This window comes from Mustelus asterias, chromosome 18, assembly GCF_964213995.1.
Source record: "Mustelus asterias chromosome 18, sMusAst1.hap1.1, whole genome shotgun sequence".
Lineage (NCBI taxonomy): Eukaryota > Metazoa > Chordata > Chondrichthyes > Carcharhiniformes > Triakidae > Mustelus > Mustelus asterias.
Window position 1 is genome coordinate 57,249,596 of NC_135818.1, and position 144,179 is coordinate 57,393,774.

Here is a 144,179-nt window from a genome sequence, read left to right on the forward strand (position 1 = left end):
TAAGCAGATTATGGATACGTGTGGGGGTCACAGGGTAGTTGTCATGGGGGACTTTAACTTTCCAAATATTGATTGGAACCTTTGTAGGTCAAATAGTTTGGATGGGGCACTTTTTGTGCAGTGTGTGCAGGAGGGTTTCCTGACACAATATGTGGATAGGCCAAAACAGATGGAGCTCTGGAGGAATACAGAGAGAGTAGGAAAGATCTCAAACGGGGAGTTAGAAGGGCAAAAAGAGGGCACGAGATGTTCTTGGCAGGCAGGATTAAGGAGAATCCTAAGGCATTCTATTCATACGTTAGGAACAAAAGAGTTGTCAGGGAGAAAATCGGACCTCTCAGGGACAAAGGAGGGGAGTTATGCTTAGAACCCAAGGGAATAGGGGAGATCCTAAATGAATACTTTGCATCGGTATTCACGAAGGAGAGGGGCGTGTTAACCGGGAGTGTCTCGGAGGGAGGTGTTGACCCGTTAGAGAAAATCTCCATTACGAGAGAGGAAGTGTTAGGTTTTTTAGGGAACATTAAAACTGACAAAGCCCCAGGGCCTGATGGCATCTATCCTCGACTGCTCAGGGAGACGAGAGGTGAAATTGCTGGGCCTCTGACGGAAATCTTTGTCGCTTCTTTGGACACGGGTGAGGTCCCTGAGGATTGGAGGATAGCGAATGTGGTCCCGTTGTTTAAGAAGGGTAGCAGGGATAACCCAGGAAATTATAGGCCGGTGAGCTTGACGTCCGTGGTAGGGAAGTTGTTGGAGAGGATTCTTAGAGACAGGATGTATGTGCATTTAGAACGGAACAATCTCATTAGTGACAGACAGCATGGTTTTGTAAGAGGGAGGTCGTGCCTTACAAATTTGGTGGAGTTTTTTGAGGAAGTGACAAAAACGGTTGATGAAGGAAGGGCCGTGGATGTCGTCTATATGGATTTCAGCAAGGCATTTGACAAAGTCCCACATGGCAGGTTGGTTAAGAAGGTTAAGGCTCATGGGATACAAGGAGAAGTGGCTCAATGGGTGGAGAACTGGCTTGGCCATAGGAGACAGAGGGTAGTGGTCGAAGGGTCTTTTTCCGGCTGGAGGTCTGTGACCAGTGGTGTTCCGCAGGGCTCTGTACTGGGACCTCTGCTATTTGTGATATATATAAATGATTTGGAAGAAGGTGTAACTGGTGTAATCAGCAAGTTTGCGGATGACACGAAGATGGCTGGAATTGCGGATAGCGAAGAGCATTGTCGGGCAATACAGCAGGATATAGATAGGCTGGAAAATTGGGCGGAGAGGTGGCAGATGGAATTTAATCCGGATAAATGCGAAGTGATGCATTTTGGAAGAAATAATGTAGGGAGGAGTTATACAATAAATGGCAGAGTCATCAGGAGTATAGAAACACAGAGGGACCTAGGTGTGCAAGTCCACAAATCCTTGAAGGTGGCAACACAGGTGGAGAAGGTGGTGAAGAAGGCATATGGTATGCTTGCCTTTATAGGACGGGGTATAGAGTATAAAAGCTGGAGTCTGATGATGCAGCTGTATAGAACGCTGGTTAGGCCGCATTTGGAGTACTGCGTCCAGTTCTGGTCGCCGCACTACCAGAAGGACGTGGAGGCATTGGAGAGAGTGCAGAGAAGGTTTACCAGGATGTTGCCTGGTATGGAGGGTCTTAGCTATGAGGAGAGATTGGGTAGACTGGGGTTGTTCTCCTTGGAAAGACGGAGAATGAGGGGAGATCTAATAGAGGTATACAAGATTATGAAGGGTATAGATAGGGTGAACAGTGGGAAGCCTTTTCCCAGGTCGGAGGTGACGATCACGAGGGGTCACGGGCTCAAGCTGAGAGGGGCGAAGTATAACTCAGACATCAGAGGGACGTTTTTTACACAGAGGGTGGTGGGGGCCTGGAATGCGCTGCCAAGTAGGGTGGTGGAGGCAGGCACGCTGACATCGTTTAAGACTTACCTGGATAGTCACATGAGCAGCCTGGGAATGGAGGGATACAAACGATTGGTCTAGTTGGACCAAGGAGCGGCACAGGCTTGGAGGGCCGAAGGGCCTGTTTCCTGTGCTGTACTGTTCTTTGTTCTTTGTTCTTTGACAAGGGGTGAGGCCACATTGGATTTGGTACTGGGAAATGAACCGGGCCAAGTGTTAGATTTGGTTGTGGGAGAGAACTTTGGAGATAGTGACCACAATTCTGTGTCTTTTGTTATTGCAATGGAGAGGGATAGGGCCGGACGGCAGGGCAAGGCTTACAATTGGGGGAGAGGTAATTATGATGCGATTAGGCAAGAATTAGGGGGTTGATCTTGGCTTCAGATGAAGGTCGGCACAACATCGTGGGCCGAAGGGCCTGTTCTGTGCTGTACTGTTCTATGTTCTATGTTCTATGACTTTAACCTGGTGTTGTGAGACTTCTTACCAGGAAACATAGCACAAATATAAAGACATTGATTCCACATAAGAACGTCATTTTTATAATATCCACCTTCTTTTCATTCCTAACCACAACTACTAAGGTAGTCTCCCTCAACATTATAAGATCAAACCAAAGCACGGTATATCTACTTTTTCCGAGCAGTGAGTAGGCTATCCTAGATAAAACAAGGCAGATGATTTTATACAGCAGTGCTGGGCAACCTAGGCTAGTGAACAGGCCATGTGAGTGGCCCTCCTTCATCTCAGTGGGCCACAAGATTGAAACCGGGCAGGTTCATTAACTGTGACCCTTGAATAAGATTGAATATATTTAATACATGCCAAATATTTCATAATGAGCTATAGAAAATGCTTAATCATTCATATATTAATAGAATTGTCATTCGCTTCAAATGGTGAAAACAAAAGAAATATTTACCCTTTGGAAGCAGAGGGAGCGCACGGCTCTCAATCATTGTTGTGGGCAATCAGCATGCACCTCACTTCACATGATCTTGCTTTATGTGCGTATCCCTTCAGTTATACCAATAGGAAAAAAGCCATGCAGAAAGAAACCAGCGGAATGTGGCAACTCTGCTCTTGGACAATGGTCAACAAAATGCCTCATAGGCCGCAAGTGGCCCCTGGGCTGCAGGTTGCCCACTACTGGTATACATGAACAATTTGCCTATTTTACTGTGGCCAGAAGAAAACTGCTACTCTAATTAATAATCTTTGTTGTAACTTAGCAAAATGAATGTTTCTCCTTCTTTAACATACCATTGATAGCATGTCTCTTAATTTTAATGACTTGAGAGATAATAACCTAACAAATTTAAGCCTACCTTAGTATCTGAGAGAAATTGAATGTTAAGTACAGCCCTAATATAACTAACTGAGCATTAAATTGCTTCCCAAAGCAAAGTTTAGTTTTCTGTAAAGCCATCCTAGTTTTTACTCTGTTAGTTATTATATGAACTTGCTCCAGAAAAATATTCAGAGGCAATGTTGTGGTATACTTATGACAATTAAAGTTGATCAGTGTAATCAAATATGCATGTTGAAACTTGAAGTTGATGAACTAATTTAGTATCCTGTATAGTTACAACATTTTGTTGACAATATCAAACTTACCACAGTACTGAAAGCAAATATTTTCAACTTACTTTTAGATAATGTTGCAGGTCTTTGATTGCTTTCTGGAAAGTTGTGGACGTACTCTAGACTCAAATATTCTGTGGGAAAAGTGAAAAACTGAAAATACAACCTATTATGTGGTCATTTATATCATCATAGAATCCCTATAGTGCAGGAGGAGGCCATTTGGTCTATCGTGTCTGCACCGACCACAATCCATCTAGGCCCTATCCCCATAACCCCACTTACTTACCCTGCTAGCCCCCTGACACTAAGGGACAATTTAGAATGGCCAATCAACCTAACCTGCACATCTTTGGAGCGTGGGAGGAAATCGGAGCACCCGGAGGGGAGAACGTCAAATTCCACACAGCCACCCAAGACCAGAATTGAACCCAGGTCCCTGACACTGAGGCAGCAGTGCCAACTATTCCTTATTTGATTCAGAAAGTAATATTTCAGGCTACAGTATGAGTAATTTGAGATGAGACATATGGTAGGTGTGGCATGCTTAGGACGAATAGTTTAAGACCTTTAGCCTCAAGGGATTGTTCTCACCTCAGTTTTGGGTTTGCTGTGGACTAACTTATTGAGATTGATCGTTAGGATTTATCAACAATTCAATTATTTCAACACCAATTAAGTTTGAGAATGCAGGCCAAGAAAGATAAGAACAAAGGAGTTTGTGTTCCACCTACCTGGTATTCACATGATGCAACAATAGAAACCATTTCTATGCATTTAACGCAGACAAGTGTGAGATATTGCACTTTGGAAGGACAAATCAAAGTAGAACGTACAGGGTAAATGGTAGGACTCTGAAGAGTGCAGTTGAACAGAGAGATCTGGGAATACAGGTACAGAATTCCCTAAAAGTGACGTCACAGGTTGATAGGGTCGTAAAGAGTGCCTTTGGTACATTGGCCTTTATAAATCGGAGTATCGAGTATAAAAGTTGGAGTGTTATGGTAAGGTTATATAAGGCATTGGTGAGGCCGAATTTGGAGTATTGTGTACAGTTTTGGTCACCTAGTTACAGGAAGGATGTAAATAAGATTGAAAGAGTGCAGAGAAGGTTCACAAGGATGTTGCCGGGACTTGAGAAGCTGAGTTACAGAGAGAGATTGAATAGGTTGGGACTTTATTCCCTGGAGCGTAGAAGATTGAGGGGAGATTTGATAGAGGTGTATAAGATTTTGATGGGTATAGATAGAGTGAATGCAAGCAGGCTTTTTCCGCTGAGGCTAGGGGAGAAAAAAACCAGAGGGCATGGGTTAAGGGTGAAAGGAGAAAAGTTTAAAGGGAATATTAGGGGGGGCTTCTTCACGCAGAGTGTGGTGGGAGTGTGGAATGAGCTGCCAGATAAAGTGGTAAATGCGGGGTCACTTTTAACATTTAAGAAAAACTTGGACAGGTTCATGGATGAGAGGGGTGTGGAGGGATATGGTCCAAGTGCAGGTCAGTGGGACTAGGCATAAAATGGTTCGGCACAGACAAGAAGGGCCAAAAGGCCTGTTTCTGAGCTGTAATTTTTCTATGGTTCTATCAGCTCAACCATAAATCAGTGAATTTAAAAAATTGATACCAGCTCCAGGTTCATTTGGAAGATATTCACATTCCACCATTTTGATAATCCATCTACAATTCTGTTTTCGGCAATACACTAGCATGAATTTCATTTAGGAGCCAAATCTCTCAGAATAAAAATAAAAAGTGTTACCATACTTAACTAGGTGGTATATATTATAAATCATATTTTTGATCCAACACTCATTGGTTGAGTGTCAGATGAAGTAACACATTACTATACAGCAGTGAGCTAGTAGCTGATAACATAAGAATGAGGAGGAATCTGTCTTCCGGCCCCTCAATCCCACTCAGTAAGATTATGGCTGGACTTGCTCATTGATTCTACTTTCTTGTTCCATCCCATTATGTTTGAGACAAACATTTAACCCCACAATCCTGCAAGTCTCTTTTGTATATAGTAATGGTGTGGGTACATTAGATCAATATTACTGGGATAATGATCCAGACACAAGTTAGAATTCACTGACAGCTGGGCAATTTAAATATGAAACTAAAGAGCTAGATTTGGCAATGGCAACATGAAACTACTGGATTGACATAAAAAACCCTAGTTTCCTTTAGGGAAGGAAACTTGCCGTCCTTGTGTTATCTTGTGTGCAACTCCAAGAGCACAACAATGTGCTTGAATGGCTGCCCACGGAAATGGCTTAGGAAGTCACTCAGTTGTCTCGAGGGCAATAAATACTGGCCTTGTCACTAACATCCACATCCCATGAATGCTTAAAAAACAATACTGATGTTGGCTAATGAATACTGTACAACAGCATAGGAACAAATTAAATACCTACAGGACAATAAGCTTCCAAATGGATGGTCGTGACCACAATGAAAAATATTTATTTAGCTTGTTATTTGCCAAGAGTAGCATGTGTAGGGAAAGAAAAGATGTGTTGAAATTTCCTGTTTTACTTGCACATTTTCTGCAAGACAAATCTGGAAAATTCTTGGCTGCTTTAGGACAGGAGTCACATGCATAATTTGAAAGCTGCACGAGGCTTTATTAACAAGAGGATTAGTGTGAGCAGAAATGTTTATCCATTTGGCAAGACATGATAAAATTCACCACATTTTGTGTTTTCATTTTTCCAAGTCAAGGTAGATTAAAATTCAAGATGTTTATATTTAGATTACCACAACATATTTAACCCTTATTATAGTTACAGCTACATAATTTAAATCAAAAACTTAAAGTCCACAAATTCGTCATCATGTCATACCCAACATGGACAGAAAAAGAAAAACTTTGGAAGCTATGAAAAGCAGTTATTAATACCAGATCTTTAACAACACTTCAAAATACAATAAACGAATCATAAATCATGAGTTGTAGCTTCAGATATATTCAGTACAGTGATGTTGGGAAACTGTAAAGAATGCAAATTGCAAACCTTAAAATGGAGGTGGAAGTTATGCATTTCTCAGGTTCCTATTAGTGTTGCAAGTGTAGCACGATGATTTCCCAGAAACACAGATCTACACTAATTAAGTCATTCAGCAACCAGAGGAAGTCTCAAGCTTATTCAAGGTAAATGTTGGGCTGCTCAACAAAAAGAATAATTTAACTCTGGACTGTACCATTACTGTATGTTTAATATTGATGAGTGGAATAAATGGCTTAGTCCTTGAACCCAAGAGATCCTGACAGCTTGGCGCCATAAGGATGCATTAATGTGGACAACTAGAATGCATCCACAGTCTACAGAGAGGGGATGAATTACAAAGCACAAATGAGTTTTAAGTCACCAACAGAAGGCCTAACCGCTCTTGAAATTGTGACTAGTGAAGGATGGGGAGGGGAGGAAGTGTATCAAAAAGTCAACTTGGCACTAGTGTATTTTTTAGGTGTCTAGAATAATATTACTATATTTATAACCATAGAGGCCCTTTAATCTACCTTCAGATATCACCATACTTCAAGTAGTCTTGGGCATCAATTGTTTCATGCAAAAAGGAATAGTTGGTGCAGAAGCACAACGATTGTGTTTTTTTTTTAAATTGAAAGAAACAACTTGTGATTAGCACAGGATTTACCTTAATGAAACAATAACTACTTGGCCAACTGTACAGCACAAGGTGGTAGCAGGCCAATGACCTAGGGTCTTCAAATAGGAGTATAAAAATATAGAAAAAAAAGAGTGTTTCTAGAAATAGGGAATCCAAAACTAGGCTCCATAAATTACCAACAAATCCAATAAGGAATAGAGGAGAAACTTAGGCTGGGGTCTTCCAGTCCCACTAAGGTCTATGGCATTTGCACGGCTCACTTGGTCCTGCTACTGCAGCAGGGGATGACTTCAGGAAGACCAGAAGATTCTGCCGATGGCAAGGGCTGGAAAATCCCACCCTTAGTTCCACATTCTAACTGAATGAGTAACATTCAGCCACAAGTGGTACAAAGCAAATAGTGTAGGAATAGAAGGCTGCAGTGATAGGATTAGATGAAGGTGCCTGGAGGCTCTTGGAGCATAAACACAGGTATAGATCATTTGGAACAAATGGCCTGTTTGTTTTGTTTATGTATTACAGCAGAAGAAACCTTTAGCCAACTATTAGTTTACTCCCATATTTTAATTTGGATGTTGATGCATAGACCTGGTATAAAAAAAAAGAGTTTAGACAGGAAGTAATTTAGATATTAGATACCAAAAACCACCAAAGTAATGAAAATGCAAGCTACAATAGTTGACCAAGAGAAGCTTAAGCAAGATTCTAAGAAAATTACTGTGCACTCATTTGTAGGGAGCAAAGTATATTTATTCATTTTTAATCCATCAGCAACAACAATGCAATGATAATTTCAAGATTACTACATTTATGGAAGATATTTTGCTAAAGGTGATACTTTTCCCAATCCATCGAGGTTTTCATAATATTATACAATATATCCAGTGAATGGTTTAGAGGTTGTTTGATAAAGTGACTTTACTTCTGAGCTGGGATAAGACCATCAATGGCCTGACCCTTTTCAAGGCATTTCTCCATTTCAATAAGCAGCTTGACACCATCAATCACCATTTGAACCAAATCGACTTCAGAGAAGCCCAGACGGTCAGCATTGGAGATATCAAAAACACCACCAACTGCAGCAGTATCGACACCACCTGGCAATGAGAAGCAACAAAACATCAGTCACACTGGTACAACTGCAAAAGAATGAATAAAAAGTGACTTAAGTTAGAGTTATATAGAAATGCTAAAATTCGACAAGAAAATGGCAAGTCTTTAAATTATTTGAATATTGATATACCAAGACATGCGATTTTTCCCCAGCCCTCGCAGGCCAGGAACTGTCAGCAGGAGGCCAAAAATGGGAATCTCTTCCCAGGCCATTTTTTTTCCTCCCCCCCACGTAAAATCAGCCTCGCACCAGGGAGCGTGCAAGGCTGATTACAATACAGAAATCAGTCTTTCCATCCATTAGCGAGCCCGGGATGCAATTGTCCAGGCTCGCTAATGTTTCTGACCCTGCCGGTGGAGGTCTACACTAGCAGGGAATCACAAAAAGGTCCCCAGTGACGGGGACCAGGTGTGATGGCCTCATTGGTGGGACCAGAGGCCATTCAGGTTCCCCGGGAGGTTGGGGTAAGGTGGGGGGGGGGGGGGAAAGAGTGTCCCTTGGCAATGCCAGCCTGGCAGTGCCACAATGGCACTGCCAAGGGGCAGAGCAAGGTAGGAGAGAAACTCTGCATTGGGGGCTGGGGGTGAGTCGCATGTTAACTGGTCTCCCAGTATACTGGCAGATCGGCACACACACGCACACTGGCCCCCCTCAGCAGTCCGATGCCAGTCTCTGGCGTGATTCGGCCCCTCCTGCCAGTGTAAATCCCCTGAGCTGCACAGAGTGCCAGAAATTCATTTTACTAAGCTTGCTCAAAACACAAGCAGGAAAAACTCCCATTTTCCCCATCTATTGAGCACCTTGCACCCAAGATATCTAAAAAGTAGGAATTAGTTACCAACAGCAATACATATTTTAAACCAAAGTTCCTTTTGAGGCAGAGATTTCCAAAGGCACTTTTTAACCTTATGGACAACATTTTTTTAATGTTCAAAACTATTTGGTGGAATAATGCTCAGGCATGCCATGGAAATGTACAGAATGTAGAAAGGAAAATAGAATACTATAAACCGTTGCTTCAAAATGTCCTAATAGAGACTGAAATTAATCATGCTTTAAAAGGTCGTGTTTAAATTATAAAATAAAAATAGCAATTCAAAATTCTACTGGGAAGAATGCCAAATCTCAAGTGATAATCTAAACAGAACTGGTTTAGGTTTATGCAATAGAATCCAAATTTGGCCTCATACTCAACCGTTCTCTTTCGAAAGGATGACATAAGCAACCCAATGCATAGATGGTGCCCAGACACTAATGCAAATAGAGCGCTTTCAGACCATTTACAAACACAGGTGATTTGAAGTCACAGAAACGGGCTTGATTAAGAATTCCTGTCCATCCCATCTCAGGTAAAAACATACAAGTTGTTGTTCAATTCTCATTTGTTCCTCCCATTCTTCGATAGTTCAGTTGTTTACCTTCAACGGACAGAACTAGCAAGCTCGGCACACACAAGGATCAGCAAGATCCTTGGTGCAAGAGAAGTAATCTGGTCTGCACTGTAGGGCTGGATCCAAACCCCCAACCCCACACCAGCAAACATATGGACAGTGGCCATGTAAAGTCCAGTGGGTGGCCATCCTGCCATACCCCAACCTATCTGACATTTTACAGGAGGTGCAATGGCTGCAGACAGTAGGGATTGGGGTGGGGGGTTGCTCCAGGATTTATTTTAGCTGGAGGTCCCATAGTATTGTTTTTTTAAAAAAAACACCCATCTAGCTGTTCAGAGCCCCATCCCTGACCTATCACTTAGAAAACCCTGGAACCCTCAACTTGCATCTTGACCAAGCCCCATACCACTTTAAACTGAATTCTTAGGTGAACATTATATCCAGCTCAGCCAGAAATGTGTATTATCTATATCAAGTAGTAACATCTGAGATTACCCAGGTCAAAAAAAGTTGACCAGATTGCTCAATGCATATATTGTGTTGTAAAGCAATTGTAGAATCTTTGAAAAGTAATTTTCCATTCTGTGATTATCCAGATCAAAGGCCAAAGTTTATCTTTCAAAGTAATTTTCCAGTTTCACCATTGTACAAAGTGTTACAGAATCACTTGCAATTGAACTCAGAATTCATAATTAGGGATCATTGCATGGATGATCAAGGGTAGTCAGTATTAACTGAAGTAAAAATCAGTATGTACTGGACATGGAAATGCACAATCTGTAGTTTATATGACTCCCAGATGGCATTTATGGTTTTACACAGGAAGCTTCTAACAAAAATTGAGGTGCATAATAAGAGCAACAGAGAAAATTGCTTGATAAACCAAAGATTAGAGTTAATAGCTGCAGCTTGGCGTGGAACACAGTTGGGAGGCATGACACTGCAGGGATCAAAATAAAAAAAAAAAAAATATATATATATATATATATATATATATATATATAGAAAACTGGTGTTCTTGGGAAAATGGTGAGATGGCCTGCTTTTCAACATGTGGGAAATGCAGTTTAACATGGAAAGGTGTGAATGAATAGATCTGGGGTGATAAAACAAGGATTGTCTATATACATTCAGTGGAAAGTCTTGCTAAATTATGTGCAGAGATAAACCTTGGGAGAAATGCATTATTCCCTGCAAGTGCAGACTGATAAACATCACCAAAGAAACCAACAGCATTTTGAGTGAGAGAAGAGCAAAGAACTAATGTATAAGATAATGATTAGACCACAGTTACAACACTATTTGCAATTTTGAATGTTCCATTATATTACAAAGGGTCGTGAATAAAGCCCAATCCATCACTCAAACCAGCCTCCCATCCATTGACACTGTCTACACTTCCCACTGCCTCGGAAAAACAGCCAGCATAATCGAGGACCCCACGCACTCAGACATAGGGAAAAAGATACAAAAGTCAGAGAATCACATACTAACTGACTCAAAAATAGATTCTTCCCTGCTGCCATCAGACTTTTGAATGGACCTACCTCGCATTAAGTTGGTCTTTCTCTACACCCTAGCTATGACTGTAACATTACATTCTGCACTCTCTCCTTTCCTTCTCTATGAACGGTATGCTTTGTCTGTATAGCGTGCAAGAAACAATACTTTTCACTGTATACTAATACATGTGACAATAATAAATAAAAGGGCATTAGAATCGTACAAGTAAAATTCAATAGTTATCTAGAAAACATTACAAAACATTTGTTCTTTAGATATTTTATGAATGAAGTATACTTTTGCAAAAATAAAGATTTACTAGGTAAATCTCAATGGTGAGAAAATATAGTTGAATAAACTTGTGATACTCGGATTAATTCCCATGAAAAAGGTAAAGAAAAAAACCTATTTATTCTAGTGGTGTCAGTGACACGAATAGTCTAGTGTTTTCAACCTCGTTAAATTTAGAGAAAAAGAGACAGAAATTGTACAGAGTTACTGAAGCTTGGAATGTTTACTATTCTGCCTTTAAAAAGGCGAATTAGATAACAGCAACAGAAAATGTACAACTATGGGGAAAGGCCAGTGTTAAAGGCACCCTAAGCAAATGATCAGCCTTGCATCCCCCAATTAACTTTCAAAAAAAATGAATATTAGTATGAATGGGTTCAGCATTTAGAATTTTATTTTTCACAGGATATGCACTTGAAGAAATGCACATCATGCATCATATGGCTCACATGCGACTGTTCCAGTATGATTTTGTGCACAAAGCTATAGTGTGATCTAGATTAAATTATATTCATATCACTGGTTTGCAGTTTTAGAATTGTCATGGAGATGTACAAGTCAGAAACAGTGTGAGGAATATAATATGAAATTTTGGGAAAGACTGCAATGTAAATACATGAATGTCAGTATATGTGCATGTACACCAGTAGATCTGGACATTTCATTCCCACTGCTGAAGCTTTTTTGTAGTTTCATGAACAGTTTAGAGTCTTTTGCTGCTCTCAGCAATCACCTAGTGATTGCACCAGCCTTGCTGTGGGAAGAGAAAGGGACAATGGGATTGATGTTAGGTTGCTCTAGTGAAAAGCTGGAATTGACACAATGGCTTGGTTGCAATACAAGTAGAATACCAATTTTTGTGCTGTTTGTTTAACATTCAGCCACCATTGACTGTATTGTCGATGGTCCGGTGCTGAAAGGTTCAATATGGTCCCCATCAATGGGGACCAGACATAGTCATGCTGGGTGGGAGGGAGAGAGATAAAACATGAGGTCATTGAAGCCCCAAGGTGGTCAGGGACATGGCTGGGTAGTGCCCATAGAGTACCCTACCAGCGCCCACTGGGCATCATAACCGTGCTGAGACAGTGCTAAGGGGGCACATGGGAAGGAGGTGGTTGACAGGAGGACTCCTATTACACTTGCATAATGCCGCTACCCACCCCCCCCACCCCCATTCTTTCCAGCATGAGAATAGTGGCCAACTCCATCTGTACACACGTAAATTCAACATGACAGAGTGCGATAGCCGACAACAGTTTCCATTGCAACACAAGCAACTGCCAACTCAACATCCAATTGCTGCTATGGAAGTCTGCCATCATTCAAGGTTAGCTTGTTGCCAGGCAAGCTGAGACTGATACCAAAGTTGGAGATATGAGAAAGAGAGAGAGAGAGAGAAAGAGCGAGAGCGAACATGAAGGAGTTTGCAAGGGCTCTTGGACAGTCCAGCAATCTAACATCTCCAGGACTGTGCTCAGGGGGGAGTAGCAGTAGATCCATGAAGCAAACAGTCCTTTCCAGGAAGGCAACGTTAATTCTTCTACCACCACCACTCAGCCAGTGCCCAAGTCCAGATAACGCAGTGCTCAATCAGGCTTTCTAGGCTCAGATTTGCTCGATGTGATCGTGCAAGACCATCTGCAGTCTCCTCCACTGAAAGTCAGCAGCCACGCTGCAACCACTGGATAGCACTGCACTGGAGCACAGGCATACAAAAAGACAGGCACTGTGATGGGGCATGATTTTAATTATAAATTTGGATTGGAATGGTTATTTTGACCAAGACAACGTTGCAATGATCAGATAAGGTGATGGGGATTGAACTGATAATTTCCCATGGATTTCCAACCAAAACAAAAAAGGTTCCCTCCTCTCCAACAGCTCACAGTATAGCTTGTGGAAAGGGTTGTGCCCTCATGATAGTGAGGTGTGCAGCATGCAGCAAGCCATCATGAAGCTTGACATGCACTCGAGTACTACTCGGCTCCTCCAGAATGGTCCAGGCATTGTTTCAGCTCCCAGTGATGTACTCTGATCACATTTTGTGTGGCAGCATGGTTTGTCATTGTATGTGGGTTAGCAGCCATGTGGTCATTGGCTAGCCCTCATCACACAGTAGCCACCCTCTGCCTTGCCATAGTGGATCAAATGCAGCTAGCACATCCATGACTGCTGCCAAGATACTAAAGAGTTGCCTTCAAGATTTTTTGTGCATCTTCAACAGGATGGAAGGAAGGAATCCCTAAATGGTATCGGGCAAGATTGACCAGCAGCACATGAAGTCAGTGGCACCCAGCCCCATGGGGATGCCTGTCCTAGTCTAGGACATGTATTTGCTCTGCCTGCTTTTCTCTGGCAAGAGAAAGAAATGTAATTAGGTCTCAATGAGGGGAGAACACTACTGAATTCCCTTAGTGAGGAGCAACCTATGAGATGTTGCAAGCATCTCCAGCTCCAACCTGGAGGAACCAGGTTCAACGCCACAGTAACCCTCACAGCAGCAGCTGCCAATATCAGCTCTACTGGAATTCCTTGTCCAAAGTCTATTGTGGAAGGGAGTTTCTACCATCGTAATTGCAAGGGCTAATTATTTGAAGCATAGTCCAATCATTTCCCATTTTTAATGATTATACGTTGTAGTGCCATCATGCTCAGGTTTTTGTAACAATAAGGTCACATTCATAATGATTGCACTAGGATAGCAGTCCGACACTTATTACAATGCAGTGCATTATTTTCAAATTCTGCAACAATATGCGTACAAAGTCCAACCCACCTGTACCACGCTTCTGCAGTCGCAGCCTTTTCAGAACTTCACCAAATTTATCATGTTTGCTGAGATTGGGAAGTTTCACATGAACACCAGCGCGGAGGCCTGTTCCCAGGTTAGACGGACATGTCAGGATGTAACCAAGATGCTCATTCCACATAAATGCACGGCCATTGTTTTTGAAGACATTTTCAATCTAGAATGGTTACAAAAAAAGTTGTTTAAAAAAAAGGAAAATGCACAAATTTTGCCAACTTGTGAAATGCGCTTGTCTGTACCTTTGTTAGTCCAGTGCAGAAACGGGTGAAGACTTCCCTCATGTTTCCACCTTTTTGCATGGATATTACTCGAAGATGATCTTCTTCATTTACCCAAACTAGGAAAGTCTTATTGTCATTGTGCCTAGAAAACATGTTTAAATTTGGATCAATATTTTGTACAAGTTGCTTAATTGATTATGAAATTGCTGCTAGTTCTCAACTAAATAGCTTGGTTTTTGACAAGAGAACTCAAATTCATGGAATCTTTGACTGGTTACAGCACAGAAGAGGCCATCTCTGTAGGAGTAACACAGATAATCCCATTTATCCATCTTTCCCCATATCTCTGCAAATAGTCTCATTTCAGGTAATTATCCAATTTCCTTTTGAAAGCCAAAAATAAGTTTACCTCCACCATACTCTCAGACAGTGTATTCCAGATTCTAACCAGTCAATGCATTAAAAAAAAGTACAAGAACAGAAGGAAATGGAGTAGACGACCATATAGCCCATCAAGCCTGCCCCAGCATTCAATAAGAACATAGGAATCATGGACTCTTGTTCCCCGTATCCCTTGATTCCCCAAGAGACCAAATACCTGTCTATCCCAGCCTTAAGCGTATTAAATGATAGAGCTTCCACAACTCTGGGGCAGAGAATTCCAAAGATTCACGAACTTGAGTGAAGTAATTTCCCCTCATCTCAGTCCTAATAAGACTGTGCCTAGTGTTTTGAGATTCCCCTGACCGACAGAAACAACCAGTCATTCAGCATCGATTCTATCAAGCAACCTTCAGAATCTTGTACATCTCCATGAGATAGCCTCTCGTTTTTCTAAACGAGAAAATTGACTCAAATTTGCTCAGGTCACTTCTGGTTCTTTTGCTAAATCACCTTACATCTGTCATTTTGAGCCTTCCGCCAACAGAAATAGTTTCTTCATAGCTACACTGAACATCTCCATCCAATATCCTCACAGCCACAGCTTCTCCAATCCAGAACCATTCTCAAAATGGTTCTGTGCCCTCTCCCTTCAGGTAGTTGTGCATGATAAAGTCACCAGACTAGTAAACCAAAGGCCCAGGTTAATTCTTTCTTAGAATGTGGGCATCAGTGGCGAGCATTTGTGGACCATCCCCAATTGCTCTCAAACTGAATGGCAGTTAAGAGTCAACCATGTTGCTGTGGGTCTGGAGTCACATACAGGCCAAACTGGGCAAGGACAGCAGATTTCCTTCCCTAAAAGGACATTAATAAACCAGATGGGTATTTACAACAATTGTTTCATGGTCATCATTAGACTTTTAATTCCAGATTTTTATTGAATTTAAGTTTCACCATCTGCCATGGTGGGATTCGTACCCAGACCATCAGGTACCAATACCACTATACCACCACCTCCCCTTAATGTTCTGGGAACATGGGTTTAAAACCCACCCTGCCAGTAGGTGGGAATTTAAATTCAATTAAGAATCCATCAAGTATAAATCTGGAATTGAAATTTATAGTCTCAATAATGGTGACCATGAGACGAGTGATTGTTGTAAATAACCACCTGGTTCACCAATTCAGGGACATAAAATCTGCTGTCCTTGTTACATGCAATATGGTCAAATCAAGAGCAATTAGGATGGGCAACAAATGCAGGCCTCAGTGATGCTCACATCCGAAAGTATAGTACCCAGAACATGATACAGTTCTGAGGCCAAGTAAGTGTTTTGGACAGATTAATCATTACTTCCTTGCTTCTATATTCCTTTGCCCAGGATTCTGTACTTATTGACTGCTTTCTCAACTTGTGATACCACCTTTGGTGACTTGTACACATGTCCCAATGATTCCTTTAGCATTGCACCATTAATTTTATACTGCATTCATTGTTTTCTCAAGTGTATCACTTTGCTGCATGGAATTTCATTCTGCTACATGTCTGTCCATGCCCTCTTGAAGTTAATCAGTTTCCTCCTCATTTCAAAGTTGTGTCATCTCCAAACTTGTGCACTGTACAGCCAAAACCAAGTTATTAGTATACAAAAATCAAGAAAAGCAGTGGTCCAAATACAGACCTCTGGAGAACCCCACTATATACCTTCCTCCAATCTGCCAAACAAGTGTTCACCACTACATTCACTCACTCAACTTAGTGTTCATGCTGGCATTGTCCCTTTTATTCCACGAGCTTCAACTTACTGACATGGCAGTTATGTGACCCATTATCGAATGCCATTCAGAAGACCATGTACACCATATAATTTTCATCAGATCACAAAAAATCTGAAAATCAAATTAGTTAAATATGCTTTGTCTTAACAATGCCAAGCTAGCTTTCCTTAATTACGCCACATTTGTCAAAAGTTCGTGTCTCTTGGATTATTGTTTCTAATGTGCAATTCTCTAGTCTTCTGGCAGCATTCTCATATCTAAGGAAGACTGGAAGATTACGGTCAGCACCTGTACAATTTTCACCCTTCATGTCCCAAGATTCTTGGATGCATCTCATCTGGACCTGGTGTCTTCGCAACTTAAGTTTGTTTGTCCAATCTACAATAAGCACTCTAAGAAATTGGGTATTTGCATTTGGACTTATACCATGCATGCCTATCTTCATTGAGGCAGCTACGAAGAAAATGAAATCTAAAATGGGCATTAGATTTGGGTATTGATTTTAGTGGTTTGAACAGGAGATGGACCTCAGTTTGCCAGCATAGGTAGGGGAGGGAGAAAGAAACAAGACATTCAAGTTTGAAAAATATTGAACTCACTGTAAGCACTTATTAGATACCTGCATTAGTGCTCAAGCTATAGACCACTCAATAATAAGCTAGGAAAATAAATTAAATTATATTTGTATCCATGAAGAGGAAACAGATTACATTGTGGAACCACTGACTTCAGCATAACAAAGCTATTGCAATGCAGTAAAATAGCCAGAGTGTGTATTGTATGTAGAAAGATAATTGAAAGTAGACATTTAATATTAGAAGTTCCATTAATTGTTCCAATATGCTACAAGAGAATCGGAATTGAAGCAAATGGAAATAATTTAAAATAAATTTGTATTTTCATCTCAGTCTCTGCAAGAACTAACCAGATGCCTCTGCCATCAGGCCAGTCACGTCCCATCCCAGAGGCCAGCAGCAGTGGAGACACAGGTTTGTCAAACAGAAAGTGGTCATCAATTAGAGTTTGCTGCTCTTGGTCAGTCATATTCTTCAGGGCATAGTATTTTCCAGTAAATTCTCCATCCAGACTTCCCAGAGCTAGTGAATAATACAAAAAAAAATTAGCCTGTGCTGAAGTTACGACTATAATCATTTCCATTCAGACTTCCCAAAACTAGTAATTAAACAAAACAAAAAGTTCAACTGTGCTGAAAAAGTTGCAACTAATCATTAACAAATGGAATGGTTTGACTACTTTTGTACAAGAAATCAAAACCACTCAGTGGGAAATGAAACACAGATGGACAAAATGCTAAATTTCAGAATTGCCAACGGTACAAATAGTAGACCAAATTAATACCATTGACTTGTGTTCGGAAGGCTGAAAGTTTAGATTCACTAAGCTCAATATTTATCAAATGAAAACATTTGCAGCTCTGTAAAATAAACAATGGGCATCACGGAGATCAATTTGCAGCTGTGTAATGCATACTTGAAAGTTATATGCTTGGGCAAAAGTAGGGGAATCTTCAGAGAGAAGCAATTTGGGGGGAAATTTTAGCTTAAAATCACAAGAGGCCATGTCACCAAAAACTTGTGTTAGTTCATCCTAGTGTAAATGGTGGTGCTGTTAAGTTGGTAGGGTAAGCAAGAGATTCAGTTTCAGAAATGAGAAGTGTCCACATGATTATGGTGCATATAGGCCAGGGAGCCTACAACCCCAGGCCTGGAATCCCCCTAGAACTCTGCAAAGACCATCAAGGAGGTCTGCAACACAGGGCCAGCCCATGGGTGGACGCTTGTTGACGGCACCATATTCAATGGTAACAAGCAACGACCGGAGGCATGCTCACCTTTATTCCTATTCTCCTCCAATCCCCTGGTGCTTTCTCAGTGACAAATCATTTTACATGCAACACTGAGTCATGCATAGTATTGCAATTTAGATGAAGTGTTGGAGGAAGGTGTAGGAGGGTCTGTGGTTATTATTCCATTAGGAAGAAAAGGTCCTTCAACCAAAATTTGAGAACCACTGGTCTAGATCTTGCCTACTGAAAAATCCAGGAAGTTGCAGCAGAAGAGAGTGGCCAGATTGAGTGCCAGGCTCCATCTCCTGAAGAAATTTGACGGCACCTTCAATTTTTTTTTAAAAAGGTTATGCTACCTCTCCAACTGTCCAGGACATGAACCCAGCATGATCCACATTTCTACTGTCTGGCACACAGCATACCCAATGCTCACAAGTATAGACTCCCCAAACTTTGCCAGGTCCCTGTGATGGCCAGAAATGTGGGAACTCAATGCCTTGTCCCACATCCCTTTAACCAGATTTCGGGTAGATGCAGTTCCCACCCCAGCAGGTTGTCTGATGTACATTTGGTAAGGAGCATGTGTGGGGCTCAGACTGACCATCAGCCCTCCAGAACAATCCTGTCGTTAGTGGGAATATAATAGTTGGTCGACCCTAATGTTTTCATGTTTGTCTTTTGAGGAAAAAAAAAAGTGTTTGTCTAACTATTTTGGAAATAATCCACATTGGCATACTATCTACCATTCCAGGGCTGGAAACAAACTTTGAGGATACTATCTTGGTAACTTTGGTCTGTAGCCAGAAACTGTCCCATTCTGGGTTAAAGGAGTATGGAATAATTCTCCCCTTCATCCCTCGGGTTATTAGTTCTATTTTATATTGTTCAGTCCTGGGAAGAGCCAAAGACAAAAAAAGAGGTTTAACTCATTTAAAGTCACTTTATCAAAGATGTGAGTCATTTTGTGGAACTGCGTAAAACTGCCAAAATATTCTTCATTTTCATTTCAAAGGCATTACAATTTAGTGATCATCTGAACTGCTTAAGTTTCATTTTATTTATAACTTGGAGTAAATGGCCTTTTAGCAGGTCATAGATTATTACTTCTAGTCAGCATCAGCAGCACCTCTTATTGTTCACCCCATTAATGCTATATTTTGTACTTCAGTCCAATATCTTTGTTACTGCCGCTTTTGCCTAGATATGAGGAAATTTATCTGCTGAGAGCCAAGATCTTAGCAGGGTTTTCAAGCAGCTCGTGGAGGGGGATTCAATCTTTTAAATTTGTTCCTTTACAAGAAGCAAATGCGAAATATATTTTGAAGAGGTTTTCTTCCTTTTTCCTGCCTTAAAAAAAATTATCACACCCATGCACATTGATTCTTAGAACTAAAACAGCCATGTGTTCCAAACATTACCAATTTTAACAAGAGGTCACAAGCTCAGAGTGCAGACATTCATTTCCATAAATGGTTCAAGAATGTGGATTACACTTTTCGCAGGCATAGCATTTACAGTTAACTGAAACATTAGATCAGCCTGAAGTGGTTCTCAACTTAATTGTTTCAAGGAAGTGTACCAAAAATGTTGTAATTCCAGTTCCCATTTTAGGCGAGAATCATCTTGTTTTGATTTGACTCAATGAGCAGCAAAGTTAGGTCAAAAATATTCCTTTCTGGAGGGGCGGGGAAAAAAAGTAGTGTGCAAAGTTTAAACAAAAGGCTTTCCAAAGGGAAATTGTCACTCTCCGTTAGTATAATGCTTTCTTTGGGCATGTAAAACAATTGAGGGACACTAGGATAAGGGCTGATACTGATCTATCAAAAAAATAGGTTGGATTATAAACTGTGTGCCATAATTCATTTCTGAACAGTCAGAAGATTATACTTGTACAGGGACAATTCATTCAGATTAGATTTAAAGTGATTCATTAACACACCACATCCACTGGGCTTTACCTTCCTCAGAAAGTTTCTCAATGGCACGACGCTCCCCTCGACTGCAGTGTGGGGGAAGGCAGAAACCACATATACTGCGCCCTGTGCGGACTCGACTACTCAACACATAGTTGGAATCCAGGTCATCACCACCCTTTTTCAAAAGAAAATTAAATTTTTATTTCTTCATTTCTGTGTGGTTTTTTCCATTAACTATTGCAAGAACAAATTGATACAAGTATCCTTGCCAGATAGCATCAGTTAACTGGAATATTTTAATGTCAATACACAAAGGAATGTTATACAACTTGGCTTGGTCTTTTGGTACAATTCCAATTCATAACCCTATTAGGCAACAATTATGTTGATGTGCGTGATGTAGGAAAAAAGAATACCAGTTCACAACCACTGTTAGAAGTTGGCCAAGTGTAGGCTTGAGTATTCTTAGCAGTACAGGATCACAATGGCAAAACACAAGCTTACATTCTCACACATGAAAGCTACTGTTTTTAGCTGTACTACAAAGACGTCAGTAGCTCCTTCCCAACACGTCTCCACAGCGACATGCTAGCAGAAACAGCCAAAAAGAGAGTCTGGTCACTATCACAAAGCCGCTTGTGGGATCTTGCTGTGCAAACTGGCTCTTACGTGGCGCAAGTATTTAATTGGTTGTAAATTCTGGGGATGTTCTGAGGTCAGGAAAGGTACAACATAAATGCCAAGTTTTGTTGGAAGCTACACAAGATTCCATTTACTAAACTACAAAAGCAAGGTACATATGCAAATCGTCAGCTCAACCTCACATGTTGCCAGTCCCATTACAAAGCTTCAGGAGGAAGCTGGAACAATGCCTCCTGGTGTAAATTCGAAATATCAAGAAGCCCTCCCCCAAGAATGTGCTGGTCCTATTTTACACGGCAGAACACTATTACCAGCAGGCACCCAGGCGAACTCAGCCCATTGGAGGCAGCACCGAGTTAAAACCCCTCCCGATTTACATAGGTGCCGTTTCACGTCGAGTTTACTTCTCATTCCGCATTATATCTTTAATCCAAGAAAATGATTCCTCACCTTGAGGTTTTCATGGTGAAGATCAGTTTTGTGCTTGTCAGTAGGTTTGTAGCCACCGTGACGGTCTCGAATTATTGGGTCAAAGAGGTCCTTGAAAACCTCATAGGATTCTTCATCACCAGCAACACAACCTACTGTCATAATAAATGGGTGACCTGCACGGGGAGAAGAAAAGGGGGACAGATCGCTCTTAATGCACGTAGTTTTTCCGTTAACTGATACATGCAAGGTTAATAAGTAAATCAGCCGTTCAGTGTGAGGAGCTGTGTTTATTTTAAATAGAAGACCAGCATAAAACAGCATGTCTTCAAAAATATTTGGACCAACTTTTTTTTGACTGGGAGCAACTTTTTCCAATATTATGATTGGGATGGATCACTGACCATTACATTTTCCAACGTATTTACTTTAAAGGGAAATATACATGTTTGCAAAGGCATAAAAATATCAAGTGGCTATATCACCAGGGATAGTTTTACGTCGGGTGATAAGGTGTGGTGATTTATCGCAGACAAAGAATCCCGGAGCCTACCGACACATTGATCACATATCAGATTGGGTGGAGAGACTTTACAATAATCTCAATGTAAAATGCTTTACCGGGATTATCAACCCCTGTCTGAATTACATCATCCAAAGTGAAGCCACTGGGGGTGGATTTGTTTTGGAGTTTCTTGTAGAGGTCCGGAGTGAGCACCTTGGCCATGTGGTTGTTGTGTTTGCTCAGGTCGGGGAACTCTTCCTGGGCCGATAACCTCTTTATCTTTAGCGGGGCCATGGCGGGGGGAGACTCACAGCTACACGGAATGAAAACCAGATACAACAATGAGACGGATCACACATCACATTCGCCATCCACTATCCCCCCTATTACAGAAGGTCGCTGGCCGTGGAGATCTCAATCCATTCGGGGAGTGGGGTGGTATCTGAAAGCCATGAGGCCAAAACCAATGACAGCCATTAAAAAAAAAGAGGATTTTCACTTTTTTAAAAAAGTTAATGATCCTCGCTGCTTTGCTTTGTAGGTAGGCTATTAGCACACCGACAAAACAAAGTGCGGGGTTTGGGGTCAATATTTTTCCTCATTGTGATTTCCTGGTGGCCTTTGGAAAGCAGCACCTTCTGTAAGCAAGGGGAGAGCAGACGGCTCGTCCGAGTGCGGCTTTTACCTGGGTTGTCAACCCCAGTCTGAATGGCATCGTCAAGGCTAAATCCGCTGGGGGTCTGCTTATCTCGCAGCTTGCTGTACAAGTCCAGGGTCAGGACTTTAGCCATGTGGTTGTTATGTTGGCTTAAGTCCGGGAATTCTTCCTTAGCTGAATATTTCATCTTCAGAAGGTTGTGACTGTTACTGAATGGCATGGTTACCGCTTTACTGCAACACAAACAAGAGGGTTTTATATATACACAAATAAATCCGATTTAATGCGGATTCCCGGTGCTAAGACTTGGAATTGTTTTGGTCTAACTGATGTAAATAATGCTCATTAAGAATTTAAATAGAGTCCCATTTGCAGATTTTTAAAACATGCCATTCAGCAAGAATGCGAGCGAATTCGAAAACTAAATAATCCGACATTTACAAAGTGCTTGAAACAGATGATCTAAAAGCAACTTCTGGGTGAATGCGGCAGTCCGTTGCATCTTTCAGACGCTCTAATCCCCTCACAATCTGAGCAATGGCTAAACACGATTTAATGATTTTTTTAAAAAAAATGAATCTTGACATTTAGGGACCTTAAACCCTTTTTTCGCCCTTTCCGTCCTTCTGGAAGGAATACATTGCCGATTAATTAATAATAATCCCTTGATATCCGCGTTACTGAAGACCTTATTGGATTCTCAAACAGCCTTACGTTTACGTAAATTCCTCGTCCTTCGTGGCCCTTTCGCATTGTATTCCAAGCAGAATTTAAGGGCAATTCAAGTACAGCAGCTATGTGTTAGGTCCAGATGTCACAGATTAGAGCCAATGGATTAGCACAAATACCATTCTTGATCCTTTCCAATACAAATAGCCGGCTTTGGGGGGGCGGGGGAGCTTTTCTTTCGTTTTAAGTGAAAATAAAATATATTTGAATGCTGATTTACAGATGAAGAACATTTTACTAACTAGGAAATTGCCATTGAGATAGCAGAAGGTCCATAAAGCACCACTCAAAGATATTTCTTCAACACTGTTAGCAATCAGTGCTCAAGAGGATTCTTTCACAGCCACCATGCATCCAAATGGATTATTTTTTTTCTAGGTCGGTAATGATGAGCACTTCATCACTAAACTAGACCGTAGCTTAAAAAAAATAAACCCTGGTTAATTCCGAAACCAAGCAGAATTTTAATTTTAATTCTGCTTCTCAAACACTATCGAATTTATTTAAATTGCATGTGTTTAACTTGCATTTCTGCTAGACTCTTCATCGCAAATGAAGATACATGGCTTTGAAATTAAGAGCATAGCAAAAATAAGAATTTGCAATTGCAATGTAGCGTCCAGTTCTTTTAATTTTCCGCAATGACCTTACCTGGATGGTGAGAATTTTGGAAGAAACCGGTTAAATTCTCAGCCTGAGCTGGGTTTTTTTTTTCCCCCCTCTGCCTGTATCCACACCACACTGATTGGTGTCCGGCCGCTCCGCACCTTCCCATTGGATTATATAGCACAGCGGAGCCGCGCTCCCATTGGCTGCTGCATTGCAGCCCCATTCACCGGACGGCCTGTCAATCAAAGAGCCGGGCTGGAGGGGCAGCGACGTCATCACCGGGCGCCCAAGGACAAGCCGGGTGACGCGATCGGTGTGCGCCGAGAGTCCATTCGGTGGCGGTGAGTTTTCTCTTCTGGCTTCCCCCCCACATGCGTTAGAAGAGGCTTCCGGAGTCAGGAGCGCTGAAAGCCCGTAAGGTTAGCCAGGCATTCATAGAATCCCTACCGCGCAGGTGGAGGCCGTTCGACGCATCGAAGTCTGCGCCGACCACAATCCCACCCAGGCTCCATCCCCATAACCCCCACGTATTTATCCTACTAATCACCCCCATCCCCCACTAAAGGACAATTTTTAGCATAGCTAATCAACCTAACCTAACACACGGGGGGGGGGGGGGGGGGAGAGAGACCTGGAGGAAACCCCTCTCGACATGGGGAGAATGTGCAAACTCCACACAGACGGTGACCTGAGGCTGGAATTGAACCCGGGTCCCTGGAGTTGTGCAGCAGCAAGTGCTAACCACTGTGCTGTCCTTTCATTAGGCTGCAGATTGGCCCTGGCCCCAGAGTTGCTAATGTGTAGGAGGACTCTACTTGAAGCAATTGGGAGTTGCTAGTGTTGCGATTTCCCCCAAACACTAAGTCTGCCCCTCTTTTTAGGCCTCTGAGACACCCAGGTTTGTGTTCCATTCTGTATTTGGGTTTAACAGTTCAGAACTGGGTACTGTGGACCATCACCATGAGCAGAGTTTAATAATCTGTAAATTCATGGACTACCATTACCATCAATCAGGGGATTGTTGATTTGCAGGAAAGTCAGGGGAGTACTACATTCTGCATCCTCACCTTTCCTTCTCCCCTATGTACTCTGAATAGTATGCTTTGTCTACGTAGTAAGAAACAATTTTTCAATATCACAATACATGTGACAATAAATCAAATTGCTGAGTTGCAGGAGAATGTATCAGCAACAGCACCTGGCAATCTTAAAAATTAAGCAGCAACCTGGTGAAGTTACAAAATGGCTACATACATGCTGAACAGCCAGAAGCAGCATGTGACACACATTACAAAAACAATGGCTGGGACTTTCTGGTCCTGCTGCAGGGGATACTGCAGGCCAACTAAAAGTCCATTGATGTTGTGGGGCTGGAAAATCCCATCTAGTGGATTAGATCAATGCTCTGTAGTCCTGCCACACCCAGTAATGAATGGTGGTGAAAAATTAACCAAATGAGAAAACTGCACAAAGATCACCATCCTCAATGATTGGGAGCCCAGCATGTCAGTGCAAAAGATAAGTTTGAAGCATTTGCAACTACCTTCAGGCAGATGTGTCAAGAGGGTGGTGCATTTCTGGGGTCCCAAGAAACCAACATCTCAGTATTCAGCCAATTGAGTTCACTGCATGTGATATAAAGACAATAGATACAGTAATGGGTCCTTGACAACATCCTAGCTGCAGTACTGATGACATGCTCAAAAACTAGCTGTGCCTCTAGTCAAAAAGTAAGACCAATCCAATCTGGCTAATTACTACCCCACCAGTCTACTCTCAATTATCAGTAAAGTCATTAAGATGTTATTGACAGTGTTATCAATTGACACTTAATCTGAAACAACCTGCGCATGATTCTTAGTTTGGGTTCTGCCACGACCATTTGGCTCTAGATCTCTTACAGCATTGGTCCAAACATAGATGAGTTGAATTCAGTAAGTGTGGTGAGGGTGACTGCCCTGCCATCAAAGTAGCTTTTGCTGGTGTGTCATCAAAAATGGGAAGATGGTTGTTGCAGGTCAATTACCTTTGATTTAAAACATCATAGCAGGGGTTCCTCAGGGTGGTGTCCTAGCCCTGATCATTTTCAACTACTTCCTTCCATCATAATGTCAGAGGTGTTGTTTTTTATTCATTAGTGTCACAAGTAGGCTTACATTCACACTGCAATGAAGTTACTCTGAAAATCTGCTAGTCGCCACACTCCGGCGCCTGTTCGAGTACAGCAAGGGGCAATTTAGCATGGTCAATGCATCTAATCCGCACATCTTTGGACTGTGGGAGGAAACCAGAGGACACGGAAAGAACTTGCAGACACCACACACACACTGATCCAAGCTGGGTCCCTGGTGCTGTGAGGCAGCAGTGCTGACCACTGTGCCGCCTTAGGTGATGATGTTGCTTAATGATTATACTATGTTCATTACCGTTCGCAACTCCACAAATACTGAAGTTGTTTGTGCCTGCATACAGGGAGATGTAGATAATATCCAGGCTTGGGCTGATGAGTGAAAAGTAACATTCATGCACACAAGTGAAAGGCAATGCCATTTCTAAAAAGATGTAATCTAACCAGTGCCCCTTGACATTACCTTTGCTGAATTCCCCTACCATTGACATCCTGGGGGTTACCTTTGACCAGAAACCTAAATGGACCGGCCATATATATACTGTGGCTCCAAGAGCAGGTCAGGAGCTGTGAAATCTGCAGCAAATAATTCACCTGACTCCCCAAAGCATATCTACCATCTATGACACAAGTCAGGCATGTGATGGAGTACACTCTCTATTTGCCTGAATGAGTGCAGCTCGAACAACACTCGAGAAGCTTGATCAAATCCAGGGCACAGCAGCCCACTTGATCCACCACTGGAGCACATTGGAAACACGATGTGCAAAGTGCACTGCAACAACTTGCCGAGTGTCCTCTGACAGCACCTTACAACCTCATAGAACAAAGGCAGCAGATACATGGGAAGCAATTTAATTTTAACTTTGTTCAAGCCAGACTGTCCATGAGTTTAGGAATTATTGGTAAACCCTGAACAAAAGAACAATATAGCACAGGAACAGGCCCTTCGGCCCTCCAAGCCCACGCTGCTCCCTGGTCCAAACTAGACCATTCTTTTGTATCCCTCCATTCCCACTCCGTTCATGTGGCTATCTAAATAAGTCTTAAACATTCCCAGTGTGTCCGCCTCCACCACCTTGCCCGGCAGCGCATTCCAGGCCCCCACCACCCTCTGTACACCTCTATTAGGCCACCCCTCATCCTCCATCTTTCCAGTGAGAACAACCCCAGTTTACCCAATCTCTCCTCATAACTAAGCCCTTCCATACCAGGCAACATCCTGGTAAACCTCCTCTGCACTCTCTCTAAAGCCTCCACGTCCTTCTGGTAGTGTGGTGACCAGAACTGGGCGCAGTATTCCAAATGCGGCCGAACCAACGTTCTATACAACTGCAACTTCAGACCCCAAGTTTTATACTCTATGCCCCGTCCTATAAAGGCAAGCACGCCATATGCCTTATTCACTACCTTCTCCACCTGTGACGTCACCTTCAAGGATCTGTGGACTTGCACACCCAGGTCCCTCTGCATATCTAGACCCTTTATGGTTCTGCCATTTATCGTATAGCTCCCCCCCCCCCTATGTTAGTTCTACCAAAATGCATCACTTCGCATTTATCTGGATTGAACTCCATCTGCCATTTCTTTGCCCAAATTCCCATCTCATTGTGGTAAATTCATGTGCTGTTCACAAAATGCTGTAGAATGGAATTCTCAATTAGATTTAGTGCCAGGAAGTCACAGGTCAGATATGACATGTCCAAAAGCAGAACAACAATGTGCCTTCAATTTTGCTGGCTTAACCACAAACCTACATGTTCCGTCTTTGAATAAGAGAGTCATTTCCTTCAACAACTTGGTGTCAAATTAAGGCATCATTTCATGAGAAACTGAAATGAAGCTGCTTAAGTTCAATTCACCCCCTAAGAGCCTTACAATCAAAGCATGTGGAAATATTTGTCCTTTCAGCTTGAATTGGATTTGACCTTGGAGGTGAATAGTAACTCTCTGCAGTAGGTAATTTTACAAGAGAAAAACTTTTCCCGAGTTTATGCAGCTATGAATTGGTTTATTGTTTTGGGTTCTGCCTGTTGGGTAGAACGTCTTCAGTACAATTATTCTGTCCAAGTGCATCATACACACACGTTTATTGCTGAGATATCTTTTGATCCCATGATGTGCTCATTTTTAAATTAACCATAATAATATACTTGCAAGGTTTGGTTACCTATGATTGCAGTGTATTTAACATTACAAACATCAAAACTTAATCAAACTTAGTTGTCTATGAATCAGTGCTCTGCCAAACCTGTATCTCACTTTTCATGCTGACTGGTGTGCTGAATTTGAAATATTAAGTGCATGCCAGGTGCGATTACTAAATCTTCACATGGTTCATCAACTCTGCAGTCAAATCCCTCTATTACTAGTTTTAACTTATTTTATTTGAAGTCACTTATGAAATTACTTGTCTCTTATGAGCTGTTTTCTGTATAGCTTTCATTTGGTTTATGCTTTTTAGTTGTGTTATATAGTTGCTCTCATGCCTTGAATCTTTCCTGTTGGCTAAATGTGACTTTAGATTTAAGCAGTTCACTGACTTCCAGCTTTCACTGGCCTGCAAGCTACCGTTTCTGCTCCTTTACCATAGCTAAGATCCAGTTTTATTCACTTTAGAAATGTAACTGTACATATTGTTCATTTAATGCGATTTCCCAGAAATGCATGTGTCTTGCTCAGTGTGCCTTGTACCTGAGGATATTCTGTTGAATTTAAAAAGTAAAATGGAGTGACAGACTTACAACTGCAGTGTGTTTTACAATAAAAGTGTTTGCCTCTTTATACTCTTAACCTCTATGACTCTGTGTAAATGAGGTTTACAGCTGCCCTTTTTTTAAAAAACCCCTAAGCCAGTCCCAATTGCCCACATTTAGCCCATATCCCTCGATACCCATCTTACCCATGTAACTGTCTAAATGCTTTTTAAAAGACAAAATTGAACCCGCCTCTACTACTACCTCTGGCAGCTTGTTCCAGGCATTCACCACCCTCTGTGAAAAAATTGCCCCTCTGGACCCTTTTGTATCCCTCCCCTCTCACCTTAAACCCATGCCCTCTAGTTTTAGACTCCCCTACCTTTGGGAAAAGATATTGACTATCTAGCTGATCTATGCCCCTCATTATTTTATAGACTCTATAAGATCACCCCTCAGCCTTCTACGCTCCAGAGAAAAAAGTCCCAGTCTATCCAGCCTCTCCTTATAACTCAAACCATCAAATCCCGGTAGCATCCTAGTATATCTTTTCTGCACGCTTTCTAGTTTAATAATATCCTTTCTATAATAGGGTGACCAGAACTGTACACAGTATTCCAAGTGTGGCCGTACCAATATATGTTGTGAGTTGGAAGATAATGAAAGATAATCCATGTAATTCTGTACTGCAATGCGAATGACAAAGTTAAGAGTCATTCATTGTGACCCAGAAGGAGGCCTCTAGCCCATCCAGCCCATGTCGACTCTCTGTAGAGCAATCCAGGTTAGTCCCTTTCCCTGCTCTATCCACGGAGCTGTGCAAATTCATCTTCTTTAAGGGCCCATCCAATTTCCATTTGAAATCATTGATTGTTCCCTTCCACCATCATCATAATATGTTTCAAATTATTTCCATTTGTTGTGTCAAAGAAAGTTCTTCCTTGGAACACCCCCGCCATATCTCTTGCACAGAACCTTAAATTCGTGAGCCCTAGACCTTGTATTGTCAGCTAATGGCAACAGATTTTGTTTGTCTGCCTTAATTTGAGGTAATCATGTAACTCAAGTGATTTCTAAAACACTCGGGATGTGGGTATCATTGACAATTCGTAGTTGCTCTTGGATGGCAGTGGTAGACCTCCTTGAGTTGTTGCTTTCCAGGTTGTGAAATTGCTCTCTCAATACTATTTGAGTAGAAAGTTCCAACATTTTGATGCAATGTTAATGAAGTTATGAGAATATTTGCTTAAATCAGGATGGCATGTGACTTTGAGGTGATGGTATTCCCTCTCCTCTTCTGTTCTTTACCTTCTAGGTGGTGGAGGTTACAGATTTGCAAGGTGTTGCTGAGGAAACCTTGGTAAGTTGTGACAGTGCATCCTCCAGATAATGAGGTGACCAATGATGCTAAAGTGGGTGTTCAAGCTATTGGATGGGATGCTGACAAAGTGGTCTGCTTTGCTTGGCCAGCATTGTGCTTTTTAACTGGTTGTGGCTCTACAGCAATTTGGGCAGTTGGGGAGGATAGCAGCACATTCTTGATGTGTGTCTGGCAGGCAATGGGGGAGACTTTCCAGTTCCCAGTATTTCAGTTCAAACTGTAATTCACAAGCACTCAATTGTTGTAGAAATATACTTAAATATGGTTGTGGAGAATATTGATTGAGAGTGAATAACTAATTGCTTGGTCAGTTTCAGCTATTTAGAATGGGAGTTTTATTGGACAAAATAGTCACAGCACTAATTTGATTACTCTCTCTAGTGTATACCATGAGAATCTTTTACTAAATGAAGACTAAGAAATGAGGATTTGGAATTTTTTTCATAGCTCTTGAAATGAATAAAGATTTTTCCAATGAACTTCGTACAACAATATTGTTAAAAGGTTTGTGTGATTTTTGGCTTAGTCCAGGTGTGTTAAAATTTATCCAGATAAAAGAGTTCAGTGTACTGATTATTTATTAAAGCTGTGGCTGTTGGAAAAAGAGAGGTAACTTCCAGCTGGTCTCATGCAGTACAGATGTCACCTCCTAACATTGAAGTAGGGTTTTTTTTGTGTTGAATGTGAAATTGAATTTTCGAACTGGGGTGCCCTTGTAAACTGTGCACGTTGTGCATTTAATAATGAATGTCTTTCTGAATGAATGCCTACCTTCCTATTAAAAGAAAGTAGCATCACAGCGCTAGCTTCCAAAATAATTCCTGCAATGTTTGAATATTACACTGCATAATATACATGTGGTGTATTGATCCTAGCAATATTATTTCCTTTCTGGCAAGAATGATTATGGAACTGTTCCCAGCAGTGAAACACTGAGGATTTAGGGTTTAAAAATAGGTAGCCTCACACAGGGTATAATCCATTTATTGTAGTTATTAAGTGCCCAATCCAGTTGAACACACAACTTCAACAATACATTTTCAGAAACAGCAAGTGCTTTTCTTCCCTGAGTGCATTCCATACAACTGGTTAATTGTACTAAGAAGTCAGTTGCTATACACTTATCTTGCATTAGTATCAGAAGCCTCTACTGCAGTTCTGTTTGCTCTTGGCATAGCTTTCAAGGCTCATTAGGTCGCTTTTTGGCTAAGATCAAGCATTGGATCAAGCCCAAGATGGGGGTGTGGTGCCTTATCTTGTCAGCTTGGATCTTGTTTGTTTCTCTTGTGGGGACCATGAATTGGATTCAATTTGAATTTGTTTTTTGGAGCCAGCAAGGAGATGGATTTGGGTCTGTCTGCATTTAAATAATGTCATTTAAGTAATATTCTCCATTTCTATTCTTCCTGCCGAAGTAGTCAAGCTCTCACTTTCCCATACTATGTTGCATCTACTGTATTTTTTTACCCACTCCCTTAACTTGTCTGTATCCCTTCACAGACTCTGTGTCCTCTTCACAATTTTCTTTACCACCTATCTTTGTGACATCAGCAAATTTAGCTATTGTACATAGTTGAGGCCCACTGGGAATCCACTGGCTATGGTTTTCCAACCCAAAAATGACCCATTTAATCCAACTCTGCTTCCTGTTGGTTAACCAATCCTCTATGCATTCTAATCTGTTATCCCCAATGCCATGTTGTGTGGTAACCTTTTATATGACACCTTATCAAATGCATTTGTATATCCGAATACACCACAGATACAAGTTCCCATTACCTGCTGGTTACTTCTTCAAAGAACTCCCATGAATTAGTTTTATGAAAGGGAAATAGAGTTTGACTATGTTGACTAAATGTCTGCTATTACCTCAATAATGGATTCAAGCATTTTTCATATCACCATTGTTAGGCTAACTGGCCAATAGTTTTCCTGCTTTTCTGTCTCCTTTTTTGAGTAGAGCTGTTACATTTGCAGTTTTCCAATCTGCTGGGACTGAATTTTGGAACCCACTTCTTTAAGACCCGAGGATGCAGGTCTTCAGATCCAAGGGACTTGTCAGCATTTAGTCCCAATAGCTTCCCAGTACCTTTTGCCTAGTGATTGATTGTTCTAAGTTCCTTCCTCCCTTTTCCCTCTTGATTTTCGACTATTATTGAGATGCTTTTCATATTTTCTACAGTGAAGGCTCGTACAAAATACCTGTTCAACACCATTTCCTTGTTCCCCATTATTAATTTTCAGTCTCTACTCCAAGGGACAAATGCTAACTTTAGCTATTTTCCTTTTTTATATACTTGTAAAACTTTTTACTGTCTGTTTTCATATTACTAGCTAGCCTTCTCTCATACCTTAACTTCTCCCTTTTTTAAAAAGAAGTCATTCTGAGCTGGTTTCTGAAATTTGTCTGATCTCACCTACCATTAATCTTCATAATATTGTACATGTTGCCTTTCAGTTTTATTCTATCCCTAACTTTCTTAGTTAGCCGAGGAACAGTGCACCGATCTCCTAGTCTTTCTCAATGAATTATCAATATTATAAAAATGTTTTCAAAATCTACAATTGCAGCATTTGGGGCCAGATACTGGACTTTTTTTTAAAGTAAAAAAAAACCTGCTGGTTAAGATGAGATGAAATAAGGTGGAAAGGTTGTCTTCATACAATCAACATAAAATCATTTGGCTTTTTGCATTATAGCTTATTTCTCACCTTGTTATTAGCAGCCGTTAGCGTGCCAGTGTTTGTGTAATGATTGAGTTTGTCATTTGACGACTTCGGAATATTTATTGGGCTTGTTTCTTCATAATCTGGAACAGGTGTACAGAAATAGTCACATTGGAAAATTGGTATTGTATAATGATAGGCTGAGAATTCTACCAAAAGCCACACTTCAACATATGTAAACCAAACGGTATATTTAATATGACCTCAGTTGGTGTGGTGAATGGTATATCAAAAGCCATTTTCAAAGGTGGTGCAGGCAGGAATGCCTCTTTCGCCACGTCAGCTTTACTATCTCGCCTTGCTAATTGATGAATAGCTCAGAAGTTTAATGGCAGTATGTTGAATTTAGAACATAGAAAAAATACAGCACAAACAGGCCCTTCGGCCCACAAGTTGCGCTGGTCATGTTCCTACCTACCTAGGCTTATATATAGGCTTACCTATAACCCTCAATCCTATTAAGTTCCATGTACTCATCCAGAAGTCTCTTAAAAGACCCTATCGAGTTTGCCTCCACCACCACTGACGGCAGCCGATCCCACTCACCCACCACCCTCTGACTGAAAAACTTACCCCTGACATCTCCTCTGTACCTACTCCCCAGCACCTTAAACCTGTGTCTGCTCGTAGCAGCCAATTTAGATGAACAATCTTAAGAAAAAGTAGTGAAGAGCAATTTATAATTTGTCAAGGAAAATTGTTAAAGTGGTTTACTCCTAATGCAGCACTTGCTACTTGGGGAAATTGTCAAAGCAAACAGTTGGGAAAATCTGAAGATCTGCTTCAATGTTTCTGCATCAGCTAAAGAACAGTCCACAGAACTGCTAACATAGCTCAGCATCCTGTCTTCATTATAAAACTTTCAGTTGAAGTTCTGTTTTGGTACTAAGCTTGCTGAACCATAAATCCCAACTATTCCTCATGCTCCATTTAATGCTGTACTGCATTTTGGGACACTGATAACTCATTTTCTCCTGGAAAACCAAACACAACTGCCATAATTCAGCAGTTACATCACAGTCTTATCTACTAATGGGCTTAATGAATGATCCAGTAATGCTGGGATGGAGCTTCTCAGGTTGATTAAAGCACTTCAGTCAGCTCTGGTTTCCATTCTAGCATAAAACAAAGTAGAAAGTTTGTTGTTAACAAGTTCACCAAAGCAACAGCCGTTATAGTAAAACTGTATATTAGTTCTTGGATACATACGATAAATGTACTTGCAATAATGATTTTTGTACTGGAGCAAAATTGGGTATCTGTTTGAAAAATAGAGCACGAACTTGTGGTTGTAATGTGTTTCTTTTTCTCATGTTGCCCACTGGATGGGACTGAGATAATCTCAGTGGAAAATAGATGTTTGATTATTTAAATTCGCTCAATCTGGAAAATCCAGAGCCCTCATCTAACTAAGAGGAGTCCAGTCGATGTACCGGAAGTTCCCATAATGAATTAAAATGTTCATCAGCATTGTACTTTGTACAATGAGTAATGAGTTGTACAGATTAAGAAGATAATTAAATTCAGTTCTGAGTTATTTTATCAGAAGCTGGGAAAGATAGGGATGTTAGTTTTGTTTTATTGGTCAGTGAAAACCAATAATCTCTTGTGATTGCTGTCCAGTAACCTCTTAATGAAAGCACGGATGTGTTGATGTTGGCCGAGGATAGATGAGGGCTCGGTTGTGATAATTCTATTGTTAATTCCACCCCGCCCCCAATCCTCGAAGCGTAAAATAACCTGCTGTGTTGAAATTTGTCTTTAAGACTGTCATGGGGAAAAGTGCTGGAGGTACCTGGCATCTCTGGAGTTGTACCCGGCAAGGAGGGAGAGCAGCAAGTTAATTATCAGCAGCCCTAAGTAGGTCAAGGATATCTGAGAACTTCACTAATTGTCCAGCTGCATAATTCAGTGTATCTGCTAGTGTCTGCACCCTCGCTCCCTTTTTAGAATTGCTGTAGTATTGGCACTTTGACCGGACTAGATTTATTGCCTTGGCTGTGTTAAGCAATTGTGATGTGGAGGTGCCGGCGTTGGACTGGGGTAAACACAGTAAGGAGTCTAACAACACCAGGTTAAAGTCCAACAGGTTTATTTGGTAGCAAAGTTTGCTACCAAATAAACCTGTTGGACTTTAACCTGGTGTTGTTAGACTCCTTACTGTGTTTAAGCAATTGTGCCAGTTCAGAAATGTTTTCCCACACTTCCTGATGGACATTAATGGAGATTAAATTATCCATGCTGCCATTTTGGCTCTCATTTTAAAAGAAATAAATATTTAATGTAGATCTTAGTTGTATTGCTGCTATCAGACCTGACCTGAGAGATTGAGGAAGCTGGGCCTGTATTCTCCTAAAGTTTCAGAGAACAAGAGGTGATCGCCCCATCGAAACTTACAAACTTCTTACAGGGCAGATGTAGGAAGGATGTTTCCCCTGGCTGGTGAGTCCAGAACCAGAGGATCCCGTCTCAGAATATGGGCCAGGGTACTGGAGGCTGAAATGAGGAGACATTTCTTCACCCAGAGGATGGTGAATCTTTGGAATTCTCGACCTCAGTGGACTGTGGAAATTCACTCATTGAGTATGTTCAAGACCAAAATCGATAGAATTCTGGAGACTAACGACATTGAGGTATATGGGGATAGAACGGGAAGGTGGTGTTGAGATAGATGATCTGCTTGAATAGCGAAAAAAGCTTGATGGGCTGAATGGCCTATTCCTGCTCCTATGACCCCTGCATGATTATGGAAATGAATTTTTGGATTCTTGTGGGGTTAGTAGAATCCATGAGGTTCTCGGAGGTCATTTAAGGTCATTAAGCGACATTTACAATATGAATTCAAAAAGTAGGGTAGAGTAACTTAGTTGCTAGCTGCCTGCATGTACACATGCATTGAGCTTGGTTCTCTGATTATGTTTCAAATAACAAAAGAATTAATGAGACAGTATTGAGGGGAGCAAGATGTAGGATTCAAATAAAAACACACATGGTGAAATATGAGTGGTGTCTGTTTGTACATTTATTGGCTGCTTTGCCCTGTCACGCGTCTGCTCTGGAGATTACCAAAGACTTTTGCATGCACCCAGCTTCAGCCTTGTCTGGCTTCAAATTAATATTTCTGGATTAGGATATTAGTAATCTTAGCGGCAGAAAGCCTTGGAACCACTCACGAGCCATTTGCACATTCCCAAAAGATCTTTGAATTTGCTTTGAAAACCATTGTTTTAACTAAATTTGTGATCTGTCACCCTCTTTGATACATTAAAAGAAAAAGAGCAGGACTTGTGTTTATGCAGAACCTTTATCATGTCTCCAGCACATCTCATAGCTCTCCATGTTCAATGAATAACCTTTGAAGGGTAGTCACTGTTATGTATTATGTAAGCAGAAATGGCGACCAATAGCACAAATCAATATACAATCAATTAAATAAATTACTACGTTGTTGGTTGTAGTTCAGGAAAGAACATTAGTTTGAGCACTGGGGAGCTCTGTGCTCTTTGAATAATATCATAGGATCCTTTACATCATTGTTCCCAATCTTTTACGCTAGAAAAGATTTTGAGGCACATCTCCTATTTTCTGCAACTGAACTGTCCTCTTGCAAAAAAACCGTTACCTCTAAAACCTCCTTAAAACATGTCAAGCCACCATTTAATACAATTTTCATTAGTTTAAGTTTACAGTTAAAGCCTTATCATCATTTGCATGTCAAATATCTGGGGCCTGTTTCTCCTTTTCTTAACTTTATCGGTTCCTGTTTCTTATCTCTTTCCCTTACCAGAAACTTTTTTTTTCTTCTCCCTGCCTTCACTCCTGTTTGTTTTTTCAACTTTTCTCTTTCCCAGGCTTTTGCGCTCTTTCGTGTTTCTGCTTTTTGCGCAGACACCTGGGGCCTTTGTCTCCAACTCCGTGGTTGACATCTCCAATTCCCAAAGGACCGAGGATCTTCTGTGCATCTGTCAACTAGGAAAGGGCCCCACATGCGCAGTTCTGATTTTTCTTTACATCGGTTAGGCCCATGCGCATGCTCCTGACCAATATTTTAAAATCTGAATCATGCATGTGCAACCCATTCCCAGCTAGCGTGTGCACGGTTTGGATTACCAACGTAAAACAATCTGAACAGCACATGTCTGGCTCATTCCCAGCCAGCGCATGAGTGGGAGGCCCAAGGTTCATCAAGATTTGGAGATGCTGACCACAAAGCGGAAAATGAAGATTAGATTTAGTTTATTAACATTAATGTTTTATCACTTTGAATCTTATTTTGCGGCACGCTTGTGGAGCCTTTGCCAGGGCACACTGGTTGGGAATCTCTGATCTAAGGTGCCTCAATTTAACAACAGATACAATCCTTCTGATGAGGCAGCATTCTCTTAGTGCTGAACTGGAATGTCAGCAAGCCTATATTTGCTGAAGCTGTGGAATGGTTCTAGTACACAGCGTAGGTCTCGGTGGTGTCACTGTCTGCTCTCAGTCTGAAGGTTATGGTCCCAAGCCCATTCCAAAGATTTGAGCTATAATGTAGGCTGATACTTTAGAGCAGTACTGAAGGAGTGTTGCATTCTTGGAGGTGTCCTTTTCTGAACAAACATTAAACCAATTTCCTGTCTGTCTGCTGAGATGGATGCGAGAGATCCCGTGGCATTATTTGATGAAGAAGGGTTCTTATGCTATCCTGACATTTATCTTTCAACAAACACAATTTTTAAAAAAAATTCAGCTTTCTGCTGTTTTGAGGTATTGCTGTGTGGGAATGTAGGCTTTACCTATAATAGTAACTCCACTTAAAATTATATTGTAGGATATCCCAAAATAATCTAAGGTAATTAGAAAGTGATATGACTAGAAGAGCTTTCTCCCTTCAGAATCAGAAAGAAATCAATGGAGTCACACATCTTTCTCCTTCGCCCTCCCTGAAGCATGGGCTTGCTGGCTGCTAATTTTGCTCATTTTGGTGTCTCCAGCACCATTTACTTCGTGCCCAGATCAGAAATTTGGGGAATTCATCAATACTTGGTGGAGGAAATATTTAAATCAGCTGTTACACAAAGTTTGGAAAACGAGCAGGATTATTTTGTGTGCTAATTCTATACTTGAGTCTCCAACTTATTTTTATATGTACGTTGTACTTGTATGATGTTCAGTTATGCAGTTAATTTTCATTTTGGACCATGCAATGAATATACTTGCAAAACATTTATTTTCTGAAACTTCCATCCGAACTGAATATTTGGTTAAAGTCAATATATCTATTCCAAACCAGTTTAACTTTCCTACTTGTATTATCTTTGAGACACTAGTGTCTCATTAATTTTGGGTGTCAAAGATGCAGGAGATTAGCACTGTTGCAGCCCTTGTGCACTAGCCTTCATCCTTAAGCTGTCTGAGCCTTAGATAATAGACATTGGATTTCCCCGCTTACTAAGATGAGACCGCCTATTCTTTATTCAACAATTCCAACTATTGAGCTGTTTTCATCAGATGAACCATTAATTTTCAGGACCCAAAAAGACCTGTCACTTGATCATAGGTCAAACCTTTCCAATGCCTTCAAATTACTCAATCCCTTCTCCAAACACAATCAGTTGTTTCTTTGCCAGTTTGTACTGCGGTCTTCTCCACTGCTTTACAAACTTTTGTGTGTGGAAGGTCCTGCTTCAAATTTTGCAACTCCAGGGCGAATATCCCCTGCCTGATTTCCAAAAGATGGTGTATAGGAAGATAGTGCTAACACTTAAGGAAAACATATCCAGAAACAATGTGCAATGGGTCAACAGGCAATGAAAGAGAACGCACATTTCTCTGACACTGCACTCCAGTGTGGGGGGTGCAGGTGGACAGATATTACTCCAGTTTAGAAAACCTGATGTGCTAAGTAACTTGCTCTGAAACTGTAAACATCACTTTGGTAACAATCTAATTTATGCCACATTGTATTTAAATCTTTCCTCTAGTGAACGATTTCCTTTAATCACCTTGTCGATGCCCTTCATTGTCAGGAAGATGTCGACATGTTTATGGAACATAGAACAGTACAGCACAGTACAGGCCCTTCGGCCTTCGATGTTGTGCCGAGCTTTGTCCAAAACCAAGATCAATCTATCCCACTTCCTATCATTCTGGTGTGCTCCATGTGCCTATCCACTTACCGCTTGAAAGTTCCTAAAGTGTCCGACTCCACTATCACAGCAGGCAGTCCATTCCACACCCCAACACTCTGAGTAAAGAACCTACCTCGGACATCCCTCCTATATCTCCCACCATGAACCTTATAGTTATGCCCCCTAGTAACAGCTACATTCACCCGAGGAAATAGTCTCTGAACATCCACTCTATCTATCCCCCTCATCATCTTATAGACCTCTATTAAGTCACCTCTCATCCTCCTCCGCTCTAAAGAGAAAAGCCCTAGCTCCCTCAACCTTTCCTCATAAGACCTACCCTCCAAACCAGGCAGCATCCTGGTAAATCTCCTCTGCACTCTCTCCAATGCTTCCATATCCTTCTTATAGTGAGGTGACCAGAACTGCACACAATATTCCAAATGTGGTCTCACCAAGGTCCTGTACAGTTGCAGCATAACCCCACGGCTCTTAAACTCCAACCCCCTGTTAATAAAAGCTAACACACTATAGGCCTTCTTCACGGCTCTATCCACTTGAGTGGCAACCTTCAGAGATCTGTGGATATGAACCTCAAGATCTCTCTGTTCCTCCACATTCCTCAGAACCCTGACGTTGACTCTGTAATCCGCATTCAAATTTGTCCTACCAAAATGAATCACCTCGCACTTATCAGGGTTAAACTCCATCTGCCATTTTACGGCCCAGCTCTGCATCCTATCAATGTCTCTTTACAGCCTACAACAGCCCTCCACCTCATCCACTACTCCACCAATCTTGGTGTCATCAGCAAATTTACTGACCCACCCTCAGTCCCCTCCTCCAAGTCATTGATAAAAATCATAAATAGCAGAGGACCCAGCACTGATCCCTGTGGTACACCACTGGTAACTGGTCTCCAGTCTGAAAATTTTCCATCCACCACCACCCTCTGTCTTCTATGAGATACAGTAAGAAGTTTAACAACACCAGGTTAAAGTCCAACAGGTTTATTTGGTAGCAAAAGCCACACAAGCTTTCGAGGCTCTAAGCCCCTTCTTCAGGTGAGTGGGAATTCTGTTCACAAACAGAACTTATAAAGACACAGACTCAATTTACATGAATAATGGTTGGAATGCGAATACTTACAACTAATCCAGTCTTTAAGAAACAAAACAATGGGAGTGGAGAGAGCATCAAGACAGGCTAAAAAGATGTGTATTGTCTCCAGACAAGACAGCCAGTGAAACTCTGCAGGTCCACGCAACTGTGGGAGTTACAAATAGTGTGACATAAACCCAATATCCCGGTTGAGGCCGTCCTTGTGTGTGCGGAACTTGGCTATCAGTTTCTGCTCAGCGACTCTGCGCTGTCGTGTGTCGCGAAGGCCGCCTTGGAGAACGCTTACCCGAATATCAGAGGCCGAATGCCCGTGACCGCTGAAGTGCTCCCCAACAGGAAGAGAACAGTCTTGCCTGGTGATTGTCGAGCGGTGTTCATTCATCCGTTGTCGCAGCGTCTGCATAGTTTCCCCAATGTACCATGCCTCGGGACATCCTTTCTTGCAGCGTATCAGGTAGACAACGTTGGCCGAGTTGCAAGAGTATGTACCATGTACCTGGTGGATGGTGTTCTCACGTGAGATGATGGCATCTGTGTCGATGATCCAGCACGTCTTGCAGAGGTTGCTGTGGCAGGGTTGTGTGGTGTCTTGGTCACTGTTCTCCTGAAGGCTGGGTAGTTTGCTGCGGACAATGGTCTGTTTGAGGTTGTGCGGTTGTTTGAAGGCAAGAAGTGGGGGTGTGGGGATGGCCTTGGCGAGATGTTCGTCTTCATCAATGACAACGCCGGCATCTCCACATCATGACTGCCATCGACACCGCAAACTGCCGGCTCCAAGTGGAGAGGATCGCCAAGAAGATCGCGCATATCGACACAGACATCAAGTTTCTACAAAGATGCAAGAAAGCAGACAAGATACCGAAAGGACTACAGATCACGAACCCACTCAGGTCAACCTATAACACAGACTACGCTGAGAGACTTTGCCGTCGCACCTCTCTCACCCTCCTCAACCACCTCATACACCAACTCTACAGCAAACGCCGCAGCCTGGAAACCAAGATCGAATCCATGTTCTCAACTTGCGCTCAGGACGCAGACCAGCTGCGAAACTCTGCCAAGCAGACGAGACAAAGGAACTACACCATCTACATGCACACCAAGAACAGGAAACTTGAGAAACTCGGCATCACCACCAGCATCAACCAAGCCTCCCCCGGTACCACAGTAGAAAACAGTACCACTGCAGGGAAGTCCATTGTCAACTTGTCCGACTACACACTTCAACCAGATGAAATCGAAGTTCTCAGCCGAGGGCTTAATTTTTGCCCCACCACCAAAATAGACCCCATCAGTCTCGCAGCAGACACAGAGGAATTCATCAGGCGAATGAGGCTGAGGGAGTTCTTCCACAAACCCCAAGAGGCCAACAACGAACACAATGAGACAGCCAATGAACCGGAACAGCCGACAGAGAGATCCGCAGTGCATCCGAAGAGGAAAGAGTCGAATTGGACTCCTCCGGAAGGCCGCTGCCCTCGACTTGACATGTATGCCCAAGCCGTCAGGAGGTGCGTCAACACCAAATTCATCAGCCGCACTCACAAGACAGCCCCGAACATCACCCAAGCACAACGTAACGCCATCCACGCTCTCAAGACCAACCGCAACATTGTCATCAAACCAGCAGACAAAGGAGGGGCCATCGTCATACTGAACAGAACGGATTACTGCAAAGAAGTGTACCGACAACTCAACAACGAGGAACACTACAGACAGTTACCTGCAGATCCGACCAAAGAACACACCCGTCAACTCAACACTCTGATCAAGACCTTTGATCCGGACCTTCAGAACACCCTCCGTGCTCTCATCCCACGTACTCCCCGCGTTGGAGATCTCTACTGCCTCCCGAAGATACACAAGGCAAACACACCCGGCCGTCCCATCGTATCGGGCAATGGGACCCTGTGCGAGAACCTCTCCGGCTATGTCGAGGGCATCCTGAAACCCATTGTACAAAGAACCCCCAGCTTTTGTCGCGACACGACGGACTTCCTACAGAAACTCGGCACACATGGAGCAGTTGAACCAGGAGCGCTCCTCGTCACAATGGATGTCTCAGCACTCTACACCAGCATCCCCCATGACGATGGCATTGCTGCAACGGCCTCAGTGCTCAGCGCCAACAACTGCCAGTTTCCAGATGCAATTTTACATCTCATCCGCTTCATCCTGGACCACAATATCTTCACCTTCAACAACCAGTTCTTCATCCAGACACACGGAACAGCCATGGGGACCAAATTTGCACCTCAATATGCCAACATCTTCATGCACAGGTTCGAACAAGACTTCTTCACCGCACGGGACCTTCAACCGATGCTATACACTAGATACTCGCGACACACGACAGCGCAGAGTCGCTGAGCAGAAACTGATAGCCAAGTTCCGCACACACAAGGACGGCCTCAACCGGGATATTGGGTTTATGTCACACTATTTGTAACTCCCACAGTTGCGTGGACCTGCAGAGTTTCACTGGCTGTCTTGTCTGGAGACAATACACATCTTTTTAGCCTGTCTTGATGCTCTCTCCACTCCCATTGTTTTGTTTCTTAAAGACTGGATTAGTTGTAAGTATTCGCATTCCAACCATTATTCATGTAAATTGAGTCTGTGTCTTTATAAGTTCTGTTTGTGAACAGAATTCCCACTCACCTGAAGAAGGGGCTTAGAGCCTCGAAAGCTTGTGTGGCTTTTGCTACCAAATAAACCTGTTGGACTTTAACCTGGTGTTGTTAAACTTCTTACTGTGTTTACCCCAGTCCAACGCCGGCATCTCCACATTCTATGAGATAGCCAGTTACTTATCCAATCGGCCAAATTTCCCTCTATTCCACACCTCCTTACTTTCTTCATGAGCCTACCATGGGGAACCTTATCAAACGCCTTACTAAAATCCATGTATACGACATCAACTGCTCTACCTTCATCTACACACTTAGTTACCTCCTCAAAGAATTCAATCACTTCAAAGTTCTTTTTGATATTTTCCTCTAAATTCTGAAAGGTGAAAGTATCTTTATTATGAGATAACAAGTCTACAAACAGGTCTCTAAATGGCATCCAACCAACATCTCAAAAAATGGTACCTTCTAAATTCTATTCAGTCCCTGCTGATGTGAATTAGTGCCACATTTGCCTTTTTTAACCACAACTAAGCCCTCCTGATTTACACAATGAAGGAATGGTGCACTGCAGCCCCTATTTCTCACCTTTGTCCTCTATTCAATAATGCCTTTGGCTAACTAACATTTATCAATCTCTGTTTTAAAATTAACAATTCTATTGACCTAGGATCAATTTCCATTTGTGGAAGAGAGTTCCAAATTTCGATTGCCCTTTGCATGAAGTACTGTTTCATAATTTCACTCCTGAAAGGTCGGGCTCAAAAAACCCAAGTCCTAAACTCATTAGTTAATGGAAATAATTTCTCTCAATCTATCCTATTAGTTCCCTTAGTATCATGAAAACTTTGATTAACCTTCTCAATTCCAGGGGTAGCAATCCTAGTTTATTTAAACTCTCTTCATAGCTTAATCCTGGAATTAAATTTACTCTGCACTTCCTCCAAGACCCATATATCCTTCCTAAAGTGCAGTGCCCAGAACTGCTCATAGCACTCAAGGCGTGGATTATTGAATTGTAGAATTATTTTACAATAATTCATATTGCATCTGATACCAATTTAAAAAATCCAAATCCTTCAAAATCTATTTGTACTGCCTCTTCTGCAATCAAAAGATTTTATTATTTTTTTGTTTATCTCTTGTTTCAATTCGATATAGTTTAATTAATACAATTGAAATAGCAAAGGTCTAAATACCGGGACATCCTTTCAATTTCTATTCAACCTGGAAAGTTCTAACAAAAGGCTATTGATTTCCTTTTTTTTAGAGCCACTCTAATAAATTCAGAACCTTTTGTCTATTTCAGATATTAATTATTGATGTAGAACTTTGTGGAGAGCATTCAGGAAAATGAAATTTCCAATGTTTTTGGCAAGTTTTCAGTGTCCTTTCTGGGGTGGTATTGGCTAATTGCTGGTTCCTTTTAGTGCTGGCACCATTTTGTATTAATCTCATTTATGAACCTTGCCATTTGGTATTAGGAGCTAATCAACTATGTGCATGTGGTGGAATTAGGTATGCAGATCAAATTCCCATTAATGTAACATTGAATTATTTTCTTTCTGGAGTGTGTTTAATTACTTTCCTATTTCCGAGTACCTGTTCCAAATTTGGCAAACTTGCATAACTATTAGAGCATCAATAATGTCAGTCCCATTCTCCTTTTAAGATTCATTTGTGCAAGTTGGCTGGAACAGGTTGTTTATCTATTTTCAGAGCACTTAAATATGTAATTACATTCTTATTTGCGTAGATTTTCCATTCCTGTTGCTGAGATTCTGACATGGTAAACTGCCCTTTCTAAATAAAGATAGGTGTGGGTTAGACTATTTATCAACTTTCTCTGTCCCTGGATGCTCCATTGCCAATATCATGGTTAAATGGATCGATGAGTCCTAACACTCTTTTTTTTTCCAAATATGTTTATAGTAAGTGCTGCTCCAAGTGTTCAGAGTTGTCGTAAAGCGTCTTGGCTTTTAATTATTGACTTTTAATTCATCTTTCATATTACTGATTCTACTGGCTAATCCATTCTTATAAAACCAAAGAGATGATTGATCTGGATATTTCAGAACAAATTTTTTGTTAGCTGAGGGAAAAATGTTAGCCAGGATACTGAGCTGCACCAACTTGCTCTTTCCATCCCCCTTTCTCATCCATTCTGCATCCCAGCCTGCTAATGGCAAGGCCAGTTATAGAAACTCCATTGTAGCCTTGAATGAGGTGGACTAATAATGCAGATCAAGAATCAACTGTGAGGCATTCCTAGAGCATTTGACTTATTTTCGCCCCAAGTAATGCATTTGCAAATGAACTGTGTTGTTGTAAAGGATGCTCATTTTTCTGGATCCATGTAAAATCCTCTAGCTGTGAATTTATATCTGTTCCATTATAGTGGAGTAATAAGAACAAACATTGAACCTATTGATGTAAGAGTGCTATTCTGATGTTCTTGCCTACTTCGATGTTTTTCCTAGGTTGTGACGATCATTGCATTCCGTTCTCAGAATGAGTTTTGTGGAGTATAGGGATGTTATTCAGAATGGTGACACCGCCGTCGTCTTCCTAGGCCACGATTCAATGTTTGCGATCAAAGTTCAGCAAGGTGCTGCAACGCAGACCAAGTATGGTGCTATCAAGCACTCAGCCGATCTTATTGGGAAAAAGTATGGGTCAAAGGTTACATGCAGCAAAGGAGGTTGGGTGTATATACTTCACCCTACTCCAGAACTCTGGACTGTGACGCTTCCTCATCGGACACAAATCCTCTATTCTACTGATATCTCTATGATCATTATGATGCTAGAGTTGAAGCCAGGATCGATCGTCTGTGAGTCAGGTATGTTATTTCAATACTATGGAATCTGAGCATGCAGTTTTTTACTTGTACTAGGAATATTAATGCATATTGTACAGATAGCTTGGTTAAGTTTGCAGCAAGGAAGAAATGTTGGCACTCTTCAATGCATGTTCAGTTTTCTCTGGATGATGAGATGCCCTGATTTACTTGCTCAGCAGCTGTATTTAATTTTCAAGTATGGCCATTTCCTTAATTGGAGATTAATCTATTTTTCGAATCTTCTCAATGCATGATGGTAGAAAATGAGTAATCCTGTATTTTTTGATGTTTAGGAATATGAAGACTCTTGCAGAAATAACTTGTTATTCATCTTGTACAGTACATATACAAGCTTTGGGAATATAATTGTATATTATTATACTTTGAACTCTACCAAGTACATGGTTAGGTAGATATTTAAAATGTCAAGGCTTAGTCAAGGAAGAGTAAGATTACTTCCTCTCTCAAATCTATACTATTTATATCTATTATATATGTTTTGCTGTTGCAGACATTGCTTTGGAGGGGAATGGAATATAAAAGCAAGGAATTCTCTTTACAACTGTATAGGACATTGAGACCACATCAAGTGTACTGTGTAGAATTTTATTCTCAATTAATAAAGGACATACCTGCATTGGAACCAGTTCGAAGAAGATCCACAAGGCTGATTCCAGAGATGGAAAAATTGTCTTATGAGGGAGAGATGAGCAGATTAAAAGTTTAGAAGGATGGAAGATGATCTTATTGAAATATATTAGATTCTGAGGGGGCTTGACGAATAGATGCTGAGAGATTTTTTGATGTTAGCTGAGGGAATCTAGAATTGGGGGCACAGTTTAAAAATAAGGCGTCTCTCATTTAAGACCATAGACGAGGAAGAATTTCTCCCAGGGGTCGTTAGTGCATGGAATTATCTTCTCCAGAAAGCAGTAGAGACTGGGTGATTGAATATATTTTGAGACTGAGTTAGACAGATTTTTGATTGACTAGGGAGTCACGAGTTCTGGGGCTCAGGCAGGGAAATGGAGATAAGGCCACAATCATATCAGTCATGATCTTATTGAATGGTGGCGCAGTGGGCCGAATGACCTACTTCTATTTCTTATGAACAGTTGTTCCATTTGCCTGCAGGGTAGTCAGTGCCCTCAAAGTAATTCATTAACTGAAGTGCTTTGAGATGTTTTACTATATAAATATATTATTTCAAGAGGACATAAAGACCCTACAAATAGATATAGATAGGTTAAGTGAGTGGGCAAAAATATGGCAGAATGGAGTATAATGCAGGAAGAATGTGAACTTGTCCACTTTGACAGGAAAAACTGTACATAATTTATTTGGAGAGAATGCAGATCTCTATGATATAGGGGGATTTGGGTGTCCAGGTACATGAATCACAAAAAGTTGGTATGCAGGTACAGCAAGTGATTAGGAAGGCTAATGGAATGTTGGCATTTGGAGAATTGAGTGTAAAAGTTGGAAAGTGTTGCTGTCACAGCTGAATGGGGCCTTTGTGAGTCTTCATCTGGAGTGCTGTGTACGGTTTTGGCCTTTTTACTTAAGAATATAATTTCATTGGAAGCAGTTCAGAGAAGGTTCACTTGACTAATTCCTGGCACGAAGGGATTAGTGTAGGAGGAAAGGTTGAACAGGTTGGGCTTGTACCCATTAGAGTTTAGACGATATTCAAACATATAAGATCCTGAGGGAACGTGACAGGCTGGGTGCTGAGGGGATGTTTTTCTCTGTGGGAGAGTATAGAGCAAGGATACATAGTTTAAAAATTAAGAGTCTCCCATTTAAGACAGCAATGAGAATTTTTTTTCACAGAAGCCTATGGAATGCTCTTCCTCAGAGAGCCTCAGAGGCTTGGTCATTGAATATATTCAAGGCTGAATTACACAGATTTTGATAGCCAACGATGTCCAGGGTTAAGGAGTTCAGATAGATGGGTGAAGTTAAGGCCACACTATTATCTTATCGAGGGGCCAAATGACCCTGCTCCTAGTTTGTGTGCAAGTGCCCTATGCCTGGAATTTATAATCCACTTTACATTTCATCAGACTACTCCATTTGCTTTCAAATTTTAGCATTAATGGAGTCTGATGTGAGAACTGGATTTAACTTCCATCAGAGGTGCTTGGCTGTTTTAGAAATTTTGATAAGGGGAAATTGACACTGGGGACAAAATATTATGCTTTAACTTTATTGCACAGTGGTTAGCACTGCTGCCTCACAGCGCCAGGGACCCAGGTTTGATTCCCGGCTTGGGTCACTGTCCGTGGAGTTTGCACATTCTCCCTGTGTCTGCATTGGTTTCCGCCGGGTGCCCCGGTTTCCTCCCACGGTCCAAGAGATGTGCAGGATAGATGAATTAGCCATGCTAAATTCTCCCTCTGTACCCAAACAGGCGCTGGAGTGTGGCGACTAGGGGATTTTCACAGTAACTTCATTGCAGTGTTAATGTAAGCCTACTTCTGACTAAAACTTTACTTTTACTTTGAAGATCTAGTTAATTGATTCATGTGGAAATGTGACATTAATTTTAGGGCACCCCTCCAAAATGCTGAGCACCGTTTGAGAGAATTTAATTTTTCAAAGACTTGCATTTTGCTGACCAGCCGGATGTCTCAAAAGTGCTTACAGCCAACAGAGTACTTTGGATATGTAGTCATTAAAAAAAAAAATATGATTTGAATCACAGCCTCAACACAGAACTATGACTCTATGAAAAGATTAGATGCCTTAAAAAAGAGAGACGGGAATTTAATGGGCCCCATTTTGCTGTGACAATGATGGTGAGAAAGTTCTTACTGTTATTCACAAGTTGGACAACAATATCCAGTGATAACACATGCACATTTAACTTTGAAATTCCTGAAGTTGCTGTTTGAGATACGCAGCCTCTCCATAAGCTGCATGAAAATTATATATCACTACCTGGTTCCCCATTAAAATACATTGAACAACATGACATTCCTGTACTGGCTATGTAGATACAAAAGCACCAAAAAAACGTTAGGCCATATCCATTTCAGTGACAGAACCTTTCTAACTGCATGATGTCTTAAAACCACCTCTCTGGCACTAGGATGTAACATTTAGTGTGTAATCTCATTCCTTCAGCTTTTAATTATTGCTGGTGATGCAAACTTTTTTTTTTAACCTTTTCTTTGTCTCTCTCTCTCTCTCTCTCTTTATCTCCATCCAATCCTTCCTTCCTTCCTGCTCTTTATTTCACTTTTTCTACCTCATTTAACATCAATTCCATTATTCAAATTTAAAAATTCCTGGTCCAGGTCCTGTGCTGCCCATTAATAATTCTTCAATCAACTTGGTTAAGGAGATGCATTGTTACTTGCTCCATTCAGACAGGTTCCAGATTCCGTGCAGAGGGCAATTATCAGCTTGCCGTGTGAAAGCCCAAGAAGAGTCAATGGGTAAATTGACAAACAGCTGGTGCTGGTTTAATCACCACTCAGAGTACAATCCGACCAGATGAGAATGAGTTAAGACCATAAGACCATAAGACATAGGAGCGGAAGTAAGGCCATTCGGCCCATCGAGTCCACTCCACCATTCAATCATGGTTGATTTCAACTCCATTTACCCGCTCTCTCCCCATAGCCCTTAATTCCTCGAGAAATCAAGAATTTATCAATTTCTGTCTTGAAGACGCTCAACGTCTCGGCCTCCACAGCCCTCTGTGGCAATGAATTCCACAGACCCACCACTCTCTGGCTGAAGAAATTTCTCCTCATCTCTGTTCTAAAGTGACTCCCTTTTATTCTAAGGCTGTGCCCCCGCGTCCTAGTCTCCCCTGTTAATGGAAACAACTTCCCTACGTCCATCCTATCTAAGCCGTTCATTATCTTGTAAGTTTCTATCAGATCTCCCCTCAACCTCCTAAACTCCAATGAATATAATCCCACGATCCTCAGACGTTCATCGTATGTCAGGCCTACCATTCCTGGGATCATCCGTGTGAATCTCCGCTGGACCCGCTCCAGTGCCAGTATGTCCTTCCTGAGGTGTGGGGCCCAAAATTGCTCACAGTACTCCAAATGGGGCCTAACCAGTGCTTTATAAAGCCTCAGAAGTACATCCCTGCTTTTGTATTCCAAGCCTCTTGAGATAAATGACAACATTACATTTGCTTTCTTAATTACGGACTCAACCTGCAAGTTTACCTTTAGAGAATCCTGGACTAGGACTCCCAAGTCCCTTTGCACTTTAGCATTATGAATTTTGTCACCGTTTAGAAAATAGTCCATGCCTCTATTCTTTTTTCCAAAGTGTACGACCTCGCACTTGCCCACGTTGAATTTCATCAGCCACTTCTTGGACCACTCTCCTAAACTGTCTAAATCTTTCTGCAGCCTCCCCACCTCCTCAATACTACCTGCCCCTCCACCTATCTTTGTATCATCGGCAAACTTGGCCAGAATGCTCCCAGTCCCGTCATCTAGATCGTTAATATATAAAGAGAACAGCTGTGGCCCCAACACTGAACCCTGCGGGACACCACTTGTCACCGGTTGCCATTCTGAGAAAGAACCTTTTATCCCAACTCTCTGCCTTCTGTCTGACAGCCAATCGTCAATCCATGTTAGTACCTTGCCTCGAATACCATGGGCCCTTATTTTACTCAGCAGTCTCCCGTGAGGCACCTTGTCAAAGGCCTTTTGGAAGTCAAGATAGATAACATCCATTGGCTCTCCTTGGTCTAACCTATTTGTTATCTCTTCAAAGAACTCTAACAGGTTTGTCAGGCACGACCTCCCCTTACTAAATCCATGCTGACTTGTCTTAATCCGACCCTGCACTTCCAAGAATTTAGAAATCTCATCCTTAACGATGGATTCTAGAATTTTGCCAACAACTGAGGTTAGGCTAATTGGCCTATAATTTTCCATCTTTTTTCTTGTTCCCTTCTTGAACAGTGGGGTTACAACAGCGATTTTCCAATCCTCTGGGACTTTCCCTGACTCCAGTGACTTTTGAAAGATCATAACTAACGCCTCCACTATTTCTTCAGCTATCTCCTTTAGAACTCTAGGATGTAGCCCATCTGGGCCCGGAGATTTATCAATTTTCAGACCTTTTAGTTTCTCTAGCACTTTCTCCTTTGTGATGGCAACCATATTCAACTCTGCCCCCTGACTTTCCTGAATTGTTGGGATATTACTCATGTCTTCTACTGTGAAGACTGACGCAAAGTACTTATTAAGTTCCTCAGCTATTTCCTTGTCTCCCATCACTAGATTACCAGCGTCATTTTGGAGCGGCCCAATGTCTACTTTTGCCTCCCGTTTGTTTTTAATGTATTTAAAGAAACTTTTACTATCATTCCTAATGTTACTGGCTAGCCTACCTTCATATTTGATCCTCTCCTTCCTTATTTCTCTCTTTGTTATCCTCTGTTTGTTTTTATAGCCTTCCCAATCTTCTGACTTCCCACTACTCTTTGCCACATTATAGGCTCTCTCTTTTGCCTTGATGCATTCCCTGACTTCCTTTGTCAGCCATGGCTGCCTAATCCCCCCTCTGATAACCTTTCTTTTGTTTGGGATGAACCTCTGCACTGTGTCCTCAATTACTCCCAGAAACTCCTGCCATTGCTGTTCTACTGTCTTTCCCATTAGGCTCTGCTTCCAGTCGATTTTTGTCAGTTCCTCCCTCATGCGCCTGTAATTACCTTTATTTAACTGTAGAACCTTCACATCTGATTCTGCCTTCCTTCTTTCAAATTGCAGACTGAATTCTACCATATTATGATCACTGCTTCCTAAGTGTTCCCTTACTTTAAGATCTTTTATCACGTCTGGCTCATTACATAACACTAAGTCCAGAATAGCCTGTTCCCTCGTGGGCTCCATCACAAGCTGTTCCAAAAAGCCATCCTGTAAACATTCAATGAATTCCCTTTCTTTGGGTCCACTGGCAACATTATTTACCCAGTCCACCTGCATATTGAAATCCCCCATGATCACTGTGACCTTGCCTTTCTGACATGCCCTTTCTATTTCGTGGTGCATTTTGTGCCCCTGGTCCTGACCACTGTCAGGAGGCCTGTACATAACTCCCATTATGGTTTTTTTGCCTTTGTGGTTCCTCAACTCTACCCACACAGACTCCACATCGTCTGACCCTATGTCGTTTAGTGCTATTGATTTAATTTCATTTCTAATTAACAAGGCAACCCCGCCCCCTCTACCCACCCCTCTGTCTTTTCGATAGGTTGTGAATCCCTGGATGTTTAACTGCCAGTCCTGAACCCCCTGCAACCACGTCTCTGTGATGCCTACCACATCATACCTGCCAGTCACAATCTGGGCCACAAGCTCATCTATCTTGTTCCGGACACTGCGGGCATTTAAATATAGCACCTTTAATTCCCTATTGACCGTCCCTTTTTGTTTTCGTAGTGTGGTGGACCTTGGTCTACTGAGCCTTTCCAGACACTGTGTCATATTTTGTGAGATGGGGACTATCGTAACCTCTCCTGAGTGCTGTCTTTTCGTGATTTTTTGTAATCCTAAGCAGCTACGCTTCCCACTGATTCCTTCACCTCTTGGTTCCCTGACTTTCCCTTCCCCCCCCCAATCTCTAGTTTAAAGTCCTATTGACCACCCCATTTACTCTCTTCGCCAGAACACTGATCCCAGCTCGGTCCAGGTGGAGACCATCCCAACGGTATAGGTCCCCCCTGCCCCAAAACTGATGCCAGTGTCCCATGAAAAAGAACCCTTCTTTCCCACACCACTCTTTCAGCCACGTGTTAACTTCCCTTATTCTTGCCTCCCTATGCCAATTTGCACGTGGCTCGGGCAGTAATCCGGAGATTATGACCCTTGAGGACCTGTTTTTTAATTTGAATCCTAGCTCTTTATAATCTCTAAACAGGTCCTCTTTCCTAGACTTGCCTATGTTGTTGGTACCAACATGGACCACAACAACTGGATCCTCCCCCTCCCTCTCCAGTATCCTTTCAAGCCGGTCAGAGATGTCCCGCACCCTAGCACTGGGCAGGGTGCGGGACATCTAATCAATTTTTTTGGTGCATTTTATTTAGTCAGGATAGAAACATCAAAAATAGTAAATACTCAAAGAAATACAGATGTGATTAGTGTCTAATACTGTACAAAAAATAGTGTGAAAATTAGCCCTTTTTAAAAAAATAATTTCTTCTCCACACATTTCCCCAAATAATGAAAATTCCTGATTCGCTCAGTCGACTTGTACCTCTCTGGAAAAGCAGCAGAATATACAGTCATTTTTTGTTTTAAGTCTTGTGCCATCACCAGAAATGCAGTGATGTAGTTTTTATGCTTTTAAAAAAAAATCTAATCTGTTCTCAAATCCCGATAATGTTGTACATTTCTGCACATTGAAACACTTCATCAAAACTTAAGAAATATGATCACTGTGTAACCTTCCAGCTGTGTATAGAATTTCATTGAGTTGAATTAGAAAGAAAGGAATCCAAGATGTGAGTTGAACCATTTCTCCTGGAGGCATGTAGGAGCTAAGATCCGAATCAAGAATATGCAGGAAGCTTTTCTTCTGCCAACAATAGTCTATGTTCTGCCAGATACCTAATACCATGTCCTTAAAAGGCTTAAATGAGCATCAAGTTGCCTTGACAATCAGATATTTGTTGTAATGGTCAGAATTTTCAATAGGTAGACTAGTTCTTTAAAATACAATGCAGCATTAACCGAGCACTGCAGAAGTGAGTCCATGTGACTGATCCTCTGACGAACAAAATGGTGCAATGCAATGACATTTGTAGAGCAACTGTAGTCACCTAATTGAAAACTGATGAACATGCGGGGCACATGGCCATATCTATCAGACTTGTTTCACTTTTACTGCAATCATATTTACATATCCAAATTCCTGTTTTTCTTTAAAAGCGGTTTCCTGAGTTTCTAAAAGATTGGTTCAATAATGCATCAGAAAAAAATTCGTGTATCAGCCTATTTTGTATGCATGTCAATCTGTTAGTGTGTTAGCCTAAATGAAAATATTAGCTCCCGTTTAAATGCTATTATTTGCTGCAGAGTGAGCAATAATGCTTTTAGTTTTTTTTAAAAAAGGTAAAAGTAAGCCCACTGTCATTGCAACTGGTGCCAAATGTTCAGCTGTTAAAAGTTTTAAATTACCTCTGGTTACTTTGTTGCTGTGTATATTGAGATAAAGCTTTGTGTGCTATTCAGTGAACATATTAAGATTACAAAATCAATTAGCTGAGATTTCATGACATTGAAGGAATATTAATGAATGATATTGGGTCTCGCTGATATTGAAACTGCAATGTCAAGATTTGTGATATGGTGCCATGTTCCTTGTGCTCTTTCACACCTTATTGGGCTTCTGTAATTTACATATGAATGAATGAACTAAAAGCTGCTTTTTCTTTTAGAACAATACAGCCACAGAAAAGGTCCCTTCGGCCCAACCGGTCCATGCCGACCATGGTGCCCTCCCAGCTAGTCCCAATTCCCCGTGTTTGGCCCATATCCCTCTAATCCCCTTGGGATTTTGTTTAGCCTTACCTGCCAGATCCATCTCAAACCCTCTTTTTGCCCTCCTGATTTCTCTCCTAAGTGTACTCTTACACTTAATGGTTTTTGGCCCCTTGTTTTGGTCTCTCCCACAAGAGGAAACGCTCTCCTCTACATTCACATTATCAAGTGCCTTGGTAATTTTAATGACCTCTGTTGTTGTGACATTCTATGAAAATTTTCCTTAAAATCAGGTGAAAATAAATATAATTGGTTTGAATCATAAAATAGAATGGTTACAGCAGAGAGTGAGGCCATTCAGCCCGTTGTGCTTGTGCTGGCTCTCTAAGAGCAATTCTGCGAGTCCCGCTCACCTACCCTTTCCTGTAGTCCCAACAATTTTTTTCCTCTCTTACTGAAAAGAGAGAAGCTTTTCGTATTGCACTCATCCGGACCAATGCGAGAATACCAAATTTTAAACAATTTGTACCACAGGAGAAAAGGGAGCTGATCGGTTGGCAAGTTGACTCTGGCCAAGGTGTTGCCATGGAGAAGGCAATGGGGAACTATGGGCTCCCAAAGCTCCCTGGTAATTCAAAAAAGGTGCCAAGGTTTGAACATATTCCCTTTTGTTTGCAGATAACAGTCCCTGTGTAAGAATGTTTGTTGCCTCAAGCAAGTGTAAATGAGACAGGCTGTGAGCTCAACCTATTAACTACACTAACAACTCCTTCCTTCTGACTGCAAATCACTCTACCGCCACCTCTGCTCGGTGTGTCCTGCTGATGGCACAGGATATAACCAGCAGTGGTGAGGAAGGAATCTGGGACATTAGCTGTGTGGTACAGTGGGTATGATTATGTTAGGCTTTTGTATTTGAGTAGTCTCTAGGACAGCTCTCTCAGTTTTTGGCTCATAGTGAGGAGAACTCTGCACAGTTGAGTGGGCGTGGTGTGTCTTTGCTGTGTCCATGTCAATATCAATGCCAGGTGTTCAATCTGGTTTCATTCTTCTTTGATTCTGTAGCGGTTTGATACAACTGAGCGGCATGCTATTTCAGAGGGACATTAAGAATGATCCACTTTGCTGTGGATCTGGAGTCACATGCAGGCCAGACCAGTTAAGGACAGGCAATTTTCTTCCCCAAAGAATATAGAGTCAGAGGTTTACAGCATGGAAACAGGCCCTTCGGCCCAACTTGTCCATGCCGTCCTTCCTTTAAACGACTAAGCTAGTCCCAATTGCCTGCGATTGGCCCATATCCCTCAATAGCCATCTTATCTTGTAACTGTCTAAACGCTTTTTAAAAGACAAAATTGTACCCACCTCTACTACTACCTCTGACCGCTTGTTCCAGACACTCACCACCTTCTGTGTGAAAAAATTGCCCTTCTGGACCCTTTCGTATTTCTCCCCTCTCACCTTAAACCTATGCCCTCTAGATGCCTGAACCAGTTGGGTTTTTTACGACTTTCCAGCAGATTCTTGATCATCCTTGCCTGAGACTAGCTTTTTATTCCAGATTTATTAATTCATTGAATTAAAATTCCCTCAGCTGCCAGAATGGGATTTGAACTTGCTTCTGGAGCATTAATCCAGACCTCTGGATTTCTACTCCAGTTACATTTCGGCTCTTGCTATCATTCCCCCGGCCTACACCATTTGAGTTTTATCTCAGAAGAAGTTGAGTTCATGCTTTGCTGTGTTTTTGATGTCTTGCACCCAAAAAGAACAAATTCTGGTTGTTTTTGCATTCCCTAAGAAGTGATTTCTCTGAATATTTTGATGAATACATGGGAGAGTAGGAGAGAGTTGAAGCACGCAAACAGATGTCCTACTCTGCTATAAGTGGTCACTTTTGCTCTTGGCCTCTTTGTTTTTTTTTAAACTCGAAGCTGTGGGCTCAGGTGGCTACTGGGAGCTGAAATCTGCAACTTGACAGTTCTCCTCAGCTGGAAGTGATTGCTCTGGGACTGTCCAGAAACGGGCAGATTGAAGCTTTCCATGGCTTTGAGAGATTTTTTAAACATGTATTCCAAACATGTAAAATACTTGTAAATGTTTTGCTTAATTCAGCTATGTTACCAACATTATTCCTTGGAATGAGTACTCAGTTTAGTGAAGATTCATGGATTTTCCAAACGGGTTATGAAAATCCCATTTGGTTTGCACTTACTCATAGAATCCCTACAGTGAAGGAGGAGGCCATTTGGCCTATTGAATCTGTACTCTCCAGCACAGCCTCTCACCTAGGCCCTATCCCTGTAACCCTACATATTTACTCCGCTAATCCCCCTAGCCTACACATCTTGGGACACTAAGGGGCAATTTAGCACGGCCAATCCACCTAACCTGCTCATCTTTGGACTGTGGGAGGAAACTGGAGCACCCGGAGGAAACCCACTCAAACACGGAGAAAACATGCAAAGTCCACACAGACCGTTACCCAAGTCCCTGGCGCTGTGAGGCAGCAGTGCTAACCACTGTGCCACCATGCTATGGGAAAATTTTATTTAGTGCTTTCTTAACTTATCTTTTCAAGAAATGCTTGCAGCAGTGACAATGCACTCATGGACCTCAAAACGTTATTCATAATACTCTAATGATGTTTAGCATAAACAAGACTTAACTATGGCATTTTCAGGAGTGAATTTCTGTAGCGTTTTACCCAGACGTTTTGAGGTTTTGATTTTGTGAACCTTGTGGGGTTTTTTTTGTTTACTGTAAGTTTATGTTCCTCAAATGGTCAATATGAGGTAAAACAGTTAAACATGGAATCTGCATTTGTTTTGGTTCTAGGGGAAGCAATTATATCTTTTTAAAGAAGTCGCTTTGCAGGACTATTTCTTGTCACAGATTTACACAAGTATATTTGCTTCACTTGACACTTCAGTAAGTGGATCTGTTCAGAACTGCATATGTACAGGTTGAGCAATTTTGAATTTATATCTCTAAATATTTTCCATTTTATCACCCACTGTAGACTCTAGTATTTAACCAAAAACTGAAGTTGGAGCAAATTGTCTATAATTGTTTGGTTTTCTCCTGTCTCATTTTCAAGATGCAGGGTCCATTTACCATTCTCCAGTCCTCTAGCACAATCTATCTTTCCACAGGATTTTAAAGTCATAGTCAGCCTCTGTGGTTTCCCACCCCCAACCCCGCCTTCCCCAACCAAATTGTTAGACTGCTCAGATGTAAATCATAAGGTTTCAGTGATTTTGTTTAAACCTCAGTCTGGATGACTTCCTGTAGCACCATTTCTCTTTGAATAGTAGTCCATAACTGTTGTATATTCTGGCAATCCTATAATCCAAACATGCCTCTATGACTAACTGCTTATTTAGAATGGTTGCGGCACAGAGGCAGACCATTTGGCCCATTGTGTCCATGTTGGCTCTACAAGAGCAACTCACCTATTCACATTCTCCTGCTTTATAGAGCATAGTATGTTTCACACTTGTCTCTATCACCTCTAATAAAGAATGAAAGCCTTCTATTACTCATTGTTTTTGCTGATTTCCTTCAATTTCTCTGATCTCGCATTTTGTATCTTTTGCAGATTTCTCCTGGCATTCATCATATTATTTAAGTTTTAACTTCATCCCAACCTTTACACTCTATTTTTATCCTACTGGTAGATATTTCATTTGCACCTTTTCTGCCTGTAAATCAATTCCATTGCTGATCAGTGGTTTTATTTCACGGTCTCTTGCCTTGCTTATTTTTTCCCCCCCATTAAGGTGACCTTCAACTTTTCTCTTTTTTTTATTCTAACACTGAACCTAATTATGTTGTGGTCATTGCTTAGGAATGGTGATAGTGCAATGTGGCATCACGGCGGCACAGTGGTTAGCACTGCTACCTCCCAGCTGGGGACCCGGGCTCAATTCAGGCCTCAGGTCACTGAATGGAATTTGCACATTCTCTCCGTGTCTGCGTGGGTTTCCTTCGGGTGCTCCAGTTTCCCCTCACACTCCAAAGATGTGCAGGTTAGGTTGATTGACCATGCTAAATTGTCCCTTGGTGTCAAGAGGATTAGCTGGGTAAATATGTGGGGTTAAGAGGATAGGGCCTGGGTGGGATTGTTGTTGATGCAGGCTTGATGGGCCAAATGGCCTCCTTTGCAATGTTGGGATTCCAAGATGCTTTCATTTCTGATGCAGCATAACTGAAAAGCCCTCTGGCTTTGCAGCTAAATGTACTGTGGATTTGTTTTCTCTGTTGTCGTGGCTTATCCAAGTCTCGTGCCTGCTTACAATTATACCCACTTGGGCTTGGTTTCTCTTCTGCAGAGTTCAGTGCTTAATTTCTGTTCACCCCTGGGTACTGAGCCAATGCTATTCATTGGAACACCACTGGGATTATTTTTTTTTGTATTCGACTGAACGTTTCCCCATAGGCAAAGTTCCACCACCTCCAATCAACAACTGTACTTGAAGTATGTCATTAACAAAACTATTATTCAAGTTAGTAATTTTCTTGCCATGGCTCCTGCAGTTTAATAGGGACGTAATTAATTGAGTCCTTGCAACAAGTTGATCAATGTTGATCAAAGTCTCCTTCATCTGCTCGCTGAAGCCAACACTGGACTCCATCTGTGTGACAGACTCATCTAGCTTTCTTCATCTGTGGTAATTGCATAAGAGGATGATGGACAGCTAATACAGTGAGCAATTCATCTTCGAGGAAAAAATACGAAATTCAGCATTTAGTAACAAAAGCTGGGTTTCCTGATTTATTGGTGTTATTAGTATCAGGTTTATATTCTCAGAATGATCTCAGGATGTGGACAGTGCTGGCAAGTCTACATTCATCTTGCATCCTGTATTGCCCTGAAGGTGGCAGGCTGCCAGCTTGAAACATAGTCCAAACAATTTGTGTTAACATTGCAGGTCTGTGACCATTCATCAGAGGTCTGAAACATCGGCTTGGATTTTTGCTTCTGAGTTGGGTAGCTCGAACCGGGATATTTTGCGGCTTGGAACACCTGAGAGAAATAGTGCCACAAATGGTAGGATATTCGTTCTAGGAAGGGGTGGATGCGAGATGGAGTTTGACCCTCTGCCATTTGGTCACAGTTCAGAAATGGCCACAGAGGTTGTTGAGTACCAAGGTGGGCTGTTTTAAAAAGTCTGCCTCAGTTCTCCCCAGTTGTTTTCCTGAACATTAGACTCTCTAGCCCTCTCACTCCTTCATTTCCCCCCCCACAAACTCTCCATGCCACACTTGCAAACCTATGTCTCCACTGCCCTCATTGGCCCTCATACCTCCATGCATCTTACCCTATCCACATAGGCAGACTTCAGGAGCCATGCTGAAATAAAATAAAGTTCTAAAAATCTATTGCACACTTCACTACAGAAACAGCACTCCCCCATTCATAAATGCATTTAAATCCCCTCAAGTACTTATAGAGGTTTTGTATTTGCAACCCCACATTAAAAACAGCTAAATTTTTTTATAACTTCTTTGAGCTGCTGATTGAACTGAACTTAAAACCACCCCCTCTGTGATGATAGAATGGTAGATGATTCAGCCAAACATTTATAATGCTATGGCACTGGCACTTTGAGTTATGTCAACAAACAGCACTTGAAACTATGACAACAGATACTTTTCAACTCTCTCAGGCAGTATTTGTTAATATTTAAAGTCTGGCCATTTAAATAACTTGACCTTGTCTGCCCTTTAAGAGCTACGAATTTGCCAAAGATTCATAATTTTCACAATGCAGGACAAGGCCCTTGCCCCAGGGAAAATGGGGTCTGCTTGAACTCAGCACCGAGTTTAAATGGCTCTGCTGAGTTCTTGTTTCGAACATGTGAGAAAATTGAGGTAGGACATCAGAATCTGGGTCCTGCCTCCTCTTTGGAAGATCACAGAAATCTTCACGACTGCAAAATCTAGGGTCATTAAGTCTGGCATTACAGATGAATGCTCATACCTTTGTAGTTTGTGGGATTAGTTTACTTTCATCATGTCATGTAAAGTGATTTAATTGTTTCTTGCTTGTCTAATATGGGTTGTTAACCAATTGGAGAGACTGCTAGCTAACTTCAGTTGCCAGACAATGATCCACAATTCACTTCTGATTTTATTGCAAAACAAATACAGAAGTTCTGCATATTTCATGGCGCCATCCATTTATAAACTCTTCAGAAAATCAAAAAGCTTTCCTTCCTTTTCTCAGGGAAATGGTTCTGTGTCTTTAAAACCGTAGTTGTTTATTCCAATCATAGATAATTCAGCCCACATGTCTAAGCTTGCCCTTTGCTGGAGGAATCCATAGCTAACAATGCTCTCTCCACAGAGCACTGCATTAATAAGCACCATAAATAATAATTAAGCCACTTTTCCCTTAAAACTATGGGATGATAGTTCAGCCAAGTAAATGTTCGTCACGTGCTGAGTTTGGAATCGCAAACCAGAAGATCAAGTGAGACACTAAGTGGAAGGGAAAGCGTTTTTATGAAGCAGAGTATCATGGGAAGAAGCAGCATCGATGGTTCTGCGAGCAGCTGACTCGAGAGTGGTTCTGTTGTTGCATGATCTTTTTTACAAACAAAATAGATTAAGGCAATTTGATTTGTCAGCAGTGCACCTCAAATTAAATTTATTGCAATAAATATATATATAACATTTAGAAAACAATGGTGCAAAATTTAAATGGAGAAAAATCCATTAAAAAATTCTGATTGTACTGGCAAGTGGATTCTGTTTTAAATTCAGAACAGCACTGCAGGTATTCAAAAATATCTCCATCGTCACCGTGAGTTGTTCTGACGAGAGGCAGAAATGAAATAAAGCATTTGTCTTTTGATCAAGTGGCTGTGTACATTCCGGCATGAAATTTATAGATTTAATCAGGCCGAAATGTCCCAGTGCCAATTTTAACAGAATATCTGCCTGCTGAATGGGCTTTGTTTCATGATATTTGGTAGCAGGGTTAGGAAGGAAGAGGCTTGCACATAAGGTTGGCTGATTATGTAAACGTATGTAAGCAGGCGTGATGTCAGGGGATTTTTTTTTTAGCTCGACCACATGATTCAACTGGCGATGTGCTCAAGTGGTGCTCACAGATGGTGTTTTCAACAGCAGCTGACTGAGCAAATGAATATAAACAAGGAGAAGCCCCTTGTGTATTGGGATGAGCTTTGGAGTTGATTCTGAAATACGTTTTTGTTATGGGTTGTCATAAACTGGATTTTTGTGAGGTTTAGTATGTTTGAGTTTGCATGAGCTACTTGATGCTTTTCCCTGGCCAGGTTTCATTTTCATATGCCCCTCGTTAATCCTATGTTATTGCCTTAAAGAAGCTGGAGAGGTTTTGAGATGGAATCTCAGAGCTCGGACCTGGACTGCTGAAGGCACAGCTTCCAAAGGTGGAGCAATTATAAGAGGATGTTCAAGAGGCCGGTATTAGATTAGGCACAGTTGCCCTGGAAGTTTGTGAGGCTAGGGCAGATTAGAGATAGGGCGGGGCATGGAGGGGTTTCACAGAATCACAGAAGGAGGCTATTCGGCCCATTGTGCCTATGCCAGTCTCCAATGCAGCATTTTATTTAGTGCCGTTCCCCGGCCTTCTCTTCGTAGCCCTTCACATTCTTCGTTTTCAGATAACAATCCAATTTCCTCGGTTCACCCAGCCTTTTCCACTCACTCAGGCGGTGCATCCCATATCCTGAACAAAAATTTTGAAATTGAGGCACTCGATCATGAGCAAGTACAGGGATAAGGGGGAACGTGACTTGGTGTGTATAAGGATATAGACACTGGATGAGTAATGATCGTGAATGCTAACAGTTTTGCCATCACTATTGCCATAAAATTTGGGCCACAGCATCTAACTGGCTCATTCATGAATGTGCACGAAGAAAATTTGGACTCGGTGACAATTTATATTCTCTCCACAGATGCTGTCAAACCTGCTGAGATTCTCCAGCATTTTCTGTTTTTGTTTCAGATTCCATCATCCACAGTCATTTGGCTTTTATACAATTTATACTTCTCGAGAATGTTTGAGTTTGCATGAGCACTTTTCATTATTGCACAGACGTGCAATTTACTGAAATATTGTGTGTAGCTTGTACCAACCAAATAAAATTACGTAAGTGCTTCAGACCCACTGGAGTTCTAAGCATTTTAAATTGGATTGTTTATGAATAATTATTCAAATGTAGTATCAAAGTATGCATCTGGATTTGTGACTGAGTGTAATGTTCAGTTTGACTTCAAGAATAGTTGCACAGTTCCTATGGTACATTTCCAATTTGCTTATGAATGGATTATTTTTTCTGAAACTTCAAACATCTGCAACAGTCTTGAACTTCATTCATGCACTGATTTCCATTTCAATGGTCGGCTGTGAATCAACATTGTATTCTTGGCAGTAGGGAGAACAAAAGAGTCTTAACTTGAGGTTCACAGGACGCAACAAGTGAGCATTAAATGGGATTTCTGAGAGCTGTAACAATACTGGGAAAATGTGGATTTTGCACCTGCTACTACTCCTTCATGATTAGTGTCCCGGCTTTAACAGGCTGAGCAGAGCCCTCCTGCCTGCTACGTTCGCTTTGCATTTAGTTTAAATTGGATTTTATGGCGAGGTAGGCCTCCTGGCTTCTCGTACACACCAGTGACGATCCCAAAGCAAACTTGACAATTTTTCCAATGCCAGCTGCCACAAAGGCCCATTTTTATCGAGTTTCAGCACACCTCGTTACTAAAGGGCCTCCTTCACCCTGGACGATCATGATACTTCCCACTTTGCAAAATAATATGAATTAAAATTTCAGGCATGATGGTCTTCAGATCTGAAAGATCGACCCAGCATTTTAATAGATGTGGCTGTGGGCAACAGAAACTGGAGGAGAAAGCTTCACACACTCCAACCTTGAGAGGAAGTTAATGAACTGCACGCTGCTTTTAAAACAGAATGCATGACATTTCCATTTGTAATAGATCCACTTGCCGAGGCAATAGAGAGACATCCTAAAATATGAATGAACTTATAAATAGCTAAGACAGTGAGAGGCTTGTCCTAGGAAAACGTTGAGAGAATGGAATAAATTGTGGGAAGGGGAAGCAAAAAGAGATTATGGGTGCAGAAATAAAATTAGAACTGCAATGTTGAAAACAATGAGAATGGCAGTTTCATAAGAAGAAAAGGACAGGCCAATGTCAGGTGCTTTGACCTTCTCAGTCAAACTGTGTTTCTAAGAATCTATACCTAAGATGTTCACCTTGTCTGTTTCCACCCCCTCCCTCCTCCCCCCCCCCCCCCCCCCCCACCACCACCCACCAGCAAACTTTACTGTAAAGAAACTAGGTTAAGTATGAAGTTGCAGAAGTCGTGTTCAGACCAGTGTGCTCAGAAACAAAGGCAATGATTTCTTGAAGCTTATTTTCAGTTCAATCTGAGTAGATAAAGTTGGCATTTTCTATCTTTCCCCTCTTAACCTGAGAGAGTGCTGATTAGACTGTGCCTGCCTCAGCATGTTTGAACCAAGCAACTCAAATTCCATTTATTGATGCATCTTGTGCATTGAGAAATATTTACTGTACATTTTGTACCATCCTATGCAACGTATGCATTCAAATATTTTATTCAAATATAATGGGCAAAGGTAGAACATAAACCATTTTATCCCTGTCATCTTGATTCCTTTTCTGAACTTTGCTAACTCTTCCATTTTGACAAAAAGTCTCCATTTTGACAAAGCCTCAAACTTGCCCAGCAACTGTTCCTTTCGTCACTTTCATTTCCCCTCTTGCTGCAAGTTGTCCGTTACTTCAATTCTGCAAAAGTATCGTTGTTGCGTGACATGTTTTTCTTTAGATTAGAAACTAACGCATCCTTTTTGTTAATGTTGTAGGTACAGGAAGTGGTTCTCTTTCCCATGCGATCATTCGGACGATTGCACCAACAGGACGGCTGTACACTGTGGAGTTTCATAAACAGCGAGCAGAGAAAGCTGAGGAGGAGTTCTGTGATCACAAAATAGACCATTTGGTCACAGTGAAAAACCAGGATGTTTGTAAGGAAGGTTTTGGAGTTGACAATGTTGCCGACGCTGTATTTCTGGACATCCCATCACCTTGGGAGGCTGTAAAATATGCAAAATCTGCCCTGAAAATGGAAGGTATGGGAACACTGAATCAAGAATAAAATGATTATCTTGTAAAATTGCTATTTAACTATAATATGATAACGCTAACCAAAAACATGCTGGTAGTTTGCTTTGTTATCTAATCCTATTGGAGTGCTTTCCTTCATTTCCCCTATTTTTGTTCCCTCTCCATTTTTATGTGCGCTATGTTTTTTAACTAAAGGTCTCAATCCTATCACAAGATGGTTAGGCATTTAATATCAATCTGATGCGATTGCATCGATCAATTCTTGTGCAATTGTGATTCCTTAAATATTGCTAAATTGATTGAGAAAAAGATTTTTCTATAAACAAGTAGGATAATGCGTTTTAAATCATTACTTTTGAGTCAAGTGACTGGACCTATGTGAACTTGTCTGATCACTTTACTGTCCTTTGGGAATATTGACCTGAATCACCCCTAGACAGGCAATTCCTTAACATAAAGTTATATCTTAACTGGGCCTTCAACTTGCCTGTTTTAGAATCAGTCTTCCCTTGCCATGATGTTGTGTTAATGCCAAACATAATTCGCATTCACCCATTCCACTGATCTCCAATCCCAAATAAGATCATCAACATAAGTTGCCTCTTTCCCATTGTAAACATTCCTGGTGCCTTATTAGTCTTCACTTGGATCTCAGATACATAAATCTATTGATCAACTGAAAAATTCCTTTAATAGCAAAACTAGGTCTCCGTGCAATCAGCAGAATTGTACAATTTGTAACTTCATGGCCTGCCATATCCCTCATTCCTCCATCATTATCAAACTCAGTGGAGAGTTTAGAAAGACATGTCAGAAGCCATCAGAAAATATGCCACACAAGGAACAAACAGACCGTGCACATGCAGCAGTCCCTTTTTAAGATGTGTGCATTAAGAGACCGAGCAGTGCAACAAACCAGCCATGCTCCTCAAACGGAAGTTGGAACATCGCCCAGGGACCATGTCAGCTGTAACTTAGAATGAGGTGTACTTTGTGGAGCTTATGCAGTCAATATCTATATATCAAACACACAAAATCACAGAATCCCTACAGTGCAGGAAGAGGCCATTCAGCCCATTAAGTCTGTACGACCACAATCCCACATATTTACCCTGCTAATCCCCTGACCCGAGGATTAATTTAACATAGCCAATCAACCTGACCTGCACATCTTTGTACTGTGGGTGGAAACCGGAGCACCCGGAGGAAACCCACACAAACACGGGGGGAATGTGCAAAGTCCACTCAGATGGTGACCCGAGACTGGAATTGAACCTGGGTCCCTGGCATTGTGAGGCAGCAGTGATAACCACTGTGCCATACCGTTAACAGCAGGCTATAGAGGAACCAACAAATCCAAGCAAAGAGTAGTTGGGAGTAGTTGCCCCCACTCCGCAGTGGGTTTTCCCACGGTCGAATGCAGCAAGCCATTGGCCGTTGGTGGAAACTTCCTGTCCCACCAAAGCATGCAGATTTTTGCAGGGGGATGGGGTTGGAGATCAACTTTCAGCAGAACCAGAAGCTCCGCTGATAGGAAGGGCTGGAAAATCCTGCCCATTTCTCTCCAACCGTATATTGAGCATTTCTTGTTTTATTTATGAGGAGGGAATTTGAGTGTGGAAGTTCAATGCGAAGAGAGAAAAAGGTGCTGCTCTTTTACTCCAGTACTTGTAGCAGTTAGGATAAATTGAGACCATAGTAATTTAAATATCTTTAATTAGTGCTTAGTGCAAGTTAGTGTGCGGAATAAGGAGGAAATCTTGCAAAATTCTTCCCTGTGAAAATTTGATGGTACAGCCAGTTCTTTTCAATGTACATTACTTTCAAATATTTTTGCAACGTGATATTTAATTCTGTCCAAGTTCTGTGCAATACCTTCCAATGTGGTTAATCATACGTGCAGTACCTTCCAAGCTGCTGTGTGGTTAATCACACGCGCAGTTCTGTGCGGTACTTTCCAGGCTGCTATGTGGTCAATCGTGCATGCAGCTTAGTGGAAACATTGGGTATAAATAACCTAGACTAACATACAATAGCACATGTTGTGTGCGTGGTCTACACTATGTGGTGGTTTGTGGATAGTAAGGCTCCCAGTGAATACATCTCCAGTAGATATCTCTGTCTTGAACATCTTTGGCTCAGAGTCGTCGAATTGGATTGTGAGTTGGAGAGACGCCAACAGAAAAGGAAGGGGAAGAGGTACATGGACAGTTTGCTCCAGATTTCGGTCCCGTCACATAGAAAGGTGCCGGTTCAGACCTGGGCGGATGTGGCCAATCGTGTGTAGGGTAAGAACCATTGAACCACAGAAAGTTTGCGATGCAGAAAGAGGCCACTCAGCCCATTGTCTATGCTGGCCAAAAAAGAGAAGAAAGAAACTAGCCACGCATTTTAATTCCACTTTCCTGCCTCTGGTCCATAGCCTTTAATTTATCCTTTTTTAAATCAGTTGAACATTTCAGCCTCAACCACCAACTTAGAGGGAATGAATTCCAAATGCCCACCCACTCTCTGGGTGAAAAGATTTTTCTGCATATCTCCTCTAATCCTTCTACCAATCACCTTAAATCTCTGACCCCTGGTAATTGATCTTTGCTGCCTATCCTATCTGGACCCCTCTTAATATTGTACTCTTCAACTAGATTATCCCTTTGCCTCCTCTGTTCTAAGGAAAACAACTTTAGCCAATCTCTCCTCGTAGCTTCAATTTCAAGCCCTGGCAACAGTGGGTGGCACAGTGGTTAGCACTGTTGCTTCACAATACCAGGGACCTGGGTTCACTTCCGGCCTCTGGTCATACTGTCTCTGTGGAGTTTGCACATTCTCCCCGTGTCTGCGTGGGTTTCCTCTGGGTGCTCTGGTTTCCTCCCACACTCCAAAGATGTGCGGGTTAGGTTGATTAGTCATGCTAAATTGCCCCCGAGTATCAGAAAGACTAGTAGGGTAAATACATGGGGTTACGGGGATAGGGCCTGGGTGGGATTGTTGTCAGTGCAGGCTTAATGGGCCCAATGACCTCCTGTACTGTAGGTATTCTGTGATTCTGGTAAATCCCTTCTGCACTCACTCCAAGCAATTATGTCCTTCCTATAATGTGGTGACCTGAACTGTATGCAAAATTCTAGCTGTGGCCTAACCAGCATATCTCCTCTAATCCTTCTACCAATCACTTTAAAACTTTGACCCTGGTACACAGTTCCATCATTACATCCCTGCTTTTTTATTCAATACCTTGCCCAGTAAAGGAAAGCATTCTGTGCTTTCCTGATCACTGTGTCCACTTGTCCTGACATCTTCAAGGATCTCCGGACAAGCACGCCAAGGTCTCTCACTTCCTCAACCTCTCTTATTATCTTCCCATTTATTGAGTATCCCCTGCTTTGTTTGCCCTTCCCAAATGCAATCCTTTCCGGATTGAATTCCATTTGCAATTTTTCTTCCCCAATCAACCAAACCATTGATATTATTCTGGAGTCGAAAGCTTTCCTCTTCACTATCAACTACATGGCCAATTTTTTGTGTCATCTGCAAATTTCCCAATCATGCCTCCCATATTTAAGTTAAATCATTAAGTATAGAACAACAGCAAAGGCCTCCACACTGAGTTCTGTGGGACACCAATGGAAACTGCTTTCCGTTTGCAAAAACATTCATCGAGTTTTACCTATTCTTTCCCGTCACTGAGCCAATTTTGGATCTAACCTGCCCTGTATCCCATGGAATCTTACTATTCTGACCAGTTTGTCATGTGGGACTTTGTCAGATACCTTACTGATATCAATGGAGACAACATTCACCACAACTTCCTCAAAAGTTCTGTTAAATTATTAAGACAAGATCCTCTCCGAACAAAACTATGCTGACTATTCCTGATCAATTCATGTCTTTCTAAGTGACAGTTTATCCTGTCTCTCAGAATTGTTTCCAATAATTTGCTCAGCACTGAAGTCTGGCCTATCCCTCGCTCCCATTTTAAATAATGGTACCATGTCTGTATCTAGTGAGGATTGGAAAATGATCCTTTGAGAATCTGCTACTTCCTCCCTGGCTTCCTTCAACAACCTGCGATACAATTGAATTGGCTCTGGTCATTTATCCACCTTCAAGGATGTCATTCCCTCCAATACTTCCTCTCTCATTATGCTTATTTCACACTCCTCTTTAACTATCATCCCTCTCAATGAAGGCAGAGTCAAAGTACTCATTCAGAACGCAGCCCACATCTCTTGCATCAACCCACATCTCTGATAATCCTACCTTTTCCTTTGGTATTCTCTTGCTCTTAACATACTGGTAAAACACCATAGGTTCATATTTCCATTTTTACTTCACCCCCATACTTCCTATACTCCTCTAGACTTTCACATTAAGTTTTTTGTGACTGTCATAAGTTTTTTTTTTCCTGCTTTATCTTGGCCTGTTTGCTTCTGAATAGTCAGGGGCTCTAGATTTGGCAGTACTGCCCCATTTCTTCGTGCGGACATGCCTACACTGTGCCCCCAGAATCTCCCACTGCTCCCACCCATTTGACACAATTTTTCCTTCCAAATAGCTGCATCCACTCCACTCTCACCAGCTCACCTGGCAGGCAAAATCTCGGTGAGATAGAAAACAAGAGGACTTGCAGGACTGATACTATCCAGCAAGTACAGTGTTCATAAGGGTGCAGACTGTGGTACGTTAAAACCAGAGGTTGTCCAAAAGTGGGAGAGGGGGTGTTGAGGGAAGAATAATGTGAACTTGTAGGAGATTCAATAATTAGAGGATCAGGTAGTATCCTTTGTAAGTAGGATCAAGAGTCCCATTTGGTATGTTGCCTTCCTGGTGCTAGGGTGACAGATATCTCAAAATGTCTTGAAACAAAATTGGAGATTGCAGGGCAGGATCCAGTGTTACGTTCCATGTTGGAACGAACAACATAGAGAAAATTGTTGGGCGAGTACTAGGAGCTAAATTAAAGAGCAGGAACTTGAAGGTTACAATTTCTGGATTGCCACAGGGATGAGCAGATTGAGGGATTGAGCATATGGCAAAAGGAGGAGTTCCATTTCATTGGACACTGACACTGGGATAGGAAAAAACCATAACGTTGGGATAGGCTGCACCTGAACCAGGCTAGAACTAAAGGTCCTAGCAGGAAGGATAACCTGAGCAATCTCAACTATGTTAAACTAGTAAATGTGATAGAGGTCTAGGGTGGAAAAGGTACTATAAATAATGGTTTGAAAGCAACCGAAAAGCAAGAAGATAGAGCTACAGTTATAGATTGTTATTTAGGTACTACAAGTAAAGGAATAACTAAGAGATATGAAGTAATTAAACCAAATGACAGATTAGAGTGTATGATCCAAATAAATATTCTTTATTTTAATACATGGATCATCATAAACCAATTGAATTGAATTGAATGAATTCAACCTGGAAGGCTACAAGATGGTCAAGGCTCGGAACTAAATGTGCCAGTTCAAGCTGTCTACAGGAAAGATGGGAGAAATGTTGGAGAAGTATCCTTCGTGATTAAGCATGAAGTCACTTCTCTGGGAGAAAGGACATAAGAGGTAAACAGGCAGTGGAGACATTATGGACAGAATGGAGAAATAGAAAAGGATTTTGGACCATGCTGAGAGTCATTTTTAGGCCTCCCCAGTAGCAGTTGTTATGTGGCATCTTGTATCACCACAGAGATTAGACAAGTGGGGAGTTTTTAACTTGCATCTGGATGGAATAGGCAGATTTGCATAAGTCAGAAGGGTAGTGAATTTCTTGTATGTGTCTGGGACAGTTTTCTGCAACAATGTGTTGTGCAACCAACGTGTGGAGATGCCGGCATTGGACTGGGGTAAACACAGTAAGGAGTCTAACAACACCAGATTAGACTCCTTACTGTGTTTACCCCAGTCCAACGCCGGCATCTCCACATCATGACTACCATCGACACCGCAAACTTCCGGCTCCAAGTGGAACTTTAACCTGGTGTTGTTAGACTCCTTATTGTGCAACCAACAACAGGGAGAGGCATAGTAGATTTAGTAATTAACCAGTTTTAGTTAGCATGGTACATGAACATTTCTCTAATACCGATCAAAATATGATTTTTTTAATGTAATGTTTGTAAGAAAGAAACCTGAAGCTAGGTTTCTAGATTTAGGTACGGTTGACTTCAGCGCAATGAAACAGACTCCCTACAGTAAACTAGGCAAATCCATTTATGGATAAAAGCAGAAGGTCAGTGGGAGGTGTTCTAAAAAAAATTTAATGTGGAACAGACCCAGGTATACCCTTAAGGGACAAGAATTCTACTTAAAAATTCCATGGATGACTGAAGTGATGAGAGACAAAGCTAAAAGAAAAAGCATGTATAAATGCACCCTGGAGGAATGCTAATTACAAAGGGTGACAAAACAGATTGAAAGGAGGTATTAAAAGAAATTGGCGAAGAATGTGAAAATTAACAGAAATTGCACAGTTATTTTAAGAACAAATAGATGGAGGTCAGGGGCAATGGGGTCCCATAGAAACTATTAAAGGTGATATGGTTTATGAAAATTGGAAAATGGTGAACATGTTGAATACTCTCTTTGCGTCAATATTTACAATAGAGGAAGAAGTACATATGCCAGACCTCGCCAGGAAACTAATATTGAATCAGGGGCAGGAACTCATTAAAATGACAGAGTGAAATCTCCAGAACTAGATGATTTGCATCCCTGAGTTTTAAAGGAAGTATATGAATTTGGGTCACAGTTCAGCCATGATCTCATTTAAAGATAGAACAGGCTAGAGGGGCTGAATGACCTAATTCTGTTCCTAACCCTATCGTATCCATTTGAGAAAAGTGATGAATAGTCAGGCCGGTAATGGAGGGAGGTAATTCTGTGAGCATCTCTGTCCTCAATAATTGTGGGGTTCAGTACCCGAATGCAAGAAACAGCTCAAATTCTTTGCAGAAACGTCAACTGAAGATTCTGCCCCCTCCCAAGGCAAGTGTGCAGCGAATTTAGTTCAGTCTGTATAATATTAAGAAGCAGCTGAATGCAGCTATTAGACTTACAAGCAGATTTTTCTATCAGTGTTCACTGTCATTTATATTGAGCTGTGAAATAGGTTCTGCTCAGTTTTTTGAGTGTTTCAATTTCTGAAAAATTACTGTAATTCTCAGAGCTAAATCCGAAAAAGTGTTGGAATACAAATTTGCTGAGATTGGTGTCTCAGCTAAAATGGTAGGAAACAACCATGTTAATAAATTTTATCATAAATTCCTGGCATGCTGCATATAAGGATGGGGCGGCACGGTAGCACAGTGGTTAGCACTGCTGCTTCACAGCTCCAGGGTCCCGGGTTCGATTCCCAGCTCGGGTCACTGTCTGTGTGGAGTTTGCACATTCTCCTCGTGTCTGCGTGGGTTTCCTCCGGGTGCTCCGGTTTCCTCCCACAGTCCAAAGATGTGCGGGTTAGGTTGATTGGCCAGGTTAAAAATTGCCCCTTAGAGTCCTGAGATGCGTAGATTAGCGGGTAAATATGTGGGGTTAGGGCCTGGGTGGGATTGTGGTCGGTGCAGACTCGATGGGCCGAATGGCCTCCTTCTGCACTGTAGGGTTTCTATGATTTCTATGATTTCTATGATGTTGAACTTGCAAATATGGACATAATGTTAAACAAAAAAATGATTTTTAAAAAAAAGAAAAAAAAAGTCCTGCAATGATGATTAGATGTCATTGTTATCAAATATGAACACAGATATTTTGGATCTGTATGGTAAACTGATATGCTAAATTTATGGGCTGATGGGATGGGGTTCTCATCAGGCAACCTTGAGAGAGCGAAGAAGCCAGGTTTGATGTGCATGAGTAGCTATATTTATTTGACAGAACAAAATGGCCTACATAAGACGCAAGGAAAAAAACGAGGAAGTAACAATGAAAATGTATGCTGGTGTTGCAAACTTTAAAACTTCCCCATTACAGTGTGGGTGAAACTAAATAAGCAGAATATGCAAATTGTCTGTTGAAATTCAAGTGCTCTCCTGGCTAGCTTCCCATCTTCCACCCTACATAAACTTGTGCTCTTCCAAAACTCTGCCCATTTCTTAATTCTCAAAGTCCTGTTCATTCATCACCTGCCCTTTCTCCCAGTCTGCCACCGCCTCATCATTGTTTTCAAATTTCTCCATTACCTCGCCTCCTTTTATCTCTGTAAGCTCTTCTAGCTCAACCACCTTCCCAAGAGCTCCATATTCCTTCTGTATCTCTGATTTTAATCAAACCACCGCCACAACCCCACCCATTGACAGCCTGCTTTCAATTGCTTTGGCCCTGAGCCCTGGCATATTTTCCCCTAAACCTCCTACTTCTCTTCCTCACTTTGTATCTCTCTCATCTTAGAAATGCTCCCTTTAAATGTTCTGTTATCTCCTATGACTGGTATCAAATTTTGTTCAGCATTCTTGTGAAGCACTTCAGAACATTTTGCTACGTTAAAAGCGTGGCATTAAAGTTGAGATGTAACTAACCATCATCAAGTTAGCAATTTTCAAAAGTGCTTTGAATTGGAGGTGTACTGCTCTCAACCAGATTTGCTGAATTATCTAATTTAGAATACTGACAGGGTTCCTTCAATTCATCCCTATCCTTTGCTTATACTCGAATTGGCATGGATTCCTGTTCCAGATTTCTATCTGTTGACCCTTGCTAGAAGTTCCTGCAAGTGGACTTAGATGTTTAAAGTTTATTTATTAATGTCACAAGTAGGCTTACATTAACACTGCAATGAAGTTACTGTGAAAATCCCCTAGTCGCGCCACACCGGCACCTGTTCGGATACACTGAAGGAGAATTTAGCATGGCCAATGCACCCAACCAGCACATCTTTCGGACTGTGGGAGGAAACCGGAGCACCTGGAGGAAACCCATGCAGACATGGGGAGAATGTGCAAACTCCACACAGACAGTGACCCAAACCAGGAATCAAACCCGGGTCCCTGACACTGTAAGGCAGCAGTGCTAACCATTGTGCCACTGTGCTGCAAATCACACTCTTGTGATGGCAGCATTGTTTAATAACCTGCCAGCACAAACTGCCCATCAAGAATCCAAATAAATAATGACCACTTGGAAGAGATGCTGGAGTGCTACTGATGCCCATGAAACTGTACCCCAGTAAACTGTACCTCAGTGTTTGCAGAAGGGGAAAGGATTGTCAGTGAAAATCATTGGAATGCATGAGGAGGAAAAACATGGACTAAGAAAAGGCCATTTGGTCCACCAAATACAATGAAAAAGATTGAAGAGGCTCTTAATCACCTGAAGGCTAGGATCCAGATGGCTAAACAATGTGCTGCGAAGTAAGACGTGCTGAGGCAGCAGGGGTGGGGTTGGAGCAAATGGACAAGGACCGAAGATGATGCATTATTTGACATGCAAGCGGGCAGGTTCAACTATTAATTGGGAAAGGCCCACAGAGCCAATAGTAAGGAAGGCTGATTTTGTATTTTGAAATTAGGCTCTGATCTGCTTTTGAACTTTAATGCAAAAATACAAAGAGCCAACATTAGATATAATTGTTAACCAATGAATGGAAAGAGAAAACCTGTTTGCTTTGGTTGAATCAGGTTCTGGTTTGAATGTCCTTGCATCTTTTTTAAATTGTTGCATTTATTTCTCTTTGAATCCCTCTTGGAGGTTGGGAGGGTCAAACAGCCCTTTTTCCTATATTTGTGGCAAAGATGGTTGGTGGTTTGTGGCATGTCCAGGTGGGTGATTCAGAATGACTTGGTCTTTATCGAGTTACATTTTCCACCAGTAACTATAAATATGTGTAATGTTCAGGTAATCAGTCCAAGACCTTTAGCTTGGTGAGGAGAGTAGGTGTTAAAGGACATGGGTTTGCCAGCATGACCTCTCACTTCAGATTTAAAAGAAAATAATTTTGGAGACTGAATTCTAAGGATAAACTTACACTGAATACCATCTCTAGCTGGTTGAGCTAGAAGAGCTTACAGAAATACCAGAGATATTTTGACCAGGGCCAAAGGTAGGATAGTCAAAATGGTTTGAATCCGGTGCTTAATTGGTTTTACAAAGCAACTATTACTGCATAGAGTATATCTGTGAAATGATGTTATTTAATCAAGTAGAATTCTGCAATGGTTGTAAAAATCTGCCATTTGATAGATTCTGTCATTCCTAGAATAGTAAGAAGTCTCACAACACCAGGTTTTTACTGTGCTTACCCCAGTCCAACGCCAGCATCTCCACATCATTCCTAGAATAGCCAGAGCAGATTCTGTGATTAAAGTTGGTGAGCTGACTATTAAGGTGATTAAAATGCAGGCTTTGCTCAAGCAGCTGTCAACATGCAGGTATTTTTGAAGGTGGTTGTTGCTGCTGAATTCCATTGATCTGGACAAAACAACCTGGAACAATCTCGGGTTGCAAATGGAATAAATGTTGTTAACATTTCTAACATTTTGGTGCAATTTGCAGTTTAGTAAAGTTGCATTTATTTTGTATAAATAATTCACAGGGAATCTGAGTCTCAAGACTAGGATTTACTTGTACTGTCCTTACTGATGATCCTTGATCTGATTTGGAAGGGCTTTGTGCGTAACCTCCCTTATCAGTCATCTTGATAGAGTGACTTTGCACCAAGGGCAAAAAATTAAAGCTGCGTTTTATTAAGAAATATTGAATCTTGAAACTTATTGCTATGATTAGCACCCTTCCTTCTTAATAATCTATCGAAGCTTAAAAATTAAGCATGTATAAAAATTTATTTAGTAGAAAGCATTAAATCTGGTATGTATTTCATTTAAATATTAATAAACAGCGAAAATGCTTTATTAATTATACTGGCAATGTTACATGTTGGATTGTTGCATAGGGTTGTATAACCTGAACAGGAAAAATAATGAAGATTTATTATTGGCAATACCTTAATACAATTTCACTGTGTATACCAATGACTTAGATGAAGAAATAGTGTTGTAAATTCACATTTGCAGATGATTCTGTTAGGGTTTACAGTAAATTCGGTACATAGGAGCAGGAATATGCTAAGGGACATAAACAGATTAAGTAAGTGGGCAAATCAATGGCGAATGGAGTTCAATGTGGGGATGTGTGAGATCATCCACTTTGGATCTGAAGGACAAACTGGAATATTTTCAGAATGAGGACAGGCTAGGAGCTGTGGAGAAGCAAAGAGATGTGGGTGCCCATGTGCATTTGTACAAAAAGTAATCAAGAGGCTCATAAAATGTTAACCTTCATGTCAATAGGGTTGTAATATAAAAATGAGCAATTATACTTCAGTTGATTGGCTAGACCCCAACTGGAGTGATGCTTTCAGATTTTGTATGCTTTTTTTGTGTTCTACAGTTCTGAAATACCTAATGAATAAAATGCTCTTGGGCAAGTTTCTGTATTGAGGGAATAAGGTTGCCTGATATTTCTTTTCCAAAGTACTTTGCGTTTGACCTTATTGTGAAAACAGTCGACCGTGGAAGGTTTAACATGCCAATACATCTTCAATTTTATTTTGTGGTGCAGTCTACCATTCAGTCCTATTGAGTGACTGTTATTTTCCATCATTTCTTTTCAGCTCCCATCATGTGGCTGCGTTCAAAACAGATGCTAGGTTGCTGTCTAATTTGCATAACTACTTTGAATCATTTAGGATTTATTTGCACTCATTGAATTTTCGGTTCATTCCACCATATCGGGTTGTGCCCTCTGCAATCTGTGACCACGGGCGTAGGGGAGCTCGGAGAGGAGGAGGAGAAACATGACCATGGTCATGTAAAATCAATACAATAATTGCAGTTAGTCTGAATTAAGGACGAGGTGCTGAAAAGGTGGGGGGGGGTGGATTGTGAGGAAAGGAATAAAGGGAAAGAACAAATGAGCAATGAAGGATAAACAACAAATCAAAAGCTTTAAAATAAAAATAGAAAAGGGAAAGTGAATTGATATTTTCTGTGATGGGTGAAATGGGCACCTGAGATGTTTTAATTATTTTAAATCTCTAAACGTCTTTTTTAACGCAGGCGGCAGGATCTGTTCTTTCTCCCCCTGTATTGAACAAGTACAACGCACCTGCCTAGCTATGACTGAAGAAGACTTCATGGATATCAGTACGTTTGAAATTCTTCTCCGTGTGTATGATGTCAGGACAGTGAGCCTGCAGCTCCCTGACCTTGGTACAGGAGACACCGATAACCAGGACATGCCAGCGGACGTGAGGAGCCAGTCAAAGGAAAACAGCTGGAGTGATTCGCAGCAGGGAACCGCCCAGTTTAAAAGTGGCGCGCCTCTGCGAGAGATGGCAGGTCACACTGGGTATTTGACCTTTGCTACAAAATACCTCTCCTAGGCACTGAGCAGTGTTAATTTGGACATTTTATTTTCTTTCCAAAAACAAATCTGGAATCCAATGCCACAAGAGAGTTGCATTTATGTGTGGTTTTGGTGCAGTGGCACATGCCAAGGATGACGACAAGAGCATAACCTTTTCATCTGTTTTTTGCAGAAACCATTGAGAAACGGCATTGAATTGAATGTAAAATCAGAACATGGGCTGGAAGTGGAATGAATCAGTGGGCTCTAAACCACTTCTAAATTCCATGTGGGCATGTGCTGGCCTCCTTTCATCTGTGCTTTGTTTCTTTAGAAGATTTTTTATTTAATTGATTTTCAAATAAATGTTTTATACACAATATTAAGTGACTTGTCTACAGTGAATTTTGAAAAATGCCAATGTGATCTGATACATTGAAGCCACATACACTCACGAGCATTAAATAATTGAAGAATGATTTAGGTGGCGGACATATTTGGTGATGTTTGTACTTGTCTGTAAACAATGTGGCGTGAAAACCGTCCAACTTTCCACTTTGCTGCAACACCACACGTAGTGTTTGGGAACATTGGCAAGCTGGAAAATTCATTTACGGGTACACAAGCTTCTGTCTGTATTTTGAGTTTTAAGTACAGCAAGATCCTGTGACTTGTCTCTCTGCAGAGAGTATCCGATTGATTTAGCCACGGAGCTCAAAAAGACTTCAAAATTTATTAAGAACCAGAAGAAAGAAGGCCAAGTGGCCCATGTAAGCACCTTCCCTAGATGTCCCCGCAGTTTATCAGGTGTTTTTGTCTCCTCAAACCTACTTGGAAGACCAGCCAGGTCACTGTGTGAAGAATATTTCCTGACTTCAGCATGAACTTAGAAGGAAAGGACAGAAAGAGACCAGCTGAACCCATCCGGTTTGACCCATCCACAGTGTCCACAATGTGCTTTACAGAAAATGAAAATATCTTTTCAGCAGTGGTCACTATTGTAATGTTGAAACATGCCAGGCAATCTACGCAAAGCAAGATCCCAAAAACAATGATAACTTAAATTGATGATTCTGATCATTTGTAGATGTTGACAGAAGGATAAATATTGGTTGAGATATCTGGCGAATTCTCTGTTCTTCAAAATATAATTTTGTCCACCCGGGAGAGTTGACAGGGCCATGAAAGTCTCGTCTGAAATGTGGCACCTCCAACAGTGTGGTATTCCCTTAGTGGTACACTGAAGTACCAACCTAGATTCTGTACTTGATAGGGAGAGATTCTGTACTTGATAGGGAGAGATGGTGGCATAGTGGTAATGTCATAGGACTAAAAATCCAGAAGCCCAGGTTACTGTTCTAGGGACACTGGTTCAAATCTTACAATGGTAGCTGATGGAATTTAAATTCAATTAATAAATCTGGAATGCAAAGCTACTCTCGGTAATGGTGACCATTAAATTTTCATCGTTTGTGTGAAAGCCCTTTTGGTTCACCCTAATGTCACAAGGGAAGGGAGTCTGCCATTCATATATAATCTGGCCTACTCTTAACTACCCACTGAATTGGCCTAGCAAGCCATTCAGTTCAAGGGAGTTTCGGTACAGGCAATAAACACTAGCTTTGCCAACGGCGCCTACATCCCATAAAAGGATAAAATATTTGAGAAACTGGGAGTGTCCCTGAGTCTGAAAAATGAGAGTGGTATCACCGGACTAAGGCTGATAAGCATGTTAATAATCGATCCACAACATAAAATATTGCGGGTTAACTCCAAAACCTGAAGCTGGATATACTTCATGTGCTAAAATTATAATGTAACAACTTAAAGGTGAAGAAACCAGAGCTAAATGCAATTTCCTTTTCATAGTCAAACTAATTTGAACCTTCAACATCATATTTTAGCAGTATTGAATTGTGTACAATTTTGTGGAGGAAGACACACTTGCATTTACACAACCTCTTTCACAATCCAAAGTACTTTATAGCCAATAAAGTACTTTGAAGTGTAGTGACTGTTGTAATATAGGAAATGTAACAGCCCAATTCCAACATATAGTAAATTCCAACAAATAAGATAACCCGATTATCTATTTTTTGTGAGGATGATTGATGGATAAATATCGGCTGGGACACCAGGGATAATTCTCCTGCTCTTTCTCTTGCAATAATGTCATGGAAGCTTTTACATCTACCCGAATGGGCAGTTGGTATAAAGTCTCATTGGAGAAACAGCACCTCCAACTATGCAGCAGGCTCTCACTACTGCAGTGCAATATCTCAGCCTAGATTCTTTGCACTCTCACTCCCTGGAGTGGGCTTTGAACCCACATCTCTCTGACTCTGGTGAGAGAGCTGGCAACTAAGCTGTCATTAAAAGAATAGATTAAGATGTTGCTGTATTGGGTCAAATTGAAGGGTTTATTTCAAGGACCTTCGTGAACTGGGTCACCAAGCAATGTCGATCCATCAAGGTCAAAAATTGGAAATACAGATTGCAGACAAATATTGCTGGAAAATCAGTATTTAATGACTTTAAAGTGCTTATAATGTCACGAGATGAACCCGAATATCTTATTTGGGTTGGTGATTATCTGGATGCTTGGAAGAACTACCACCATGGGCAGAGGCCCTCACCTAATTTATCATCACAGCCAAATAGAATTGTCAATCGATATTGTGTCGTGTGCCTGAAGCTTCCACAATTTTTGGGAATTAAAGCAAGGGATGCAAACATTTTATCCCTAGGAAAATAAATTAGAAATGGCTGTACCTTGATAGTTACTCTTGGTTAATTTCTATCTGTCAAATATAAAATTTACATGGAAGGGTACATTTGCCCTGGTTGAGAAGTCTACTGCCTTATTTTATGTTGCTGGCCATGCACTGTGAAGTAGGATATGGGGAATTCACCTGTCAGATCAGAAATGGTTAGTCGGAGAGGAATTGAGCCCCGCACTATTAATTGTATCTCCCCAAATGAACTCTCCTGCTTTCTACCCCATCAACGATCTATCTTGTTCTTTCCCCCACCCTCTCTCTCCCTCCACCACTGCCACCTCGTGCTTCAAACCTCTTGCATTTTCTAACTTTTGATTAAAGGTAATCAACTTGTTAACGCGGTCTCTCTCCGCACATGCTGCCTGGTCTGATAAGTATGCCTGTTTTTATTTTAGATTTTCAGCCTCCGGAATATTTTGATTTTGCTTCCAAATTGGACTACGTACCTTTGGAGCGAACTCTGAAAAAACTAAATATACAGATTGAAGTTGCAATCAATTTATGCACTAACTAGACACAGGGTGATATAAGTAATGCATGAAGTTAAATAATTTGCCCAGAAATTTGTATTGCACCCAAAAGAGGTGTAAAACCGATGGAGTGACTGCTTCGCCCCAGTCTAAGACCCAAGCTGACTTCAGCTTTGTGCTTCATTTAAATATAAATGGCAAAGTGCAAAATGGAACCCTACTGCAGCTCAGCAAGTGGGGAGGATGGGGAATTGGTCTGTTCTTATGCTGAGCCAACCAGTTGTTTGAGGCAGGATTGCTGTTAGTGAGCCAGAGTGGTTTTTTTGTTGGTTCTGTAGGAACATCTGCTTCTGGATCTACAAAAATAAAATTGAAAACTTGTTGGTCATTGTTTTGAACAGCTTTGTGTTCCATTTGAGGGTGCTGGCTAGGTCATTCAATGCCTTGTACAAATATCTGGCTAATCGAAAACTGATGAAGCATGCCTGCAGAACAAGATTCACTGGTCATAGAATCATAGAAACCCTACAGTGCAGAAGGAGGCCATTCGGCCCATCGAGTCTGCACCGACCACAATCCCACCCAGGCCCTACCCCCACATATTTTACCCGCTAAACCCTCTAATGTACACATCCCAGGACACTAAGGGGCAATTTTTAACCTAGCCAATCAACCTAACCCGCACATCTTTGGACTGTGGGAGGAAACCCACGCAGACACGAGGAGAATGTGCAAACTCCACACAGACAGTGACCTGAGCCGGGAATCGAACCCGGGACCCTGGAGCTGTGAAGCAGCAGTGCTAACCACTGTGCTACCGTGCCGCCCGTCAATGGTCAATGGCTCCTTTCTCAAGAGTACTGACAACAGACTAGAAGGGATGTAGTGATACTTACAAAGTTATCCATTTGTTCTCTGAGTTACTCAGCACCTAATGAAGACCTCTGAAATGTTTAGACTCCAAATAAAATCAAGTTCGTAGACTTTCTTGTTCTTACAAGAGGGGTCTTGGATAAATAAACTTTCCGGATAGAGTAACAACAAGCAGCAATTGTATCTTTGGTACCCAGCTTAACTGAGCAGGCAGAAAGTACCTTAGTTTAACCGTATCTATTTTCTCTGACAGTACTGCGCTGAAGTATCAGCTTGGATTATGCAGTCAGTTTATGGCCCAGAGCTTCAAGGATATGAACTGGGTGCAACAGAGATTCGTGACCAGAGTATCTTTGAATTTAGTTGGTTTATTTAGAATATTGTTATTTTGCTCCTCAAAACTTGTATATAGAACTAAGTAGTTCATAGAATAGGCACATGCAGACAATGTTTTTTTTCCATTTTAAATGAGTTCTATTATTTGAAGTAGAACATGCTGACAGTGCTATTTGGTGAGAAGATTCACAGATGGTAGCACAGTTTGTAGTTTTATCATCAGTTGCCATGCTGACAGATAATGAACTAAATGAGAACTTCATTTAATGGAAAATGGTTTTATTTTCAATTTTCTTTTTTAAAAAAAACCTTATTATTCCAAACACATTCAGCAAAATGTCTAATGCAGTTGGAATTCATAATGCAAAAGGCATTTGGTCGGAATGGAATCTGTGTTCAACAGTCTAGAGCAGTCTTGAATAGTTTTGTACAGCTGTTCCTTAGATGTGATTGGCCGAATCTTAAATATATCTTTTTAAATGATTTCTAGTTTGCTTAAAGGCCTCATAGATCATCTGTAATTACAAATGTTTTAAGTTTGCAACTATGACATGAAAGTCAATGTACATATTTTGTGGTTTTCTCTCCAAAGGAGTTTCCATGTGGAACACAAATCTGTATTCCCTAATTAGTGATTCTCTAAAGTCTGAGTGGTGAAGCCAAATACATAGGAAAAACTTTTTGTTTTGGTATTAAGCCAGCATTTCAACAAAGTGTAATTGTCTCAATCTTGCCGTTATTTGGCTGCTCCAGAATCACAGAGCAGAAATAGTCCATTCGGCCCATTGAATCTGCTCTGCCAATCAATGAGATCATGACTGATCTGATATGACAATTCTCAACTCTACTTTTCCATCTTATCCTCATAACCCTGGATTCCCTTGCAGGTAAAGAATTCCACTACCCTCTAAGGCAGTGGTTCCCAAAGAGTGTGGCGCGCCACACTGGTGCGGCGAGAGAGGATGGCAAGTGTGGCGGGAAGATTCAAGGACAATCAAAGAAACATTTAAACATGGATAGATATTTTCCCAAAGTGAGAGCAAGAGCATCAAATGATGCATTGTTTCATACATTCTGGATGTCCCATGATCATATTATAAAGTAGTTGTGTTCTATATTATGCATCAAGCACTGCTAGGAGTTGTTTTGTTTTTGAATGTATTTCTTATCAATAAAAAATTTGGCATGGCGCGAGCAAATTTTTATTCCGAAAGTGCGGCCCAGTGAAAAAAACTTGGGAACCACTGCTCGAAGGGAATGAATTCCTCCTTATCTCTGTCTTAAATGGGCGACCGCTTTTGCGATTATACCCTCTGGTCCTACAAGAGGAAACAACCTCTCAGCATCTACCCTGTCAAGCCCACTGAGAATTCTATATGTCTCAATAAGGTCGCCTCTCATTCTTCTAAACTCCAGTGAGCACAGACCCAACCTACTCAACCTTTCCTCATAATAAAATCCCTTCATACCTGGGATCAACCTAGTGAACCTTCTCTGGACTGCCTCCAATGCCAGTATATCTTCGATGAGGGGACCAAAGCTGTTCTCAGTATTCCAGGTGTGGTCTAACTAGTGCCTTGTATAGCTTTAGCAGGACTTCTCTATTTTTATACTCCATTCTATTTGCCTTCCCTATTACATGCTGAACTTACAATTGCAGAGAGATCTCCAATAATAATATTTAAAATCATATTCTAAAAATTTGTTTTCAGCATGGTACAAAACAGGGTGGTGTATTCTACACAAGTGATGCATCAATGTATTTGACAAAACATATATTTTGTGCTTGGAAATTTTTTTTAAATCTTACAACTTTTCTTCTGCAAATTCAATACCTTTTTAAAGCTTCCACTGTGTTGAATACCCAGAAGTTAGTTGCACATTGCTAAATTAGACTGATTTATTAACAATCCAATTCAATGTTTGATCATTTTTAAAATTACGCTGGTGTTCACAATTCATTAAGGTTTGCAATCACCAAAAAAAAATAAAGCTTTGATCATTCAAATAAACTTGCTTATAAAACCAAAGGATCAATTTCTGTCACCTAAGTTTGTGGATGAAAGTTGAATTATTTACAGTCGAGGAAAACATTCTTGTAGCTTGCTCTTTATATATTGGTGAGTCGCACTTTATGTATACTTTATAATTCAAGCAATGCTGATATCATCTTTGTTCAGGTTCGCTATATATCGCCTCACATGACTTCTTACCTTAAATGGCAACTATTTGAATGTTGACAAGCCTGCTCTGTTTAGTTTACAATAGCACTGACATTGTGAGGAGTTCACCTTGCCTGGCAAGGTTAATGTTTTATTTTCCAATCCTTTTTCAAGCAAACACTAACTAAAATCCCAATAGTGTAGCATCCTAGCTGGCTATCAAGATAGTCTAAAATTTTGAGTATTATGCACTGGATGTTTTCCTGAATCTTTCTTCCAAATTTATACATTATTCCCATAGGTGAAAGTTTATCGTCAACTTTTGTTTAATCATTCATGGAATGTGGACATCACTGTCGAGGCCTGCAATTATTGCCCCTCCCTATTGCCCTTGTAAAAGTGGTGGATAACTGCCTTTCTAAAGTACTGCAGCCTGTATGATCAAGGTATTTTCATGATGCTGTAAAGTTGGGAGTTCCAAGATTTTGATCTAGTCACGTTGACAGAAGGATGATGTACTTTTTCAGAATGCTGTGTAACTTGTTCTACCCTTATCCTTTTAGGCCATAAAGTGCACAAATTTGGGAGGTGCCATTGAAATTGCTGCAGTTTATTTCAGCGCATCTTCACACCCACACACTACCCCCCTTTGGGAAATAGTGGGAGAATGATGGAAGGCTTCCCGAGCTGATTATCAGCCTGTTGAACCACGTTATGAACGCTCCTTCCGTGGCCAGCAAATCCTGGCTTTGGACTCGAACCCAAAGCTTCTGATAGGTGCTACCTCTGTGCCACAAGGCCTCCTAGTTGCTGCAGTGCACCTTTGTACATGGCGCACTGTGGCTGCAGTGTGTACCAGTGGTGGTGGGAGTGAATGTTTAACGGAGTGAATGGGGTGCCGATAAAGCTTTATCCTGGATGGTGTTGAGCATCTTGAATGTTTTGAGGATTGCACTGATCCAGGCAAGTAGAGAGTATTCCATCACACTCCTGGCTTAAGCCTTGTCGATGGTGAACGGACTTTGGGGAGTCAAGACATGAGTTACTCAATGAAGAATTCCCAGCCTCTGACTTGCTCTTGTAGTCAGTGTTTGTCTGGCTAGTTTCTGATCAATGATGAGCCAATGTTGATGGTGGGGCATTCCATGACAGTAATGTAACTGAGTGTCACGGGGAGATGGTTAGGTTCTCTCTTGCTAGAGATGGTCATTGCCTGCCACCTGTGTGGTGCAGATGTTCAAAGAAGCTTAAAACGTTTACAGCGCAGAAAGAGGCCATTTGGCCCATTGTGTCTGCTCTGGTCAAAAAATGAGCCACCTAGCCTAATCCCACTTTTCAGCATTTGGTCTACAGCCCTGCAGGTTACAGCATTTTGGGTGCATTCCAGACATCTTTTAAATCAGTTAAGGGTTTCTGCCTCTACCATCCTTTCAGGCAGTGATTTCCAGACCCCCACAACCTTCTGGGTAAAAAATCTTTCTACCAATCATTTTAAAAAATCTATGGTCTCATACCCCAGCCATCCAATCTTTCCTTATAACTGCAATTTTCCAATCCTGGCAACATCTTTCCAAATCTCCTTTGTAGTCTCTCTAATGCAATGATATCCTGAAATGTTACTTGCGCAAGTATCAAGCCAAGGCTGAATGTTAGGATACAGACAGTGTCAGTATCTGCAAATGGAACTGAGCATCATGCAATTATCAACAAACGTCCGCACTTCAGGCCTTATGTTGGCAGGAAGATCATTTACGAAGCAGCTGAAGATGGTTGGGCCTTGAATATTATCCTGAGGAACTCCTGCAGCAATGTCCTGAGGCTGAGATGATTGACATCCAACAAGCACAACAATCTTCCTTTGTGCGAGGTATGACTCCTTGACTCCAACTGATTTCAGTTTGACTAGAAATTCTTAAGGCCACCTCTGGGTAAATACTTCCTTAATATCAAGGGCAGTCACTGAGTTCAGCTCTTTTGTCCACTGGCAACAGTGTGTTCACAACCTTGGTGCCAGATTTGACCCCGAGATGACCTTCAGGCCTCATTTGTGCCATCATTCAGACTGCCTAATTCCACTTCTACAAAACAATCTATTCATTAGTTGAGATTGGGCTGTAGGTTGTAATCATCAGGAACTTTCCTTGCCTATCAAATTGAATTTTTTTGCTCAAGAAGATGGATTAAGTGAAAGAATGAATGTTGTCTATTTTGAGAAAGTACCACATGCAAGGCTTATTGAGAAAGTGAGGGGGCATGGGATCCAAGGGGACATTGCTTTGTGGATCCAGAACTGGCTTGCCCACAGAAGGCAAAGAGTGGTTATAGATGGGTCATATTCTGCATGGAGGTCGGTCACCAGTGGAGTGCCCCAGGGATCTGTTCTGGGACCCTTGCTCTTTGTGATTTTTTGTGACCTGGATGAGGAAGTGGAGGGATGGGTTGGTAAGTTTGCTGATGACACAAAGGTTGGAGGTGTTGTGGATAGTGTGGAGGGATGTCAGAAGTTGCAGCGAGACATTGATAGGATGCAAAACTGGGCGGAGAAGTGGCAGATGGCATTCAACCCAGATAAGTGTGAGGTGGTTCATTTTGGCAGGTCAAATAGGATGGCGGAATATAATATTAATGGTAGGACTCTTGGCAGAGTGGAAGATCAGAAGGATCTTGGGGTCCGAGTTCATAGGACGCTCAAAGCAGCTGTGCAGGTTGAGGCTGTGGTTAAGAAGGCATCTGGTGTACTGGCCTTCATCAATCGAGGAATTGAGTTTAGGAGTCGTGAGATAATGTTGCAGCTATATAAGACCCTGGTCAGACCACACTTGGAGTACTGTGCTCAGTTCTGGTCGCCTCATTACAGGAAGGAAGTGGAAGCCATAGAAAGGGTGCACAGGAGATTTACAAGGATGTTGCCTGGGTTGGGGAGCATGCCTTATGAGGATAGGTTGAGTGAGCTCGGCCTTTTCTCCTTGGAGAGACGAAGGATGAGGGGTGACCTGATAGAGGTGTATAAGATGTTGAGAGGTATTGATCGAGTGGACAGTCAGAGGCTTTTTCCCAGGACTGAAATGGTTGCCACAAGAGGACACAGGTTTAAGGTGCTGGGGAGTAGGTACAGAGGAGATGTCAGGGGTAAGTTTTTCACTCAGAGGGTGGTGGGTGCGTGGAATGGGCTGCCAGCAACGGTGTTGGAGGCGGATTCAATAGGGTCTTTTAAGAGACTTTTAGATAAGTACATGGAACTTAGTAAGATAGAGGGTTATAGGTAAGCCTAGTAATTGCTAAGGTAGGGACATGTTCGGCACAACTTTGTGGGCTGAAGGGCCTGTATTGTGCTGTAGTTTTTCTATGTTTCTAGGTTTCTATAAAAGGCTGATTAACAAAATTGAGGCTTGTGGAATAGGTGGGTTAGTGTCAGCTTGCTTAAGAAAAATTGGCTGAAAGACAGATAACAGCGAATCATATTAAATGGTTGTTTTTCAGTCTCGATGTTGGTAAACACAGTTGTTCCCCAAGGGTCAATGATGGGACCATGGCTTTTTTGTTGAGAGAGAGAGAGAGGGAGATGACAGGTGCCGGAGTGTAGTGACTGGGGATTTTTACCATAACTTCATTGCAGTGTTAATGAAAGCCTACTTGTGACACTAATAAATAAAGTTTAAACTTTTTAAATTCTAAAAGGTATACCAGGGCAGAGAACCTGGGGGTTCATGCACATAGATCTTTGGTGGCAGGATATCATGAGGAAGTAGTTAGCAAATCATGGGATTGTGGGTTTCATAAATAGAGATATTGAGTACAAAAGTTGTGCTGAAATTAACACATTGCTGGAAATATTCAGGAGGCTCCAGGGCACCTGTGGAGAAAAACAGGGTTAACGTTTAAGTTTATTTATTAGTGTCACAAGTAGGCTTACATTAACGCTGCAATGAAGTCACTGTGAAAATCCCCTAGTTGCCACACTTCAGCACCTGTTCGGGTACACTGAGGGAAAATTTAGCATAGCCAATGCACCTAACCAGCGCATCTTTCAGACTGGGAGGAAACCCACGCAGACCGTGGGGAGAACGTGCAGACTCCACACAGACAGTAACCCAAGCCGGGAATCGAACCAGGGTTCCTGGCGCTGTGAGGCAGCAGTGCTAACCACCGTGCCACCGTTCCGCCCCATGTTTCAGATCAATGATGACCTTTCATCATATGAAGCAGCAAGCTAATGATAGAGTTAAATGATTGCACAACCATCAGTTTAGATCAAAACTCTAGTACTGCCACATCCATTCATGAATTAAATAACTAATAGGAGGTGAAAACTCCATGAACATCCCCAACCTCTCATGAGAGCAAAAGGTCAGGCTTACAAAGCATTTGCAACAATCTCCAGCTAGAAAAGCCAAATGGATAATCCATCTTGTCCTCCTCCTGAGGTAACATAAACTATTATAATCCTGAACTCATCTGGAGCATAGATTTCAAAATGGTAAACTTTCTTTATCAGCATGTCAAAAGCTACCATAAATGAGGACTAAGTCACCTTGTGGTTAATTAATATTTGCATTTATACGTATGGCCAAAAACTTGTGATGCTTTTATCTCGAGTAAGGGAATACAAAACTATTCCACAAGGTGACAACCAGTTAAAATGTTTTCCCTAAGCCAGTGGCAATTTAAACAAAAGATCAAATATAGGGGCATGCTAGCGGTAAGCATGTTGGAACAATGTCAAACCATATCAGCTGCTAAGATGTTGTTTAACGCAAGTGCTGTAATCTGTGTAGTCTGACTGGATTTCCTGACTACTGACCTTTCTATTTGTATCCCGAAATATTTGGTGTAGATTTTTCATGGAGACTTCCCGATTCTCTCACTATAACTTATGATTGGCAGAAACTCTGAAGAAATGCCATGGACAGGATCAATGAGACTGGTGAGAAATACTTGAGATAGCCATCAAGAATCATTCAAAAAATGGATGGGTGGGAAGGGAAAGGAATGAGGCTGATCAGAGTGAAAGATGGTCAACGAGTGTGGATAGGCAAGAACCAGATAATAGAAGCAGCGAGGGGCCAAAGAAGGGGGAAAATCTACAATAAAATGTATGAAAAATAAACTATTCTGACACCAGAACTGGGAACTGTTATAGCAGTCGGGCCACTACAGCATGGCATTGAACTTTCACTGTGAGAGCTTTTGGAAACTATTTAAAACATAGCTGAAGATGTTAAAGAATACAATACACAGAGTATAGTGTGAAAACGGAGTAAAGAGGTGAGGAGGTATTGTAGCTCTAAATGTCAGGGACAGCTGGGAGATTAAAGTCAAATAAGGGATTACTGGACAATATTTCAGTCATTTTTTTTCTTGTCCGCACTATCCTTGAGTTTACTTCAACCTTATTCTGCACTTATTGAACACCTAAGGCATGATTTCTCAGCATAAATGATCCAAATCATCTTTAATGGTTTCTAACTGCAAAGGAGACTTAAATAGCTTGGTAATGAAAATAAAATATCTTCAAGCCTTGCGATGTGCTAATGACATTCAGCTGGATGTGTAGTCCCAGATATCTGCCTTCACATAATAGGTTTTTCCATAATTGAAACATCATTTTTAATATATCACTTAGGCTTTTCCAAAATATGTTCTGAGATTTTAATGAATAAGGGGAGCAATGCAAATCATGCCTTTTTGCAAGCCTGTCAGTATCTGGCCTGTCACTGCCACTGATATTAATTACTAATATTTAAAGTCAATGAGGTGAAGAAAGCAAGATTCCCTCAAATTCAGAAATAAAGCAGCAAATATATTTTGAGGCTTATGGAGGCACAGTGGTTAGCACTGCTGCCTCACAGCACCAGGGACCCGGGTTCAATCCTGGCCTTGGGTCACTGTCTGTGTGGAGTTTGCATGTTCTCCCCATGTCTGCGTGGGTTTCCTCTGGGTGCTCCGGTTTCCTCCCACAATCCAAAGATGTGCGGGTTAGGTGGATTGGCCTTGCTAAATTGACCCTAGTGACAGGGAGATTAGCAGGGTAAATACGTGGGGTTATGGGGATAGGACCTGGGTGGGATTGTTGTCAGTGCAGGCTCGATGGGCCGAGTGACCTCCTTCTGTACTGTAGGGATTCAATGATTGAATGAAAATGTTTCAGTATGCATGGAGAAGTGCATGCTATCCTGGAAAGGCAGATCATGTACTATCCATGCTCGTCTGACTTCATATCCTTTTCACACTGAACTTTAATTGCAACATCTATTTTATAGTTTATTTTTATCCATGCACTTAAGGTAGACCTACAAGTTTTGCAAATACACTTTCTTTATCAGTTACATGTGTTTTAAAGTCACACGACAGAAGATTATCATCTGATTGGAACAAACATTGATTAATGTTGAACTCTGGATATCACTATCATTATAAAACTACAAAGTCTGTAAATGCTTGATGTTTCGTACCAATTACATTACTATCTAAACTGGATAAGATTTCATAATGCAGTTCCATTGTGACCTGGGCTTAGTGATGGGATGTGGATTCTATGGTGACTCTTTGTTCCGGCAAACGACCAGTGAGCTGAAATGAGTAGCTTACTCTGTGCAAGGGATAATCAGAACTTTGGTTGAATGCATTTAAGTGTTCCCTGTTACGGACTTGGACTTGGCTGCATAGAGCCTAATTTCAAAATTTACAGATGTCACAAACCTTGGAAGTATTGTAAACTGTGAGGAGGATAACGAAGGTCTTAAAGCAGACTTAGACTGGTAGAATAGATAGGCACATGGTAATGAAATTTAATGCAGAGAAATGTGAAGTGATGCATCTTGGTAGAAAGAAGGGCAACAGACAATATAAACTAAAGGGGGCATATGGGGACAGAGAAAGCTGGGAGCCTTTCTACACAAAACATTGAAGATGGCAGGGCATGTTGTGTTGACTTTGATCCATCCTCATTCCAAGGGTCGGCCACACAATGTACAATCTTTCTCCATTGATTTATATTCTCTGCTGCCCTCACTGCCTGTCCCATATGGAGGCCATCTTGGATTGTCTGTGAACATATTTTCTGATGCTTTGCCTTGCATTACCTATTTTTTCTTAATACTCCCCTCCTGTTCGCATCACGCGTCCAAAATATGTGAGCTTCCTTGACATCACTGCCTTGGGCTTTAGAGACATAGGTTGGAATTCTGCGCGGGCTTCCCAGCGGCCTGGGATGGCTTCAATAGGAATTCCCAGTGACAGCAGCAGGACCAGAGGATCCCGCCACCAGCGAATGGCACGTTGCCTCCCACCACCGAGAAAATCGCTGAGGGGAAGCCAGAGAATGCTGCCCATAGAGTACAAAAGCAAGGAACGAAGGATGAACCTTTATAAAACATTGGTTCAACCTCAACTAGAGTATTACGTTCAATCCTGGACGCTGCACAAGATAAAGGATGTGAAGGCTTTGGAAAGGATTGAAGACAAGATTTAGAAGAATGGTTCTTGGGATGAGGGACTTCAGTTAGAGGGATACTTTGGAGAAGCTGGGATTGCTCTTCTTAGCTAAGAGAAGGTTGAAAGGAAATTTGATAAGAGTGTCCAAAACCATGAGAGGTGTAGGTAGACTAGATAAAAATAACTATTCCCTTCGGTGGTGAACCAGGAACCAGAGGGCACAGATTTTAAGTAATTGGCGAAGGAAACGAAAGTGACATGAGAAAACATTTTTCTATGCAGCAACTAGTTTGGGTCTGGACTGCACTGCCTGACAGCATGGTCGAGGGAGCTTCAATTGGCTTTTAAAAGGTAATTAGATAAGCACAGGAGAGAAATGTTTGCAGAGAAACTGGGAAAGATCAGAGGAGTGGGACTAGCTGGATTACTCTTGCAAAGAATTGGGGTGGGATTTTCCGGACCTGCCCGCTGCAGGAATGGTCGTGGGCAGGATGGACAATTTGATGGACCAGCAAAATATCAATGGACCTCGGGCCGGGCAGTGGATGGGAGGAGGAAAGCCCACTCTTGGTGTGGACTCGACAAGCCCAAAGGCCTCCTTCTATACTGCAAACATGTGATTTGGGCTAATCACACTTGTTACAATCTCTCTTTTTAAAATAAAGAAAATTCAAAATCCCAGTTATTTCCTAAAAGAATAAAGTCACAAATTGCAGTGTTTAAAACAGAAGATTTTTTTTATTATACAAGAGTTAAAGAAGCATACACTAAATATTGTCTTTTCCTATACTCGAACATAAAAAAGAGGCAGAGCATGAAGAAAAGGGGACATGTCCTCTCTCTGTCCGACCCCAAAAACCTAGAATTAACATGAGGTAAACATGAATTAACAGGCAAATTGTAGTTGAATAAGCTATAAATTGCACATTAAAGAGCAGATACAACCAAGGCAGTTCTTGAGAATTGGCCCAGCAGTCCACTCAGAGTTTGATGATCGCACTCAAGTCACAAAGTCCTGCCTTCCTCACAAAGAATTTCAGCTCCTCTCCTTCTAGGAGCTAGTCTGATCCCCAGATGACAGCAGTGCACAGTCAACCTAAATTCCATGGGCACAGTCTTCACCACAGTTACCACACATCTGCAGCACCTGCTCAACTCAGTCTGGGTAGGGTAGAGCCACTAATGTTATCTTCAAGTAACAGAAACAGCTGCAGCAATTTTTCCCTCAGCTTCTGGATCTGGACTCTGCCTTCTTCAACTTGCCTGCTCTGCATCATTGGACTCACCAACTGCTACTACTCAGTTTGGACTGATCTGTGCCTTTATGCATCTTTCAACCAGGGGCAGTTTGCCAAAGGTTTTGATTTCTAAACCTCCATTTAATTTTGTTTCTTTAGAAAGCGGGGGGGGGGGGGGGGAGTTTCCTTTCTATGTTTACCCGTTCTGTTTCCCCTTCTTTTCCCTTTCCAGTTCAGTATCTGTTTTTGTCAGAGTCTTCCTCAAAAATACAAATTAAATTTAAGAACGCAAAACCCCTCGCCCGCATTTGAAGGAATTTGCAGACTGTCTCCTGAAAGTAGGGAAGGAAAGAAATGGTTACAGAAATAGTTACACATCTAATCAGATCATTGTGATGCAGTGGCTTGGTTTTTTTTAAACCCTTCAATCTGGTTTCCACTCTAGGTGTAACCATTGACAAAATGATGCCAGCCCACACGCACTTCCTACCCACGTGTCCAATGTCAGTTCCAGCTAATTATCATTCTCGATAATAAATCTGAAAAGTCTTTCAGCTTCTTATGTTTCTAAATAAGGAGGCTGGGTAATGGTAATTAAGAACAGATTTATCTTTTACACGTCAGCTTTTCCACTCTTTTACATTTGATTTTCTCAACCTTTACATTTCTCCTTTCAATATCATTTGTTTCTCTCCCACTGTTCTTCCGTTTCCCTTTCACCCCCTCTTTCATTTATCTTTGTTTCATCCTTCACTGTTTTTGGTTTCTTTCCTCAACTTCTGTTTCTCTCACCCTTTTATCCCTTCAGTTTTTCCTGCTCTTTGATTGCTTTGCTGTTGACAACTTCAATCTCCTCAACCCCATCAACATTCTGTAAACTGCTCCCAGACAGTCCACATCAGAAACATAGAAAATAAAAGCAGGTGTAGGCCATTCAGCCCTTCGAGCCTGTTCCACCATTCATTATGATCATGGCTGATCATCAAATTCAATACCCTGATCATCCCTTCCCCATTGCTCCCCAAATTACACACATACACACATATATACACACTCTCACATACACTCAGACACACACCGCACACAAACTACACACACACACACACACATGATGCACTATCAACACCCAGAGACGGAATCTGGAATAATAGGCTTTTATTAACTATAAAAGGGAACTAACTCTACAGTAAATTCTAACCGAGGGACCGGACCAGAATGAGGCGAAGGGGAGGAGCAGCCACCTTTATACCCCAGTGAACAGGGGAGGAGCCTCAGGCAGCACCGGTAGGGGTGTGTCCAGTCATCAGAACATAACAGTGGTTATCATACAGATGGAACGGTCGAAGATGCAAACCTGACAGACCGGCTTTAAAAGAAAATGAAAACAGCAGCCTGATAGTTCTAATTTCGTAAAGCCGGTCTTCCAGGTCTGTTTCACTGAGTTTCTGCGCTGCTGCTTTCAATCTTCAGACATGTATATGTTTCCAATTTATTTCTTTGACAAACCCACTAGGAATCCACAAAGCTGATCAATGGTCTGAAACTGTTTCCATTTGAGCTGAAGTGTTTTCAGTTGAATATTTACCTGAAAAATGGGAAGTGAAATCCCTATCAAAATTCTGGAGCCAGTTGGATGCCTAGGGAGAAGTGAGTGAATGGTGGGGGATAGTGGGGAGGTATGAATTTAAAGTTTAAAGTTCTTATGTATTAGTCACAAGTAGGCTTACATTAACACTGCAATGAAGTTACTATGAAAATTCCCTATACTCCAGCGCCTGTTCGGCTACACTGAGGGAGAATTTAGCATGGCCATTGCACCTAACCAGCACATCTTTCGGACTGTGGGAGGAAACTGGAGCACCCGGAGGAAACCTACACAGACACGGGGAGAACATGCAGACTCCACACGGGCAGTGACCCAAGCCGGGAATCAAACCTGGGTCCCTGGCTCTGTGAGGCAGCAGTGCTAACCACTGTGCTACCGTGAATTTACCATGTCCATATGGTGCAATGTGCAGAACATGTTATTGAGGGCTGAAGCAGTCACCAAAATCAGTGTTATTGCTGTAGTGTTATAAATAACGAATGGGATATTTTCCCATCAAATGTAGAATATTGCATGATGCTGTTGAAGTCAAATTTTTACTTTCTGGTTTGTTTAGTAGTCACAATGGGATCACCTCTAGGACACACACAAACTAACACCGCATTATATCATTGTTGCTCTTAATGTCAGTGACCCATGCTACTTATATAGCAGATTATATTTGTAACCAGATGCCAAAAATGGGCGTCATAAAGTTATTACAACCTTTCTGTGAGTGGGGTTGGTGAATTGTTTGGTGATTCTTGAAAGAGGTAAAATATCATGCATGATTGAAGGAGAGGGTTAAAAGCAGGGGTTGGGGTGGTTGCAGGGGGTGGGGAGGGGATTAAGGGGCCTGGAAACAGAAGAAACATCAGGACAGATGATGTCTCTACCTGGCCCTGGTAACCGGACTCTGAATTTTAATTATTTGAAGCCACCTTGTGCCCAAGCCTGCTAGTGGCGGACAGCCTGATGTTCCTGAAAATCTGGCAGTTAAAATGACGGTAAACATCAAGAATACAGCAGGAAGCACCTGGCTTCCATTTTTAAATCTTAACCACCCTTCCAGGGTTAGCATCCTATGATTTTTGAAAGTATCACAATTAGTCCAAACAAAACATTTTGAATGGGTGTAACATTAATGTCCTGGTCACGAAACAATCTCTATGGCAACTCCCGGACTATGTAAGTCTTGGGTTGGATACTCAAAGCAGAGGAAGGTACATCACCATGGGAGGAGTGAAACCCAGTTTTAGAAATGCTGTAACAAACAGCCAGGACTAACAAGGTTAGCCAAATGACCTCCCTCTGCGCTGCTTTTAGGAAGTGGTCAATAAACACAATCAGCACAGTTCTTCAGTGACTTAAAGTTTATTTATTAGTGTCACAAGTAGGCTTATATTAACACTACAATGAAGTTACTGTGAAAATCCCCTAGTCGCCACACTCCGGCCCCTGTTCGGGTACACTGAGGGAGAATTAAGCACGGCCAATGTACCTAACCTGCATGTCTTTCGGACTTGTGGGAGGAAACCGGAGCACCCGGAGGAAACCCATGCAGACACGGGGAGAACATGCAGACTCTGCACTGATAGACCCAAGCTGGGAATTGAACCCGGATCCCTCGCGCTGTGAGGCATCAGTCCTAACCACTGTGCCGTCCTCAGACCTGTCAGGGGCTCCACTGGAGTGGTGACTATAGAGGGCCCCAATTTATTCAGAATATTAAACTAGGATAGGCACTTCATAATTCTACAAGGAGATTCTACAAATGCAATCTAGAGTTTAAGGACTGTGCACATTACAATTATCATTGTACAATTATAAATGAGGGAACTAAATACAAGTCAAGTTTCTAATTTCTATGATGGAAGTTTTAGATATTTATATGAAGAATAGTTTTGTTTTTTGTTCTAAGAGTGTGAATAGAAGGACTTGACTGAACTTGGGGTTTAAGAACTGAATAATTAGCACCAGTCAAATAGGCAACTTTCCCAGACCTGCTGTTGATCTGACATTTGCATATACTTCCACCCTGCTGGATCTGCTTCATAACAGTGAGATTTAGAAAGCTATTTCTGCAACTATTGCTGTGCGTAATTTTTAAGTGTTACGTAAACACAATATTTAGCACCAGGCAGTTTATATTTTTAAACCTCCCTCGTAATCTGTAAAAGTTGCTTTGTTGGCAATGACAAGTGGTGTTTAAAATTGATCCTGTTTTGAAGCGATTTAAGGTGTTTTTATTGTTGTGCAAAATGTATAATTACCTTGGTACAAGCAGTAGAACTGTCATGTTTTGTGCTGAATAACACTTATACACTTTGCTTTGCCTCAGATTTTCAAGGTCAGACAAAGTCACAAATGTAATATAGAGGTGTAACACTCGGATAGGTTTATCTTCCCACACAAAGCCTCAACAGATTAATTGACGGCAATGAATTGTTGATTACATTCCTGATTTACACTGTGCATTGAAACCCAGGAAACAAGTTACGTGACCAGAATATAATTATAATACAACCAATCGGAGTCCTTGAAAAGTGTTTATAATGTACTACAAGTGCTCCCCAGGTTGGAGCTCCAAAACAGGAAGGAAGAACAAAATGAAAAATAGAAGAAAAAGGTCCAGGGAATTTACCTTTTCGAGCTAACACGACAGAAACCCAACACAAAAGCAAAACATGGTGGATGTGGAAATCTGAAATAAAAACAGGGAATGCTGGAAGTGCTCACAAGGTCAGACAGCAGCTGTTGGAGAGAAAAATGGTGCGAATGGGCTGAATAATATAGTCACGTGCCAATGGTGAAACAGCGATTTGTGTGCACTTCTTTTCGTTTAGAATACTGTATTTGCTGCTTAAGATAAACTCCCCTCCACGGCGAAACCAAACACAGATTGGGTAATCGTTTTGCTGAGCCCCTCGTGTTCAGTCACCATGACTGGTGTCCCAGTCATTTCTCATGCCCCTTGTAGTTCCCGAGCTCCTTTAATCTGCGTTCTCAACTGACAAGGATATTTCAACAGCTGTTTGCCAGTCCAAATTGGGTGCTGCCATCACCTTCTATTGGCTGGTTATGTCATTTGTGCCACCTACCAATCTGTCCCACAACATTTCATTTAGAGGCAGTCCAAGTTCACAATATTCAGTTTATTTCCGTAACCTAGGCAATCAATGACAGATTCCCCAGGAGCTCTCCCAGCCATGTTGAAGCGATATATCTGGAGAATTACAGGGGGCTTCGGGTCATAGTGGTTTTTCACCAGGTCTACTCGCCCATTAAAAGTTTTTGAGTCGAGGGCATCCAGATACTTAAAGGGTAGATGCAGATAAGATGTTTCCCCTGTTTGGAGAGTCTAGAATCAGGGGACACAATTTCAAAGTGAGGGGGAAGTCACTTGGGACCAAGCTGAGGAGAATTTCTTTTTCTCAGAAGGTCGTGAATCTTTGAAATTCTCTAGTGTAAAGGACTGTGGAAACTCAGTCACTCCGTATGCTGAAAGCAAAGATTGACAGATTTCTAAATAGCAATGATGTAAAGGGCAATTGGCAATAGTGAGGGGGAAAAAGACATTGAAATGTGAGATCAGTCATGATCGTATTAAATGGTAGAGCGGGTTTGAAAATGGTCTATTTCTGTTCCTGTGTTCCAATGTTCCTTTTTACTGTCCCACTCTAACTTTTTCTCTTCATCTTCTTACACCATTCTAATGACACTTACCAGGAACTAGAGGAACAACACCTCATCTTATGATTAGGCACTTCACATCCTTCCAGACTCAACTTTGAGTTCAACAATTTCAGATCTGCTCCCAGCTTTTTCAGACAGCAGTTACTGATGATTCTATGTCACTTTCAGTTCTTCCAGACTCATTTATTATTCATTTGACCATCACATTATCAACCCTTTTGCCTTGCACCATCCTCCTTTTCTGGTTAAACAGTTTTGGGCTTGTACGTGCTGGATCTGATCGAGGTATATAAAATTTTAAAAGGGAGTGATAAAGTAACTGTAGATCAAATGTTACTGTTAAAATCCTCAAGTCGCCATACTCCGGCGCTTGTTCGGGTACACTGAGGGAGAATTTAGCATGGCCAATGCATCTAACCAGCACATCTTTCGGACTGTGGAAGGAACCGGAACACCCGGAGGAAACTCACGCAGACACGGGGAGAACGTACAAACTTCACACAGACAGTGACCCAAGCTGGGAATCGAACCAGGGTCCCTAGGGCTGTGAGGGGCAGTGCTCACCACCACAACCTGGAGGTTCCCCTCCAAAACACTCACCATCCTGATTTGGAAATATGTCGCTGTTTCTTCACTGTCACTGAATCAAAATCCTGGAACTCCCTCCCTAACAGCTCTGTGGGTGTACCTACACCTTATGGACTGTTGCGGTTCAAGAAGGCAGCTCACCACCAACTTCTCATGGGCAATAAATGCTGGCCTACCCAGCAAAGCCCATATCCAATAAGTTAATGTAAAAAAAACCTGAGTGGTAGAAAGTTTTCCTTGGTCCCAAGAGACTGCCAAAGGGAAGAAGAAGAAGATTTTGTGTAATATGCAGAATCACGCTGATTTCTTGCTGTTCTCAAAATTTTTATTTCTGATAACACTGTGGTGAATGACACTGGCTAAATGAGTTCCTCATTTTCATTATTTTTACTTGTGCTTTGTAAATGTGATAAGTAGTGATGTCTTTCAATGACAATCAGACCAACTAATCTAATGGGAGGGACCTGCCAAATCTCTTGACAAATCATAGAATCCTTACAGTGCAGAAGGAGGCTATTCAGCCCATCGAGTCTGCACTGATTCTCCGAAAGAACATCTCACCCAGACCCACCCCTACCATTCCCCTGTAGCCCCACGCTTTTATCCTGCCAATCCCCTAACCTACACATTTTGTGACATTAAGGGACAATTGAGCATGGCTAATTCCCCTAACCTGCACATCTTTGGACTGTGGGAGGCAACTGGAGCACCCAGAAGAAACCCACGCAGACACGGGGAGAACGTGCAAATTCCACACAGCCACCAAGGCCGGAAATGAACCCAGGTCCCTGGTGCTGTGAGGCAGGAGTGCGAACCACTGTGCCACCGTGCCGCCCTGTGTGGCCACATATACGTGGTCTGATTGTTTTATATGGTCTTTACTATGGGGGGTCTCTGCTCAGTGTGCGTTTTATTGGTATCTTGTGTGACAGCACTTTATTACCTGCTGTAACTGTGATGGAACCTGGCTTGTAATTCTCTTGACCTAGTTCTATGCTTGATTCCATGCTCAGAAATGACAAATTTAGCACACATACCCATGCTTTCCGCAGGGCACATTCACACTTGTCCTAATATATGTTTATTTGTACATGCGCACATTGCTGAACTACATTGGTGGAATACGGTTGTTATGGTAACTCTAGAGGTGAATGTGTGCCAAGTCTGCAGCCTGCTGCAGGGACATTCATTCCCGCATGAAGCCTGTCCTTGGCGGTAATGTTCCTTCCTGCAAGAATAACTTCGTTGTTTATAATTCATAAAATTTGCATCATTTAAAAAAAAATCATTTCTGCACTTACAAATTTACTGGACATCAAAAAAAACAAAGTAAATTAAAATATTTTCTATGTAATCTTAGTAGTTACTGTGTGCTAGCAGCAGGTACAGACTGCTTAGGTTTGCAGGAATGTATAAGGAGTGAGGAAGTGCAACCATTACTACTCAATGCAAGCATTTAAACAATTAGCACTGTATTTTAGAAGTAAATTAGGATGGAGAAATACAAACAAATTAATTTTACATTAAATACAGCAGAATTCTTTCACTAAAAGAATTGATTGCTCACCTGCCTGAAAGCAATTAATACTTAATGGAACAGCAAATATTTCTCAGGCATTCTCGTATTTGTTCATTTACAATAAACCTCTGTCTTCATGAAATAAAATGTCTCTCTTTTTGAAGCTACAAAATATTGAAACGTTTTTAAAATTTATTTATTAGTGTCACAAGTAGGCTTACATTCGGGGAATTTCACGGTAACTTGATTACAGTGTTAATGGACTAGTGACTGATAGATAAACTTTAGCTTTACATTAACACTGCAATGAAGTTACTGTGAAAATCCTCTACTCGCCACACTCCGGCGCCTGTTCGGGTACATTGAGGGAGAATTTAGCATGGCCAATGCACCTAACCAGCACATCTTTCGGACTGTGGGAGGAAACCGGAGCACCCGGAGGAAACCCACGCAGGCACTGGGGAGAACGTGCAGAGACTCCACACAGACAGTGACCCAAGCAGGGAATCGAACCTGGGTCCCTGGTGCTGTGAAGCAGCAGTGTGAGGTACAGTAGTAATGCACCCAATGAAAGGAAGACTTTCTTCGTGAGAAATGGTTGGCAAAGTTTTTCTTGGTTGGGAAGAGAATAAGTTCAGGAAGAGTCGAGTGACCTTGGTGATTTACCTGCAAGGAGCACAGGATATCTTTTAACACAATTTATTTCATGATGTTAGTGTTTCATCTGTTAGTAAACAAACAAGAAGTTTTGCAAACACTTTTTCTTGAAACTAGTTTCAATTTTTAAAAATTACATATTGGAGAATTGGAAAGTACATTAAACAAACAAGAGTGCTGAAGAATTTTACCTGTGGTATTGCAGTGACCTATACCAGGAATCAGAATGTCATGTAGCTTGGCTGAAAACACTGATACGTGGCTCTTTGCTTGAGTCAGTAAGATGCTGTTTAAATTCCCCTTTAATCAATTGTATACCAATGGTCATGTGGCTTATGTTTTACTCGGGAATACATAACCTTGCACTGAAAGGTTTTTAGTGTAAGTAGGCAATCTAACACCAGTGAGAGATGTCTGCTTCCATAGATTAATTTATTTTGACTTTGATATCGATTCAGATTCTTTTAAGGAAGATAGCATGAAAGATTAAGCTAAAATGTCTTCATTAATTCATTACACATAAGTTTAGCACTTAATAGTCTTGCATAGGTTTCTTGAAAGCTAAGCAATCTGATTTTGATTTGAAACATAATTATATTTTTCAACCCGAAACTTGATTGTAACTTTTCAGCAACTAAGATTTTACACAAGTATAGAACTAAAATAATCAGGCCAGGATTTGTGGACTATGCATTTTTAGCTGATAAATACCAACATGCAGGCCAGTAAAAACTGTCCTGATAGAAACAGTAATGACTAAGCCTTGTTATTTACTATATTTTCACATATCACTCTTGAGTATTTTTTATGTCAGTTTTCTTCCGTCCCTTTGCTGTCCTGAAGGCATTGAAGCCTTGCTGGGGGAATGTTTCCATGGATACCGTCCACCCTCTGCTGCACCACCAGTATCCATGTGTAGCTTTTAATAATGATTGCTGGCAGGCTCTTTAGCTACAGGGGGTGGGGGGGGGGGTGGGGCCACACAACCGATCCAGTCTGTCCTCACCCAATGTTACCACAGACATGTTTCCAGCAGGGGTTTCCACGTGATGGCTGTGAGTCGTACCCAAGGCTGGTATTACTTTCCTTAATACATGGGTACAGAGGCAAATTGTAGCTTGCTGAGATCAGCTGTTCAGCATAACTAGTGATTTGAATGTGGAATCTTCCTGTTCCATACAGCTCTGCCGTCAACCAATAAGCTTGCCGAATCACAGGGTAGGCCTCACCTTCCAGTTTTAATGTTAATTTTTTTCTTTACTTTGTGGTGCAAACATTATTCTTGTTCTAGGTTTGCTTACAGTCAAAAAATAACATCATGGAGTCAGAATGACATACCAGAAGGTCGTTTAACATTAACCGCTTCAATTCTGTTCCACAAGCTATTCCCTCTTCTCTTTCTAGGCTTCAACTCCACACTTTGGTTCTCAGTGTGTGAGTAGAAAGGCAACTATCGCCAGACCTCCGTCATTCTTTGTGTTCAATGATTTACTGAGCTGGAAGAGTATTATGAATTGACATATCTTTGAAGTTTTTCTCTTCCTCCAGTAATATTTGGCTGCTATCAAGTAGACTGCGTAACAATGGGAACTCATGCCATGGGAATCACCTACTGCTCACTAGTGCCAATATATTAGTGTGCCAATATACAGAGTCGTTCTGGTGTGAAATAATGAATCAGAGTCAGAGGCCTTACCATCTATTGCATTTCCTGTACTTAAACAGTGACAAACTTCAAAATTATTGGCTATAAAGTGCTTTCAATTGTCCCGAGGTTGCTATATGAATGCAAGTCTTTTTTATCTTTAACTAGCTATTAGGTCCATAACCTGCTGGTTCCCCAGCATCAGACTTGGGGAGTACTCCTAAGGTGCACTGAGGAATCCCTCTCGGATGTTCCCACCTAAGGGTTTATCCAGTAATATTCCAGAAGTGCTAACTTCTCCTGGGTAATTGTGCTGTACTGGGAACCATTCAACGAAGTGATTCAAATCACTAACTTTGGATGATTCTGCAGTTTTACCCTCATGGTTACTCTGAAAGCGTTAGAAGGAAATAAAAGCACTTCTAACTTCAGAGTAACTATTTTAAAGACCCAGCGGCATTGGTGGCACAGTGGTTAGCACTGCTGCTTCACAGTGCCAGGGGCCTGGGTTTGATTGTCGGCTTGGGACGCTGCCTGTGTGGAGTTTGCACGTTCTCCCCGTGTCTGCGTGGGTTTCCTCTGGGTGCTCCGGTTTCCTCCCACAGTCCGAAAGACGTGCTGTTTAGGTGTATTGACCATGCTAAATTCTCTCTCAGTGTACCCGAACAGGCGCTGGAGTGTGGCGACTAGGCGATTTTCACAGTAACTTCATTGCAGTGTTAATGTAAGCCTACTTGTGGCACTAATAAATAAACTTTTAACTTTAAACTGTGCTCGCTGTCAGTTAAGTAACGCATCACTAATAAAAAAAAATTCTCATCTTCATTTTCAAATTCCACCATGCATGGCCTTTCTCCTCCAGCCCCTTAACCCTCCAAGATATCAGCACTACTCTAATCCTCCTCTTTAGAGCATCCCCAATTTCAATCACTCCACCTTGGTGGCTATGCTTACATCTGCCAAGCTCCATAATTTCAGAATGTCCTCCTTAAACCTTTCCAGCTCTCTCTCTCAAGGTTCTTCTTGAAACTAGTAATCAAGCTTCTGGCCATCTGCCTGAAAATCTACTTATGCAGCTTGGTGTCAGATTCATAGAATCATAGAATCCCTACAGTGCAGAAGGAGGCCATTCAGCGCACTGAGCCTGCACCGACTCTCTGACAGAATATCCCACCCAGACCCTATCCCCGTAACCCCATGTATTTACTCCGCTAATTTCCCCTAACATCTTGGGACACTAAGGGATAATTCAGCATGGCCAATCCACCTAACCTGCACATCACTGGACTGTGGGAAGAAACCAGATCTTGCTGGGGAAACCCATGCAGACACAAGGAGAATGTGCAAACTCCATACAAACAGTCACTCAAGGCAAGAAATGAACCCGGATCCCTGACGCTGTGAGGCTGTAGTGCTAACCACGGTGCCACCGTGCCGCTAGATTGTGTTATATAAATACTCTTGTGAAGGGTCTTGGGACATTTTGTTACGTTAAAGATACAAGTCGATGTTGATTGTGTAATACTGATCTATGAATAAATCTGCAAATCCAATTGCTCTTAAATAAAGTAACAATAATCATTGTTATTGCATTGCGTTACATGCAATAGAACGTAATCTTTAGAACATTGGATGCAATTATCATTCTAAATATATTGATGCTTTTTTCAGTGGCTTACTAGAACGGGTAATGAAAGAGTATAAGTTGAAATATTTCTTTCTTCCTTTTCCTGCCAATTCTCTTCCATTAGCTACTGTTGCTAAATCATTCACACTAACCTAAGGCAGTCAATATCAGCATATTATTAACATATTTAGAAAATAACCTACAAGTCACCTTGCTTTGTGTGTTAATTCATGATAAATTAAGGCGCAGCATTGGTAGGGATTTGAGAGCACGTCATCCAGCAGGCTGGCACATGAAGCTGTTAAAATGAGGAAGTCAGGACTAAGCAGAAGTCCGAGGCACCATTTCAAAGAATGACAATAGATATCTGGTGGAAAAAAGTGCATTCTTACTGGCATAAGAGCACCAGTGTTAGAAATTTTATATTTGATTTGATTTATTCTTCTCACATGTATTAGCATACAGTGAAAAGTATTGTTTCCTGTGCTATACAGACAAAGCATACTGTTCATAGAGAAGGAAAGGAGAGAGTGCAGAATATAGTGTTACAGTCATAGCCAGGGTTTAGAGAAAGATCAACTTAATTCAAGGTAGGTCCATTCAAAAGTCTGATGGCAGCAGGGAAGAAGCTGTTCTTGAGTCGGTTGGTACATCGCCTCAGACTTTTGTATCTTTCTCCTGACAGAAGAAGGTGAAACAATAATCATAGTTATTGCATTGCATTAGGGGGTGGAGTCTGGTGTGCGTGGGGTCCTTTATTATGCTGGCTGCTTTTCCAAGGCAACGTGAAGTATAGGTAAAGTCAATGGATGAGAGGCTGGTTTGCGCGATGGATTGGGCTACATTCATAACCTTTTGTAGTTTCTTGTGGTCTTGGGCAGAGCAGGAGCCATGCCAAATTATGATACAACCAGAAAGAATGCTTTCTATGGCGCATATGTAAAAGTTGGTGAGAGTCGTAGCTGACATGCCAAATTTCCTTAGCCTCCTGAGAAAGTAGAGGCGTTGGTGGGCTTTATATGATATGGATAGACCAGAAAGAAGGAGAATAATATTTCAAAATGAATTGGGGATTGGGGGGAAGGAGAACAGGAAGAAAAATAATCACATTTACACAGAGATTTGTCACTATGCCCTTTCCTTTATAGTAAACCTTATTTTAAAAAAATAAGAAAAATTAGATCAAAAAAATCAGAAACTTGGATTTAAGACTTTTTGTACCAGAGACCTGAAAACAGGAAAGGGAACCTCAATGCAGAATTAACCCCAGTTATTTTGAGTTGCTTCCAGTGCAGTCAGTCTGAAAGCTCTGAAAAAGAGTCACATGTGTTAAGAGCCCGGTTGATGTTAAATGCTAGGATGTTCCAAAACCCAGAAGGGAACTTTTAAATGTTTGCTCTCAACTGTATTTTTGCAATTTGGCATAATGTGAAGAAAGATGTGAAGACCAGTGAAGGATGTCCCAGAATCTCTTGCGATGATTTTAAACAAAATAAATGTTTATTAAACAGTTTCAGAATTAAAGGTACAGTTAACTACATTAATGTCAATCCACAATATCTTTAAATTTACCCACTTCCAAACCCTTCTATTTTCCAATCCCCAGAGCTAAATCTCCCCAAACAACATCCCATTGGTTTTTAAACTATAAGCAAAATCCAGCAATGGTTACCACACTAGGTATCTATATCTTTTGGGGTTGCTTCCAATTTGGAATAGAGACAACTGGCTTCTCAAAACAGACTTTCTCCAGACAGAACTTGTTGGGAGTGAACACAGCTTCCTGCTGTGTGGGCTGTGATCTCAAGCAGCTTCCTGTCTGGGTAAATTTGTCTCTGATAGTTAAAACAGAGATGAGATGAGGAGGAATTTCTTCAGTCAGAGAGTGGTGAATCTGTGGAACATTTTACCGCAGAAGGCTGCGGAGGCCAGGTCATTGAGTGTCTTTAAGACAGAGATGGATAGGTTCTTGATTAATAAAGGGGATCAGGGGTTATGGGGAAAAGGCAGGAGAATGGGGATGAGAAAAATATCAGCCATGATTGAATGGCGGAGCAGACTCGATGGGCCGAGTGGCTTAATTCTGCTCCTATGTCTTATGGTCTTATGATATACTGTCTTTTTAATTTCCCTAATCTGAACTAATCTTTTCAGAAGTTTTCTTAATTACTTTTATAATATGAGTTCATGTTTTAGAATGTAAATCTGAAATCCCCCCTATATTTCATTGTTGCCAAACTTGCCTTAGGTAAACATCTGTTCCCAGTGTCGCTATGCTAATCAGCATATCAAAGCCCTAGGTCTATCAACTCAGACAACTTGAATCTTTTTCACCTGTTTTCCCTTTAAACCTACACCCACCAGAACACATTCCCAGTTATTGGATTTCTCATTTTTCCATTTTATCATGAAACACTCACGCTGTTTCTCTCCATAGATGCTTGCAGACCTGCCAATTTTTTCCAGCATTTTCTGTTTTCATTTCAGATTTCCAGCATCTGCAGTTTTTTGCTTTTATTATGCACAATATGAAATGGGCTCCAAGATGTTCTAAGGCTGTGATGGAGGGCTTGGTGTAGGATGTGCAGAGGAGTAGAAATGTCATTTACCCACAGGGGAGAACCCTCAGGCCATTCACACAAGTACTGCAAAGGTACTGCTCAATGTCAGCAATCTAGCCCCGTGGATCTGGATGCAATGGCATAAGAAGTTCAGTGACCCTCCCACACAAGTGGTCAAGGTTAGTGAATATATCTTCAAATGCCATATTATACCATCTGCATTATGGGCTTCACGCACTGCTTAATTCACTCACATACCAATAATCTTCATCAGCTACAGCCTATACTTATGTTCATAGCTTCACCTCACTCTCAGACACTCAGCACTGCTGCTGGATTCACCCATACATCTAATTGGCAATTAGTCAACCATGGGAACCAGCTTCACCCATTGGGTGTGGCTCTGAGACAATTCTCTCTCTCCTGTAGGACAAGGTGGTGCATAACCATGGGCAGTAAAACCTAAGCAGAAGCATGGGCATGGCTCTCTGTCTTTACTCCTGTAGAGGAGATGGTGGCTGGCATCATTAGAGTGGCCATGACTGAGATTGTGCCGAACAGAAGAGCTGAAACCCACTGTTTCCACGTGCATTGCAGTTTCAGCCACACAGTGTGTAGATGGGCAGTGGAAGTTCAGGCTACTCTCGTGTAGGCTCCGTTTGCTGTCATGGATGTTTGGAACTCCGCCATCATGGCTGCAAATACCAATATTCCATAGGGCGCTCTCACAGCAGCCCAGTATTGTACTCCAGAACCTGATTGGGATTGCTGAGGTATTGACAAGGGGGAGTAGCAATGGAGCCATGGAACAAGAACCTTCTGTCCTCTGTCAGGAATACAGCATTCATTCTCCCATCTCTGCTGCTTAAACAGTATTTGCAATGTTGTCAGCAACCTTCCCAGATTGTTGTCGCCTATGCCAAGATGGTGCAGTCCGAAGCCGGGTCTTGAAGAGCCAGAGTAACTCAAGGTCACTCTTGCAAAGCCCCCCATGGTCCTCCTGTGGAAAATCAGTAGCTTCCGGCACTGATGCGGCAGCCTCTGGAGTAAAACTGTGCTGGGCAGCTGGACCAGGAAGACAGGCGCTAAGGAAACGCGTAAGGATAATTAGTTAACATTGATATAAAATATGGCGTGGTTTGATTTATAAATCTGGCTTGGAACGTTCAATTTGTTGAGGTTTTTATTTTTGCAGTGAAGGCAGCCCAAGCCCTCAGGCCTCCTCGAAGGAAGAAGAGGGAAGATAAGGTGTGAGACTGTTGGTGAATGTGGTACTGGGTTTGCGTACGTTGTCCATGATTCGATCACGGACAAGTCAGCCCTACAGGGGCTGCGATAGGTGCCCCTTCCCTTCACCTTCCTCCTCCTCCACAACTACTTGCCATATGGATGATATCAAGGGCTGTGCCTTCAGGATGGTGAGGTTGTGCAGCAGATCACCACAAAAGCCCACCAACGCTTCTACTTTCTCAGGAGACTAAGGAAATTTGGCGTGTCAGCTACGACTCTCACCAACTTCTACAGATGCACCATAGAAAGCACTCTTTCCGGTTGTATCACAGCTTGGTATGGCTCCTGCTCTGCCCAAGACTGCAAGGAACTACAAAAGTTCGTGAATTAGGCCCAGTCCATCACGCAAATCAGCCTCCTATCCATTGACTCTGTCTACACTTCCCGCAGCCTCAGAAAAGCAGCCAGCATAATTAAGGACTCCACGCACCCTGGACATTCTCTCTTCCACCTTCTTCTGTCAGGAAAAAGATACAAAAGTCTGAGGTCACGTACCAACCGACTCAAGAACAGCTCCTTCCCTGCTGCCGTCAGACTGTTGAATGGGTCTACCTTGCATTAAGTTGATCTTTCTCTACACCCTAGCTATAACTGTAACAACACATTTTGCACTCTCTCGTTTCCTTCTCTATGAATGATATGCTTTGTGTAGCGCGCAAGAAACAATATTTTTCACTGTATACTAATACAATAAGACAATAATAAATCAAATCAAATCAAATGAAGATCTTGACATGCATTCTGCCAATGCTGTAAGACTCCTCCAGACTGGTTCAGGCAGCAGAAACATTGTAAGCACTCCGATTGGCTGCTCTATCACAGTTTGGCAGAATGGTTTTCATAGGAAGCATATTGTCCACATGTGTGCATGGCTTATGTACAGGTGTCAGGAGCCATGTCATCAAAAGATATCCTTCATCACCCAGAAGTGATCTCTCTGGTTTGTAATGGTGGCTCCAATGCACAGAGCACTGCTGCAGAATGAAAGCATCTTGACTGCTGCCAGGGTGATGGGCATTGACCTGCATGACAGGGTGAATATAGTCGCACACCAGCTGGAGGCTGTAGAAGCAGAATCCCTGACGGTCGCAGTCCATCTCTAAAGTTGACCTGCGCCGTGCACAGAGCGACATCTCTGCAGACAATGGCACCCTGCAGCGTGGGGGAGCCTGCGATCCTCGCAAAGCCACATGCCCGTTCCTGCACGTCAAATGGTTTCAGCTCTCTTAGAATGCAGAGGCTGGAATTCTCCCCCCGGAACTAAGTCTGGCGGAGGGAATGGGAAGTCGGAGTGATTTCAGCTGGAAAGCGAGGCAAGTGAACATGCTGAATCATGCAATGTTCACCTCATTAATTATGCAGCCGTGATTTTCACATAGCGTCTCGTGGTGGGGTGGGTAGGTAGTCGCACACCTCGCCATCATTTCTGGGCATCGTATTTAAAAGTCACCCGGGCACTCATTATGCCAGGGCTTCAGAGAGCAGCAAAGTATCTAAACAAAGGCAGCAAGCTCTAGCTCCACGCTTCCGGGATGTCTCCCTGGGGACTCTCTTCCAGGCTGTCCAAGAAAGGCAGGAGGTGCTCTTTCCGAGGAATGGTAACAGGAGGCCCTCCTGTCTGACCACAGCGAGCTGGAAGGAGGTCACTAGGACGGCCAGAGCCATTGAACAAAGAACAAAGAACAATACAGCACAGGAACAGGCCCTTCGGCCCTCCAAGCCCGCGCCGCTCCCCGGTCCAGGATTGAATCCTGAATCCAGGATCCCCGCCCAATTTTCCAGCCTATCTACATACCAATATCCTATCCACCGAGCTGTCCCTCACAGCTACGATGCTTTGTTCATTACAACCTATTAACTCACCCCCACCCCCCCATTCCAGACCATGTGATCTCCAGGGAGAGGCGAAAACCCAGAGTGAAAAACCCCAGGGCCAATATGGGGAAAAAAAATCTGGGAAATTCCACTCCGACCCCCTGAGGCGATCGAAACGAGTCCAGGAGATCACAATGGCCCTGATCGGAAAATGCTTCCCAACCCTAGTCATTTCAATGTTCAATGTTCATTGAGCACCACACAAGGACTGCCTTGCAATGTAGGAAACGTGTCAATGATCTCATCCACTCCACTAGGGTAAGTGAACCTTCTACTCTCTCCACACTCACATTAGCACTCATTTTATGCATCCGTCTTGGGACCTGGGCGTCACTGTCTAGGCCGACATTCTTCTTGCCCATTGCTGATTGCCCTTGGGAAAACACAGTAAGGAGTCTAACAGCACCAGGTTAAAGTCCAACAAGTTTATTTGGTAGCAAACGCCACTAGCTTTCGGAGCGCTGCTCCTTCATCAGGTGAGTGGGAGATCACCTGACGAAGGAGCAGCGCTCCGAAAGCTAGTGACGTTTGCTACCAAATAAACTTGTTGGACGTTAACCTGGTGTTGTTAGACTCCTTACTGTGTTTACCCCAGTCCAACGCCGGCATCTCCACATCATGCCCTTGGGAAAGCAGTGGGCTGCAGCCTTCTTAAACTGCTGCAGTCCACGTGGTGTGCTGTTAGGGAGGGAACGGTAAAGTTTTGTCCCAGCCACAGGGAAGGGACAGCCACGGAGTGTAGAGTGGAAGTGGTCCCATGGACCTGCTGCCCTTGTCCTTCCAGTTGGTACAGCTCGTGGGTTTGGAAGGCACTGTGAAAGGAAACTTGGTGAGTTGCTGTTGTGCATCTTGTCGATGGCACACACTGCTGCCACTGCGCATCAGTGGTGGATGGAGGGAATGTCAAAGGTGGTGGATGGGGTGCCAATCGAACGGGCTGCTTTGTCCCAGATGGTGTTGAGGTTGCAGGGAGGAAGCATTTATTATTCCGAGAAAGTCAGTGTGATTGCTATGTGCAATATTTGATCCAGCCTAGGCAGTCACTCGTTCTCTCTTTTCTCCATTCCAGATTCCAGTAAGAAGGGGAGGCCACTAGGATGGCCAGAGTGGCCTCCTCCAGTGACGAAAGCCCCAGTCCCCCACACCTCCTCGAAGGAAGAGGAGTTCTCTCACCTGTAGAGACATAGCAGCATTCATCTGCACCCTCCACCAGTCCAGACACACATCCTGGTGGGTCATAGATTAAGTGTAGGTTCGGGTTCGCGCTCTGGTGGTCACTTTGCAGACATGGGTCCACAGCAGCCCACCACTTATGCCACCATTCTTGTCCCCAACAATGACCCTCCTGATGAGAACTACACCCACCATACCCACACCCTGACCCTACCACATCCCGCTTCCCCCCTCACAGTGACTGTCTCTTCCTACTACCAACAGCACCCTCAGTTCTCCACCCAGGATTCCACCATTGACCCAGCTGACCCTGCCCAATGAATCACTCTGTCCCTATCCCTTTCCCCACTCCCACTCCTCTTCTCCTTTCTTCATCCTCTTCCCTTTCACTCCTTACTTCCCTGCTGATTCCACCACCCTCCCTCCGTCTCTTCCAACAGCTCTTCTCCTCATGTCTTTCACTCCTTCCTCTTCATTTCTTCCTGCACTCCTTCCACTCGTGTCCAAAAGATTCCGGTCTATTGGAATTTTAGTGAGCGCTTATGAGATGTAAGATGGGTTTCAAACATTCACCAGCAGGAAAGGTGACCCGCCATTAAACTGCCATGAAGGTTTGGTGAGGAAGACGTCAAGCTGATTTCCTGATGTCGGGAATATGATTTTTGGCCTTACTGCCACATCTTTCTCCCCGCCCACCATGATTCCCGCTGCGAATGGGAGGGTCAATTCTGTCCAGAGCCTCAGTAACCTCCCTTATGCAACAATGATTGGAAAATTGGGAGACAGTCTAACTAATGCCTGCTTCAGCCTAGCAGGAGTCAAACGCATAAAGGTTCATGGGTCTGGTCATCTTCACAGACTCTGGCAATGTTGACTTGGTCCTGCTTTAAGGCTACAGTTCCAGCTACAGCAGGTGACAGATTTCAGTGATGCCTCCTTAGTGAAATGGAGATGTCCGACACATTGTTTCTTTCTCAAGTTCTGGTATGAGAAATGCTCTCTGAACATTCTGGGTGAATATGCTTCCTGGTGAGAGCCCTTCTCAGTCTTCTACTCTTCATCCTCCTTCTTCTTCCAGCAGCTTATCCAGCTCTATGCTGCCTTCATTTTTTTCTTCCTGTTTTACCGTAGACCAAGGGAGATGTACACTAATATGCCAATTTCTGGAAGCAGAAGTCAGAAGTCAGTACATGTGCCATACCACACCCTGTAGACCACAGGAATGTAAAACAACCCTGGAGATCACCAAATACTTCCACAACCACAGTAATGGCTCATAGAAACCATTCAGCAATTATCCCTTTAAATAGTGCTAGTTAGTAGTTGGGAATCCTTCCTGCTGCTGACCACGTGTTCAGTGTTTAAGAGATGGTGCGGATCATTAAACTCCAAAATGGCAGCACTGGTAACTGATCAGCAGATGATGTGGAGGTGCTGGCATTGGATTGGGGTGGACACAGTAAGAAGTCTCACAACAGGTTAAAGTCCAACAGATTTATTTGATATCACGAGCTTTCAGAGCGCTGCTCCTTTATCAGGTGAGTGGCTCAATATCTAGTGTATAGCGTCGGTTGAAGATTCTGTGCGGTGAAGAGGTCTTGTTCAAACTTGTGCATGAAGATGTTGGCATATTGAGGTGAAATGTGGTCCCCATAGCTGTTCTGTGTTGCTGGATGAAGAACTGGTTGTTGAAGTTGAAGACGTTGTGGTCCAGGATAAAGCGGATGAGTTGTAGAATTGCATCTGGAGATTGGCAGTTGTTGGTATTGAGTACTGTGGCAGTTGCAGCAATGCCGTCGTCGTGGGAGTTGTTGGTGTAGAGTGCCGAGACATCCATTGTGATGAGGAGTGTCCCTGGTTCAACTGCTCCATGGGTGCTGAGTTTCTGTAAGATGCCCATAGTGTTGCGACAGAAGCTGGGGTTCCTTGCACTCACCTGATGAAGGAGCAGCGCTCTGAAAGCGCGTGATACAAAATAAACCTGTTGGACTTTAACCTGGTGTTGTGAGACTTCTTACTGATCAGCAGCCTTAGGGACTGCGGCGGTTCAAGCAGCAGCTCACCACCACTTTCTCAAGAGCAACTAGGGATGGGCAATAAATGCTGACCTCGACAGCATACATCCTGCAAACTAATTTTAAAAATGAATCAAAAACAGAAAATGCTGGAAAATCTCAGAAGGTCTGACAGCATCTGTGGAGAGAGAATAGAGCCAATATCATCCAGACTTGAAATGTTGGCTTTATTCTCTCTGCACAGATGCTGTTAGATCTGCTGAGATTTTCCAGCATTTTCTGTTTTTGTTTCAGATTCCAGCATCCACGGTAATTAAAATATGGACTGACGTTACAATCTTCCTATTCTGCAAACCTCTAGAGGACATTCACTGTTTGCATCGATGCTCTCATCAAATCTGGTGTCTGATGTGGCTAGCCCCAGAAACTTGCACAGGAATCACAGGTGCCATTTTGGAGGCACAACAGGATTTGTAGCTTTGACAAATCAGGTGCCATGGAGCCGAATTTCACTGCATCTGTGCTTAAACACAAGAAGAACAATAAATGAAGAAGAATTATAAAAGCAAATTTGATATGTTTCTCAATTTTCAAATGTGCATTGATGTGCATGGGTTGAATTCCTTTTGTATTACAATGAAAGGGGAGAGGGGCGGGGGAATCGGGGCTGGCCGGAGGTGTCGAGGAGGCCAGCGATCAGGTGGTGGGGAGGTCAGTAGGCCAGCGATGGGGGGTTGCTGGGCTGGCCAGCGATTGAGCAATCAATCTGGCCAGTGATCTGAAGGCCAGCAGTGCAGGGGTACTGCGTATGTGCCGATCTCTGCTATGTCAGATCGGTGCATGCACAGTGGCCCGCTCAGCGCTATGCTGCCGGCTTCTCCAGTGGGAATAGGCCCTGCCCCTGATTTTCAGAGTGAATCCCGCTAGGGCACTCTGCAGTGCTCAGAGTGTCGGAGATTCATTTTAAACTCCCACCCAAAAAACCAGCGGGAGTTACTCCCATTTTCACGGGAATTGGGGACTTATAATTTTTTTGGGAGAATCCCGGCTGTAGCTTTTGACTAAAGAAGCGAACAAATATTTTATTCTTTGCGAGGTAGACAATGAATAACAATTGGGTTCTTGTTCAGAGTTTCAGAGAATAGAATCCTTACACTACAGTAGGAGGCCATTCAGCCCATCAAGTCTGTACCGACCAAAATCCCACCTAGATCCTATTCTCTTAAACCTGCACATTTCCCTGGCTATTTCCCCTGACACCAGCGTCAATTTAGCATGGCCAATCAACCTAACCCACACATCTTTGGACTGTGGGAGGAAACTGGAGCACCCGGAGGAAACGCACGCAGACACGGGGAGAACGTGCAACCTCTGCACAGACAGTGACCTGAGGCCGGAATTGAACCTGGGTCCCTGGCGCTGTGAGGTGGCAGTGCTAACCACTGTGCCACCCTGCTTGCCACTGTGCCGCCCAGAAGTTATGGTTCCCATTCTGTTTCTTGTCTTTTATTGGGGGACTCATAACTCACACCAACCCTTTCTATCCTGAGTGAAGGTACCACTTGATTTTGATTCAGACTGATAGCTGTGACCTTGTTTCTTTGCAGCTGCACTTGTGAGGTATTTTTAAATGGGGAATGGCCAGCACTCATTGACAAAACCTCTCATTAACAAGATTTCCACATGGTAGGAACACTCAGAGCTCATTAGTAATTCTATTTAAGATTTTTAAACGGTTGGTGGTCTCAGCAGTAGACAGCCTCCACAATTTCACTAACGGCCAACTGTCCATTCAAATCATGTCCAAACACAAGCTTATTGAAATTAATTTTGCTCCATTCATTATTTTATAAGCAGTTAGGTCCTATCCACTTTTTCACACACATCATTAGTTTCTTTGACTGGAAACACAAAATGGGAGATTGTTTCTTTCCGTCTTCCAGGCTTAGTTAAATCTTGAGTTTTGACAGTTACTTTTAACAATGCCTTAACAAACACATCCATTTTACTTCTATCTCTTTTGTTTATGCATTTTGAAATTTGCATAAAGCAGGTAAGATTCGGGTCAGCAATTGAAGGGGAAGGAAAGAGACAAGAGACATTCATCAACAGTTGTTAAAGAAGTGCAAAGACAGAGTACTTAGTTCAGGAAGGTCATAAAGCGTGTAGCTGTTGAAAAATTACCTATTTCACTACAAGTAATGATTGGCAGCACCATTTTTATCAGAACTGGAAAAAGATAGAGATGTAACAAATTTAACGCAAGTATGGTGGCAGAAAAAGAACAACAGAGAAGGTTGATGTTCCTCTCTCACAGATGCTGCCTGCCTGGCTGAATATTTCCAGTACTTAAATAGTTTTTATTTCCACGTGTTAATGTTGGGGTTATCCTTAGTAAATTTAATGGTTCAGGTATTAGAGAGGGCTCTTGTGGAATATTAGCCAAGATCCTGGATTTACTTAGCTATCTTTCTCTATGGCAGGTGATCCTTTTTCAACTTCCCATATAGTCATTACCATATTGAGCAGGATATTGGAATGGCCCCGATTGCTGGCAGTTCCAGACACACCTTTAATACTGATCCCCAAATGGACCTTGTAACCAGTTTTACCTCTTTGCCTCAGACCAATAACCCACCCCATAGGAAAGTTTGTCACTTAAAACTACAAGGGGTTTAATTGAAGGCATTTTAAATAAATCTCTATATATTCTTTTGTGGGATGTGTGCATCGTTGGCTAGGTCAGGATTTGCTGCCCATCTCTAATTGTCCGTGAGAAGGTGTTGGTGAGCCACCTTCTTGTACCGTTGCTGTCCGTGTGACACAGTACATCCACAGTACTATTAGGAAGGGCGTTCCAGAATTTTGATCCAATGATGGTGGAGGAATGGCAATATAGTTCCAAGTCAGGGTAATGTGTAGCTTGGGGATCTTGCGAGTGGTGGTTTTCCCATGTGTCCGCTGCTTTTGTCCTTCCTAGTGTTTGAAGTTGCGGGTTTGGAAAGTGCAGTCAAAGGACACGTGCTGAGTTGCTGCAATGCCATCTTGTAGATGGTACACACTGCTGTCACTGTGTGCATCAGTGGTGGAGGTTAAAAGTGGTGCATGGTGTACCAATCAAGCTTTGTCCTGGATGGTGTAGATCTTCTTGAGCATTTGGTGAGTGAATATGAAAGTTGCTCAGTTGAATGTCACTTAATGCTACATCTTTCTTCAGTTAAAATCTACATAATGTTAAGTGAAAATGTTTAGAATGAACAAGATGCCACAATTTTCGTGAAAAACTCAAAGTGATCCAAAGGTGCATGCTCCTGGATCCGTTTAGAAATCCACAGGGTGGATTGGTGTCAATGGTGGGTGTGTAGGGGAGGGGCTGAAGGAACTAATAGAGTGGCATAATTAGAAAGGATTGTTCACAATTCTAAATTTCCTACCTTGAGTCCTGATTGGTGATATGAGCGTTACCATTATCCATGCCTCTGGTTTTTATTCATGCCTGCACTTCACTGACATAATAACTTTGCCATTACATTAATTGCAATCCTCACTGGTTGGAATGCTTCATGTTCCAGTATCCAAGTAACTAAGTTAATGGCCGTTGTGTAATTCTGGAAGGAAACATATGATTAGATGACGATCCAGTACATCATAAGTTCTTGAGATAATTACAAATAATGATGACAATTTTGCCCTACCCTACAGCCTGCCCAGTGCATTAATTGTTTCTTAAATGCATCCAGGGTCCTTTGCCATTCTACCTCAGTGTTAATGACAGTCCCTTTGAAATATGCACCCCTGATGCTTGAGATACCTTTATTATCCATGCCCTGTTTCAAATTATGTATTTGCTCAATTGTTCATTTTAAGAAACATATTCTACTCTCAGAATAGATATATAAAACTGCTGAATTTGCCACAACAGAGTTCATTTAAACACATCCTCTGACATCTGCTTGTTGAAAGTAAATGCAGGGTCAATCAAGTTTAACATTATTTAATTACGTTTTCTTGCCTCTTCCTGCTTGGGAATAATTGCCTTTGTCTTTTTGTATATATTATTTAGATGAAATTCTACCAATTGTGAGGTTCAAAAAGGATTTAAAATTAATTATGTTTATTGTAAACATTTATTATTTTCTAGGGAGCGTGTCCCCGGATATCCCCCCCCCCCCCCCCCCCCCCTCACCCCCCACCCCCCTCCTCTCCTCCACCCCCTAGAAGTGCAGCATTTATAGGCAAGGTGCAAGGTGGTAATATCACATCAGTCTCGATATATGAATTATGGAATTATTAAATGGAACATCAGAGATAGTGACAATGAAGTCCCTCATATCAAAAGAACAGTTTTAAGTGCAAAAATATCTTTGTCTATCTTTGCTTTCAGTGAAATTATTTTTATTGAAATTAGCACAAGGAAAGGAATAAATAGATTTTTGCGTTTATATTCTATCTAATAACTGCCCTACCTTTGATTTATAAAATCTCATACTTGCTACACTTCTTCCTTCTGCATGAAATGAACATTTAGTTTTACATATTTGATGTCCATTGGGAAACATTAGTTCTGCTCTGCTCTCACAAAGGGCTCCATGTAATGGTCTAGCTAAGATCTGATGAAGCTTAGCTATTGATTGCAGTCAAAGCCAAGGTTTCAGCTCCGAGCACTGACTCTCTGCATTATCTCCTGACTTACTCCTTACCACAATTCCTATTAAAATATCCTGATAACTGAATCGCATTTTGCATGATAACATTTCTGCAAGAATTACTTATGGACTACTGCAGCTACTCATTTTAGAGATATTAATACAAAATCACATGCAAATCACAAGGACCAATGCGTGAAAAAAAGTTAACAGCCACGACGTTTCAACCTAATGAGTTATTTTATATTTATAAAGTATTATGCAAAACATTATACCTGTTTGCACCTTGTCACATTGTCCGGAACCATTATTCGCAACACCTAAATGGGTTAGTTCTTTGACACTGGCAACAAATTTAAAATATATGAAATATAAATGATCTCTACAAAGAAATAATAAAGGAAAATATCAAATACTGGAAACTTGAAATGGATTAAAGTTTATTTATTAGTGTCACAGGTAGGCTTACATTGAAACTGCAATGAAGTTACTGTGAAAATCCCCTAGTCGCCACACTCTGGCACCTGTTCAGGTACTGAGGGAGAATTTGGCATGGCCAATGCACAGAAACACAGGGAGAACATGCAGACTCGCACGGACAGTGACCCAAGCCGGGAATCAAACCTGGGTCCCTGGCACTGTAAGGCAGCAATGCTAACCATTGTGCCACCATGCTGCCCTAATTTTTCAGGTGTGACTCTTCACCAGAATTGTAATATCTTGAGAAATATTGAAAAATTTGGAAAACAATGACAGTATTGGACCGAATCAACTTGAATTTATAAAAGGTAAATCATGCTTGACAAATCTACTGGAATTCTTCGACGATGTAACTAGTAGAGTTGATGAGAGGGAGCCAATAGATGTGGTTTATTTGGACTTTCAGAAGGCTTTCAACAAAGTCCCACATAAGAGATTAGCATGTAAAATTAAAGCACATGGGATTGGGGGCAGTGTATTGAAATGGATAGAAAACTGGTTGGCAGACAGGAAACAGAGTTGGAATAAATGGTCTTTTTCCAAATGGCAGGCAGTGACCAGTGGAGTACCATGGGGATCAGTGCTGAGACCCCAGCTATTCATTATATATATTAATGATTTAGATGAGGGAACTAATGCAATATCTCCAAATTTGCAGATGACACAAAACTGGGTGAGAGGGTGAGCTGTGAGGAGAATGCAGATTCTTCAGTGTGATTTGGACAAGGTGAGTGAGTGGGAAAATGATTGGCAGATGCAGTATAATTTGGATAAATGTGAAGCTATCCACTTTGGTAGCAAAAACAGGAAGGCAGATTACTATCTGAATGGCCATAAATTAGGAGAGGAGAATGTGCAATGAAACCTGGGTGTCTTCGTACACCAGTTACTGAAGGTAAACATGCAGGTGCAGCAGGCAGTAAAAAAGGCAAATGGTGGGCCCTATTTTACCATTTTGACTCTAAGTGCTGGGCGGACTTGAAACTGGGAGTGTTTCAGATCCAATGTTTAGACCCGTTCTCAGGCGCCCCCATATGCACTCTGCCTGCGAACATATCAGCGATTCCGAATCATGCTGCACAAGCCTGTGGGCGGGGCTTAACACGCCCAAAACCCTGCAGCTCCGATCGGCACCACCAACTGCGCATGTGCAGAAAAAAAAGATAGAATGCTGCTCCCCTGCCACATCCCCGCTGGGCGGGATAATGCCTCCACCTGGCCCCCACAGACATTGCTCCACCCCCACAACATTACTGACCCTCTTATACCCCACTCAGACTGATCACAGGCCCCTCCCCCCATTCCCCTCACCGATCTCAGGCAGGGTGGCAGCGGACCCCCCCCCCTTTCCCTCCACTGATCACAGGCAGAGTGGCAGTGGACCCCCTTCCCCTCCACTGATCACAGGCAGAGAGGGAGCAGACCCCCTTCCCCGCCACTGATCTCAGGCAGAGTGGCAGCGGACCCCCCCCCTTCCCCCCCAACCGATCTCAAGCAGAGAGCTGTCGGATGCAGCTCCTCACTAACTGGAATCGGACTTCTATGGAGCATGTCTGTTTCACACCGAATTTGGATGGGCGAATGCGGTGGTAAAGGGGGAAGTGCCGGTAAAGTTGGGTGTTCAGCCCATTAAGTTAATTTAAATCATGCGATCGGGCGTGGTCCCAATCGCAACCATTTTCGGGCCTTGGTAAAGGGGGAACCGTCGCGCTACTCACCTCACGCCTGACTTTACCAAATTTTCATGCCCGAAAACAGGCGCAACGCGATGATAAAATCGGGCCCGGTATGTTGGCCTTCATAGCAAGAGGAGTTGATGCAGGAGTAAGGATGTCTTGATTCAATTATACAGGGCCTTGGCGAAGCCACACCAGGAATATTGTGTGTAGTTTTGGTCTCTTTATCTGAGGAAGAGTGTTCTTGCTCTGGAGGAAGTGCAGAGAAGGTTTACCAGACCGATTCCTGGGATGGCACTGATGGATGAGGTGAGATTGAGTCGGTTAGGATTATATTCGCTGGAGTTCAGAAGAATGAGGTTTCTCATAGAAACCTGTAACATGCTAACAGGACTTGACAAGATAGATGCAAGAAGGATGTTCCCGATGATTGGGGTGTCCAGAACCAGGAGTCACAGTCTGAGGATATAGGGTAGACCGTTTAGGACAGAGATGAGGAGAAATATCTTCACCCAGAGAGTGGTCAGCCTGTGGAATTTACTACCACAGAAAGCAGTTGAGGCCAAAACATTGAATGTTTTCAAGAGGCAGTTAGATATAGCACTTTAGATGAAAGGGATAAAAGGATATAGGGCGGGAAGGCGGAATCAGACGATTGAGTTGGATGATCAGCCATGATCATAATGAATGGGGTTGCAGACTCAAAGGGTTGAATGGCCTCCTCCTGCTCCTATTTTCTATGTTTCTATGAAACTGAACCTCGAATTTAGGCAATAGTTGAAATTTGGGATGAGTGGAAGGTAAAATGCACCTACCGCAGAGATGGAAAGCATTGAAACATCAATTGTCAGCCAATGAGAAGGGAAATTAGGCGGCTGGATAACTTGTTGCTAATCCACTACCAGCTGTTTTGCACACCCGCCAATGTAACATTTCACCCCCATCTTGTGTGAAAGCTTCTTTGGCAGTAGCAATGTTTGCTATGGAGAAAGGTCTTTATATCTTTGTGTTAAAACTTTGCACAAACACAATTGTGTAAAGTCATAGAATCATGGAATGGTTACAGCACAGAAAGAGGTCATTGGGCCCATTGTGACCATGTGATTCTCTGCGAAAGCAACTCAGCTATTTCCACTCCCTAACCCTGTCCCTGTCCCCGTCCCCGTCCCCGTCCTCGTCCTCTTCAGGTGCTTACCCAATGGCCTTTTGAAAGTCTCCATTGTATCTGCCAGTTCCATACTCTCAGGCTTTACATAACCACTTGCTGCACAATAAAGCTCGGGTTTCCTGCTACAACTTATTAGACCAACTTTTTTTTTGCTATATCCAATCAAATCCAATCAAATTCCAATTCACAGTCACTGTCTGTGAGGAGTTTGCACATTCTCCTCGTGTCTGCGTGGGTTTCCTCCGGGTGCTCCGGTTTCCTCCCACAGTCCAAAGATGTGTGGGTTAGGTTGATTGGCCAGGTTAAAAATTGCCCCTTAGAGTCCTGGGATGTGTAGGTTAGAGGGATTAGCGGGTAAATATGTGGGGGTAGGGCCTGGGTGGGATTGTGGTCGGTGCAGACTCGATGGGCCGAATGGCCTCCTTCTGCACTGTAGGGTGTCTGTGTGTCTCAACCAGTGAGACATTCCAGATCCAAGCTGACAAAACAGGCTGGCCTCTTCCTGTCTTGGGCTTGATCTACATGATCCAAGCTGATTGGAGCAGGCATTGCACCCCCTCCAGTGCTTGACCTCATTTGCATCTTAGCCAAAAGGCCTGGATGCTGTTTTAAAACATTTCTTCAAATGAAACCTCAGTGTAACCTCGGTGACTTCTATCAAGTGCAGGACAGCAAAACTACACTTGATCTTAGCCAAAAGGCTGAGAAGCGATTAGACCAACTAAACTTATTAAAAGTATACGGAAGACTTATTAAAGAGCTGGGTAAAAATAACTCACCGGCTACTCACCAATCAGTACTCTTCTTTAGATTGATGTCATTTTTTAGTCTTCAAATCATCTGCAGTTCATTAACTTCTCATTTGCTTAACAGACAGTTGTTCAATTATTCAGAGAAAGTGATATACTTTACGGTGTCTCAGTGTCATTGCGGTAACATAATGCTGGTGTTTCTGGACTTTTAATCCAGAGGCCTGAACTAATGATTTGAGACATGGGGTTGAATTTTTAGCCCTCAATGGGGCAGGTATGGAATTTTGTGCTGCCGATCAGCATGCGGATTCCCTGGCTCCATCCCACTGCCGGACCACTATCCTGGAAACAGGATGGGGTTGCTAGGGATAACTACCCGCAAGCAGCAGGCAGCCAGTTAACCTGGTAAAATTGAAGTCAATATGAATCGGGGGATTCTCTCCACTGGCTAGAGTTTAGCACAAGGATGGTCATTGTTGGAGGCCTCAGGATGTAGCTGCAGAAGTTCCTCAGCACAATGTCTTAGGCTGAACCATCATTAGCTGCTTCATCAATGACCTTCTCTCCATTATAAGGTCAGAAGTGATTGTACAAGTCTGACCGAGGGTCATCCTGACCTAAAATGTTGGCTCTATTCTCTCTTCACGCTGCCAGACCTGTTGAGATTTTCTGTTTTTATTTCAGATTCCAGCTACACAGTATTTTGCTTTTATCTTATTTTGATTGTATAGTGTTCAGTTCAATTCAGGCTGAATTGAATAATGAAGCTATCCATGCCTGCATGCCGCAAGACCTGGACAAAATTCAGGCTTGGGCTGATAAGTGGCAAATATCATTCACAGATATGGCACTTTGCAACAAAAGAGAATCTAACCAGCTCGCTTTGATGTTAGAGCGTTAGCCATGGCTCAATTACTAGCACTGTTGCCTCTGAGTTGCAAGCTTCCAGGTTTGAGTCCCACTCCAATGTTTGAATACAAAAATCAAAGCTGATTCTCCAATGCAGTATGAAGGGAGCACTACACTTTTGGAAGTGTTGTCTTTCAAATGAGATGTTAAACTAAGGTCCCATCCAGCAACTTGGGTGGATGTCAAAATCCAGACCAATATTTATCCTTCAATCAATGTCACAAAATAATTATCTTGGTCATTGTGGGAGTTTGCTGTGCACATATTATCTGCCTCATTTCTTATATTACAATAGTGACTACACTTCAAAAAGTACTTCATGTGCTTTGAGACATCCAGTGGTTGTGAAAAGTGCTTTATAACTGCAAGTCTTTATTTTTTTATTGCCATCACTGAATCACTCACAACAGCATTCTGGGGTTTACCATTGACCAAAAACTTAAATGGACCAGTCATATCGATACTGTACATTATCCACGAGGCATAGGCCAGGAGTCTGATGTAAAACTCTCCACTTGTTCTGGGTGAGTGCAGGTCTAACAACGCTCAAGTAGCTCAAAACCATCCAGAACAACAGCCCATTTGATGGGCCATCATAAACATTCACTCCCTCCATGACATGCATTTTATGGCTGCAGTACATACCATCTAAGAACACACTACCGCAACTCACCATGCTTGTTTGACATCAGTTCCCAAATCCACATCACATCAGAACACCACCAGGTTCTTCTCCAAATCGCACACCATCCTGACTTGGAAATGCATTGCAGTTCTTTCATAATCGTTGGGTCAATCTCTAACACCATTACAGAGGCACCTGCACCACAACAATTGCACCAATTCAATAAGGTGGCTCACCATCACTTTCTCAAGGGCAAGTTACAGATGGGCAGTGAATGCTGGTTTTGCCTCCATTTCATAAATGAATTAAAAGGTTATTCTATTTTGTAGGGGAAGATTTCATTTGAAGTAATTTTAGCTTTCTTTATTCTGTGTGGATTACATAAAATTTGTTCTCAGGATGTGGGCTTTTGTCCATCCCTATTTGCACTAAAATGGTAATGGTTATTCACAATGTTTGTTGTTACAACTGAGTGGTGCTGCTGACCACTTTAGAGGGCATTGAATGTCAACCACACACAGTGGTGTGGAACTGGAATCACATGTAAGTCAGTCATGTAAGTGTGGCTACACTATAATGAAAACCCAATTGTGTTTTCATTATAAATCAACAAATCCTCGGGTAATTAATCAGATGTTTCTTTCTCCATGTGTTGTATTTCCAGCAATGTTTGAAACAAGAAATTAAATTATCATTAACAAATAAGAGAAGGCTGCAATACTGAATACTAGACAATCTCCTAGTTAAGTGATTCCCTTGGAAATATGAACTTAGATCATGCCTTCCAGACAAAAGCAGTGCGGCCCAAATAATCTCATTTTATAGTATTAGTATTTTTGCATACTGAAATCGAATAAAGCTTAGGCCTCAGACATTGTGTAATAAAAATACCTTCATGAATTTTGTTCATTTGAAAGTTGAATTTACTGTGTTGGTAAAATGTAACTAAACACAGCAAGGTGATTGTTAGGGTGATGTAAGCCATATTCTTCATTTACACTTTGTTCATGGTTCAGTCGGGGCAAAATATTTCATAAATCCTCACATTTAATGGTCTGTAGTGCATTGTTCTAATTGGAATTATGCAATTGTTAAATTTAATGAAAGGTAAGATACCTGCAGCACTTTAACTATTAAAGATAGGACGTCAATTTCTGCAGAGTCACTCCTTTTCTCTACTGAATTGTTCATGTTGCTATGGAGATACATGGTAGAATGAGTTTTACCAATAGGAACTAGAGATAAGCTGTGGAAAGCTGATGTCATGCTAGCGTTTGAATGACACTGTGACCTCTACCACTGGGAGATGGATTCCAGCATACAATTCTCAGAATTTTAATCATTGCAGCTCTTTTTTCTACGGGCAAACCGTTAAACTGGAATGTGACCCATATATCTGTCTTGACGCATCCATAATTATTTTTTGACTAAAAAACCGGACTATCGATCATAAAAGGACAAAGTCTGCATTAGGCTTTAAAAATACAAGGCCATTTAGATCCTTTCTCATCAGTTCATCACCCACCCCTGCGAGATTTCTTAGTTAACAAACCAAGCTTTTCTCATTTGAGGAGAGTAAGTGAGATAGGGAAGAGCAAATTATCAAAGTCTCCTGAGCCCAGGATATTAGCATACACTTCAGCCTCTGCACCACACTATATGCTGCTTTCTAAGGCTGTCTGCGTCACTACCTCAATAACTAATTCTTTGCTACCAGGCAGCTGGAATGACCTTCTGAATTTTTAAAATTTCCATATATATTTTATACACAAGCACCTCAATTATTTTTCCTGTTTCATGAGGACGGCTGGAAAAAGTGCAGTTTGAACAGTATGTTAAATGATTGAATCGTTTGCTTATAAACATTAATAAAACATCTTACAAGGTCTTAATGCATTTAAATGTTACTGCATATATTCCATACACGTATGTTCATAAAGAAAAAAAACCAATGAATGAGTCCTTGGCGTTTTTATTAAAAAATATTTTGAGAATCTGTATTTAACATTTTTAATTAAAAGCAGCAGGTATTGAAAGCTCAGTGCTATTTCATTTGAAATAAATCACTGATTGTGCGGATGCCAAAGTTTTTGTGGCAATATTCCGGGCATTTATATGTTCTTACAACATGATACATCCATATTAATAAACAATGGTATAACAAAGGATTGATAGCCATAAATATCGAAAATATCCCACTACAATCCCACATACATTTATGTCAATGTTAGGCTGAAATATTGAATTTTAGCTTTCTTTATTTTGTGTAGATTCTTTAAAATCTGTTCTCAAAATGTTGGCAAGGCTGCATTTGTCTATCCCTAGATGCACCCAAAAGACAATAGTTGGTCCATGTTCATTCTTGCCATTGAGTGGTGTGCTGACCATTTTAGAGGACATTTGGGAAGGCAGTGGCACAGCGGTATTGTCGCTGGACTAGTAATCCAGAAATCTGAATTCAATAAAAATCTGGAATTACAACTCAAAAGATGACTGTGAAACCACTGGCAAATGTCGTTAAAAAAAACCCCATCAGGTTCACAAATGTCCATTAGGGAAGGAAATCTGACATCCTTACTTGGTCTGGTCCACATGTTTGATTTGACTTAATTTGATTTGATTTATTATTGTCACATAGAAAGCATTCTTTCTGGTTGTATCACAGCTTGGTATGACTCCTGCTCTGCCCAAGACAGCAAGGAACTACAAAAGGTTGTGAATGTAGCCCAATCCATCACGCAAACCAGCCTCCCATCCATTGACCTTGTCTACACTTCCCGCTGCCTTGGCAAAGCAGCCAGCACATTCTTTCTTCTACCTTCTCTCTTCGGGAAAAAGATACAAAAGTCTGAGGTCACGTACCAACCGACTCAAGAACAGCTTCTTCCCTGCTGCTGTCAGACTTTTGAATGGACTTACCTTGCACTAAGTTAATCTTTCTCTAGACCCTAGCTATGACTGTGACACTACATTCTGCACTCTCTCTTTTCCTTTTCTATGAACGGTATGCTTTGTCTGTACAGCACGCAAGAAACAATACTTTTCACTGTATGTTAATACATGTTACAATAATAAATCAAATCAAATCAAAATGTATTCATATACAGTGAAAAGTATTGTTTCTTGCGCTATACTATACAGACAAAGCATTCTGCTCATAGAGAAGGGAAGGAGAGAGAGCAGAATGTAGTGTTACAATCATAGCTAGGGTGTAGTGAAAGATCAACTTATTGTGAAGTAGGTTCATTCAAAAGTCTGATGGCAGCAGGGAAGAAGCTGTTTTTGAATTGTGACTCAAAAATGTGACTCCAGACACACAGCAATGTGGTTGACTCTTAAATGCCCTCAGGGATGGGCAATAAATGCTGGCCCAGGCAGCGACGCCCACATCCCATGAATTAATAATAAGAAAGTTAACTATGTGGTGTGGACCTGTGCAACATTTTGGCTCACCCTGAAATGCTTTCTGTAAACCCTGATCATCTACAATAATAAAAGAAAGTTTATATTTATATCGTACTTTTAACGTAATAAGACATTGAAAGGTACTTCAAAGGAGCATCATAAAACAAAATATGACACCAAATCACATAAGGAGATATTAGGTTAGGCCTGGGTAACTGAAGGCAAATTGACATCGCTTGTTTGGAAGCCCAAGTAAATCAAAAGGCAAAGGGGAAATAGGCAAATGGGATTTGGTGCGAGTTTAGAACAGGCTTCAGAGTTTTGGATGACCTCAAATTTATGGAGTGTAGAATTTGGGAAACCATCTGGAGTGCATTGAAGTAGTTCAGACTAGAGGTAACAAGTCATAATTGAGGTTCTCAACAACAGACGAGCTGATACAGGAGTGATATTACAGAGGTGGAAATAGGCAGTCTTAGTAATGATGTGAAGGTATGATTAGAATCTCATGTCAGGATCAAATATGACACTAAAATTGTAGATCGGCTGGTCGTGTCTGAAATTGTTGTCTTGGCATTCCGCAGCAGCGATGTGAGCAGAGGGGGTAGGCAACTAATGACACTGAAGTATTCGCACAAAGCAAACCGTGAAGTTAAGAATGCTCAAACGTCTTAATTATTAATTTAAACTTTCAGAATACAAAATAAAATGTACGACTGTATTATGGAAGCTAAAATAAAGGTTAAACAGATGTATAATAAAAGGAAAAAAATACTTTTTTAAAAATGTGGGTTTTTTACTTTGTTGTGGAGAAATTTGACATTCCACAATTATAAAATTACCTTCCCAAGTTAGTTTGTTGTTAAAAGCCCAGTTACGTTTCATTCAGCGAGTTGTACCTTTTTCAGTTATTTTTACAGCATAGTTGTCACTAAGTTATGATTGCAATGGAAGTTGCACTTTGTGGGAACCTCTACAGTGGGGTGGCACGGTGGCATAGTGGTTAGCATCGCTGCCTCACAGTGCCAGGGACCCGGGTTCAATCCCTGGCTTGGGTCACTGTCTGTGTGGAGTTTGCACGTTTTCCCTGTGTCTACGTGGGTTTCCTCTGGGTGCTTGGGTTTCCTCCCACAGTTCAAAGACGTGCTGGTTAGGTGAACTGGCCATGCTAAATTCTCCCTCCGTGTACCCAAACAGGAACCAGACTAGGGGATTTTCACAATAACTTCATTGCAGTGTGCATGTAAGCCTACTTGTGACTAATAAAGAACTTTAAACTTGAGTGCACCCTATGATGGAGCATACACACACTGACAGCAATTGCTGGATTTCTGTGTTATCCTGCACATGTCTGGACACCAAAGTTGCTGTTAATTTTAGTGGATGAATGTTGACAAACACTCACAGTCTTGCTGTCATTTTCACAGCAAAATCTTGGCCATAATCCTCATTTAAATTATATAATTTAGTGATATTATTATCCTTAAAATGTTGAACTTCATTTGAAAAGAGCAATAGTTATAAAAGATTATAAGAAATTTTAAACAACACCAACACCTAGAATCCATTTAGCTCAGAATTTAATTTCTGTCTGCAGTGTAAGGTGCTTTGTCAGCCCTTCGATGAGAAAATAAAAGGTAATCTGTTATACTCTTAAGCCTCACCCAGTATCACTAATGAATTCTTTTATTACATTACGAGGACTGTTGCTAAGATCAAGGTTTTTAAAATACTTTCCTGACTCTTTTGTCATGGTGCTTGTGCTGAGGACTGCCTATTTTCTACAAGACAGGGCCATCATTTATCGTCCTTTATCTGAACACATTCTAATGGTCTCACAGCAACAGCAGCAAAACTTCAATTTACTTGGTCTCCAATGTACCAAACAGCCTTCTATAGCTATTCTTCTCACGAAACTTAATGGGTGGAAGCTCCATGACAACCGTCACATGTGGCTTCTGTCCCACTTTCCCGACTCTCCTTTTAGCAAAGTGACACGGCAATCAATGCCCCCTTGAAATCTTTGCAATTGCTGGTAACTTGTGAAAACAAAAAGTCATTATGTGGTGCCTAGATCTGTGTAATTGAACGTTGTGGGAACCCTGTCTGAAGAACAGAAAAGGGCTGCGGTAAATATTAATAAAGAACCATCCAACAACAACTCAGCATATTTTTATATTTATTCAATTATTTTTAACTGACTTTTAAAGCATGCATGACATCAAGTATTTCATGAGTTTAGAAAATTATGTGATCCTGAATATAGCAACCCCCCCCCAACCCCGCAAATACATTTCTGTGGATTAAACATTAATCTTTAATCATAGATCCTTTGTTACTGGACTGTACATATGAATTTAAATCTTACTTAATGGCCTTATCCCAGACAGCCTCCTGTTGACACCAAGTTGATTCTAATCCTCTGCTGTTTAGAGTGTTCATTATTACATTGCCGTTATTACAGTGACTTATTTGTGCTCAGCAAAAAAACAGGGCTGAAATCCAATGGGTGTTTTCTGCTTCAGCCCACTCTACAGGCTCCTATAGGCCTGGTGGCTGTGGCAGGATTGGAAGGGGGGGCAGGGGAAGGGGGGAAGGGGGAGGGGAGGCTGTGGAGAGCTGTTGAGAAGTTACTTTCTCCTGAGTGGCCTCCAGTGGCTAGTTAGGCATCAATTTAGGTGGGATCTGAAATTTATATTTCCCAACAGTGGGTTAAAATGTCAAGTTTAAGTCAGTGGCATGTTTGCAGTGTGTTCTGCCTCAGGCAGGCCTGTGGTGAGCTCATATTTGTAAAATGTATGCATGCCATGAGTACTCACTTGCGGGAAATGTTTTATAATTACATCCTACCTTGGATATAAAGCCAGCTGTGCATGGCTTCAATTCTAGCCTTGGGTGGCTATGTGGAGTTTGCATGTTCTCTCCGTGTCTGTGTGGATTTCCTCCGGGTGCTCCGGTTTTCTCTCACAGTCCAAAGATTAGGTAGATTGGCCATGCTAAATTGCCCATGCTAAATTGCCCCTTAGTGTCCCTACATGTGTAGGTTAGGGGATTTACCGGGTAAATATATGGGGTTATGGGATTAGGGACTGGGTGGGATGGTCTGCTGCAGAGTCAGTGCAGACTTGATGGGCTACATGGCCTCTTTCTGCACTGTAGGGATGCTATGTTTTTTAAAAAATCTCATTTTAAATTGGGTTTAGCTTATTAAATATATTTAAAATGGTGCAAATGTAAAGAATATTTGGCATGAAAATAATTAGTCAGTAGTAATCCAATCAAGAGATGCAAATTATGTAATAAACTGAATGTTTTATACTAGTTATCTGTCACTATTAAGGTCAGATTGGTCTTTAAAGGTCACTTTCCAATGTGATTTTTCTTTCAGAATCCATAACTTCAATTTTATGTGAACACTTCATTCGGTTTAGGTCAATTTTTATGCCAGGAGCCATCATCACTGTAAACAGTTACAATCAGAGTAGCTCAAGTTATCGATCAGTGATGACCTTCTCATTGGAGCTATAACAGCCAGAGCATAATTACTGCAAATTGTTTGGAAAATAAATCTTTATTGGAGAATGCTATGTCCAGTGCATCTTATAGACAGTTAACCTCTTGAAATTAATTCTTAAATTAAGAAAGACTTTTATTTATGTAGTAAGCTGAATTTTTGCTTTGGGTGTAGGAAACAAGAATTGTAACAATTTGCGGATCCAGAACCTACCCTCTCGGGAAATGGTCACTGGCTTAGGATTGTCAGGGAGAAGCCCCTTTAGTCAGCATTGATGAACCATCAATCAAGCAAAGACTAGTTTGTATGCAAGAACAAATAGGCTTTTATTAGCAAAACACTTGGAGCACACCCATGCCGATGAACTGGTCCAGATACTGAGGCAGGGGGTGGGGAGCAGTCACCTTTATATCTGGACCAGAGGGGGAGGAGTCCCGGGCAGGGCCGGCAGGGATGTGTCCAGGCATGTCACACACACAGGCAATAAGCTAACAGTGGTTTACCACAAGCATGGAGACAGGTTCTCTTGAAGCTGGGGGGCCAAGTAGAGGCTTTCTGGCTTGAGAAGGGAAAGCTGCAGTAAAGGGTAAGTATTTGAGAGGGTGCTTTAATATGGAGGTGACCTCCTGCCGACTTCTTTAAAATTTAAATAATAAGTTTTAAAAGCAATCAGGACAACAAGGTCAGGGGTTGGAGGTGGTGTTGTGGAATCCCTCTACAGGGCAGCTTTTGGCTGCGCCCACACCCAGGCAGGCCGAGAAGGCCTACAGGCCTGCTTGGAGTACTAGGCCTCCAGTCTGTAACTGCATATCCACCTCTAGGCAATTAAACCCCATCCATCGCATCGGGAAACTGGAGGCCCACTGGGAAATTCCAGTCAGCTTCCATTCAATGCTATTAACAAGGCGTTTAATAAATCTAATTAGCTAACCTTGAGGAGGTTGGGGGAATGTGTGAGTATGTGGCGGGGGTGGGGCGCGGTTGGTGATGCTGTCAGCCCCAAACCTGCCTCAGCCAAAGTCACCATGGGAAAATGCCACGTAGGCCTGTGCTGTACTTTCAGGTGGGTCGGCCTTTGTTGCCAACCTTGGTGGGGCCCTAAACTTCTCCCAGTGCCTTTCACTACCAGCAACGTGCTTTGCACATTTTGAAGTGGTCACTGATATAATGTAGGAAAAGATACTCTCAGTTAGACAATGGATCAACTGATCCATTATTAAATTATTTAAGGTAATTTGGTGTCACTGAGTTAGTGCACAATTCAGAATGTACCGTATTTCTCTCCACGCCCATCATTGTGACATCTGAATTAAGACGCAGTATTCAAAGAATGATTGGTAGCTTTTACAGTTGTGTAAATGATTTAAACATTTGTCTCAATGATCCAGCTGGAAACAATAATAAACTTAAACATTTAAACTATTAATTTTAAAAAATATTTATCTTCCTATTTCCTATTATTTACCATAATGTACCTGATGACTACTTGCATTTTATGAAAATGTTGGTATAAAAATAGCTTTAAATTGCACCTAACAGGTCGATGTGATGTGTCTAGTGTGTGGGTGAAGAGAATTAGCATGCTTTCCACTTTTATGTGCTAGTTTGTTTCTTATTTTCAGCTACCCTGCTGGCTAGCAGCAATGCGAGAAGGAGAACCAAATGTGTAAATCCCTCCCTGTCAGTAAATAGCCTCAATGTTGACAATTCCTCAGTTGTGCCTCCTCATGGAAACACACAGAAACTGGGTCCCTCATTGTCCCAGGTGGAAACTTCAGAGGAACTCGGAGGAGGTTTGGCCCCATACTTGCAATGTGCAGACCCATCAGCAGGCAGACACATCCTGGTACTCATGGACCAGATTCCTGGCTATGGGTGAATAGCCACACTGCCTAGTGGTTACCCCAGGAGAGTTGAAGCCTAAGGGAGTAACCCCTGAAAAGAAATCTGGCATAGAACCCAATAGCAGACTGATGTATAAATACATTATCTTTCTGGCAACTCCTACAATCAAACCAGTGCCAAATGTGCATTCCTTTGTACTCAACCAAGGAGGTATTTAGGCAGCCCAGAGTTTCCATAAATTTTAATCAGGCTTGTGCCCTGGAATGAACACTCCAGTCTCACCGCAGAGCATCAACACAACATGGAGACAACAGTTACCAGTGATAAGCCCAACTGCATCAGCATAGAGAACGGGTGCGACAGGCTGTCTCTGATAGTGGGAGGGAGCAACGTGTCCCACCAGTCAGCCACCACCCACCTCCAGTTGGGCAGCCCCAGACCAGTGAAGTGCTGATCCGCCACGGTGCATCTGTTTCAATGCGTGCTTGGAGCTTCGAAGCTCTGTTCAACAAGTGGACAGAATCCATCGCATCAGACAAACAAACAAAACAAATGTAAAGAAAGATGCCAACTCTTCATATCAGGTCCATGTGCACAGGATTGACAAACAACTTACAGCTGGTCAATAACACCGGCAAAACAGCCATCATTGACATGGAAATCAATAGGCTGAAAATTGACAAAACCTTCTGATGAGAGACAATGCTCGCTGAGAATGGATCACTGAAAGGAAAACATGACACATTTATCTGCTGGGGGAAGAGTTCAGAGGAAGCACGTGAGCAAGATATAGATTTTGCTGTAAGCAACTCGCTACTCTCAAATATAGAATCCACCCACAAATAGAATCATAGAATCCCTCCAGTTCAGAAGGAGGCCATTTGGCCCATTGAGTCTGCACTAACCACAATCTCACCCAGACCCGATCCCTGTAACCCAACATATTTACCCTGCTAGTCTCCCTGACGCTAAGGGGCAATTTTCCATGGCCAATCAATCTAATCCTTACACCTTTGGTTCACAATAGTTCACAACATGTTCTCTTCATCCACCTCTCAACTCAACTCAGAAGTTAACTTCAGGAGTATTTATGCTCCAACATTGTGCTCCACTAGTGAGGTGTAAAACCAGTTCCTGGAAGAAATTAATACTGCTATCAGCAGAATCCCTATGTCAAAACATCTTTACCTACTGGGGGATTTCATGCAAGAGTGGATGCAGAACATGAGGCGTGGCCCTCCTGCCTTGGATGTCATGTTCTGGGAAAGATAAATGGGAATAGACAGAGCCTACTTTAGCTTTGCTGCTATCTAAGCTTTGTGTAACTAACAGCTTCTTTCAGAACAAACCATACCATAAGGTATCTTGGGGCAGAATCTTTTGGATGGAGGGGTTTACCGTCCTGCCACTCAAAGAGTCAGCGAGGAATGCATTGATTCTGGCAGCCCCACAGCTATTTAATGCCTCCAAGGAGCATTTATTGTGAGTGGCAAGATGGCACAGTGGTTAGCACTGTTGCTTCACAGCGCCAGGGACCTGGGTTCGATTCCTGGCTTGGGTCACTGTGCGAAGTTTGCACATTCTCCCCGTATCTGCGTGGGCTTCCGCCGGGTGCTCCAGTTTCCTCCCACAGTCGGAAAAGATGTTCTGGTTAGGTGCATTGTCCCGAACAGGCGCCGGAGTGTGGTGACTAGGGGAATTTCACTTTACTTATTATTGGTTAGAACTGGGACTTCCACCCCTCATTGGGTACTACTGTAGTCTCAGCAGCAGCAGTGGCCAGGGCTGGGACTACTAACAGTCCCCAGATTCAAAGTTGCAGAGTCCAGCCAGGTATGGGTGATCCCATAGCAGGATGGGGATCTGAGGCCTGGGTGGTGGGGAGAGAGGCATTGGTCTTGGTGGAGCATTCCTCAACTCAATTGAACAGGCACTCCCAGCATTCCAACAGAGTGCAGAAATGTAGTGGAACATATTTCGAGACACCATCTACAATACTGCACTCTCAGTATATGGGAAGAGAGAGCAGGAAATGCTGACTGCTTTGATGCTAATGTTGCTATGATGGAACCTGTTACTGAAGCTAAGTAGTCCAGTCTGATTAATTACAAGAGAAATTCAAGTGAGAAGACTCTGAATTCACAAAGCCGCTCGAAGTAATGTCCAGCAGACTGCTACATGGTGTGCCAGTGACTACTGGCTCTGACTGCGGTCAAACAGGGTTTTGTTCTGCCACCGATACTCTGGCATATTCTTTGCTGCTGTCATATGCTGTCAGGTAACCAAGAGCGGGTGTCTACTGACATACCAGAACTGACAGATAATATGTTTCGAATTGCTCACCTGAGATCCAAAGCAGAGGATCATCGAGGAAGATCTTCAGTGGCAAACGGACAGACTCTCTCATGCCTATAAAGAATTTAGTTTGACTATCAGCATCAGGGAAACAAGTGTCATGCTCCAGGATGTTGGCATAATGGCATCAATCAACATTGACAATGTAACACTGGAAGTTGTTGATAGCTTCACATATCTAGGCTCCAGAATCACCAGCAATCTGTCACTTGATGTTGAAGTCCGCTCCATCATAGCTAAAGCTGCAGCTTCTATGTTGAAGCTGTTAAATCCATCAGCATAGACTCATTGCTAAGCCAACGACATTTGCACTGGCTTGATCACGTTCATCGGATGGATGATGGCTGGATATCCAAAGACATTCTGTAAGGTGAATTACTGGGTGACAAGCTCCTGGGGCGTCCATACCTCCACTACAAGAACATCTGTAAGCAAGTTATAAGGATGAAATATCCGTGTCATTGACACTGACAACTAGGAGACAGTCACTAATGGCCATGACCTCTGGTGACTGACTGTTTGGAGAGGCATTGGAAAAGCTGAGCAGAATACAAAACGCTCAGCTGGCCAAGAAGAGAGCCCAGAAAAAAGAGACCAGTGAATCACGTACCTTCTCAACCCATTGATTTGATTTGATTTGATTTATTATTGTCACATGTATTAGCATACAGTGAAAAGTATTGTTTCTTGCGCGCTATACAGACAAAGCATACCATTCATAGAAAGGGAAAGGAGAGAGTGCAGAATGTAGAGCTACAGTCATATCTAGGTTGTAGAGAAAGATCAACTTAGTGCGAGGTAGGTCCATTCAAAAGTCTGATGGCAGCAGGGAAGAAGCTGTTGATATGTGTCCTCAGACTTTTGTATCCTTTTGCTGACGTCTTCCTCTGCAGCAAGTGGGGTAGAGGCTACAGTGCCAGATTGGGGCCCCTAAGCCACATCAGGTGAAGCTTAACACACGGCTGACAACCACGACGCAAACCATCCTCTTAGGAGACGGAAGGCTACAACTGGTATAAAAGGCCTTAATGTGACTGATGCCTGTGTTCACTAACTTTAAACATTGCCGGCATTGACATGTCACTACAACGTGATCATGTGGACTTTAAATGCCCCCTTGAGGACAATTTGATTTTGCCTGCCGTCTCTTTCATTTCAGAATAATGGAGAAGAACTAGTGCTGCTAACAAAGAACAAACAAAGAACAATACAGCACAGGAACAGGCCCTTCGGCCCTCCAAGCCCGTGCCGCTCCCTGGTCCAAACTAGACCATTCTTTTGTATCCCTCCATTCCCACTCCGTTCATATGGCTATCTAGATAAGTCTTAAACGTTCCCAGTGTGTCCGCCTCCACCACCTTGCCTGGCAGCGCATTCCAGGCCCCCACCACCCTCTGTGTAAAATATGTCCTTCTGATATCTGTGTTAAACCTCCCCCCCTTCACCTTGAACCTATGACCCCTCGTGAACGTCACCACCGACCTGGGGAAAAGCTTCCCACCGTTCACCCTATCTATGCCTTTTATAATTTTATACACCTCTATTAAGTCTCCCCTCATCCTCCGTCTTTCCAGGGAGAACAACCCCAGTTTACCCAATCTCTCCTCATAACTAAGCCCCTCCATACCAGGCAACATCCTGGTAAACCTCCTCTGTACTCTCTCCAAAGCCTCCACGTCCTTCTGGTAGTGTGGCGACCAGAACTGGGCGCAGTATTCCAAATGCGGCCGAACCAATGTTCTATACAACTGCAACATCAGACCCCAACGTGCGAACAGATAATCAAAACAGAGATTTGAGAATGTCAGTCTGACTGAAAGTCATACATTATTCCTGTCCCTGGACTAGTGAGAAGTTGTTGATAATTTTTCATATATACATAGGCAGCAAGTTTAAAGAATATGTGTAAAACTGGGGAATATTACAATTGATTTCATATAAGATATTCAAGTACAATTTTTGATACATAATGCACCAAAGCTGATTGATTTTCAGTTTTATTTTCTGAGCGGCAGGCAATCTGCTTGTCTATGGTGCACTGCAGCAACTCATCACGGATATTTCAACAATGCCTCCTTCCCCGTGACTTCTCCTCCCACCTTGAAGGACAACAGCAGCAAAGTCATGTGATTGTCGTCATCTCCCAGTTCCCCGTGGAGTCACAAGTCATGCCCACTTGGATATATATTGCAGTTCCTCCACCATTGCTAAGAACAAATCGTGAAAATGTCTAGTTCATACCATTGTGGATGTTTTCTCATCCCAAAGATTGCCTTAGATCAAAACTTAAGGCAATTAGAAATGAGTAACAAATGTGTTTTTCCCATTGTTGTCCACATTCTCAGGACAAATCACAAGATGAATGAGAGGGAGTAAAACCAGTTTAAAAAATAATAGGCTGTATTGATATTATTTTAAGATAATCATTAATATTAAGGATGAAGGGCTTACCTTATGATGAAAGGTTGAACAGGTTGGGATTATACCCATTGGAGTTTAGAAGAATGAGAGGTGATCCTGAAGGGACATGAAAGGGTGGATACAGGGAGAATGTTTCCTCTTGTGGGGGGGAGGCTAGAACTAGGCGACACAGTTGAAGATGGAAATGAGAATTTTTTTCTCTCAGAGGGCCGTGAGTTGGTGGAATTTTCTTTGTGGAGGCTGGGATATTGAATTAGATAGATTTTTGATTGACAAGGAAATCAAGGCTATGGGATGTAAGACAGAAATTTACAATCAGATCAGCCATGATCTTGTCAAATGGTGGAGCAGTTCGAAGGGAAGAATGGCTTACTACTGTTCCTGAGACCTAGGTTCCTATGTTTCTTTTGATTACATGTCAGCTGTTGTTCTTTTGCAAAGAAAGAACTTTGCATTTATATATTGTCCGTAATGTTCTTGGGACATCCCATAATGCTTCACAGCCAATGAAATACATTGTGAATAAAAATCTAGTCTAATGATGACCATGAAATCATTTCTGATTATCATAAAAACCCATCTGTTCATGAATGTCCTTTAGGGAAGGAATGTTGTCCTTACTGGCCTACATGTGACTCCAGATCCACAGCAATGTGGTTTACTCTTAAATGCCCTCAGGGATGGGTGATAAATTCTGGCCCAGCCAGCAATACCCACATCCCATGAACGAATTTTTAAAAAGTGCTATCACTGTCATGACATGGGGAAAAACAGCAGTCAGTTTGCATTCAGAAAGGCCATACAAGCTGTGTAGAAATATATCAGCAGGTAAATTGTTCTTGTTGAAGTTGGCCAAGAAAAAGATTGACCAATTCTGACCATGCTTACATTATAACTGTTCAAAAGGATATAAAACTGATAGAATGAGAGGATGATTCAACGTAATTTGAAGGATATTTTTCAAAGTAAAAGCAAGTTAATTGAATTTTAAAAGCTTTTTTTAGCAAACAGAAAGCCTCTAATCATCATAACTTATACATTTTATCTATAGTTTGCACGTAATTATTTTACTTAATGACAGTTGTGAGATAGAAAAAGAAATATAAAGGCAGAAACTGATAGCGACAAAGCAAAAGAGGGCTAGAGAGAACATAGAACATAGAACAGTACAGCACAGAACAGGCCCTTCGGCCCACGATGTTGTGCCGAGCTTTATCTGAAACCAAGATCAAGCTATCCCACTCCCTATCATCCTGGTGTGCTCCATGTGCCTATCCAATAACCGCTTAAATGTTCCTAAAGTGTCTGACTCCACTATCACTGCAGGCAGTCCATTCCACACCCCAACCACTCTCTGCGTAAAGAACCTACCTCTGATATCCTTCCTATATCTCCCACCACGAACCCTATAGTTATGCCCCCTTGTAATAGCTCCATCCACCCGAGGAAATAGTCTTTGAACATTCACTCTATCTATCCCCTTCATCATTTTATAAACCTCTATTAAGTCTCCCCTCAGCCTCCTCCGCTCCAGAGAGAACAGCCCTAGCTCCCTCAACCTTTCCTCATAAGACCTACCCTCCAAACCAGGCAGCATCCTGGTAAATCTCCTCTGCACTCCTTCCAGCGCTTCCACATCCTTCTTATAGTGAGGTGACCAGAACTGCACACAATATTCCAAATGTGGTCTCACCAAAGTCCTGTACAGTTGCAGCATAACCCCATGGCTCTTAAACTCCAACCCCCTGTTAATAAAAGCTAACACACTATAGGCCTTCTTCACAGCTCTATCCACTTGAGTGGCAACCTTTAGAGATCTGTGGATATGGACCCCAAGATCTCTCTGTTCCTCCACAGTCTTCAGAACCCTACCTTTGACCCTGTAATCCACATTTAAATTAGTCCTACCAAAATGAATCACCTCACATTTATCAGGGTTAAACGCCATTTGCCATTTTTCAGCCCAGCTTTGCATCCTATCTATGTCTCTTTGCAGCCTACAACAGCCCTCCACCTCATCCACTACTCCACCAATCTTGGTGTCATCAGCAAATTTACTGATCCACCCTTCCACCCCCTCCTCTAAGTCATTAATAAAAATCACAAAGAGCAGAGGACCAAGCACTGACCCCGCAGAGGACCAAGCACTGACCCCGTGCTTGATCTTGAAGGGAAGATACACACAAACATGCACATACACACATTTCAAGGGTAATTCAATAATACATAAATAAAAAGCCGGTAGACAGTGCATCTGCATCACACTTCAGATCACAGAACCTTACAGAACAGTACAGTAACAGACCATTCTTCAAAAGGGTGGGGGTGGGGGGGGGGGAATGGGAAAATAAGCGGGAACATACGGAGAGGAGTAGATGAAATGAGAGATCTTGGATTGCAAGTGCACAAGCCCTTAAAGTTGGCAGTACAGGTAGATAAGATTATAAAGAAGGCATATGGAATGCTCACCATCATTGGCAGAGGTATAGAATACAAAATTAGGGATATAATGATGGAACTGTATAAGACACTGGTGAGGCCACAATGGGGGTATCATGTACAGTTCTGATCACCACAGTACAGGGAGGACATAATTGCTCTGGAGAGAGTGCAGAGAAGATTTACCAGAATGTTGCCAGGGTTGGAGAATTGTAGCTATGAGGAGGGATTGAGAGGTTAGGGTTGTTTTCCTTGGAACAGAGAAGGCTGTGGAATGACGTGATTGAGGTATACAAAATTGTGAGGGGTAGAGATAGAATAGACAGCTAGAACCTCTTTCTCTTGGCAGAGAATTCAAAAACCAGGGGTCACAGATTCAAACTAAGTCACAGAAGGATTAGAGGGGACACGAGAAAAAATCTTTTTAGCCAGGGGGTGGGTGTCTGGAATTGGCTGCCTGAGTTGGTGGTGGAGGCAGAGACCCTAAACTCTTTTTAAAAATACCTGGTTCTGCACCTTAAGTGCTACGGGCAATGGGCCGTGTGCAGGAAGATGGGATTAGAAAGGGCATGACCAAGATGGGCCAAATGGCCCTCTTCTGTGCTGTATCATTTCTATGATTCTATGGGGGGTGTTTCTCACCCACACCTTCCTGCCCATTACAAATGACGGTTCCAAACCAACCAACTTTAAAAATGGCTTCCCAATCAGTGATAACATGCTGTTGGTGGCCTAAACGAACGGAGAGTGGGACTTCAGCCCCCTCAGTGGTAGCGAGTCCAGCCCTTGAGAGCTGCTGGCCATTCTAATTGGCCAGTGCCTCCAGCAGTCCTAGAACTCAGCAGTAGGTGCTGTTGAGACAGCAAGCATTCCCTGCGAAGGTAAGAGCTGGATCCTGAACTAAGCTAAGCCCTGTCTTTTAGTGGGAAGTGATCGGGCACCCTAGGGAGGGGGAGTGAGGGGGTGGGGGATGTGTTTGATGGTCAGGCTGTGCTGGGAAAGGGATACCCCCAATGCACACAGGGCACTCCCAAAAGATGCACATTTTCTTTTTTCCCACTTTTTAACCCCAGATGGTGATACAGCAAATTCTCCGCTCTCACCCACCTGCCCACAGCAACCACATTATGGCGTGCCAGCTGACTTTTGAATGGTCCTATCACACATTGAGCTGATCTTTCTCTACACCCTTTCTGTAACTGTAACACTATATTCTGCACCCTATCCTTTCCTTCTCCCTTGTGTACTCTATGAACGGTATGTTTTGTCTGTATGGCGCACAGGAAACGATACTTCTCACTGTATCCCAATACATGTGACAATAATAAATCAAACCAAATCAATTCAATTGTTAACATGCCCAATTGCCTGTTGATTATTATTTTCCTAATGGCGGGCAGATTGCTTGCCTACCGTATTATGGAGATGAGGTGGGAATTGACAGACAATGGGCTAGTCACACATTATATTTTACATGACCCCCCCCCCCCTCACCCCCGCCCCTCCCACCACCCAGGAGAACATGCCCAGTTGGAGGGGGGGGGGACATAAAATCCAGCCCTACAGCTGTGCTACAAACACCAGACTGTGAGCAATGCCAAAGGAGATTTTCTAAATTATTTAAAATTTATTTGTCAGTGTCACAAGTAGGCTTACATTAACACTGCAATGAAGTTACTGTGAAAATCCCCTCGTCGCCACACTCTGGCACCTGTTCGAGTACACCGAGGGAGAATTTAGCATGGCCAATGCACCTAACCAGCACGTCTTTCGGATTGTGGAAGGAAACCGGAGCACCTGGAGGAAACCCATGCAGACACGGGGAGAACGTGCAGACTCCGCACAGACAGTGACCCAAGCTGGGAATCGAAGCTGGGTCCCTGGCGCTGTGAGACAGCAGTGCTAACCACTGTGCCACCGTGCCGCCCTTGTCATTGTTAAAGTGACACCATTGAGACTTTGTAATGGTGTGTGCAAGGTGGGACCAGAGTGGGCAGCAGGCTGCTAATTTCCCATTAGCGGCTGGTACGCTGGTCGGCCACCATGGTATCACCTCCCGGCTATTTTGAGAGAATCTGCATCATGGGAGTGACAGCTTAGGCCAATTGTCTATTACGGGCACTGATGAGAATTTTCCAGATGGCAAGCAGGTAGCCGGTCAAAGCTGAAATCCCGCTGGTGAATGGAGATGACCTCCCAGCGACATTCCAGGGAGCCATCAATGCCTTATTCAATTTGAACCATCCCTGTCCCCCACGGCCATGATTGACAGAAGACCAAACTGCAGCGGCAGGCCACCCTGCGGATGGGGCTTGATTAAAATATTTAACGTCTCGGGTATATGTCTCATCTTTATTTTGGCCTCTGTAAAATTTATTAAAAATGACGAATACTCAGTGGGTTTTACTTCTGACAAAGGATCACCAATCTGGAATATTAACTATTTCTTTCTCCACATATGCTGCCAAAATAGCTGAGTATTCCTAGAATATTGTTTTAATTTCAATTTATTTCTTGGTTTGCTGTCTGTGAGAATACTTCAATTTGATTGGCTGCTCATGCAGCTTGATAGGATCACTGTTGCTTGACACCTTAAGATCCCTTTGACTTGGTGCCAGATTCAAATGGAAATCGGGAAAAATGAAATCCATGCCACAGAGATCACTAGATCGTTGTGGTCCATTTTCTTCAATGTCAGTGGCGAATAATGTCCCTTTGCTAATAACCACAAAATTCAGGACAATATTATTTTTCTTCATCCGCTGTTTGTATTTGATCCAAGGCACAGAAATTATTCTTACACAGATTATTGTAAAATAGAATCACATTTGCTTCAATTGGACAACAAACTATTGTTTCTTCTTTCCTGGTCTAGGACAAAGTAGAATAATCAAAGATGCACATTTATTAATTGCAACTAATCTATTTTGAACTATCTTAGATGTGGTACATTACATTTCTTGAAATAAAGCTTATTTTCCTCTTTTAACATCCAAAGTTCAAAATAGATTACATTAACAATAGCAGTAAGTTTCATCTCCATCACTTATAGATAATCAACAGAAACAGCGGTGGGGTTTCCCAACCAGTATTCAAGAATAAATCTTTACAGCTGAGATCTAAACAATGAAAAATAGGTTTAGACATTTTAAAACTTACATTCATAAGCATTGTTTACACAGAAAACAGTAAAAGAATGGTAACTAATTTACAATGTGTGCTAACAACTTCTAAAAATTCTACAAAATACATACAAGATAGGAATGTTTTATTAGTTATAGGAAGATGTCAGTAATTTGGTTCAGTATATCTTTGTCCTGCCACTGTTAAATTGGTAATATTCTTTCTCATCTGCCATATTCAATTCCAATTAACATTGAAAAACATCTGGATCAAACAATGAGCCTTCGAAATTAAATTGAAAATTCATCATCCGCCCCAGGGGATGTCATGTGGTGGTATAGGAATGTGTTACACTAAGGAAAGAATATTTGTGGCCACAAATCTTCATGTGACGCATTATCAGTCAGGGAGATGACACTGAATGGGTGTTTCATATCCATGGCAACGAAAAGACTAGGGTGCAAATCATTCTGAGATCATCTAACCTTCTCTTAGAAACTGACCTGAGAAGCCATGACACCACCTAATATTGCTGTATCCTCTCAATGAATAAGTATTTTTAAAGTTTATTTATGAGTCACAAGTAAGGCTTACATGTGAAATTCCCCTAGCCGCCTGTTCAGGTCCATGCACGTCTTTCAGAATGTGAGAGGAAACCGGAGCACCCAGAGGAAACCCACGCAGACATGGGGAGAACATGCAAACTCCACACAGACAGTGACCCAAGCCGGGAATCGAACCCGGGTCCCTGGCGCTGTGAAGCAGCAGTGCTAATCACTGTGCTACCATGCCACCCACTGAAGTATGATATTTTAACAGAGAAAAAAACAGTACTATTTGTACTGGAAATTATCATTGTTTCTGGTTATTTGAATTTAATTAATTAAGTGGCATTCAGGTGCCTGGTGCTTTTTTATGGTATTGGATGAAATAAACGTTTTTAAATTCTCCTACAGATATGTGTATTAGTTAAATTCCTTCATTCGATGCCAGCTGTATGCTGCATATTAAAAAATGTCAGTTTGCTCCACTAAATACACTAAGGAATATGGAATTTTGGGAAGTGCAAAATATGCACACTGCACCATATCTTAGAACATAGCTGCATTATTTTGCCTAACCATTATATTAACAAAAGGCTAAATTGAAATCTACTTGTAATTAAATATTTTTAAAAACAATATACATTTTGTTCTTTATGAAGTGTGGCGAGGCGCAAAAATGGCACATGGCTGCTTGCTTCTATAAGAACAGACTTCTTCTGCCATGTGGAGAAAATATATTTCAGTGATGATGCACAGGGTTGTGTTCATTACAACAGTTTCCAAAACTTGAAGTACTAATTTTTCCTTTGGGTCTTTGGAGGCATCTTAGTCGTATACGTGCCTTTTCCTTACTTTGAATGTTCTTATCAAAATTTCAGAGTTCCTTTGGCAAGGTGTGGGTAGATATCACATTTTTAAATTTGATCACGGGATGTGGTCTTCACTGGCAAGTCCAGCATTTATTGCTCACGCCTAATTGACCCTGAGAAGTTGGTGAAGAGCTGCTTCTTGAAACCATATGTTGCTTGGGCACTGTGCTCTCGGGGAGGGAGTTGCAGGATTTTGATCCAGCAACAGCAAAGGAACAGCGATATATTTCTAAGTCAAGATGGTGATGTCTGAAGGGAACTTGCTGGTGTCCTCATGTGCCTGCTGCCTTTGTCCTTCTAGGTAGTTGAGATTGCAGTTTTGGAAGGTGCTGTCAGGGGAGCCTTGGTGAGTCGTGGCAGTACATCTTGTAGATGGTGCACACTGTTGCCAATATACACTGGTGATGGAGGGAGAGAAAGTTTAAGGTGGTGGATGGGGGAGCCAATCAAGCAGCCTGCTTTATATGCATATTGTTGGAGCTTCTTGAGTTTTGTTGGAGCTGCACTCATCCAGACAAATGGAAAGTATTCCATCATACTACTGACTTGTGCCTTGTAGATGGTGATCAGTCTCTGGGGAGTCAGGAGGTGAGTTACTTACCACAGAATTTCCCTTCTCTGACCTGGTCTTATAACGACAGTATTTATGTTGCTGCCATCCCCCCCCCCACAACCCGACTTGTCTCCCATATTATCAGTTGCCATGTGTGGGATCTTGCTGTGTATGCAGTGAATGCAATGCGTCCTTTGGTGAGTGTTGCTGCGCAGCAAAAATGATTTATCGTAGGTGAGTCTTTCTGAGATTTCTGAGAAATATGATGAGGTGCTACACAATTACAAACTCTCCTTAGTTCCATTAGCTGAAATTCTCCTGTCTCGCCTGCCGTGGGAACTGTGGCGGGGGAGACAGAAAATTTGGCGGACCATTCAAAGGTCCGTTGAGCTCGGGCAGGAATTTCTGGTCTTGGGGCGCGCGGGACCGGAGAATCCCGCCCCATTGTGTCTGCTGACTCAAACAGGGCTTCAGTGGACAAAGCTTTCTTGAGACCTCCGCACCATTAGTAGAGTCGCACATTCAGCAGTGGTTGAAAAATTAATGAAGCACTCTCTGTGAACCGGAGTTCCGAAGAAGAGGCTCGAAACGTTGACTCTGCTTCGCTCTTCACAGGTGCTGTCAGTCCTGAGTTGATTGCATTAGTAGTGTATGGGCAAGTAAGAAAGGGTTTCATTTCTTTTGTATAGAACTGACAAATTGGGTATTAATATTGCTGTTTCCTCAGCATACAAAAGACAATTGTTTAATTTATTTTTGGTCATTCCCTG

The 144,179-nt window shown here is 42.0% G+C and overlaps 2 protein-coding genes across 9 annotated transcripts; one reads left to right on the top strand and one right to left on the bottom strand.

The window, feature by feature from the left end:
- Positions 1-7,874: 7,874 nt before the first annotated feature.
- Positions 7,875-24,101, bottom strand: LOC144507174 (creatine kinase B-type). Of its 4 annotated transcripts, none has more exons than XM_078234014.1 (8): positions 23,982-24,101; positions 22,629-22,834; positions 21,460-21,614; positions 20,410-20,542; positions 17,570-17,741; positions 14,500-14,623; positions 14,228-14,417; positions 7,875-8,243 (listed from the first exon to the last, which is right to left on the bottom strand). In XM_078234014.1, exons 2-8 carry the CDS (start codon positions 22,819-22,821, stop codon positions 8,065-8,067), a joined length of 1,146 nt encoding a protein of 381 aa, XP_078090140.1. In that variant the 5' UTR covers positions 22,822-22,834; positions 23,982-24,101; the 3' UTR covers positions 7,875-8,064. The 4 variants fall into 4 exon arrangements, with proteins under 4 accessions (XP_078090140.1, XP_078090141.1, XP_078090142.1 ...); XM_078234015.1 differs by lacking the exon at positions 22,629-22,834 and adding an exon at positions 22,060-22,256 and having other exon boundaries at positions 23,982-24,088; XM_078234016.1 differs by having other exon boundaries at positions 22,060-22,834; positions 23,982-24,085.
- A 125-nt stretch (positions 24,102-24,226) lies between these two features.
- Positions 24,227-76,942, top strand: trmt61a (tRNA methyltransferase 61A). 5 transcript variants are annotated; one of them, XM_078234023.1, is made up of 6 exons: positions 24,252-24,358; positions 30,079-30,123; positions 45,214-45,575; positions 63,967-64,233; positions 76,272-76,563; positions 76,754-76,942. In XM_078234023.1, exons 3-6 carry the CDS (start codon positions 45,245-45,247, stop codon positions 76,761-76,763), a joined length of 900 nt encoding a protein of 299 aa, XP_078090149.1. In that variant the 5' UTR covers positions 24,252-24,358; positions 30,079-30,123; positions 45,214-45,244; the 3' UTR covers positions 76,764-76,942. The 5 variants fall into 5 exon arrangements, with proteins under 5 accessions (XP_078090148.1, XP_078090144.1, XP_078090149.1 ...); XM_078234018.1 differs by lacking the exon at positions 76,754-76,942 and having other exon boundaries at positions 24,228-24,280; positions 76,272-76,731; XM_078234019.1 differs by lacking the exon at positions 76,754-76,942 and having other exon boundaries at positions 76,272-76,731.
- The last annotated feature ends 67,237 nt before the right edge of the window (positions 76,943-144,179 follow it).

What these genes read in the sequence shown, in the direction of transcription:
- LOC144507174 (XM_078234014.1), bottom strand. Translation starts at nt 22,821, where the DNA reads ATGCCATTCAGTAACAGTCACAACCTTCTGAAGATGAAATATTCAGCT. An exon ending in GACTGGGGTTGACAACCCAG is followed by an intron (nt 21,615 to 22,628) that starts GTAAAAGCCGCA and finishes CTCCCCGTGCAG; the next exon opens with GTCACCCATTTATTATGACA. An exon ending in TTCACCATGAAAACCTCAAG is followed by an intron (nt 20,543 to 21,459) that starts GTGAGGAATCAT and finishes CTTTTGAAAAAG; the next exon opens with GGTGGTGATGACCTGGATTC.
- trmt61a (XM_078234022.1), top strand. Translation starts at nt 45,245, where the DNA reads ATGAGTTTTGTGGAGTATAGGGATGTTATTCAGAATGGTGACACCGCC. An exon ending in ATCGATCGTCTGTGAGTCAG is followed by an intron (nt 45,576 to 63,966) that starts GTATGTTATTTC and finishes TTAATGTTGTAG; the next exon opens with GTACAGGAAGTGGTTCTCTT. An exon ending in ATCTGCCCTGAAAATGGAAG is followed by an intron (nt 64,234 to 76,271) that starts GTATGGGAACAC and finishes TTTTTAACGCAG; the next exon opens with GCGGCAGGATCTGTTCTTTC.